The sequence below is a fragment of the Engystomops pustulosus genome, chromosome 1 (assembly GCF_040894005.1).
Source record: "Engystomops pustulosus chromosome 1, aEngPut4.maternal, whole genome shotgun sequence".
NCBI classification, from domain to species: domain Eukaryota; kingdom Metazoa; phylum Chordata; class Amphibia; order Anura; family Leptodactylidae; genus Engystomops; species Engystomops pustulosus.
In genome coordinates, this window is record NC_092411.1 from 65,390,458 (window position 1) to 65,510,706 (window position 120,249).

At 42.1% G+C, this 120,249-nt stretch overlaps 2 protein-coding genes across 4 annotated transcripts; one reads left to right on the forward strand and one right to left on the reverse strand.

The window, feature by feature from the left end:
• Positions 1 to 6,478: 6,478 nt before the first annotated feature.
• On the reverse strand, positions 6,479 to 76,386 carry FBXW8 (F-box and WD repeat domain containing 8). The gene is made up of 11 exons (XM_072142619.1): positions 75,888 to 76,386; positions 70,150 to 70,254; positions 63,486 to 63,650; positions 56,814 to 56,902; positions 36,440 to 36,597; positions 25,935 to 26,131; positions 22,979 to 23,188; positions 18,409 to 18,536; positions 11,827 to 12,000; positions 9,016 to 9,132; positions 6,479 to 6,855 (listed from the first exon to the last, which is right to left on the reverse strand). Exons 1-11 carry the CDS (start codon positions 76,194 to 76,196, stop codon positions 6,711 to 6,713), a joined length of 1,797 nt encoding a protein of 598 aa, XP_071998720.1. The 5' UTR covers positions 76,197 to 76,386; the 3' UTR covers positions 6,479 to 6,710.
• Positions 76,387 to 78,205: 1,819 nt separating this feature from the next.
• Positions 78,206 to 81,260, forward strand: LOC140075240 (uncharacterized). Of its 3 annotated transcripts, XM_072120974.1 has the most exons (4): positions 78,206 to 79,980; positions 80,060 to 80,154; positions 80,471 to 80,577; positions 80,735 to 81,260. In XM_072120974.1, exons 1-4 carry the CDS (start codon positions 79,957 to 79,959, stop codon positions 81,106 to 81,108), a joined length of 600 nt encoding a protein of 199 aa, XP_071977075.1. In that variant the 5' UTR covers positions 78,206 to 79,956; the 3' UTR covers positions 81,109 to 81,260. The 3 variants fall into 3 exon arrangements, 1 of the variants encoding a protein (XP_071977075.1); XR_011849383.1 differs by having other exon boundaries at positions 80,471 to 81,260; XR_011849376.1 differs by having other exon boundaries at positions 78,206 to 80,154; positions 80,471 to 81,260.
• Positions 81,261 to 120,249: the final 38,989 nt, after the last annotated feature.

Genomic DNA, 120,249 nt, shown 5'->3' on the forward strand with positions numbered 1-120,249 from the left:
AAACTTTCTCTGCTAGTTAGAGTACATCAGTTAGAGGGAGGGAGAAGTGATGAAGGAGCATAGGGGGAGGGGAGACAGTGTAACAGCCTGTGAAACTACAGCAGGGCTCTGGTAACACCCCCAGGAGCCTCTTTGGTGCAATAGCATAAGTATAAACATAGATTTTAGAAGTAAGGAGCCGTTGCATAACAAATATAAGAAGATTTCCAAAGTCCCAGTGCCTGGATCTATGAGTAAGTGTCCCTGGTTTATCATGATTATCATGATAGATTTTAATAAATGCCGGTTTCGCTCTTCCTTTTATTCTGTCTCTAAACCAGCGGCACACAAAACAAGTGTCAAATCATGCAATTTTGTTGTGTAAATCATACAGATTTGATCAGAGTTTGGTCAGATTTCTGTCTTAGTGCTATACAATTATCCATTTTTGTAGACACCTAGTGTCATCCTAGCTGTATCAAACAGACCAGTGCGGTCAGTTTTTTTTATGCGCCCATTGACTTCAATGGGCGAGTCTCGGCTTGTTCTACTCTGTCTTGTTTCTGATGGGACTGGCTCATAGGACAACGAAAAACATCTGATGTGCATAGCACAATACATCAACCATGGGGGGAATTTATCATGCACCAGCATATAATAAAGGCCCTGCCCACCCCCCTGGGAAAATTCAGCAAATCAAGGCCTGTGAAGGCTTTTAACTGGGCTTTGAGCTGCGAACCTTCAGTCCTGGACATTTGCAGGTATAGCAAGTGCCCAGTCTGCAGCTGGCCACGCCCCCTCCATGCCCACTTGCCGTAAAGGGGACAATAATCACAATTACTGGTGGTTTGCAATTAATTGCAATTATTTCAGGGCTTGTATGCCAAAAAACTGGCGTCCTGATAAATGTCCCCCCAATGAGTTCTGTCAGCACTTGTACTAGAAAATCGTATGTGTGTAACTGGCCAAAAGTAAGAAGGAATCCAAAGGAAACTCTGAAGGCCAAACGCAAGAGAAAATTTTGGAGCATCACATGAATATTCGGCGAATGTCTCCTTATATCGTTTGACTACAGATGGAGGTCCCCAGGATACCAGTGTAGGAGGTAATGCTAGTATATACATTCTCAATACATCTTATACTATTGGCTTTATGTGTTGTTCCTTTCGCTTTAGTGTACATCCTCTGATTCACTCCACAAATAAAGATAAGTTCCCTTTATTTACTGAGTGCCAGCATGCTTTATATTATTTGTTCTTTGGGCAGTTCTCCCATTTATACAAAGAAGAATATGTCATTAAAGGGATACAAAAACATAGCTATATTCTTCCAGAAACAGCGGCACGCCTGTCTATGGGCTCTGTACAGTGTCTTAAAGATGAAGTCAAGTAAAACATTTGCTGATATTTCTTGTAATATGCTTGTGTATGTCTAGCAAGTGTCCAGATTCTTCTAGCCAACCTCCTGGAATTAAGAGTCACCCTTCCACACCAAGAGGCACATTGCAGGATCATCTGGGGTCTCTGTAGTTGTAAGGGAAGGTTAAAGGGAACCTGTCATCAGCAATTAGCCTAATAAACCACTACCTGTATGTTGTCAAACAGAGTAACACCTTCTAGTTATTGTTCCTTTCATGGCCCAGTGTGGTAGCATCATCCAGAAAATCAACTTTGAAGTGAAATGTAAATTGGTTGCATAAAGTCAAGGAGGAGGAGATTTTAACACTGGAGTCAAGACACCTCCTCCTTCAGGAGATCTGTTTAGCGATTCTGGATGCTGGATCTTCAATTACAGTGAATGGTGATTTCTAAGAAAGAGAGCTTGACTTCAGGGTTAAAATATCCACCTCCCTGACTTTAAACAACCAATATACATCTCACTTTAAAGTTGATTTTCTGGATGCTGCCATCACACTGGGCCATGAAAGAAACCCAATCTGAAAGGTGTTCAGCTGCTTGACAACCTACTGGTAGTGGTTTATTAGATCAATTTCTGCTGACAGGTTTCCTTTAAGGTGGTGTGCACAGGAAAAGCAATAAATGCAATGCAATCATTAAAACTGTTTTTAGAAAGCCACTGTGTCTTGTATTCTTTATTTCTTGAACAATATTAAGGTTTTCAGTGTATTAATAAAGGCAGATATTCATGAAAATTCAAATCTCTTAGGGATCTGTGGTCATCATTGATATTTTATGAGCTTGAATAATGCTAGGGTTACACATGGTTTTTGGGTCACACATCAACATGTTCTACGCCACCAACAAAGACACTGGAAGCTTTATGGTCTTTCTGTTGTGAGAAGAGGGTTGGTTCCTATTCTGCAATATCAATGCAAAGTAAGCAGAGGTTTCCTAAACAGAATAAAAGAGTCTGTGGTTGGTATAAGGCTCACGGAAGTGTTTGGTCATGCCCTCTTGCAGTGTCATGCCTGGCACAGCCCTCGGTCAGCAGTCTGGACACCATGGTGCACATGTGATGTCTTGGCTGGCACAGCTCTCTGTTAACCAGCAGGATAATTTTGTATGGCCCACAAATGATTTTCTAAAATCAAAATGGGCCATGGCAGAAAAACAGTTCTCTACAGCTACTTACCGGGGCATTCCCACAAAGACAAAATTCTTAAATATTGTTGAGTGTGTCATTGTGTATTATATCCATCTCCGGAAACTGATCTGTCTCATCTCTCTTTCTCTGCGTCAGATACTAGTAGAATGTTCAGAAGCTAAATGAAAGTGTAGATAAACCTGTACCCTGATGATCTAAGCACATTGTCAGCACACAGCATCTCATAGCACAGAGGAATCATAAAGTGTGTGTGGTCTGCTAGTGCCTACCCACACAAATTCTTACACTGACCATCACTAAGTAATAGGAGCTAAAACAGCAATAAAACTCATTCGAATTGCAAAGTAAGGTATTAAAAATGATCGTTATTATAAAAACATCACTGCCCATCCTTTGATGGGCAAACCCCTTTAAGAGGGGTCTTGTCAAGAAAAATCCCCTGTCTATACAGTCTATTAGGAAATATTAATCAAATCAAGGCCATTTCTATAAGAACTGATCACATTCTGGTGATTTACGTCTAGAATATTAGATCCCTTGACAGCAGTCAGGTAAAGTCTGCAAATGAATAAGGAACTAGCCACCAGAACTCTCCATTAAAGGGGTTGTCCAATATCAGAAAATATTGGATATTTTTTATATAAAGAAAAATTATCCAATTTTTAAAAATACTTTCTGTATCAATTCCTCACTGTTTTCTAGATCTCTTTTTGCTGACATTCAACAGGGAGCTTCATTGTTTACTTCTTGTGGTTAAAAAATGGTTCAGGATCCTGACACAGGTCGGCTGCTTAGTATCGCAGAGCTCTGTGTTATAATGAGCCATGCACTGACATCACATGACCATGAACAGGAAGTAAACAATGAAGCTTCCTGTTGAATGCCCAGATAACACTGAGGAAATTATACAGACAGTATATTGGAAGACTGTATAACTTTCCAATGCACAAAGAATATCAATTATTTGGACAATCCCTTTTAAGCCTGATTAACATAAACCATTGGGAGGGTTTCCTAGGAATAAACCATGAATCTGACATTTTCATTAATCTGTGAATGTTCTGATGTGGCATCCAGTGACACCAGTAAATCTTCATGTGACAGCCTGAAGATTGACAGCTGCTGCTCTGAGAACAGAAAAACAAGTCAGCATTTTGCCAAACATATTCTTTCCTTATAAATCACTGTGGACATCAGCAATGGTGGCATGATCAGTGCCTGGAATGATGCCAACCTGTAGAGGGCAACCATCAGACACTGCTGTCACCACTCTCTGCCCATTGTTCCTGATGATTACAGATTGAGGGGTCCAGGCATATAATGTACGCAGAATATCTCACAGATTTTGGCATCTCTGTGTTTCATGTTTCAAGACACATTTTCAACTTTAAAACACAAAATCTCAGAACAAATCACATTATCCAAGTGCTCCGGCACGGAATATCTGGATAGCTTCCTAACATTCTGCAGACAGTCTGAATGTCATCTGCCCTGACGTGCCAATGCTTCTACTTGTCAGCACCTGGCAGATTTGTGGCATCTCACACACATATGCAAAGAGCTTGGACAGAGAAGAATGGGACATGGTAATTGGGAAATATTCCACACGTCACAATATAATGCAGCCAGTTGTTCTTGTGCTGGGAAATATTTCCAATATAATGATATCAAAGGAAGAACACAATGTAAAACAGACCTGTAGCCAAACAGCATGAAATAAAAACTTCCCTGGAGGAGGATGGATGGGTGCACACAGGGCATCGAGGTGAAACTTTATTCATACATTGTGGTTACTTGTAATTCTACATTGTACCATAAATCTCCATTCAAATATCAGAGCAAGACCTACTGCCCAGTGTAAAATGTGTAGCATTAAAGATGAATCCCCGGCTATCCCCTCCCCCCCCATAATCAACAACATTATACTAAAAAAATATTACGGTAGTTGGTGCTTTGTTTAGTCGTAGTAGATCTGGCCTCTATTCCAGGCCACGGGTCTTTTATATGACATTTTAGGTGGCATTGGCTGTGTAATAGTTTCCCTATTCATTTCTATGAGAGACACAAAATAAGAATAGTTAGAAGAGGGAAATTGTATGAACTGGAAAATCTTATAGCAGATCATGCGGCAGATTTACTTACCCGGTCCCGCGGTGCGTTTTCCGTCGAGGATTCGGGTATGCCGCGATTCACTAAGATCGTGCGCCCGAGTTCCTGCATCCATCTCTTCTGCACCGAGGTCCGCCGGAGTTCACCTGCTTCTTCCTGGTGCATGCGAGTGCTTGATCTTGCGACACAATTCCGTTTTTAAACTTTGCGGTTTGTCGGAATCCGTCGGGTTGCCCCCCCCCCCCCCCGATTTCTGTCGCATGCAAGCCGATGTGCACAATCCGATCGCGTGCGCCAAAAACCCGGGGCAATTTGGAGCAAAACAGAAATAATCACGAAACTTGACGAAAGTGTGCCGTTCAGACCCTTATTAAATGAGCCCCCATGTGTCAGACCCAGACTCAAATTACCGTCCTCTTAGGATAAGGCCTTGTACACGTTGTGGACTGCCCTATTTGATAAATAGCTCTAATGTATGAGAAATGACAGAAATCTTCATTGTTTACCAGGCATGGCTCTGTACTCTGGCAGTGCCATGTACTACAGCTCACAGAAGCTTGGTAGCGCCAGGGCACCGCTCCATCTAAAAACTGACAGCTGCTACTTCAAAAACAGAATACAAAAAGCAAAAAAAAAAAAAAAAAACACATTTTACACTTATATTACACATATATCTTTCCCATTTAACCCCTGAAATAGTGGTATGAACAGGTGAAAAGTATCTGCCCCATGCTGTAAACAGCCGTTACCTATTAACTGTATAAGAATTCAGTCAATGCTTTATGAGAAATGTCATATAATTCATGCAGAATCTCAGTGATGTTATCATATTTGTGCCGAAAACCTGAAAAAAAATGTAATTAACTTGAAAATAGAAGCAATAACCAATCACGTTACCCGCATGGCCGCCATGTCGATAATGTTCTGCAGACACAATACATGATGTATGAGAGGATTATTATGAGAGGACAGATGCTTTATTATCAAACATTAAAGGGTACTCAAAAAAGACCCCTATAGATATCAGCTTGATACTGATGACCTACCTGCAGTAATAACCATATAGTTTACGTGATCGCTTGGTCTGGGGTTGCCACTGAAGATGTTGTGTCATGTGACTCCATGCACGCCACCATGGCAGCCACCATGGAGCTATACTGTACTTATTATATACAAATAGCTTTACTATAGCGACTAGAAGATCACAAGGCAAAATCAAGAAGATGTCTCATTGATTTCCATGTAAAGTAAGTCCCTTAATGATAAATCAGTCTATTTTACAACATTTACTTACTCAGAGGGGTTATTACATCTAGACTATTTATTACATACCCACAGGATAGGGTCCAAAGGATAGGGGATAACTAGCTGATCAGTGAGGGTCTGACTGCTTGGATCCCTGCCAACATGAGAACTGGACCCCCGGCTATCCCGAGAAGGGGAGCACCCTGCGGTTCCTATCACTGGGTGAGTACCAGCACTTGGCCATCTCTGGCACTCTCATAGAAAGGAAGTGAGTGGCAGGAAGCTCGGCCTACTGCTCCACCCATTAATGAGAACATTATAGCTGGGGTTCCCGTTCTCGTGAGTGGTGGTGATCCCAGCAGGTAGACCTTCACCCCATCAGCTAGTTATCCCCCTATCCACAGGATAACTTCTAAATGTTGGGCAACCCCTTTAAGTTGGTTTATAACATTTCCACATATAAAATGCTTGTATGAAATTAAAACCTGGATAAGTGAAACAAGTAGCGTTCTTCATAACAAATATGTCCTGTGGTAGTAATGTACAGTCTGATACATAATAATAAGTACAATAGAAAATATAAGAGATATTCTCGCTTTATTCACATATATATGATAATGACAGTATTTTCTGTGGATGCTGTAAAATGGATATAAATGTACACTATATACAATAAAACACACGTAAAACATGATAATAGTAGCAAATACTGTACACATTACAGGTGTTGCAGATCCCTCATCCTGCGGATATTTTGTAAAATGGCCCCTGAGAAAGAAAGTATCATGGTTCTTATTCTTTAGATGCTGGAGTCACACATTGTCATACGGCACTGCCAGCCCAATGTTGTAATTGTATCCAGTCACTTCAGTATAAGAGGAGCGACATATTGGCAGGATGCTCTCTACAGACGTCTGATCCACGGAGAATTCATATACATTGATGGTGCCTCGGTGTCTGCAATGACAATCAGTCGTGATGTATATTAGGATTTCTCATGTATATTGTCACCTAGCAATGACGCCATCTAGTGGTAAGTAACATTCTTACATGATGCTTTCCATTAGCTTTGTGGAACGCATTTCATGGAAAAATACTCAATTTGTCTATTGAAAGCATTTGCCAAATGTATCAACAGAGGACTTTTCTGGTGCTTTGGGCTAATCTGTTTCTTTTATCAACTTGTTGCATAACTGTTGATAAATTTAGTCTCTGCAGCTTTGGAGTAATGCACTTTTAAAACCTGACTGAACAAGCCAGATCACCAGAACTCATTCATCATCACAGCAGTAACAAAAGGAGTTGTCATATATATTATATATATATATATATATATATAGTTAGAAATTGTTAGGGATCGCCTTTGCCGGAGTCAAAGGTCACGCTTCTTTACTCATCAATACGAGGCAAACAGCAGCAGGTAGGTATAAGCTGACTCTGGGTCAGGTTTATTGCAGAAGATTGCAAGAAAAGAAACAAAACAGTCACAAAACAAAAATCCTTGCCTGTCCAGCACTGACTATACACAGTACAGCCCTGAATAACAACTGGAGGGCTTCTCCCTGCCAGCTAACCAACACAGCAATTTTCCAACTATACTTGCGTGTGGCTCTCACACAGACAAGCTAGCATGTGTTAACAAGCACATCACCGCCGCCAAAGGCTTCAAAAAGATGGGTGGCGCGTGGGCACCGCCAACTTGTTGGAAATCGTTGCTGCCCGTGACGTCATCGAGGAGCGGCGATCGATTACCATGACAGCCTCAGGTCTTCCGAAGACCCAAGGCTGTCTGGATTTAACCCATTCATTATGTGCTAACTGCACATTGTAATGAATGAGGAGGAAAATCCCTGTGTACTGCCATACTGTAGTACGGCAGTATATGATAGGATCAATCAGTTAATCGGTTAAAGTACCCTAGGTACTTTAGTAAAATAGTAAAAGTAAAAAAAAAAAAGTTTAAAAAAAATTATAATAAAAAAAACTAAAAATTCAAATCACACCCCTTTCCCTCGAACTGATAAATAAACAGTAAAGATCATAAACACATTTGTTATCGCCGCGTTCGAAACTGCACATTGTAATAGATAGCCTAAAACATGATAGCCTTGGCATTAACGAGCTGGCAGCGTGTGGGTTCTGCCATCTTGGCTTCGATCGCCATTCCCGTGACGTCATCGGGGAGTGGTAAACAGTTGCCATGACAGCCTTGGCCATAGCAACGGATCGCCGCTCCCCGATGACGTCACGGGGAGTGACTATCGGAGCCAAGATGGCGGCACTCACACGCCACCAGCTTGCTAATCGCACCTGCAGCTTTGCTGGCGGCGATCAAAGGGTTAACACTCACTCAGCCCATGAGCCCTCTTCATACTACCCCATGCGTAAGGGTACGTCTTATTGCGCTATGGAGTTAAAGTAAATCTACCAAATAATTTAATCTCTACAAAACTCCACCAGTGCTATGTAGAGATTAAAGAGAAGACAGCTAGCATAGTTTTATAAAAAATAATCAGTGACTCATTCCATTATGAAAATTACCCTGAAGGGCTTACCCGCCCCCTGCCTCATCCCCCACCCCCTTGCTTCAAGATCCAGCTGACATCATCAGGAGGGGAGGGTTGGAGGAGTCATTGGGGGAGTTAGAAGCCCTTCAGGCTAATTTACACAAAGATTAAAATCTTTTGATCAAGGAATCAGACGGCAATTTTCTTATAAAAGTATAAGTAGATGAAATTTCTCTCAAACAATGTTACGTTTAAGAATTGGGCAGTTACTGTAAGGCCTCGTGCACATGAACAGATGCTTGCCCCGGCTACACAGGAGAGGGGAGGGGAGAGCGCTCCACACCCATCCCCTCAGAAAGACCAGCAGATGGTGTCCCAATACGGCAAAACATAGGACATGTCCTAGATTTTTCGGTGCTTGGTCAGGGTGCAGCGAGACAAGTGTGCTGTCCGCACCGTGACCAGGTGACATGGATGTCCATGAGGACCCCCCTTACATTCCTATCAATCCAATCAAGTTCTACATGAGTATATAGAAATGATAAAAAGAGGTTGTTAGTGGTAGAACTCAGGGATAAAAGTACAAGGGGAGGGGGGTTACACCTCGTACCTTCTGTGAGCAGTGAGGTCATCGTCCATGATGCTGGCGCCCCGCGGATGCTTCTCATCAGGGATGTTTGCAGTGATGAGACTCTGGGAGTTAAACCAGATGTAGCGGACAGGGTGTCTACAGAAATCAAAATCTGTATATTTTAGATATAAAGGACACCCAAATGTAGATATTTAAAAAATGAAAAATTACAGGCATCTTCTATAATTATCTTATGAAAACTATAACTTAAATAAGAAATTTTGAGAAACCTCTTTTTTTGAATAGTTAAAGATCGTCACAGTTATATATAAAATGCAGTCATACAGCGCCATCTATTGTTGCAAAAGTAGAATGCAGAGCAGAAATAGACAGTGGTGTATAGAGAACAGTCTTCGACATACACACTGCTCTTATATGTTATATGCCTTTTTTCTCCCAATACAGTTACATTACTACCAGGACAATGCAATCCTTAATGTGATTCCAAGTAAAATTAAAAATGATAAAACTCTGGTTGTTAGGTTTTATATTCCTGACAGGCTCTCTTTTGCTTATGTTACTTGATCCTATGACTTTTCCCTTCTTTCTTGTTACATTACACCAGGGGTGTCCAACCTTTTAGACACATTAAAGGACATCTACCACCAGGATGAAGGATTGTAAACCAATCACACTGACATACTGGTGTGTGTCCCCTCTGACAGGATCTGCGTTTCTTTTAGCTTCTTATGCCCTGTTTGTTTTTTTAAAGGCTTTTTAAATTACGCAAATTAGCCCTACATCCATATAAAGCATTTTTTTCTTAAACACAAGGGCATAAGAAGATCAAAGAAGCGCAGATCCTGCCAGAGGGGACGCACGCCAGTATGTCAGTGTGCTGGGTGTACGTACAATCCTTCATCCTGGTGGTAGATGTCCTTTAAATAGAAATACATACAAAAGCAGATAAGCAAATAAATAATAATAAAGTCCTCATATAATAATTCCCATTATACAATATGTACTTTCTTTTAAATTGCTTGTGATCACGAATATAGGGTAGATAATGTTCATTATCATGTAATAAAATGTAATTGTCTTTTTCTAATATTTTCTAAGAAAAAAGGGGTTTAAGATAAAACAAAGGGAAATATTCTGCATTTTATTTGAGAAACTATTGCGGCAATATGGAATTTCATGGAATTAATTGTTTTTGTCAGTGAGTTTTCAAGGTTATTATTTATTCTTTATGTGTTATATTCTAGAAAATAGTTGCTTACATATATAAAAGCTGATAGAAAGCAATTACACTGTGAAGACATCCTAGTTTGCATGTCACCTGCAGGTTGGACACCCCTGCTTTATACACACTGCTTCTTCTCATTGCAGATGGAGACTTATTCTCATTAATTCTCAGGTTATTATATTAATACTGCATAAAAGTAACATCTGCATTAACTCTTTCTGGCAGCATGGTTCATCCTAATATATCCTGCAGGGAATATCTGAGAAACATGAGCAAAAAGTCTTATACAATTATAGGGGTATTCCCATTATTTTGATTGATCGGCCATGTATATATTTATATAAAAACATATATACTCGAGTATAAGCCGATCTGAGTATAACCTGAGGTACCTAATTTTAACACAAAAAAACTGGGAAAACCTACTGAATCGAGTAAAGCCCAGGGTGAGAATTGTATTGGTCGCAGCCTACACCCAAGTATATAGCCAGCCAGCACATGCCCCCTAGTATATAGCCAGCCCTTGCCCCCTAGTATATAGCCAGTAGTCCATGCCAACTAGCATATAGTCAGCAGCCCATGTCCCCCAGTATATAGCCAGCACCCTGCCCCCTAGTATATAGACAGCCCCTGTCCTATTGTATAGCCAGTCCCGTACCTTAGTATATAGCCAGCCCCTTGCCGCCTACTATATAGCGAGCCCCCTGCTGTCTACTATATAGCCAGCCCCCTGCCGCCTACTACATAGCTAGTTCTCTGCACCTTAGTATATAGCCCAGCCCTCTACAGCCTAGAATATAGTTAGCCCCCTAGTATATAGCCAGCAGCCCCCTAGTATATAGTCAGTGCCGGCTCCCTTGTATATAGCCAGTGCCTGGCCGTTTGTATACAGCCAGCGCTTGCAGCTAGTATATAGCTAGCAGCCCCCTGCTCCCAGTATGCCCAGCCTATAAAATAAAAAAAACTCTGTACTTACCTTTGTGATGCCCCTGCAAGTCCACTTCTGTCTTCTGAAGCTCCGGCTTCGAGTCCCTGCGCGCTACAGTCGCATATACAATGATGTCAGCCACTTGTTGACATCATAGTGTGTGCTGATGGCGGCATACAGACTTGATGTCAGAAAGCAGCTGACGTCATGGTGTGTGCGAGGCACCGCACGGGGACCCGAAGAGAGGACAACCCCCATGAATTCTGGAGTCTAAAGAAATATCTGTCAATCATGGATAGAAGCAGTCGACTAGTCATGAGGGCGGTCCCATCAGTGATTGACAACCTCCGTGTATGCCTGTGCCTAAAGAAACTGCTGTCAATCACAGATAGAACAAGCCATATGTCTAGATGACTGTTAAAATAGAAACAGTCGCAGTCAGTTCAGGTGACAAATTTTAGCTGAGATTTTTCGCCGGGTCCTCCTATTGGGAGTCCCCCAGTTCTGCTGGTGGGGAGAAAAAAACATTCTATGTGGAATCTGCTAACAATGCCAGTCACAATGCCCATCAGAAAGCCCAAAAATCAGTGGATTAAAAGGTGGAATCTAAGTCATGGTAAATCTTTTCTGTTACTTCAGATATCACAGCTATATCACGACATGAACGGTACACTACCTGGCATGCATTTCCCATAGTTTAGTTCCCATTCTTTGATCCCATGTGCAGGTTAGGCCCTCTTCTCCTCCAGAAACCACCTTCCAGTCATCCATTTGCACCGCTGAGACTCCCAGGTGATGAGCATAGAAGGAACAGAGAGATCTACTACAACGCAGATCATATACACGTACCCTGCCATGAAAAACAATCACAGAGTCACACAGGAACATGGACGGGAACTTAAGCACATCCATCTACTTATATTACTATACTACATATACTATATTACTAAGACTATTACTATATCCATAGGTAGAAAGAACAGCAAGAAATATGCGCAGCATGCATACTTTCACTTACAGCAAGTCTGCAGGTGAAACGCAGGCACGGGGCCCACTCCCCTGCCGACTGTACCCCTTTACGTCCCTTTGGTGTGGAGACGGTGTAAAGGGGGAAATAATAACAAATGCTAATGGTTCGCTAGCAATAGCAATTATTTCAGAGCTTCTATGCCACAAGTCCTCATAAATCCACCCTATATGTCCACATTGGGCGACTCTAATCCCAAGTTTCTATCATGGAAATTTAGCAAAGGATTTGTCTGAAAGTGACAAATGTACAAAGCATGTTTTCGCAGCATTGTTCCTGCAGATGTCACTGCCAGTTATCCTCCTCTACTTCCAGTTTGGTTCACTTGGTCCAGAGAGTGAAGAACTTCCTGAGGATGTAGAATCTTAAAGCTTTCATTCATGGCAGGTAAGAGAACTAGCTCTCCCTCCTTGTCCGGCCACTCAACTAACAAACCCTCCTGGTGCTTCCTCTTCCGTCTTATTTTTATGTGTGTTTTTCTTTCAAGTTTTCTGCCATTGAATTCTGTACTTCGAGCTGTGGCTTGAGTTATGTTGGTTATTTGCTCCTCAAATGGCTACAGCTACCTCAATCATGGGTAAGGGGGTGCGTATTTGGGTAAGACTGTCCACTATTGTGTTTTTCTGCTGTTTTCAATTTGTTTTACATAAATAAAGAAAGAAAAATAGAATCCAGGGATCATCAATACTCTTGCCAATAAGAGTATTCCCAAAGCAACATCCCCCCTGAAGTCCCCGGGGCTGGTATTTAAATTCAAAAAATGTCTGCTCCTGGGTAACGTCAGCCCACACGCCCAATTCCATCCCCTCATTCACGTTAACTCATCGCTGCAAGCAAATGCTTTTGGAAGATTTTATAACCCAAAATAGTGTCCTGGTGACAGGTTCCCTTTAAAGTCCCGAAGGGATATAAAATGCAGTTAAAAAAGTAAAAAAAATGAATAAAAAAAACCTAAGAATTCTTATTATCCACTTTCCTAAGGACTGATATTAAAATAAACAAATATATCATAAACGTTAGGTATCGCCTTGCTAAAAACGTCCCGATCTGTCAAAATATAAAAACGGTTATTTCCGGTGGTAAACCCTATAATGGGAAATAGCTCTCATATGATTGAATCATCACATTTTCGCCATGTTACAACACATAAAATTTTAATAAAAAGTTATCAAAAAGTCATACGATTGCAATGAATGCCAGCTTGTCCTGCAAAATGACACCTTACACAGCTCGGGTATAAAAAAGTTTTTAGTGTTCGAATATATACAATGAAGAAAATTATTTTTGTACAAAAGGTTTTATTTTTTTTAAAATCCATTAAAATATAATAAAATGTAAATAAATGTGTTATTCTTGTGATCGTACCGACCCACAGAATACATGAGAGTTGTCATGTATTTTGTGTCATGCTATGTATGAATACACGAGAGGCGTCATTTGGAGAGCACAGTGAAAGCCATGAAAACAGGGTCCACAATGCATTCATCACATTTGGAATTTTTTTCTAGCTTCCCTGTACATGACATGGGATATAAAATAATGTCACTATGAAGTACAATTTGTTACACAGAAAATGAGCGATTATACACCATTGTACACAGAAAAATAAAAAGTTTAATGGAGCAGATTTACTTACCTGGACCATTCACCATCCAGCGGCGCGTTCTCTGCGGTGGATTCGGGTCCGGCCGGGATTCATTAAGGTAGTTCCTTCGACGTCCACCAGGTGGCGTTGCTGCGCTGAAGTTCCACGACGCCCGCCGGAATGCCCTGAAGTCCATGGCCTATACCTGGTGAAGGTAAGCGTGAGTCCCGCAACACTTTTTTTAAAAAAAAATGCGTCGGTTTTTCACGAATTTGTCGGGTTTTCGTTCGGCCATGCCCCCCATTTCCGTCGTGTGCATGCCAGTGCTGGCACCTCAATCCGATCGCATGCGCCAAAATCCCAGGGCAATACAGGGAAAATCGGCGCAAAATCGGAAATATTCGGGTAACACGTCAGGAAAACGCGAATCGGGCCCTTAGTAAATGACCCCCAATGAGTTTTAAAGACATGGAGTGAAAAATAGAAATGCAAAAAAACAAAATGGACAAAATTTACACATCTTAAATGTGTAAATGTAAACTTTTTGGTGCAAATCAGAAAAATTAATTAACTTTGCTAAATTAAAGTAGACCAAGGATGTCTATGAGATTTGGGGCTTATTCTGGACTCACAGGGGAAAGGGATTGGAGTTCTTTATCTTCCCTGTCTGGACATATTTAGAAGCTGGCACCCCATCCCCCTGCAGCTGTAAATAGTAATAAAAATGAGTGGTGTAAAAACTTGCCATGTATACAGACACTGAAGTCATTACTTTATATTATCCCCATCCAGGGAACCAGCCAAAGAGCAAGTGACAGGGATGCTAAATATCAGCTTATATGAGATCATAGGAGAAGACGTCCCCCAGGTGTGACGCTCAAACATTTCCAAAATGAACGGCTTCCAGCATCCTTTTAGCTGATTAGCAAATGTCTTCCCGCAAACATTAAACTCACCCCTGGGTGCCGTCTGACATCCTTCACTGTAATGTCCAAGCGCATGGACTTTACTAGAGTCTACGAGCAGGAATCTCACCCACTGTGTAGGCTTACCATGCTACGCCTGAGACAACAAGCTGCATACAGAGCTCTTTTATGTAATACTTGCTCCCCACTAGAACAATGCTGGAGAAATGTTCTATAACTCTGTGCTGTTCCTCTGTTATTCCTCCGTAAATTTATAAATACATCCACATGCTCCTTGTAAAGCAGTGTGCCCCTACAGTTACAGTAGATAAGCCTGAGCAATGTTTTGTTGTGTTTTTAAATTGTATTTATTTTTGGGGAAAAATATTTGTCTGGGCTGGGTTCACACCAGGTTATTTGCCATACATTGTAAGGACCTGTCAGGAGGATTATGATGTGTCCATAAAACGCATGGCACTGTTGTATTACACGTTGCCGGGGAGCCCCCTCCCTCCTGAATGCAGGGGGAGGAGTGTACATCGGCAGTAGTCGGTGATTGGCTGCTGCCAATGAATGGGGCTTTCTCCTAGTGATGTCACTGTCCTAATATGGCAGTGACATCACTCCTGCGAGCAGCGTATATGATCGGCAAGGCTGTGGAGAGATGCAATACGCTGCATCCGCTCCCCACATCGATTTATTGTCTCCGCTGAGCGCATACGTCAATCAGCCGGAGGCTGCAGGAAGAAAATACATAGCTTGCTACCTCTTTCCATCCTGAATTTTTTGACAGGAGGTATAGTGGCCAGACAAAGGCAACAACTACAAAAAAAGTGATATGAGCCCACACTTACTGTAAAATTTTGCACATTTTTTAAAAGGCTTCATACACAGCTGAAAAGTTCCCTATAGTTGCACTAATCCTAATGTCCTTATATTGACCTTATAATATAGGTTTGTATAATAAAAATATGTAAGTGAATTGTTGCAATTCCAAACCAAATGGGTCTGAGCGATTCACCGCAATGAATTGCAACTTATCTAATGAGCATATAAGCATATAAGCAGGATAAGAGGGTCTTTCCACAACCAAACAACTCGCTACTCTGGAAAAGCTCATATTTCATGCACAGTTTTATGTGACCGCCAAAATCTGTTTGTCATATTACAACAAACCCATAAACTCTAGTGACTGTTCTGCACTCCGGGAACAGAACTATAGTCTATACCTCCCATAAATGTAAGACACAAAGCTTGTTCTGTTATCTTTGAGCTGTAATTTATGTAGCCATTACACATACAGTCCTGTATATGCTACTTATCAATCTGGTTAATCCATGTTTTGGAAGAGAACACCGGCTGCAATGAGAAGAATAATTTATCAAGTATGTCACGATCCAGTGCACTGAAATAACAAGCTCTGGCTCCTGTCCAGAGCTCTGTGGCATCTCTACTCCTGTGGTCCTGAGGATTGGGGAAGGGTGCAGGTGCCTGGAAAGGGAAGGTGGGAAGTGTCTGCTTGAAAAGATGAGAGACGGCTTTTCCAAATCCCTATTTCAGTAGAGGAAGAGCGGGGACGGTTTGCCAAAAAAGTCATCTGGTGATGCGTGCTGCTGCTTCACTACCCACACAGTTTAGACCTTGAAGTGGAAGAGGAGGGTATCTCATGCCCGGTATAGCCCTACTCTAGTGACAGGCTGTAGTTTTACAATTGTGTCTCACCAAGAGTGAATGTTTCCATGGAGAAGACATTGTACCAAAGTTAAACTCTCTTTCTCCAATTCTTTTCAATAAAGAGTGATGGTGATACTTCCACTAAGTGTTTCATAAAAAATCACATAACTTATATTACTATAACTACAAGCCTGGATACCTTTCTAGAAGGTCTAGTAGTGTGTTTAAGGGATTCAAACAAAGTTAACAATTTGCTGATTGGTGGAGATCCGACCACTAGAAAACTCATGAATAATTTAAAAAAAAAGAGGTTGGTCCTGCGTCCTCCTATGTGATGTCATGCTGGTACATTGATGAACCCGTCACCAGGGACCTCATTTTCACTAAGGACAGGTTGCAAAAGCCCATCACACCTGCATTGAAAATCTGCTTTTCTGCCTTTCCTAAGCAATTACATTACAATATAATTGTGTGTTTAGCTCACTGATGTCTCTGAGTGAGTGAAGGAGCAAGAGGGAGGAGTTGTACATGAGCACAGGGTGGGCTGAGGAGCACAGACAAGGTGCACATTTTTTTAATGGATTCAAACCCTGGGACTCACCAGAGGATTTTGTCAGGAATCCAAGTAAGTTAAAACACACCATTATATTGTAATACAAATGCTCAGAGAAAGCAAAAAGGCATGGTGTGATGGGCTTCTGCAACCTGTCTTTAGTGAAAAAGAGGTCCCTGGTGACAGGTTTCCTTTAAAGGGGTATTCCCACAAAGACAAGATTCTTATATATGACAGCACATTCTCTGTTCACAAAACTATAGCATTTCACAGATATAATTCCAATTTGTCAGTCCTGGTGTTTACAATTTTGGTTGTCCCAGGATACTACCATAAATCAGTTTCTTCTCATGAATAGCTTCTCTTATCTGCACACTGAGGCAGAGCTCTTTGCCTCCTGCCCCTACCCTTCATTAAAAGACCAGCTCAGACACAGGCACTTCCTGATAGCAAGCAGCGTGCAGAGGTTTTCTCTAAAAGCTACAAACTAGATAAGGTCTTTATCCAGGAGGGAAGCTTATAGCAGAGCAGACAGTTTGTGTTATGAATGAGTTAGCAGAGCTGAGAGTGTCATTGGGGCACATTTACTAAGGGTCCAAACGCCACACTTTGGTCCGGTTTCGCAATTATTTCCGCTTTGCGCCGAATTGCCCCAGGTTTTTTGCGCACGCGATAAGATTGTGGTGCATCGGTGCCGGCTTGCATGCAACAGAAATCGGGGGGGTTGGTCGTCGGACAACCCGACCGATTTGGACAAACTGCAGAATTTTAAAAAGGAATTGTGTCACAAGATCAGCACTCACATGCAACGGGAAGAAGGTGAACTTCAGCGGACCTTGGGGCAGAAGCGACACATGCAGGAACCCGGGCGCACGATCTTAGTGAATCGCGCCGGACCCGAATCCTCGTTGGGCAACGCACAGCGGGATCGCGACGAGACCGGGTAAGTAAATCTGCCCCATTGTGTTTTATATCCATCAGACGGCAAAACATCAGGTGCACTGCGCATGCAGAGTTTTCAAATCAAGTTATAGTGATGTGGGACTCGGGGCTGCAACAAGGGGCATGTGGAGGGGCCATGAGGAAGGGGGGGGAGGTGGAGGGCAGAAATTGACTAGATTCAGGAGCCCTTCTGCCTTATTGACTGGAACTGAAAAGAATAATAGTCTTTTTGGACTATTGCCATCATTACGTCACAATCACAGTCATCTATAAGGTACACTTCAGGGTTTATCGTGGGGTTTAGTGATGACCGGTTCCCTTTAATTGTCTCCGTATGTATTTAAGAGAATGGACTGCAATCTAGTGGTCAGTTTTCATTTATTAGCAAGGCACACTACAGCAGGCTGAAAATTTGGCAAGAAGCTGTCTATCTTCAACCTTTATTTTTTTTGTTTTTTGTTTTTTTTTTTGGGGGGGGGGGGCACGACAAACATAATGCAAAATCTTCCAGGTTTCTGCAGTTTTATCCCTTAGTCCTTCATTAGAATATTGGGTTTTTGCCTCCAACATACCTTCTGTCCCTATTCCCTGTCACCAGTAGATGAGGAGGGCTGTCTTTCAAATTGATGCATGAAAAGTCCCCTGTAGAGTTTCCCAAGGTGGTGAGGCACTGGCCAGTTTGCAGGTTGTATACATGAATCTGTGGATGAATACAATTGAATACAATAAGTACAGTGGGTCCTTCGTGGTACAATAATAATTTTAAGGAAAACTTCAGCAAATTTGCTTAGAAACTACACATTGCTATCCCCACAGAATAAAATGATGATCATAGGGGTTTTCCAAGTAAAATATATCCTTATCTACAGGATAGTGGATAACAAGGTCATCGGTGAAGGTCCTACTGCAGGGACCTTCATTGATCAAGAGAACAGGACCTTCATGATCTGGCGAGGGATCCTTTCTCACTAATCGATGGAGCGTCCTACTAATCCATTTGCTGACTATGTGAGTGCCAGTGATAGCACATGCTTGTCCTGCTGCTCCACTTATTAGTGAGAATTGGATCCCAGTTCTCTGTATCGCGGGGTCCCATTCTCCTGATCAATGGGGACAACCAATCACCTTGTTATAGTGAATCATGTGGATAGAGGATAACTTCTAAACTTGCTACAAGTGCCGTATCCAGAAGATAGGTCATTTTAGGTGAAAGTGTGGCGTGACACCTGGTAGCACCACCAATCAACTAAGGCAACACATAGAACGGAAGCAGAAGGTTTTGTGTAGCAGGGGTTCAGGATTACTACTTGCTTGGTTCCCACTGAAGACAAAGGATGCCAAACCTACAGTAAGTCTGTATGGCCAATATACTATGGAAGAAACTGTCTGCTGTGTGTAGGAGCTCCTGAGGCTGACTGGTAGGGGTGCACAATTATGTATTAAAGGGGTTGCAAGCTATCTCCAATCCACCGGAGAGGGGATTACAAGCTGATCACTGTGGGGTGGGAGGGGGGGTCAACAGCTGGGACTCCCACAAACCACAAGAATGGGACCCCCAGCAATCCTGAGAATTCAAATCATGTTCTCACCAGTGGGATGAGCATGCAAGATACTGCCCCATTCAATGATATGAAAATGTTAGAAATTGCCAAGTTCAGTCAAAAGGAGTCTCTGAGATAGTTTAGCGCTTTGCTCTGCAATTTCTGACCCATATTATTAAATGGAGTGGCAGGACACATACTTGTCCTGCTTTCCCACCCATTAGTGAGAATGGGACCCATGTTCTCCTGATTGCTGGGAGTCCTACTCCTGTGATTATAGGGGTCCCAGCAGTCAGACACTCGCCAATCATCTTCGTATCCCTTATCCTGGGAATAGGAGGTAACTTGTAAACCTGTCCCACAGTATTTTCAACCTGGAAAACTGTATTTAAGGAAAATTAATGAAAGGAAATGGCTTGCTGAAAGCTCTAGGAATTATGGACCAATGGACAATTATGGACCAATAGCTATCATACCTTTAGGGACCACCAGGGACTGATGGCATAGTATCCAAGTTACGTTATACGGTGCACACAGACTACTACAGCTGCATACTGTACCTCTACATTCCTTTTCATGGATTTTTAAGGACTGATGTCATGTATAACAGTGTGTAAGCGGATATCTGCCTGCGTTATCTGTACTAACCAGCTTGGAGTTATATATGACAATACAGATGCATTCCAGTTAACATTCGGCACAGGTTTTATGCTATACGTACTAAACTTGTAGTAACAAAAAATGTTTATGATACATGAATAATAGATGCAGAATTTAAGCAGCAGCTTGCTACCATCTGATGTCATTTTTGACAATGAGCCAGAGCGGCTTTGGGGCCACTTTGAAGCAGATATAAAATATTGGACTTGCTAACAACCAGAGAATCGACTCAAAGGTGATACAGAGCGGGCAACAATAAACTTTCTAATCCACTGCACTTAGAAGGCTGCTATGTTCACAAGAATAGGCCTCGTGAGGGCAATATCTGGTCTCCTTACCGAGGCCCCGTAATGTCAGGATGTCTAATTACCTTCTTAAGGGTAAAGTTATAGCTGGAGAATAGTGTGGCTTTGCTTACCTGTATAATAAATTGCAGACCCAATCAATGTACAAATCTTTATGTGTTTTACCATAAGTGTAATGAAAGGTTTCAGCATACCCCCTTCATAATATCATACAATATTCTATGGAAGCATAAATGTGCTATAGCTGTAGAAGCTGTGGTGCTCTCTAAATGCTATTTAGTCCCAGGTCACATGTGATAAGCATCATTTTTACCTTTTAATCTGAATATTGAAATATTCCCAATAACAATATGTAATACATTCCTACTTGGTATTTCTACATCCTTTTACCCTTTTTGAAACCATTTTATTATTGTCCTTATCTAATATAATCCCTGCTCATCCTATATCTCCTCTTTCCCTTTAATCCTATTAAATATAAGCTCCTAGGTGGAATATACAGGCAGTCCCCGGGTTCTGTAGGTTTGTTCTTAAGTTTAATTTGAATGTAAGTCAGAACTGTATATTTTATAATTGTAACCCCAGCCAAATTTTTTTTGGTCTCTGTGACAACTGGATTTTAAAAATGTTGGATTGTCATAAGAACCAGGATTAGCAATAATGCTTAATTGCAGACACCATTGATAACTGGTATAGCTGTTATTGTAGCATAGGGCTAAAGTACAGTAAATTACCAACACCCAACATGTCAACATATATGTATTCAGGCAGTTACATACAAGATAGGTTCTTTAGGTTTGTCTTGAGTTGAATTTGTATGCAAGTCAGAACTGTATATTTTATAATTGGAACTACAGGCAAAAAAAAATTTCATCCCAGTAACAATGGGATTTTCTTTTTAAAATTTTTTTGCTGTAATGGGAACAGGGATTATCAATAAAACTACATTGCAGGCAGCTTACAGCTGATCATTGCAGCCTGAGACTGAAGTAACATCCAGAGAGCTTCACCAGAGGTCACATTGTGCAGAGAGGTCTGTCTGTAACTTGGGGCAATGTCAGTTAGAAAACAATTTAGGGAAGTTTCAGCAAATCAAATCTTCGATAATTTGCTCATCTTTAATTATAAGTCAAACCCAGATGTGGATACTGCATAGACACATGGTATAATGGAAAGACTTCCGCTGGTTCTCTTTGTTTGACCACATAACTGACCTGAACTCACCATAACTGATGCTAAAAACGGATGAAATTACTACTTAATCTGAACTAGCCCTAATAACCGTCATGAAAAGTTTTGTCGATAAGTTAAAAAGAAGGCTACTTAGCAGTATTGGACCAAATACCTTTAAGAATTATTCAAGTCATTTCATGAGTCATTTTATACTTTTAGTGGCCTTGTAATAGGAATGATCACAGACAAACAACTCAAAAGGTTGTCTAGCCTTGGAGACATATTTGGGGATTTGTCTAGATTTGGTATATTTAATAACACAAATGAGGTGTGAATGATGTGTTACTACGCCTCTCAATGTTTCCCTGATATTAGCTTTTACCATTTGACCGGAAGATCTTCTGCAGTGCAGTCAATACCATAAAGCTTAGAGGGCTAATGAGTGTCGCCGCTGCCATCGGATGCACATTACTCAGAACTGACATAAAGCGAGTGAGCTTCAACATGACAGAGTTATGATCAAAGCGAAAAGATGTAAAATTATTCATTACTAATTATTTCAAAAATTTGATCCAAACGCAAGATGAGCGAGAATATGGGAAAGGTCCAATCACAAAGCTCCCTTCCACTTCAGTGTGCAGAGAGTAATCATTCTAAGAGGCGCAACCTGATTGATTTGCAGGGTGATGTCAGCTGGAGAAGCCGTGCCAAGCACCAGTCCCCTGTACCTAGCACGCTGCAGCCATCTGGATTACTTCATTTCTGCGGCCCTGATTCGTTTACACAGTAATGATTATCTTAACCCGTTCAGTGTTATTCATTACAGCAGCCATTGTAACACAATGCTAATCTTGGCAACAGGTTTTATCTCTTCTCATTATGAAATGAGAACAAAGCCTATACAAAGGAGCTGCTCATATATCACCGCATAAATGAAGCAATAGAACTACTTTATGGGCACCGCAAATATACTCATCCAGAAAAAAACACAACCCTACTTAGTTTACTGTTACACAATTCTAGGGAGGAATTGCTAAAGTAAGGGATGCTAAAAAAGGAAAGGGCACCTTCGGTGTGAGGAAATTCTACATGTCGAGCAATGAGAGGTTTGGTTTACTTGCCAGCTCCCGAATACGCTGGACCCTTCGGAACGTTACCACACTCGGAGGACTCTTCTCTTGTCTACCTGGATGTACTGGAGGTGGTGGTTTACTCATGCCTAGGGATTGAGTGTCCATGATTTTACTAAGAGGACCTCCCATTCCCACCAACGCCAGATTTCTCAGCACTATTCCACAGATGCAGCTCGCAGCCACCATATACAGTCGTGTTCATGAAATTGTTGGGAACTATGAATGGTAATCTTAATCCTTAGAATCAGTTAGGTTAAAAAGTACTTGAAAGGTTCATTTTAAACATTTCAATTCACTTTTCAAAATGTATACAACATTTTTCTTTTTTACCTTATTGCCGTTATGAGTGACCCAGCCATAACTTTTTACTCCAAACGCTGCCTGATGTGCAGAGACATCCAGGCAGGTAACAGGGTGGCCATATGTGGAGTGAAGAACCTTCTCAGGAACATCTTGCTTCAGGAGGTAAACCATTTCCTCAGCTGCAGCTACGGTGACTGGAGATCCGGCAGAGTCATGAGTTAAGTGGAGAAAATTTACCTTAAAGGACAAAAAAAAACAAAACATTTTTCTATGGACTGCAATAAATCTGCAATAAAATAGTTCTAAGAGTTGTGGAAATACAGAAAGTCATCGGCTTACATACAATATAGGTTCCATAGGTTTGTTCTTAAGTTGAATTTGTATGCAAGTCGGAACTGTATATTTTATAATTGATACTCCAGACAAAATTTTTTTTGTCCCTTTGACAATTGGAGTTTCAAAATGTTTTGCTCTAATGGGACCAAGGATTATCAATAAAGCTTCATTACAGACACCTTACAGCTGATCATTGCAGCCTGGGACTATAGTAAAGCATTCAGAGAGCTTCACCAGAGGTCACAGGAGTAGAGAGGTCCATCTTTAAGTAGGGTTCGGCTGTAAGTCGGGTGTCCTTAAGTAGGGGACCATCGGTATCTGCATGGGGAGTATACTATATACCAGCTGTGGCAAACCTATGGCACAAGGGCTAGAGGTGGCATTCACAGCCCTCTCTTTGGGCACCTAGGCCATCAGCACAGCACAGAGTTCACCAGGCAGGACTCAAGGTCTTCTACTGAAGTCCCGGCCACCCAGGACATGATCAGTGATTTCTAAAGTGACATTTCTTGACCTAGAGCGAGACGGTGTGGACAGGGCTGGATTATCATTGGAGATCCAGCGCTGAGCCCCTCAATGGAAGGTTACAATAATAATCTGAATTCTCCATTCTACAGTATTGGTGTCTTTAGGACACAAATACGATTAAAAGTTGTGACTGCAGGGATCAATAAGTCACTGCTTAAATTGCCATGTTAATTGCCTCTGATAAATAAGTGGGTTTTTGTCGTAGTTTGGGCACATGAAAGGTTCCCATCACTACTATATACTATAATATCTCCTTGAATTATACTCAATTTTTTTCTGTGCATTTTCTGCTAGTGCAGACATTTCAGACACTTGAGACATGAGACACACTACTAGGCCATTGCTTTCATACAAATGCAATATTCCTGCCAATTGGATCTATGTTCATCTAATTGCAATATATCATTACTATACAATTTACAGCAGTGAAACTGTAATTCAAGAGCAGTGAATTTATTTTTATGGGGCCATAGCGCATACTATCTCAGTCGGCTTTTAACATGCTAAATCTGCAATCCTAAGTTTTACACAAATTAATGCACTCAACTTCCGAATGATAATAAATTTATGGTCCACTGCAAAACCCAAGGAGCTAAGTATGTGGAGAATGGACTGTGCTTTGCCTGTGTACATGTAGAACACCCACAGTTCTGCTGATCACAAGCATCTTAAATATTTCTTTGGCTATCTATGCCCTCTGAGGAAGTCGTGGAGCCAGTTATACCTTTAGGTGATCTGTCTCAGATTTTATGCTTTCTATATTTTTTTACTATTTTGCAAACCTGATGTCACATAACTGTGTTTTGTTGAAGGTATTTTTCTTGGATAATTGTACTGATGGCTTATGTAGGGATATGTCATCAATATCAAATTTGTGGGGATCAGACGCTCAGAACCCCCCAATAGCTCAGCTCACCTTGAAGCCTCAGGGTCCAAAACCTACTCAGAGAATGAAGAGGAAGATTGGATAGCGATAACCTATTCTATGACTAAGTCAATATGATCACTATCCTGAAAACATCTTTAAAGGGAGTGTGGCAGCAGAAACTGATCTAACCAGTAGGTTTTCAAGCAGCTCAACACCTTCCAGATCAAGTTTCTATTATGATCCACTGTGGCAGCATCATCCAGAAAAGAAACTTTGGAGAATGATTTGAGATGGAGGATTTAGTGCTGAAGTCAGGTTCTCCCAAACTCTGAACCCCTCCTTCCCTGTAACTGAGGCCTCTGCATTCCAGGATGCAAGTAGTTATCAGTTAGTCTAGTATAAGATGTCCATCACAGCGTTGGGTGCTTTTGGAGTTGGGAAGAGCTGGACTTCAGTGCTAAGCTCTCCACCTCTGGGACATTATTTACATCTCACTTCAAAGCTGATTTTCTAGATGATGCCAGCACACTGGGCCATGTTAAAAACATTATCTTGAAGGTATTTAGCTGGATAACAGCAAACTGGAAGTGGTTGCGGTCAATTTCCCCTGACAGGTTCCCTTGAAGTATACACCAAATATACTGTGCATGTGTTAGTATTAATTATGTATTTCTGGTTGTCCTAGAAAGGCCATGGATGGTCCACATTTTGGACCCCTTTAATAAAAACTTAACCTTGAGGTTCTGAAATACCATAATGTAGACAAGCAGTGCCTTAGCCAGTGCCAGCATCAGGGGCTTCATTGTCTTCTGCTGGAGGATCATGTTTGTGGTATTCCAGCATATCAGTATCATTTGACAAATCTATAACTTTTATGTGAATCACAAACCAAAACTTTTCCAACATATACAAACCTGTTGATTCAATACTGTGTACTTTAAGAACTTTTATATAAAAAAAATATGAACTTATTTTCAACCATTCAATCCTCCTGTAGGTCCATGACTTAAGAAAATTCGACATTACAGACGGACTTCTCTGCCCAATGTGACCTCTGCTGAAGATCTCTAGATTCTACTAGAAATTTACTGAACTTTATCCTAGGGCTGTATTGTTCAACTGTAAGGTGTCTGCAATTAATTTTTATTTTTAATCCTTGCTCCTTTGACAACCAAAAATCTTCAAAATCCAATATTGAATATAAATATACCTGTACCGTATTACATCGAAATTCCACTAATAAAAACATACCAACTTCGGTGTCTGAAAATTGCCACTAGTTCTCCAGCAGCCTTTATCATCAGGAGTTTCCACTCTGATTTGGAAGCTGGATGCGGTTGCTATAGCAGCTGTTTCTGGGCACAGAGCTAGCGCCTGGATCTTTTGGTTGTGCTGATAGTGATGGATAGGTTCCCGTCCAACCAGAAGGCTCCAAACATCAATGGTACCTACACAGGAACAACAAAATCCTTGTAAATGCACCAAACACAATGGACAAATCTGCGATTTTCAAGCTGCTCTTACCAGATTTCTCATTTATTTATAAGAGCATTTTTACGTGTATAGCAGGCTGGGGGTAATGAAAAATACACATTTTCCATATCTAGTCTTTATTAATCCCCAACATCTGTCAAAGACTCTGTTATTTAATAGAAACCTTTCCCGTAAGTAAAGATCTGTACTGACCGTGCACTGGCAATACAAGTACACAGGGGGATTACTGACCCATAGATAGTTTTGAGATTTGTACCAGTCACAAGACAAATATATCCATGTATCCATGAATAACATTATTGACAAATTATATACCTTTTCATTAAAAACTTCATTCTTCTCTAATTTTATCACAATGACAGACACCATTTGTACACACCATGACACCATGTTACAGGGGTAATCCAGAATTGTTAAATTGATGACCTTATACTAGGGAGAGTGATCAATAAAAAGTAGTCGAGGATCCAACTTTTGGCACCCCTTTTGTTAAAGTTCCAAATAATCTAAGGAATTTTACACCTAAAATATAGAAATATTGTTGAAATAAAGCTGTCAATCTGCAGCCTTTTCTATAGTCCTATAGAAAGCGAGAGGAGAACAAAGGGGGTTAATCTTTCTGTAGTCTGTTCCATCAGACTGAACCTTCATGCACATGATCGCAGTTTACATCTGTGTAATAGCCGCTGATTCTCCTTTCTATGGGCTCTTGCACACAGCCATCGTGTCCAAGGTCCAGTGCATGAGGCTACCAATTATGGAGCAGATCCTATTCCTGTCTGTGTTTGGGGCTCGCGCAGTGTTTCATTATTGTCAGGTATGTGGCACACACACTCGAATGACACACACGCTGCAAACAATGGTCCATGCCCTGTGGAATGCACAAGTGTGTGTGCAGGAGGGCTAAGGCTTACTTCACACCTGTACTTGGCAGCTTCCACTTGCATAGACTGACAGGCAGGGGCTGGATCGATAAGGGAATGCATAGGAGAGTGAAGACGGCACCCAGCAATCCCATCATGGGGTGCAAGGAGGATGAGGGAGGGAGTCCCCTCCAGGTCCAGCGGTCTTATGGGTTAAAAGGCCGCATACACACAGCGTTTTAAGTTGTGCTTACAGTATGTTAACATTATGATTTGCATTTATTCGACATACAATGTTTACGTAAACTAGGTGGGGGGAGATTTATCTTAAGTCTGGAAACGTTTGAATAGTTTTGTAAAGTTTTGGGCTTGTCCGATTTATCTTAGTGGTTGATAAATAATGCATGCAGGTCCGTTTGTTTGCTCTGGACTGGAGGTTATTTTGCATAAAATTGTGACTTTTCAAAGATATTGTGCAAAACTTACCAATTTGTTCAGACTTTGCACATTTTGGCACAATTACTCTAAAAAGTTGCAAGGAAAGAGAAAAAAATGAAAAAGTTTGATGACCCCGTGTGTTAAATCAGCCCAAAGCTGGATTCCATGGTCAGTCTGTGAAAAGCACTGTGCCATGGATTGATCCCTATGCTGGGGACTAAACTGGTGCATAATATTGATATATGATGCACAGTTCTCGTTTCCCCTGATATGTAGCAGAGCCGACACTGTACTGTTGGCTCTGCTGCATATCGGGGAAACAAGAACTATGCATCATATATTGGGCAGCACGGTGGCTCGCCATGTCTGTGTAGGTTTCCTCCGGTTTCCTCCCACACTCCAAAACATACTGGTAGGTTGATTAGATTGTAAGCCCCATTGGGGACAGGGACTGATTTGGCAAGCTCTGGGCAGTGCTGGGTAATCACTATATAATCACTATATAAATAAAGGAATTATTATTATAATTATATGTTAGTATGGTACAGTGCCACGTGTGTGCGCATCGTACTGCCGCCGTGCACCATAGGGATCTATGGGGAAGTACATGTCCGGCAGCAAGTTTGTGAGAGAAACTTCCCCACAGAACTGTGAAACATGACAGGGCATAAGTTATTGTCCCTTGTATAGAGGTACAGTAATGCACATTACCTGTGTGTTATGCATTATGCTAATATTTTCAATTATAAAAAAATAAAACTAAAAACAACTGAATTTTATTTCTTACTGTGTTCAGGATCTGGAAATAAATGGCTTGTTATATGAGTTACGGAAGTAAAATAGAGAACTATTGTGGCGTTTTATTATTATGATAACATACTTACATATCCATTTGCAAACATAATACAAATTCATTATTTAAATCATTTTTAAAAGGACATAAAAGACCAATATGACTTATGAAAAAAGGATATAGAAGACACATTAGCATTTTATTGAACCAAGAAAAGTAAGGAAAAAATGTGATAAAACAGGACATAAAACACTATCTTGGGCTTATGTTTCCTGTCAACCATCTAAGTCCATCAATTCTCCCCAACCAGAGGCCTGATCCAAATCCTCAGCAGCCCCCTCCCCCCTGTCCCTATTATAAGACATAAGAGAGGACATCAATCGTTCTTTCTAGTGCTGTACCTTTAAAATGTGGCAAATTAGAACTTAAAAAGCATCAGAACTGTAAAAATCTCATTAGATGCCAACTTAATTAATGGAGAGGTTTAAATAGGATCTCCATCTTTTCGGAAACCAGTTAGACAATTATTTACCTTTTAAGCAATTAATGCAATTACAATTTTGTGAAGAAGTTATCCAGGAGCAGTTCTGCTGAAAGCGTCCAATCTCCTTGGGGACACTTTAGACTTGGGGCTCATCTTTAGACGGAGGACTAATTGCATCTTTGGCTTTGTGCTCTCGATACGAGGCGGCTAATTGTTTAGGTAAATAGCAGATTAATTTAAATATGCATTGCTAATAATAAAAGCAAATGGCCTCCATTACGTTTGTCGCTCCCAGGCCGATTGCTATAAATCTTCCACCCAAGAGCCATTAGGATGGCGGGGGAGGCGTGGATGGTCGGCATTACTTCACAGCAGTAGCACTTTCTAGACGTCAAACAGCACTTTTTGAAAGGGAGCATAAATCAGCTTAAACTCATTAGGTACCATTTGCGCTGCTTACGGTTTCATTATTGCTCTCCTTAGGGAGAAGGAGCTGGCATCTCTACCCCATCCATAAAGGTTTTTTTTACCCGAATGGTGAACTTTAAAAAGGGTGAGATATTGGTGATGAATAGATAGTAAAGATATTTTTTTGAGCAACCAACTATTTGCCTTAGGCGACATATGATTGATGCTTGTCCAACATGGTGAGCGGGTCGTGAAATTTTACATTGGTACAATAGAAGGCCCACGATAGCCTTCAGATTTCCTATACATAGGACTACAAATTATACTTATGGCAAGAAGGTTTCATCCACATTCTTCTCTAAATCTCAGACACAGGCTATGGGTGCAGAAAGGAGGCAGCTGGTCTAACAATTCTTCTTGGATTATTATATGTGGGGAGAACCGTTTTGGATGGATTGGACTTCTATGATTTTTTTTTTTCAGCAGATTATAGCTATTTGGTCTAAGTGCATTTTGTAGGTTTAGGCCCAGAAGAGGCATATCTTGTAGTGTAGCGTCTATTCTAAGGCCTAATGTACATGAATGCATGCATCGGCTGTGGACTACAATCTGCGTCTAACTCACGGCCCCATAGCTTTCTATTAGGCATATTCACAGTGCAGTGAGGTGCGGCCTACTAAGCATTCATGGCCTTAAGGTATTGTTGGCCAACTTCATTTCTGCACCTACACCTTCATATTCTTGTTTCTAAAAATATATTCAATTTATATTATATGTCTTATTGTATTAGTCATGTACCCAGACATTTACTTAATAGCTTCACAAACCTGACAGTTGTTTTAAAGAGTGAGATATTTGTAATGAATTATTATTAAAGATTTTTTTGTGCAACTAAAAAGGTGCCATTGGCGATAGATGATTGATGCCATAGAAGATAACTTTATCCAACGATAGCCCGCAGATGTTATATGCAAAGGGCTACAAATTGTACTCAGGGCAGGTAGGATTATAGTTTCATAGTTTATACGGTTGAAAAAAGACACTTGTCCATCAAGTTCAACCAAGGAAGGGTAGGGATTGGATGAGGAAGGGATTTAGGGAAAACAATTCTATATAGCATAACAATCAATGTTATTTAGCTGTAAAAAGGCATCTAGACCCTTCTTGAAGCTATCCGCTGTCCCTGCTGTGACCAGCGCCTGAGGCAGGCTATTCCACAGATTGACCGTTCTCATAGTAAAAAAGCCCTGTCGCCACCGGTGATTAAACCTTGGTTTCTCCAAACGCAGGCAGTGCCCCCTCGTCTTTTGATTTGATTTAATCTGGAACAACTTACCACCATATTTTTTGTATGGGCCATTCATATATTTATATAAATTAATCATGTCCCCTCGTAGTCGTCTCTTTTCCAGACTAAATAAATTTAGTTGTTTTAATCTTTCCTCATAACTAAGACCCTCCATACCCCTTATCAGTTTTGTGGCTCTACGTTGAACCCTCTCCAGCTCCAGGGCATCCTTTTTATGGACCGGTGCCCAGAACTGCACAGCATATTCCAGGTGTGGCCGAACCAGTGCCTTGTATAGTGGTAATATTACATCCCTATCACGAGAGTCCATTCCACTTTTGATACATGACATGATCCTACTAGCTTTAGAGGCAGCTGATTGACATTGCATGCTGTTATTCAATTTATGATCTACTAGTACCCCCAGGTCCTTCTCAACAAGGGACTCTCCCAGATTTACTCCCCCAAGGACATATTTTGCCTTTGGATTATTGGCCCCCAGGTGCATAACATTACATTTATCCACATTAAACCTCATTTGCCAAGTGGATGACCAAACATTCAGTTTGTCCAAGTCACCCTGCAGCCTATGAACATCCTCCATAGACTGTATTACACTACACAGTTTGGTGTCATCTGCAAAAATAGACACAGTGCTATTAATTCCTACCTCTATATCATTAATAAATATATTAAATAGTAGTGGGCCAAGCACAGAACCCTGGGGTACACCACTCATAACTGGTGACCATTCCGAGTAGGAATCATTGACCACAACTCTCTGGATACGATCCTTCAGCCAGTTTTCAATCCAATTGCAAATGATTTCTGCCAAACCAATAGCCCTAATTTTACCCATCAGGCGTCTATGAGGGACAGTGTCAAATGCCTTTGCAAAGTCCAAGAACGCAATATCCACAGCTGCTCCTCCATCCAGGCACCTGCTCACCTCTTCATAGAAGCAGATAAGGTTAGTTTGACAACTTCTATTCTTAGTAAACCCATGCTGGTTATCACTTATTATCCTATTTGATGTCACATACTCCAGTATGTAGTCTTTTACTAACCCTTCTAGTATTTTCCCCACAATGGAAGTTAAGCTTACAGGCCTGTAATTGCCTGGCGAAGTTCTAGAGCCCTTTTTATATATTGGCACCACATTTGCCTTGCGCCAGTCACTTGGCACCACACCAGACATTACGGAATCCCTGAAGATTTTAGACAGTGGTACAGCAATAACAGAACTGAGTTCTTTAAGAACTCTGGGGTGTAACCCATCTGGTCCAGGAGCTTTGTACACATTGATTTTATTGAGCTTAGATTGGATAATGCCTACATTCAGCCAGTCTACTATATTACAGGGTGAGTGACCCGCACTGGCACCACCCAAGTCAGAAGTTCTCTCTTCTATTGTATAAACGGAGCTAAAAAACCTATTAAGTATCTCCGCCTTCTCTTGGTCTCCAGTCACCGATGCCCCATTTTCAGAATAAAGGGGTCCAACCTGTTGTGACCCATTTTTTTTTGCATTGATATACTTAAAAAATTTCTTGGGATTTGTTTTGCTATCTTTAGCCACCTGTCTTTCATTTTGTATTTTGGCTGATTTGATTTCCTTTTTACAGATTTTGGTAAGTTTTTTGTAAGTATTGAAAGCCTCAGGTGACCCGTCAGATTTATATTTTTTAAATGCCCTCTTTTTCTCATTAATTGCCCTTTTAACTGTAGCTGTAAGCCACGCGGGGTGTAATCTAGCCCGTCTATACTTGTTGCCTATTGGAATAAATTTAGAAGTATAAAAACCCAGGATAGATTTGAATTTCTCCCATTTAACATTAGTATCACCATGTGACAGTATCTGATCCCAGTCTATATCCTGTATTGCAGCCCTGAATTTTTGGAAATTAGCCCTCTTAAAATTCAAAGTTTTCGATTTTCCCACCTGTTTCTGATTTTTAAAGTTTAAGAGGAAAATAATTATATTATGATCGCTGTTCCCAAGGGGTTCCCTGATTCATCCATATTCTTCCTTAAATCTGGGACACAGGGGAGACAGCTGGTCTAACATTGCTTACCTGGTCTGAGTTCATTTGTAGGTTTAGATTCAGAAGACACAAATCAAGTGAATCATTTCCCTTTTAAGGCTTCATGTACATGTTAGCATCGGCTGTAAGATAGCCTAACAAACTGCAGGTAAAGTGCCTAATGGAAAGCTATGGTACAGTTCACGCTGAAAAGGGGATCTTGTATCAATGTCATACGGCCACAAAAATGGGCCTAGGGCTACATTCACACTGCCATGCTACGGTACGGCGGGCAACAGCAGTGCACGGGGAGAGGAGGAGGTGAGCGCAGATCAGCCCCGTCCCTCTCCATAGGAACACATGGCGCACGGCGCCGTACTACGGAGAAAGATAGGACATGTCCTATCTTTTTCTGTGGTACGGACCGGTACGGTGCCGCATGTGTGCGGCACCGTACCGCTCCCGTTGGGCACCGTGCGCCCATTGCCGGCTATGGGGGACGTATATCGGCCCCATATACGTCCCCCATACGGCAGTGTGAATGTAGCCTAGAGGTGTTGTTTGCCAACTAAATTTGATTATTTTAACAGCGCTGCGTAATCTGTGTGTGCTAGATAAAGAATTATTATTACTTAACACATATACCTTCAAATTTGTGTCGCTATAGAGATATTAAATATATATTACATGCCTTACTGTATTAGTTAATAGGCAATATTTGAGTCACATACATTTACTTCTTCAAAAACTTGCCATTTTTTTAAATGACATTTTCCTTTATTTTTAAAAGGTGAGCAATTTCTATTCTGAGCAACCAAAAAGGTGCTCATGGTGATATCTGACTTGTGCTTGTCCAACATGGTGAACGGGTTATGAAATGTTACACTGGTGTAATACAAGACAGCTTCCTTCCCCTCAGCCGCTTTCCTTCCTTGGTTGAACTTGATGGACATGTCTTTTTAAACTTCATTTGACCGGTAATTTGAATAATGTAAACCGATGTGTAGGTTGCAGATAGTACATAAGACCCCAGCTCATACAGCCGGAGTGGAGATGTCGCTATACTGCAGCGCTAGAGATCCTTCACAATACTTAACAAATTAAAGCGGAGGAACAGAAGGCGACGCAAATACTGGACTGCTTCACTCAGGAGCTGTCATATACGGTGTTGGAAGCCTGTGGTGGTACTCTGGTAACATATCGGCGTACAGAGAAAAGTTCTAAAAGAGGCCATGTCCCCCCTCATATCCAATCTGCGACACATGGAATGAGGTGTGATGTATGAAAGCTACAGGCTGCTTTCGTTCCCTCCGATGTGGCCAGCAGCCAAACAGAGCCAAGCCTGGCAGCAGATGGGGTCTTGGCATCACCCTACCAGTCCCTGCATTAGCAGCATCTGCTCATTACCTGGCACGACGGACGCTTCCATCCACCCCCCTCCTGTTTCCTGCCCACCCTATGAGCCCCAATCAAAGAGACTATGAACTACATTTAAATTTTATTATCTGGGGTTGAATAAAAGCATATTTCCAAAACGAATGCAGAAACTTGACAAAAGCAACTACAATAAAGAAGGGTCAGAGACCAAACTGGTAAACTACAGCTAAAATGAGGAAAACAATATCCCATCCCAAAAAGTCCCATCTACTTTTCCTCACTTATTTCTTTTACTGTTAAATAATTCTTATATCATTGTTGTTATTTATATTTGTACAATTACCATTATTAAAATATCACATTGTACTGAAACCATTGAATCCAATAATGTTTTACTTATCCAGAACTCAACACCACAACACCAGTAGTGACACTTAGATTCTTTTTACTTATTGTAACTGTTACTATGTCTCTTAATGTTGGTAATATTCATATGCATATACATGAACATCCATTGGAATAAAGCGGATATTAAAGTGGCCCAGTTGGATACAATGACAGGGTTAATATTATGCCATTTATTACAAGACAATGTTGGCTGCTGAACATACCTGGCACCACCGAGCCTCGAAGCTCTAAGCCTCAGAAGAATTGAAAACGGGTTTAATGGGTGCTGTGCTCGTGTGCTTTTCTAATGCACATGAAAAAAACAGACATGGCAGCCAACGCGGCCACTCAGAGTAAAAAGAGTGTTCTTGTGTGCATAGCGCAAAGCAAGACACAGCTGTTTTATTGTCCTCACTAAAAGACCTTCATCCTACTACAAAATTAACCTCTTAGTATTAAACACATGAAACAGTTTTAAGTTGCTACTTGTAGAGGACGAGCAGAACATGAAAAAGGTTTCTAGAAGCATTGTACTGCCCGACACTGTACTGTCCCCGCAGGTGCACACTATAGCGTATGTAACCGTCTATGGCGTTCAACATTAATCCGTTTTTGAGATGTTTCATCCACTTTATCAGGATGTTCTGCTCCCAGCAACACAAGCTCCCCAAATATCTGCAACTTCAGTGAAACCTAAAAGAGTGGGTGTTAGTAATAGGACACTTTGGGAAGTATTTGTACACTGGTTTCAGGGTGTTGTAATGACATTTTCTTGTTGGCCACTGGGAAATAAAATATTTATGCAGTCTGGTTAGAATCATAAAAGGGATTCTCTGGGACTGGAATTTTGTTCCTTATGGGTTCAAGGTTGTATAAAAGTAACAAAGAGCTAATGTAGAAATTTTAGCGCTGAAACAGCGCACTCCCTCTACAGACGGCAGACTGTGTATGGCTGTTGTGGGTCACTACCGAGTCTCTATATAATAAACGAAGCACAGAGGTGATGGGAGGCGCTATGGGGGACCAGAAGCCAGACCCTCAATTCAGTACAGAAAGTTCCCAGCGTTAACAAGGCCTAAAGACAAATGGTTACATGTTACATAGTTACCGAACATGTGCTGCGAGGTGCCTGCCATCACTACCAACCTCTGTTTGCATAGAAAGGCACAATGGTGACATGGGTTTGTCAGTGTGTACCCGCTGCTGCATCAGGTTGTAGCCAGCATTGCAACGGGAGATAAGGGATGCAAGTTCTAAGAGTGAAAGGTAAGCACTACGTTATCTATATACCCCCTGAGGCCTATATTTGGAGAGAAAAAAAAGAAGATTGAAAGATTTGTCTACAGACACAAGTGCTCTGACTCTACTATGGAATCACCAGTCAACTCTTTATCTGGCCACAAACAATGGATCTGTGTTGTGAGGTCCAGGGTGAGGTCCTGTCACACGCTAAAGAAAGAAAACACAGCCCGAGCCACAAACCTCTTAGATGTCCTTATACATATTTCACTACTGCCTCCATCCGTGGGCCGACAAACAACTTTCTTATATAAAAAAAAAAAAAAACTTTTATTGATGTCCTCTGTTCCAGTCACAGAGGCGGAGGGCTGCAGTATACATTCTATATACCGCACCCCCCTCACTGACAATGCTAACCAGCTGTACAGAATTCCTGAGGATTGGGGAGCAGTTGAGAAACAGTGGCTTTGTGTTACTTGGATCCGCTACATCATTAACCACTCCCTCAGGAAGGTGGGGGTTGAGAGTGATGCTAGTTGTGTGAAGAGAAGTCAGCCATGCCCACCTTCAGGAATTCTCTCCAGTCTGGCAGTGTCGTAAAGAGGGCGGTGTAGCCTGACCATATACTGCAGGTCCCTTCCTCCATGGCTGGAACAGAAAACATCAATAAATGTTTTTAGAAGAATGCTGGCTCTCATCCTATGGATAGAAGCATCCGTGGAACATGTATAGATAAATTTAAAACGTTTGTAAGGGGGTCGCTGGTGACGGGACCCCAGATAGTCCGAGCTAGTAAAACACATTGTTCAGCCAAAGCCACTTAGTATAATTATGTACATATTCCTGGTGTTGGACCATCATAATAATATGTAATGATGGGATGTAATTTCAAACTGGAGCACCAATTTCTTCAAAAGATTTTTATACTTCTTGCACATTTTACGTCTTGGAAATATCTTACCATTATCATATGCCGCCACAGCCAGAGATTTGCTTATTCGTACGAATGACACATGGGGGTTGAGTCCAGAATCCTCAGCTGCATGGGAGGTTTTAAGAAAAGATTCAGCCAGGTTGGAAGTTCGAGTATCCCACAGACAAACATCTCCAGAAGTGTATCTAGAAAACAAGAACATTAAAGAAAGATACATTTGTGTGTAAAGAATTACAAAAGTAGAAATTCTATTTTTATTCTTTTCAATAGAGTAAATGTTCAAAAATGGCAAAAAATTTTACTTTCATTATGGGAAAATGTGTGCAGAAATGGGGGGAAACGTTTTTTTATTAAGTGCTACCTTTTCTAAAAGTAAAAGATTTAAAAAATTTTCTAAATGTGTTTGAATATGTTAGACCATCTCAGAATTCACTCTACCTCCTGTTCCATTTTTGAATATTTCAATTTTTCAACTTTGCTAATATTCTTTGATAAAATAATTCTAATTACAGTGCAATATACCAAATTCAATTGAAATCAAAATCTTAAAATTCTTCCTCTGTGATACGTAATAATCATAGATCAGATAGAGTTCGTCCTGCTCTATAACATGCTGCCTGAAAATAGGACAGCATGTACATTCTGCTTAACCTCTACTGCTTTACAACATGCTGCCTGCAGAGAGGACACTATGTATAATCTGGTATGCTCATCCTGCTCTATAACATGCTGCCTGCAGAGAGGACACTATGTATAATCTGGTATGCTCATCCTGCTCTATAACATGCTGCCTGCAGAGAGGACACTATGTATAATCTGGTATGCTCATCCTGCTCTATAACATGCTGCCTGCAGAGAGGACACTATGTATAATCTGGTATGCTCATCCTGCTCTATAACATGCTGCCTGCAGAGAGGACACTATGTATAATCTGGTATGCTCATCCTGCTCTATAACATGCTGCCTGCAGAGAGGACACTATGTATAATCTGGGTTGCTCATCCTGCTCTATAACATGCTGCCTTCAGAGAGGACACTTCAAGCATGATAAACCAGGGTTATTTATTCATAGATCCAGGCTCCGTGAAGGTGGTAATCTTGCTAAATTTGTTATCCACGGCCATGTTGCGCCCCAGATTTTAGAATGAAGGCGGCTATAGATAACAAATATAAGAAGATTACCACAGTCACAGTGCCTGGATCTATGAGTTAGTGTCCATGGTTTATCATGATGGATTTTGATGGTAGATTCCCTTTAAGCCTTGAAAGTAGGAAGCCCCCCAAAAAGAGTCCAGTTTCACATTAGTCCTGCTAAACAGGTCTACATTCAGGGTTTATCAATATGGAGATTCCCTGCAACAAAGTTCAGATTTCTGCATATGAGGTAAAAGTATCCTATGAGGACTCCCATTGTGGGGTTAAACTACACCTTTAAGACTTGTCACAGTAATGTAAAATGAAGCTTGATGGATAATTGCTATTTTTTGTAATTTATGCAGATTAGTGATGACCAATAAAACATCTTATTATTAGAAGTACACAACAAGTTTCCAGTGATGAAGGGCACACCTGGTCCAATGCTACCTGCTCCATTTAATCCTACACTAACAAAACAATTGGAATGGCAGAGCCCAGGCTGGGATGTGACATGGCACGGTGGCTGCTATTTTTTAGCATGCCTCATTAGGAGACAGTGTTCCTGTGTGTGTGTAGACATATAGCAGCTGAGTAGCTGTCTGACAGCTGAGGAGTACAGCAGCATAATCTGTCTAATGCATTTGCTGGAACTGGTGGGTCACACTGGCAATGTGCTCTTCACGTCCCAACCTTCCAATGGGAGATAAAGCTTGACCAACAAAGTAGTGGTAAAAGGGGGGATTAGAAAAAAAAAGTTTCTATTATATCTGGCTTATATATGTGAGGAAGGACTGCAGTTGTGTACGTAATGAAGTGGCATTGAACAAGCAAAGAAGAAGTGTCCAGAACAGGAAAAACCTAATGCCAGCTTTTAAGCCAGCCTGGCCAACACACAGACAGATATCATCCAGTACAAAGAGGTCCAGCGGTGGGAGAAAAATAGCCGCAGTCTCCCTCCAGGGCCCCAGATGTCTTCATCGAGGTCTCATGCCAACCACAATCAACTGATGGGGAAATGGTGCTGACAGGCCGGCTAATTGTCAGCCGTTGGGCACTCAATTTTGGCCTCCACTTTTTTTTGCCATTTTAGGATTTATTGCTGACAACACCTTAAAAGGTATCATAAATAAACAGTTGGATGTTGGTTCCATCACTAATTCCTAAATCAACATTAACAGTTTTATGACAGCTCAGGTCCATTATCTATAGAGAGCAAAGTACAATTACTGAACAATAAAGAACTTATAGAAGACCTGGACATTACAAGAAGTACATGTACACTGTGTGCAAGAACAGAATACACATATATAGTCTCCCAACATAAAGAATTGCTATTTACATATATATGACAATAAGGTCATTTTATGAATACGGGCGTCCACATATTTTCTCACGTGAACATGATTTTCATCATATCGGAAGTTCATGCTGGTGAAATTTTCTTTCTTTCTTTTTTTTCTACAGCCGCCCAGCAGTTTTCCCAAATTACTGTGACCACCATTTCTTCTAACTGTAGTCTGTCTGTTACGTTAAATTGGTGAACTGTATCCTATTTCTCCTTTTGTAATTTTCTATGTAGCCCGAATCAGGAATGGGTTGCAGAAATAAATAAGGATCCATATTTCAGAAAGTTAATGTCCCCCGAATTGTCCCTATGCGCTGCCACATTCGGCATTCAGCTTCGTCCAAGACAAAAGGTTGACACCTGCGATCAGTGGAAGGTTCTATCTTGGGTGATAATGGGGTTAGTCAGTATAATACAGCAGACACCCGCCTTTATGGAGAGGGCTCAGCCTTCAAGGCTTAGCGTCAGAACACTGTAAATGTGCAGCATTATATTTTAACAAGTTGACGGATTTGTACTGCATTTCTTGGGGAAAAAAAAACGTCACACATGTTTATTCTTCTATTTGGGTTTTCCTGAGGAGAACTTGCAGAACTTTATTACTTCTGTAGACAGAATATGGTGCAAATACACGGACCTTGCTTATGGCACATACAGATCTTATTTTCAGTCTTGGAGGTTTTCCTTCAAACATAACCAAATTTAAAGGAAATCTTACAACAAAATCCGTCATGATAAACCAAAGACACTTAGTTATAGATCCAGGTACAGTGACTGTGGAAGTTCGATCAGCCTCCTAAAACCTTTGGTGTAAATATGGTATGGCACATGCTTAACCCCTTCACGCTCCGTGGCGGATATATCCGCCACGGAGCGCAGTGACTTAGCGCTCAGTGGCGGATATATCCGCCACGGCGCCTATGCCGGCTCGGCTCTGGATCAGAGCCGAACCGGCATCGGGAAACACGGGGTGCCGGCTGTAACTAATAGCCGGCACCCCAGTGTAACACCCGCGATCGGAGTTGTCTCCGATCGCGGGTGCTTAACCCGTTAAATGCCGCGGTCAGCGCGACCGCGGCATCTAACCTGCATCTGGGGGGTCTTACCCCCACGATCGGCCCCCACGAACCGTTTTCGGGGGGCGCCGATCGTTGCTATAGCAACTCTGGGGTCCAATCTGGACCCCAGAGTTACTTGCAAGAATTGCCAGTAAGATGGCGTCTGTGACGTCATCTTACTGGCACAGTGCCAGCCTATGCAAGTGTATAGGCTGACACTGATAATACTCTGCAATACATCAGTGTTGCAGAATATTATCATGAAGAAGCAATCAGAAAATTGCTTGTTCATGTCCCATGGTAAAAAAGTGAAAAAGTAAAAAAAAAAGTTATTCAATAAAAAAATAAAGTCATAAATCACTAAAAATGCCCCAAACTCCCAAAACATATAAAGAGACATATAACTCAAAAAAAGTCTAAATCATAACACAAACCCCACATATATAGTATCACCGCGTCCGTAACAACCCGTAGAATAAAAGTAAATCATTATTGAACCCCCACGATAAACACCGTAAAAAAAACTGTTATAAACCCTCCAAAAATTATGATTTTTACCTTTTCAATCCCACAAAAAATGGTATAAAATGCGATCAAAAAACCATATGTACTCAGACATGATTTTGGTGCAAAGTACAACATGTCCCGCAAAAAACAAGCCATCAACCAGCTCCGTAGCCAAAAAAGTAACAATGTTATGCCACTTGGAAGACGGCAATACATAAATGATAGATTTTTCCCCACATTAGGGTTTTGTTTGACAAATTTAGTAAAACGTAAGAAAATATATTCATGTCTGGTATCGCCGTAATCGTATCAACCCATAGAATAAAGATAACATGATTATTAGTCTATACAGTGAACACCAAAAAAAAAAAAAAAGTAAAAAATCCAGTACAGAATTGATGCTTTTCTACTCCTGCCCTCAAAAAAAGTTCCTAAATTTTCAACAATAGGTGATACCAACCCCAAAATGGTAACAATGGAAAAAGCATCTCATCCCGCAAAAAAAATGCCGTCACATGGCCCCAATAACGAAAAAGCGAAAATTTTATAGCCTTCAAAAGGGGCCAATGAGGAAACTAAAATCCTGGCAGCTGCAGCGCCCTCCTTCCCTTCTGCGCCTCGCTGTGCCCCCATAAAACAAGTAACGGCCACATGTGGGGGGGGTCTTTGTACTCAGGAGAAATTGCAGAACAAATTGTATGGTGGGTTTTCTCTTTTTATATTTTGGAAATGTGTAAATTTTAGGGCTAAATGAACGTATAAGGGAACAATATGACCATTCTAAATTTCACCTCCATTTTGATTCAATTACTATGAAGATCTCAAGGGGTTAACAATCTTTGTAAATGCTATTTCTGATAGCTTGAGGGGTGCAGATTTGAAAATGGGTTAGTTATATAGGGGGTTTTGATGCTAATTATGTAAAATTTCATTCAAAACTGTATTTATCCCCAAAATAGTCAATTCTGAAAATCCGGAAAAGCGATATTCAATTTGTAAGCCGCGTGACATCAAAATAAATTATCCAGACATTTCAGAAATTATGAAAATGTAAAGTAGACAAATGGGAAATGTTATTCAGCAACTTATTTAGCTGGTAAATCTATCTGCCTGAAAACACAATGATTTAGAATTTCGAAAATGGCAAATTTTTCAAAAAATTTATCATATTTTCTTTTTTTTTGGAAATAAACGCAAAACTTATCTGCCAAAATTTACCACTAAAATGAAGTACAACATGTGGGGAAAAAACAATCTCAGAATCGCTTTGATAAGTAACAGTGTTCAAAAGTTATAACCATATAAAGCGAAGCAAGTCCGAATCCAAAAAAATCGGGCTGAGCCTTAAGCTACAAAATGGCTGCGTCCTTAAGGGGTTAAAGGAAACCTACCATTTCAAACGGTAGGTTTAAGCTGTAAACACCGAGCACCAGCTCAGTGTGAGCTGGTGCCGGTGCTTAGTTTCGTTAGTGTTAAAACCGCGGTATCGCGGTTTTAACACTTTTTAAACTTTATAGCAGAAGCCGCTTCGGCGCTGCGCGCGACGCCTGCGGCATTTCCTATGTAGGCGCGCGCACGATCGTGCGCACGCAGCGCCGAAGCAGTTTATGCTATAAAGTTTAAAAAGTGTTAAAACCGCGATACCGCGGTTTTAACACTAAGAAACTAAGCACCGGCACCAGCTCACCCTGAGCTGGTGCTCGGTGTTTACAGCTTAAACCTACCATTTGAAATGGTAGGTTTCCTTTAAGAGATCCAGAATGCCCACTGTAAATCTTAAGCGGTCGGTCTGTAACCAGTTAAAGGAACCTGTCAGCAGAAACTGATCTAGTAAACTAGCAGTATGTTTTCAACCAGTTTAACACCTAAATTGATTGTAAAATGTCATGGAGATGGAAAACTCAGCCCTGAAGTCAAGCTCTCTCCTCAGAGCGCCCCATTTGCTGTGATCAGACTTTGAGAGAGCCCAATATTGATGTCCCATGACACAGGGCTTTCAGTAACAGCAGAGGAGGTTTTCTGAAGCAGGGAGAGCTTGACTTCAGTGCCTAACTCCACAACCCTGTCAGGTTACAGAACCAATTTACATCACACTTCAAAGCTCATCTTCTAGATGATGCCACCACACTGGGCCATGAAATTAAAGGGGTTATCCGGGTTTTAAAAATTTCTTATGGCCGGGCTGGGGAGGACTATTTAAACATAATAAACATATACTTACCTCCTCCGGTGCTGCCGATGTCCCGCGCCTCGGCCGGTCTTCTCTGTGCTCCGGAAGCTCCCATCCGACACCATCTCCCAGCGCTTACATTGCTGAGAGATAGGAACGGATGGGAGGAGCTGGCCACATCGCGGACCGGAAGCTCCCTGTGCGCGGCTTCCGTGCCCCTGTAAACAAACAGGGGCACGAATCGAAGGGACCGCGGCGCAGGACGTCGGCAGCGCCGGAGGAGGTAAGTACAGGTTTATTATGTTTAAATAGCCCTCCCCAACACTGCCACAAGTAATTTTTAAAACCCGGATAACCCCTTTAACATGATCCAGGAGGTGTTAAGATTCTTAACAAACTGAAAGTAGTTCACAAAGTAGACACCTACCATGAGGATTCTACTATCAGATGGTAGATTCCTCCTGCCTGCCTCTACCCTAATCTGTAATTTAATAACCTTGGAACCTAACTGGTTAATTTACAGATTACTAAAATAAAGTTTTTATTTAAACTGCAGAGCCTACTGAGGCGTGTACTAGCCTGGCCGGGCACTGGGAGCTAAGGCTACTCCAAGCCCCACTAGCCTCTGCAGTTAATTTACATATTATTAAAGTTTTCTAACAAGTTAGGTTAGGTTCCTGGATTATTAAATTACAGATTAGGGCAGAGGCCGTCAGGAGAAATCTAACATCAGATCTTCTTCGGATAGTAGATTCCTTATAGTAGGTTTCCTTTAAGTTCATGGGTTAACATGTACTAAATGAGAGACATGCACCTCTTAATAAATGTGGTGGTGTTTAGTGACATTTCTTTGAGACCAAGATATGACTCTGAATAAACCTTCACATTTTAACAGCCATCAAAGCCCCTAAGAAGCAATGGACTGTGCAGAACCAGGCTGAGCAGGACAAATTTATTTCAAGTAGGTAGCTATGTAGGTAGCTTTACAAAGGGATACTACCAGTAAACATCAAGCAGCTCTCCTTGTTGAGGTAACCACCATCTCACATTACACAGCCCCCAAGACATTTAAAAGCTCCTTTGAAAGAGATAGCAATGGGGTCAGGTGCGATGAGACGACTGCCTTCTGTAAAGCTATCTCCCATCTCTGTGCCTCACTACGCTTCAGGGTGAAGTTGTCAGCATTCACTGAACATTTACTGTAACTGGAACCCATTCTTTGTTTAGTAATATGATCTCTTAATGGTGATGTCATGTCTTTCGATAAGAAAGGAAGACGACAAGCATATGGAAAGAGAGATGCATCGAGTGCGGGAAACCCACTGCAAAACAAATAGGTAGGTGGATGGGATGACACTAGGTAACTTTCTTATCATACACCCTATGAGGCTACATTTATACTTTTATTTTACTATAATTATATGGAAACATATCTGACCATATTAAACCAGACATGATTCATTATATCACACACATCAATGATCTGCACCGATATGCAGGTTATAAAAAAATCAGAATTCTCACTACTTACAAATTACCTAATGTATTCTATACATACTGGATCACAATAGTGAAGTCTGAGCTCCCCAATAAGCAGAATGACAGCCCTCCAAAGAACACTTATACCCATCGGCAGGGAATCTCATACAGCATTCAAAAGAATTACATTGTACTCGGAATTCCATCAGGATCTGTTAGTGAATACTGGTGTTCCCCATGAAATTACTATGAGAATAGTTTCTGCTCTGTGTCATTCCTGTTGGCTATTCCTTCCAGAAATATACAGCTGAAACCAGGAGTTTACATAAACTATATAAAAAACACATATGTATATTTTTCTCACTACCTGAACACCATCCCTAAGAGCACCATCCCTAGGAACACCATCCCTAAGAGCACCATCCCTAGGAACACCATCCCTAAGAGCACCATCCCTAGGAACACCATCCCTAGGAACACCATCCCTAAGAGCACCATCCCTAAGAGCACCATCCCTAGGAGCACCATCCCTAGGAACACCATCCCTAAGAGCACCATCACTAAGAGCACCATCCCTAAGAGCACCATCCCTAAGAGCACCATCCCTAAGAGCACCATCCCTAAGAGCACCATCCCTAAGAGCACCATCCCTAAGAGCACCATTCCTAAGAGCACCATCCCTAAGAGCACTGAGAACAACATGCCTGAGAACACTAGGAAAGTCCAAGCATCACACAGCCAGCCCAAGATTCAAAGCAATTTGAAGCCCTAGGATCTTCCCTATAAACCTAGCAGTTTTACCAAAATACCAAAAAAGCATGTTAGTTGCTAGCCATAGGCAGCAATGGTCTGGAGCGAGGCCTATGGAAGACTTTTCTAGCCATGTTCTGTACAGATAGGAGGGGTAAATAAGCCATGACATTGTCTATTGTCAGTAGTGTGGTGTCATCTTTGGTTAACTGTGATCTGCCTGTCGTCATCTGTCTGTGATGTAAATATGGTAGCTGCTGTATAGAAATCCCCCACAGAATTACCAAGTGTCCAGTCTTTTATAAGCCTGGTGTTCAGAGTAATAATTGCAGCATGCAGTAGTTATATAGTGATATACATACATACATACACATACTTACATACACAGTATATGTATGTAAATTGGTTGTATGAAGTCAAGGAGGCGGAGAGTTTAACACAGAAGTCAAGGTGGGGAACTGTGAATGCCTCCAACTCTGTGATTGATGTTGTGCAGCGGACTTCAAGAGATCTTGTGATGTCTCTTGATGCAGAACCATCAATTACAGTAAAGGGTTTTATTGAGGAAGAGAGAGCAGGACTTCAGTGTTAAAATCATCGCCTCCTTGACTTTATACAACCAATTTACATCTCACTTCAAAGTTGATTTTCTAGATGATGCCACCACACTGGATCATGAAAGGAACATGATCTAAAAGGCGTTCAGCTACCTGGCAACATACTGGTAGTGGTTTATTAGGTAAATTGCTGCTGACCGGTTCCATTTAAACTTGACTCATCTCAGGCAAACATTACTCTTCTCTGCTCATTTTCTCGGGACTTTGAAGGAGATTTTCAGCAGGTAAAGGGAGAGACTCCACATAAAAGAGTGAATTCTAGAAAGGAAATTTCATTTGTTACCTGAACGAGCTGGCAGTTTAATATGCCAAAATATGGCGACAGGTTCTCTTTGATGCATTTTAAAAAAGCAATGGGGAAGATTTATCAAAAGTCTTGTAAGCAAAGACAGCGCAGAGTAGACAGCCTTGCACTACATTGATGCTGGATGATAAAGCTGATGTGGTGTAAGACCGTCTAATACCGTATTTTTTGGACAAAAAATCCTTTGATTCTCTCAGAAATCAAAGGTGCATCTTATAGTCCAGTGCGCCTTAGATATGAACCTTACTTATAGACAACAGCTGCCTTGAACTGTGCACAGGTCTGCCACCTGCTGGTTATTCATCCTTATAATCAGGTGCGCCTTACAATCCGGTGTGCCTTATATATGAACCTAGACATTTTAGCAGGCATTTATTGATGGTGCACCTTATACTCCGGTGCGCCTTATAGTCCAGAAAAACAATGAATTACTCTTACCGGTAATGTTGTTTCCTCAAGTCACGACGGCACCACCAGAGAGATAGGGATCCGCCCTCCAAGGACAGGAAACCTGAGCATAAAAAGAGGCTCCTCCTACTCCACCTCAGTTAGGTTACAGAGAATTTCTTGGAAGAGCCGTTTAGTTAGTAGACAAAACATATACACATATTCATCCGGCATATATATATATATATCTTCCTCATGTCTCTTTTTTTTTTTTTTTTTTTTTGCGACACCCGTGAATCAAACCACATAAAAAAGTAACACCCGGGTGGGAATACCAGGTGCCGTCGTGACTTGAGGAAACAACATTACCGGTAAGAGTAATTCATTGTTTTCCCCTTCATCACGACGGCACCACCAGAGAGAATTGCAGAGAAAATACAAACAATTAGGGGGGGATAACAGAGGATAAGACTTTCCTTCCAAATGAAAGAGAGGAAGAACCCATCACATCCACCCTATAGTGTTTTAGGAAAGTGTGCGGGGTAGACCAAGTGGCCGCCTGGCAGATCTGTTCCAGCGTAGCATCCCTACACTCGGCCCATGATGTAGCTAATGATCTAGTTGAATGGGCACGGATGCCCACGGATGGATAGGCCATCTGAATAGTCACTTTAATCCATCTAGCGATGGCTGAGGAAGATGCTTTATTCCCTTTATTCTTTCCTGAAAAGAAAATGAACAAGCTATCTGATTTCCTCCAACTAGAAGTGGAATCCAAATACTGTACAATACTCCGTCTAACATCAAGACAATGAAAAGCACTCTCTTTCTCTGTCTTAGGATTACTACAGAATGATGGAAGGATGATGTCTTGAGATCTATGGAAATCAGAAACTACCTTAGGCAGGAACCCTGGGTCTGGTCTAAGGATAACCCTGTCATCCAAGACTCTACAATATGGCTGTTTACAGGACAGAGCTGCCATCTCGCCTACCCTTCTGGCTGAGGTAATGGCTGTAAGAAAAACCGTCTTAAAAGTGAGAAGCTTAATAGAAATATTATCTAATGGCTCAAAGGGAGGGCCTGACAAAGCCTTGAGGACCATAGACAAATCCCAGGGAGGCAACTTACTCCTAATTGTGGGCCGAATTCTACCTGCTGCCCTAATAAATCTTGAAATCCAGGGATGTTTGGCTAACTCCTGATCAAATAAGGCTCCTAGAGCTGACACCTGAACCTTAAGAGTAGCCGGCTTGAGACCCTTCTCTAATCCTTTCTGCAGGAACTCAAGAATCTTACTAACATTAGGCTGAGCCAACCGCGCTGGGACCTGACCAGAGAAGGAAAAGTAAGCCTTCCAGATCCTATGATAGATCCTATATGTAACTGGTTTCCTACTCTTCTGTAGAGTGGAAATCACCTCACGAGACAAACCTTGCTTTTGGAGGATCAGCCTCTCAATAGCCATGCCGTCAGATGCAGAGCTTTTATCTCTGGGTGGAGGATCGGGCCCTGCGACAATAATTTCCTGGATTCCGGAAGCACCCAGGGATCGGCTACTGACAGCTCCCTTAGACTTGAGAACCATGCCCGACGAGGCCAAAAGGGAGCTATCAAAATTACTTTTGCCCTGTCCTGTCTTATCTTTCTGATAATCCTGGGCAGGAGGATCATGGGGGGGGAAGGCATAAAGAAGAGGACTGTCCCACTTTTGAGAAAAGGCGTCCACAGCTAAGGGAAGGTCTGCTCTGTTGAGGGAAAAAATCTTTCTACCTTGCGATTTTTCCTTGTGGCGAAAAGATCTATCAGAGGCATCCCCCAGAGCCTGACTATCTTTTGGAATACTGACTGATTCAGCTCCCATTCCCCTTGATATAGGGTCTCTCGACTTAAAAAATCTGCCGAAACATTTTCTACACCTCTTATGTGAATTCCTTTTAGAGATGTAAAAAAGGTCTCTGCCAGGGTTAGGATCTGAGTGGCTATGAGCATGAGGCCTGAACTTCTTGTGCCGCCCTGTCTGTTGATATAGGCAATGGTAGTAGTGTTGTCTGACATCACGGCCACCCCATGTCCCTGTAACAGAGGAAGTGCTTGCGTCAGGGCTTTTAAGACAGCTAATAGTTCTTTTTTGTTTGATGACAGGTCCCTTTCTGTCACCTCCCAAATGCCTTGAAAATACTGATTCTCCATGTGGGCCCCCCACCCCCACGGACTGGCATCCGTAGTGATTAACCTGTCCTGACTGGGGTTCCAGGGAAGACCAACCTCTAGATTTGTTACGTTTAACCACCAATCTAGGGAGTTTAAGATTCTTTGGGGGAGGAGAATTTTTACTTCTAAGGAGGCTTGATCCCTGTCCCACTTCTGTAGAAGAAAATTCTGTAGACTCCTTGAGTGGAACTGAGCCCAAGGAACAGCAGGGATGGCGGCTGAAAAGAGACCTAGAAGAGACATACCCTTTCTTAAGGAAATCAGGGGATTTTGTTTTACCTCTAGCACTAGCAGTCTTATCTTCTCTACCTTTTCTACTGGAAGAAAGGTCCTCTGTCTCTGTGAATCTAACCATGTCCCTAAAAAGAGCTTTCTTGTTGTGGGAACCATAGATGATTTTTCTTTGTTTATCAGCCACCCTAATTTCTTTAATATCTGAAGAACCCTGGATAGTTGAGTTTGTACTTCCTGTCTTGATGACCCTACTAGTAGGAAATCGTCCAGATATGGAATGAACAACCCCTGTGTTTCTCGTATGTGGGCTGCCATTTCTGACACTATTTTCGTAAAGATTCTTGGGGCAATAGCAATCCCGAATGGTAGTGCTCTGTATTGATAATGATGAACCTCCGAGTCTACCTGAATGGCCACCCTTAAGTATTTCTGAAAGTCCTGATGTATGGGGATGTGGTAATACGCATCGGCTAGATCTATTGAGGCCATGAAACAACCGGGGAACAACAGGTTTACCGCTGATTTCAGGGTTTCCATCTTGAATTTTGGGACCATCAGGAATCTGTTTAGGGGCTTTAGATTTAAAATGACTCTTAATGAACCCCCCGGTTTCTTTACCAGAAACAGATTTGAATAAAATCCCTGGCCCTGTTCGGCAAGCGGAACTTGACACAGTACCTTTTTCTGGATCAGGGTCCGGACTTCTGTAAACATCGCTTCTCTGTTTTCTCTGGAAGCGGGATACGTGATGGCTAATCGAGAGGGAGGAAGAGATAGAAAATCCATCTTGACGCCCTTTTGAACTGTCTGAAGCACCCACTTGCTGCCTGATATCTCCGACCAGGCTTCGAAAAAGTGGGCTAGTCTTCCCCCTACGGGGAGCCTGGCGTCATAAAGCATTTGGTCTCTGACGCTTTGGGTCTCTGGGCTGATTGAACAGGAGTCCTCTGTTTTTTTGAAAGGGTCTGAAATTCTGATTCCTTTCTGTCCCCCTTCTTTGAGATCTCGGCCTCCGAAAGGGACGAAAGGAACTACCCTGGGTAGAGGGAAAAGATTTTACCCTACTCCCTGCATTCTCCAATAATTCCTCTAACACCTTCCCGAATAACAATTTTCCGTCACAAGGGATTCCACATAGTCTGTTCCTCGACCCTATATCCCCTGGCCAATTTTTTAGCCAGAGGGCTCTCCTAGCAGAATTGGACAATGCCGATGACCGAGCAGTAAGTCTAAGGGCATCGACAGAGGCATCTGCTAAAAAGGCGGCCCCCTTCTGCACATTAGAAATTGACAAGGCTAAAGTATCCCTTGGCACCTTATTTTGAATATCTGTTTCTAGCTGATCTAACCAAAACATCATAGAACGGGAAACACAAGCGGCTGCAATATTAGGCTTAAAAGCCGAGGTAGCCGAATCCCAAGATCTTTTAAGAAAACTTTCAATTTTCTTATCCATAGGATCTCTTAGGGAACCTAAATCTTCAAACGGGAGAGAAGACCTGCGACTGACCTTTGCTACAGACGCATCCACTTTAGGAGCAGAGCCCCATGTATTGGATACCTCTGAGTCAAAGGGATACTTCCTCTTCACTGATCTAGGAATATACGATTTCCTATCTGGCTTCTCCCATTCCTTCTGTATTAGGGATGACACTGTCTCATGAAGGGGAAAAGATAATTTATGTCTTTCTTTAAGCCCTTCGAACATAATATCCTGAACGGATTTAGGTTGCTTCTTGTCCTCAATGTCCATAGTCATCCTGACCAATTTAAGAAGACGATCCGAGTCGTCAATATTAAACAGAGGACGCCCTGCATGTTCTACTTCAGAGGCCAGGGAACCTGAATCGCTGACTGAGGCTACACCTTCTTCCTCCGATCCTGACCCTTCTGCAACATATACCGCGGAGGTGCCTGGCTGATCCTGAGTGAGTGGGGGTGGGTTTGACAACTCTCTGGCCTTTTGGACTTCCTCTCTAACCACGCTCCTTAATGATTCCATCCAAACGGCAGATTCCTCAGTTACGATTTTGCCAATACAGGTGTTACAGGTGGCTTTTTCATAACTGGAAGGGAGTTTATGGGCGCAAATTTTACACTCTCTATGGTGCGTCTTACGGGTAGCCTTTTTAGGCCCCTCTTCTCCCTAAGATAGACAAACAATAACACCTGTTATAAGATCAGCACAAAGAAGTAAAAAACACTCACCGCCCTGCAGTATAGTTACCGGGGCTGGAGTCCTGGGTGTATCTGCAAGATCACGTTTGTCTGCCATGCTGCACTACTGACTTGTAACCAGCACTCAGCAGTTTCCACTTATCCTATTTAAACCTCCCGCCAAGTAGGCGTGGCCTCTGACCTACTTCCTGGTCAGGCTGCCAGCGGCGAGAAAAAATATCAAAAGATGATGAAACACAAAAAGAACACACTTTCCTTTTGATTGACTAAAAATTGTGCGCCTCACCGCTCTTGAAGACATGCGGCGCGCTTTACTGTTTGTTCCGAGCGCCACTTCAGGCGCTCGTAGCTGAAACCGGAAGTGACTACGCGTCACTTCCGGTGCGCGCTTAATCACTCACCCCCGTTGCCGGCAGCCGCAGGTTCCTATCAGCTCCGTTCAGACCGCGGTCCTGCACAGCCGGAGGGAGGAAAAAACGGCACAACCTCATCCCCACACCGGAGGATAGAACTGCCGGCGTCCCACACTCCTTTCATGGAGAAGGGTAAGTGAGACACCGCAGGGACACCTTCATCATGGCGTGCTCAGGTCTCCTTCCAAGGACAGGAAACCAAACTGAGGTGGAGTAGGAGGAGCCTCTTTTTATGCTCAGGTTTCCTGTCCTTGGAGGGCGGATCCCTATCTCTCTGGTGGTGCCGTCGTGATGAAGGGGAAATACTGTAGTACTTTGCAGCTGGCTTAGTTTAGGCCAGAAAACGGAGCCAAATTCTGGGGCATAACCATAATTTTGGTGCCTGGACTTTTTACAATGAGACCAGACTCCTTTCATTGTACTAGTCGTAAAATTGTCTAAAACCCTTCATAAATGAGGAGCAGGCAGTTTTTTGGAGCAAATTATGACAGAATACTGAAATATGATATACATAAGATAATCACGCAGCAAATATAACACATTGGGAGAAGACAATTCATGTCCCCAAGTGAACTCATACTAAAAGATATCATGTTCTTGGAATATAAGACAGAAAGCCCGTGTGGCTTTAAGAAGCTCCTGCGGGAGATGTAACTGTAGAACGGCCAGTGTATACAACATTGATTGGGAGTGAGGTAACCGCAGCCAACTGTGTCTCAAATGAAAAGAGATTGGAGGTCTGACCCAGAAAACAAGCATCGTAACCGCCTGATAAAACTTTAATGATCAACACAAGATTCTCCTTCTCCCGCCTCCCCGTGCAAACACATTACCCTTATATCCATGCATCTCACGAGGAGGAGATTGGCACAACTGTATAAAATCAATAAGTAAATCATCTCTTCGGAGGATTCTGCATCTCAATCCTAATAAATGAATATTCCTAAGGAGAAAGTTGCCGTCTATTCGCACAATGTGCACAATGCAAATCCATCCCTCCAATGTCACCTGCCTCATTTTGTAATTTAATCATTCTTATTTATGTTTCAACAAGAACAAAAGAAAAGTAGAAATAAAACACACAAAATTATATACAGGCAGTCCAAGGTTACGTACAGGATTGGATCTTTAGGTTTGTTCTCAACTTGAATTTGAATTTCCAGACAAGTTTTTTTTTCTTGGTCCTTGTGACAATTGGATTTTCAACATTTTGGGAGCAAGGATTAACAATAAAGCTCCAAAGCAGACCCATTAAATAACATTTATATTGACAATTGCATCCTGGTCCTAAATTTCAGTAAATTACCAGAGGTCACAATGTGCACATAGGTCCATCAAAACCGTTCTAAAAAGTGATTTAAAAAAATGTTACACGCTCCAAATTAAGACTGTTAAAAAGAACAACCTTTCTCGCAAAAAATAAGCCCTTATTCAGATTTGTCTTCTGAAAAATTTAAAATGTTGTGCCTCTGAAAAGATGGCGATTCTAAGATTTACAAGATTTTCTCCGAATTAGTTTTTATTCAGTAAAATTGGGAAAAAAATAAAAATATCCATATAGATGAGGTATTTTTGTAATCGTGGCGACCCATAGAATAAAAATAACATACTATTTTTATGATAAGGTGAACAGCCAAAAAAAAAATCTTACTAAAAATTGCTCATTTTCATTTCCTCGACCTACAAAGACTTAAATAAAATCTCATCAATTAGATACAGACGCCCCAAAATTATGTACCAGCCCCTACATGTCCACATTAAAAAAGAAAAATATTTTGCCCTGTACAATGTGACAATGAAAATCTGCTCTGAACGGCCATGCGCCCGTACAGCAGGATACCACCACATATGGGGTATCAGTGTACTCAGGAGAAATAGGGTATCAAACTTTGTGGAGCCTTTTGTCATTTAATCTATTGCAAATGTTTAATTTTCCGCCCAAATGAATGTTTTGTCCAAAAATATAAAAATTTGTAGAATGCACCATTTTATTTTAACCCCTATAAAACACCTAAAGGGTTAACAAACTTCTTAAAAGTGCTTTTTTATACTGTGAGGGGTATCGTTTCCATAATGCTATTATTTAGGCCTCTCACAGTCAATTGAAAGTTTTTTTTATATATATAACATTTTTTATTGGAGCGAGTTATATTTAGGTCATACATTCCAACCTTTCTGTACAGGTATTTCCATTTTAACCAGTTCGTGACCGCCCACCGTGTATTCACGGCGGCGGTCGGGTAGCGCTGCGTGGAGAGGGTTCACGGGCTGAGCCCTCTCTATGGCCGGTAAGTCTTTGCTGCATATTGCAGCAAAGGCTTACCGGTAACACCCACGATCGGTGCTAGCATGGGCACCGCCATCTTACCTGGGATCGCCGCTCCCCGTGAAGTCATCGGAGAGCGGCGATCCGTCTCCATGGTAGCCTCGAGTCTTCCGAAGACCCCGAGGCTATTTCGTTTTAACCCCTTCATTACAATGTGCTGATAGCACACTGTAATGAATGAGGAGGAAAATCCCCATATACTGCCATACTGTAGTAAGGCAGTATATGATAGGACCGATCAGACAACCTAGGGTTAAAGTACCCTAGGGAGTCTGAAAAATAGTAAAAATAAAAAAAGTTTTAAAAAAAAATTATAATAAAAAAACCTAAAATTTCAAATCACCCCCCTTTCCCTAGAACTGACATAAATATAAATAAACAGTAAAAATCATAAACACATTAGGTATCGACGCGTCCGAAAATGCCCGATCAAAATATGATAACGGTTTTTCAATGCGTTTAACCCCGTAACGGAAAATCGCGCCCAAAGTCGGAAATGGCACTTGAATTTTGCCATTTTGAAAAATATAAAAAAATCTATAAAAAGTGATCAAAAGGTCGTACAGTCCTAAAAATGATATCATTGAAAATATTATTAAATTTCGCAAAAAATGACACCACCCACAGCTCTGTACACCAAAGTATAAAAAAGTTATTAGCGCCAGAAGTTGGCAAAATAAACAAATTATTTTTTTACAGGAGGTTTTAATTTTTGTAAATGTATGAAAACATTATAAAACCTATACAAATTTGGTATCCCCTTAATCGTACCGACCCAAAGAATAAAGTAGACATGTCATTTGGGGCGCTCAGTGAAAGAAGTAATATCCAAGCCCACAAGAAAATGACGCAAATGCGTTTTTTTCACCATTTTCACTGCATTTGGAATTTTTTTCCAGCTTCCGAGTACATGGCATGGAATATTTAATACCATCACTATGAAGTGCAATTTGTTACACAGAAAACAAGCCGCCACACAGCTCTTTACGTGTAAAAATAAAAAAGTTATAGATTTTTGAAGGTGGGGAGTGAAAAATGGACATGAAAAAACAGGAAAGGGCCCGGTCCTTAACCGGTTAAAAGATATACATCTGATCCATTTTCAACATTGTCATGTTCTTGCGCCGCTCATCTTTTCTACCCAATACATTGTAAACCGTAGTCCTACAAGAACTATACAAGGCACATTAAAAGCCTAAGACTTAGGGGTAGGTGTTGTGGTTTCTATTGAGACTCCTACACCTTATTGAGGAAGCTTCTTTTGGAGTTGAGGACTTCAAGGTTTGTTGCAACCTAAATTCGGAGCCTGCCCAGGTAGCCCCTGAGATTCTCTCTGTGTTAAAGTCAATTGAAAGTTGAGTAGGTCTCGTTTTCGAATGTTTTTTTCCTTAAATGAAACCCAAATTCTCTGCTACATAACATTTTAGTAAAATCCATGGAGAAACATGCTAACATAAAGCAGACATTAGGAAATGTAAGTTACGAATTTATGTTGCTGCTATGACCATCTGCTTCAAAATTAGAGAATTTAGAACTTTTTTCAAGATTTTTGCCAAATTTCAGTTTTTTCCATAACTAAACACAAAAGATATCATCCAAGTATTTGAGCCAGGAGAAAACAATCTCAAAATCCCCTGGATATGTTAAAGGTTTTGGAAAATTGGGCTGTGCACTTGAGGCCAACAGCACCAAACTTTTTGCCATTGGTATTTTTAGTATTAGGATACAAGATGGAGAGGGACCTCACAGCTTATAGTGCATGTCAGAGCACATGAGAAACATAAGGTCTAAGGGACTGCCAAAGGAGCTCAGTGACAGATTTATCGCAAGGCACAGATCTGGCCAAGGTTACAAAAGAATTTCGGCATCACTCAAGGTTCCTAAGAGCACAGTGGCCTTCATAATCCTTAAATGGAAGAAGTTTAGGATGACCAGAACTCTTCCTTGACCTGGTTGTCCAGTCAAACTAAGCAATCGCGGGAGAAAAACCTTAATGAAAAAGGTAAAAAGGAACCCCAAGATTACTATACCCAAGTTCCAGAGATGGATGGGAGAAAGTTCAACAAAGTATCGCTATAGCCCTCCACCAGACGGAAGCCTCTCCTTAGTCCAAGACATATGAAAGCACGTAAAAAGTTTGCAAACAAACAAATGACGTACTCCCACACTATGAGAAATAAGATTCTCTGATCTGATGAAACGAAGATAGAACATTTCGGTGTTAATTCTATGCAGTATGTTTGGAGAAAACTGGGTAACAGCTCTTTGATTCTGTTAACTCAGGAAAGAGTTAATACATTTGAAACATTATGCTATTTTCACCATAAAAATAACTCATTGGAAATTACAATTCTTACTGCAAAAACAAGCTCTGTCTTCCAAAATTTTAACAGGGAAACACAAAAAAAAATGCTGTGTCCTTTATACTGTGTCCTTAAAGGACATCTATCACTAGGATGAAGGATTGTAAACCAAGCGCACTGACATACAGGCGTGTGCCCGCTCTGGCAGGATCTGCTCTTCTTTAAGCTTCTTATGCTCTTGTTGTTAACAAACAAAAAAAAGACTTTGAAATTATGGAAATGAGCCTGAGGGGCTCCAGATTTCATAGATGTTAATGCAGCCTAGTGGCTTTAGGCTCATTTGCATACTTTTTAAAGCCTTAAAAAAAAAAAAAAAAAAAAAAAAAAACATGTAGAGGAGTCTTAAAATGTGAAAAATAACAAAAGTTGTGGGTATAGTATAAAAAGCAATGCAACATAAAGGTTAAAAATTGATACACCTCTGGTATGAAGTACACCAGCAAGACCCTAACAAACCACTCATGACTCATGTTTTACCCATCAGATGTGGTAGAAAGGGGGTGCGTGGCAATGCAGAGACAAATATGAAGTACAAAAATAAAGAACATAATGGGGTTTATTTACCAAGGGTCCCGCGGCCGCAATTTAGTCGGATTTTGGCGCCGGCTTTCATGCGACAGAAATCGGGGGACGGGATCTGACGGATTCGGACAAACCGCGGGATTTAACATTTGAATTGTGCTGCAAGCCAAGCACTTACATGCACCGGGAAGAAGAAGGTGAACTCTGGAGGACCTGATCGGGGAAGCGACAGATGCAGGATATCGATGTGCAGGCTGGTAGTGGCTGGTAATGCAGCAGCTGCGCATTCTCGTCAGGGAACGCACCTCGGGGTTCGCGTAGGGACTGGTAAGTAAATATGCCCCAATGTATTTACTTACAATGTAGATATATTTCGATTTTACTCTTTTATCTTACCCAGCAAGAACAACACCATCATATGCATGGACATCACAGAGAACCTTCCCAAGTTCATACTGCAGTTGGCTTACAGCTCCATTGCGGTTCTGAAAGAGATTAAATAAAAACCTTTGCATAATGTTTGGAAAATGCCTTAACTATTCAACTGGTTTCTCCAAATAATGTAATGGTGATAATGATTCAAAGAGTCTACCACTGACTGAGCACAAAGGAAGGCCAATGCAACTACAACCAAAAAGAGGAACTCAAATGGACTAACCGGTAAAGGAAATGTCAGGTGTAGATGAAAACCTTCCTTAATGGGATTGTACTAAGTTTGCAATTTGTCCCCTACCCCAGTGATGGCGAACCTTTTTGAGACCAAGTGCCCAAACTACAACCGAAATCCACTTATTTACCGTGAAGTATTAACACGACATTTTAAGCAGTAAATTTTAATGCAAAATAAACTATTATAAAACTACTGAAATGATTCAGCCTAGCATAGGCTATTGGGACCTGTCACCAGCTAAAAATGACATTAAAGTGACAATAAAGTTTTAGTACAAATGCCTTTAATAACTCTTACAGTTGATTGTTATAGCCTGTAGAGGTCACGGTGGGAAGAGAGGCCTTCTGTAACTAGAAGTTGTCTGTAAGCTGGGAGCTGACTGTACGTAGGGAAGTAGGCAAGCAGGTTCTTACTTTTATTTTGATTTTACACAACAACAAATATACAGCATTTGCAGTATGTATAATTTCATAGAGGATTTATTTTCATATTATTATATGTTACATTGAAGTTTTTTCTGCATAGCATTTTTTATTTTAACTAGTTGCTGGCGAGTGACTTTATTTGAAAATTTGACTAGTGTAGAGACAGAAACATGGATATTAATATAAATGTCAAAATGTGTAACAACCCAATATACATTACATTTTCATATCATCATGGATGATGGAATGTTTGGAGTTAGTGGGGAAATGTATCATTTTCAGTGTGTGTCTGTGTGTATGTAGATACGATGTACAGGCAGTCCTGATTGTCACCGCACTTTCAGGTACAGGTTCCCATAGCACTCTATAAAGTGATGGCCTTTTAGTTAAAAAGCAGGGCTTTCTATCGCCATAATGTCACATAAAGTCTGCTGGGGTGGTTCTTTTTCTCCTCCATAGGGGTGGTTAGGTTCCAGCAAGGAGGATGAAGTCGCAGGAAGGGAGGAGAAGCTGAAAGTAAGGACGGAAAGGGTGTTTGGGCTCAGGCAAGGCGCATGACATCGGAAAAGGGGGGCAGTAGCTGGGAGTGAGGACAAGTGGGGTGGTTGAGCTCTGGCAAAGTGTATGAGGGAGAAGTAGCTGGGAGTGAGGAGGTTTGGCTCCGGATGCAATGAGGATGACCTCTGAGGAGTAGATGGGAGTGAGGATGGGAGGGGTGGTTGGACCCCGGAGGCAAGGAGGATGACGTCAGAGAATAGGATGAGAAGATGGGAATGAATACGGGAGGGGTGGTTGGACTCTAAGGAAACCTATAGGAACATGCCAATAGCAGTAATAGCTCAAAATGTGGTGGTGATTGAGGTTCCTTAAAAGTAACCTAACTCAAAAAAGAAACTTACAGAACCTATCCTGTACCTAACCTGGAGAATGCCTGTATTATTAATACTTTATAATTAAATTGTTAGGTCCAAGGAATTTTTTGTTTATCCACTTTGATAGAATTTTAGGAAACTTCACAACTTTTAGTCATATAAATATATGTTATGTTTTATGATTTGGTATAATACATCTATAGAAAATAGTTATTATATTATTATTTCTCCTTGACTATAAAATATTCATGCTGCTGCTCCAAGGAGTGTATATTGCATATGCTCAGTATGGTATAGTATTATTATACAAAAGCCATTTATGAAGAATTTGGAGTCAGTGTGGAGTTTGGCTTATAAGAGTCCAAAGTCCTATTAAGAAATTTGTTCTAACTGAGCAGATAAAACATAGAGCAGAAGAAATAATCCAGAGATTTCTGGTGTAGGATTTAATACCATAGTGCCATCCTACCTACTTGCTCTATAAATCCACCTAATTTTAGCTGGAAGGGAAGTGTAAATTGACACTGAATGAAATGGACAGATACATGGAATCATATCAGCAACTTACAGATATACAGTGTCTGCTGCCATTTCTAGAAATGACCAGATGCTTGAAAGGCAGTGATAAAACTGGTTAGCGGGGCTGGTACATGCCATTTAATTGAAATAATTGATTTTTAAATTCAACTTTCCATAATCTCTTTAAAGCCCCTTAGCAACTTGAGGCAGCATTCTCACAATATAAGCATGCTCGCTATCCAACCTGCTGTTAAAACATATGTGAACAAAACAGTAAGAAGGAATCTCTAGTTCTGATCTTACCCAAAATAATTACCAACATCAAAGCTGAATCAGACTGAAAAATATTCCTCAGAGCGATCCTCTGAAAAGTCAGGGAGAATAAGAAACCTTCATAAAATTTTAATGAAATATTAATAAAGTCTCGCTAATACATCACATGTCCCTAGGGAGTGGCTAGAAATTGGCAACTCTTGATGTGGGATATGCTTAATGCTTCATTGGGAACAAAATCACATTATGCAGAACATGTGTTAGATTCTGCCAATTTCAGGAGGTCCCTGCGGGTGGGAAATATGTTGGAGAAAGTGCAGTTGTTTGCTTATTATAAAAGTTTCGACATAAAGTGCTCTGGACGGAGATGTAACAAAGAACTGACTACCTTAAAGGGGCACTCTGCTGATTTGTTCCTCATTCATTATAATACTAGTAACCCAGTATGTGCAAGTCAGGTTAAGTTTACGCCTGTGTTTTCCCTCTTCTGTCATGGTAAGAAAGCACTGCAGCCCCCATCATTTACAAGTCACAGATACATGATGGAAGGGTGCACCTCGTATAGGTAACCCTATCAGGAATGGAAGATATTCCATTCACCATCAGTATTTAATTTCTATCACGTGGCATAACAAAAAATTCAGATGTGAACTTGGCCACAGGATTATGTATCTGACAGTACCACATCCACATCTATCTGCAGAGCTACTGACAAATATTAGTTACACAGTTTTAATAATTAATATTAGAAGGAAGGAGGCCATGGATAACATATGTATGAATATTACCACAGTCAAGGTGTCTGGATCTATGAGTAAGAGCCCCTGGTTTATCATTTAGGATTTTGATGGTGGATTTCCTTTAAAGAAAGTTAATGACTGGGGGCCCTCTAATGTACAGCTTTGTTAGTAATATGTTTGGAGTTATAGCCATAGCCTTAAAGCACAGAAGAAGAATGCTGATAAGTGTAACATGTATTTTAACAACTGGTCTTAGAGAATTGGTGGCATCCTACTACAGTGTGACCCCCCTCCCTCTTCAGTGAGGGGTTTCAAACACCATGGCACATATTTAAGTGTTTGCACTGAAAAAAACGTGCAAACTGCTTGTTCGAGTGCACAGTCGGACTGTGCGCCACATTCATTACTGCGACTCGAAAGAATTGTGTCATCCGCTCCATGTTAAAGGTGCACAAAAAAAAAAAAAGTTGGTGCATTCTCCCCGAGTAGTGCAGGGTGCTTCAGATTAGGGGTATTCCCACGAAATAACATTCAAAACAAAAAACACATTTTGTAATTGGATCTTATTAAGATAAATCCAGTGTTACGCATATATAGTTAGAAACTGTCTCCATCAGTTCTTCATGTGAAATTTGGTTTCCCATGGATACGACCATAAACTCCCCCTGACCATGGTTGTGCAGGTCTTCCTGTCAGGTCTCTGCTCCCACACTCGTTAGTATGCTTTGGTGGTCAGGGCCCCCACTGAGTTGCAGAAGGTTCTGCTACTGCTGCTGGGGACTGCAGAAAGACAACCACCAGCAGAAAGGCTGTGTACTTTTTCTCTACATTTTGATTTTGATGAATGAGGAGTGAACTTGGCCAGTGCATCTGCAGAACTGCAAGTAGTGACCAAAAGTATGGGAAATCTAGGTGACTCTAGATCTGAATTTAACACTGAGCTAGCTGATGCTGGGAAAGAGCAAAAGTGGAAAAACCCTTAGTAAAATTTCAAAAAAGGTGGTTAAAAGTTATCTTTCTTATGTTGGGATGACTAGGGGTGACTAGTGGTCTAATCCAGTCCTGTGGCTCCTGCCACCACTGGTCTCTGTACGTATAGAGAGGCACAGTGGTGACATCATGACCATCACGTACCCAGTCAGGACCTGGAGCAGGTGCACACTGTGGTTATATACATACAGAGACTGGCCGTGACAGGTGGAAGAGAGCTGGACCGCACCACCAGAGAGGCAAGTATAGTTTCTTTCTTGTTTTTCTCCCCATGTAAAAATGTGAATGTCTGATAGCTGCTGAACCGCAGGGAAGTAAATGTCTCTTTCACTCTTTTGTATATAAAAGTGTCTTTGCTGTTGTGTCGCCTTCCAATTCTATGGAACGTCCAGTGTTACCATCTTGTAAAGTGATGAGGTGTGACACCACCTCATGGTTGTTTGAGGGGGGGGTGGGGTCCAAAAACACTGAGAGATGACGAGAGCCATGAGATGGATACAAAACACAATGGGGCTTATTTACTAAGGGTCGCAAACACACTTTTGTCAGACTTTCTGCCGTTTTTGGGATTTGCACAGCTCTGTGCTGGGAGTGCGTTGCACACGATCGTTTTTTGGCACAGCTGCGCTGACTTACACGCGACACAAATTGGGGTCGTGCCGTCAGATGATCCGACTGATTCGGACTGAGCACAGGATTGAACTTGTTTGTGTCGTAAAAACAATGCACTTACATGCTCCAGGAAGAAGATGGTGAACTCCATCGGACCTGAGTGGGGAAGCGACACATGCAGGATATCGGGCGCACGATCTTAGTGAATCGTGGCACAGTGCATTATCGTCGGACAATGCACTTTCTGTGAACTCCAGCGGATGCGTAAGTAATTGAGCCCCAATGACTCTCAGATCTGATCGCCTAAAACACACAGAGTCAGCTCTGCTATATTCCTCCCTCCCACTCTGCCTGATAAAGATCTGTCTGTAGCTGCACACTGCTGCTTGCTGGCAGGAAGTGCTTGTGTCTGCGCTGGTCTTGAAATCCAGGGGGAGGGGCAGGAGGCAGAGAGCAGTGTGCAGAGAAGATAAGCTATTCATGAGAAGAATTCCACAATAGTCAGAAGATTTAAAGTAGTAACCAGGGGCAACCAAAATTATTTAGACAGGGAGAGACAGGTTGGAATCTGTGAAATACTGTATTTTTGTTAATAACAGTTAGAGAATGTGTTATTTTGTTATTCTGAGTATATTTACGAGTCTTGCCTTCTTTGGAATACCCCTTTAATGTAACACGTTTACACTGCAAAGGGTTGTATTATGCATAAAAGTCATGTTCTGTATATAATAGACATGTGTGTGCCTATATGTTTGCAGTAAAGATGTTGTGATGTCTGATGTGTGTGTAGAGGTAGTCGGTATGCAACAATCTGTTTTCTCAGTTTTGTGCTGCAAACATACAATGGTAACAGGGTTACAACAGGTATAGAGCAGGTTCATAATAAGCTCCATACAGCCAGCAGATATAGTACTTGCCCTCTGACTCCAGAAGGTTGCAATGTTACTACATATTCAATAAGTATCATGTCTCTGTTACGTACATTTGCATTCATCAATATGCATACATTTACCTAACCCCCTCGTGACCGATGGTCATTGATGCCTAAATGTTCAGGTCAATTTTTGCAGTTCTGTTATGTGTTTCTTTAAATGATATCTTTGAAAACAATTATTACTTTGTTTATTTGATGACATGTGAGCCTTTAACTTTATAGGATACTTTTATTAATGACATTTTTTTCTTTATAAAATTAGCCGATAAATGACTACAAATGTGAAAAGGTATGCTTTTTTGGCCATTTTTCAGATTCAAGGTTTTTTTCAATAATGTAGTAAAACTGAATAAAGTTTTACCAAAATGTATTATAAATACATAGAAAATAATTCTATCACCCTTTCCCAAAGTTCAGCTACAGATGCAGAGGGTGCGGGTACTTCTACAATTCAGCAAATTGTAAGTTCTATCCTGCAGCTCCTTCTACATTCTCTCTTCCACTGACAGGCTGGAGGGGGGCACATCTTATACAGCTATATGTCCTGAACACTGGCACCTAGAAACACACTGGTGTCATATTAAACAGGAGAATCTCCCCTTTATTATGATATAAGGATTGTGTATGGATGCTTAGAAGAATCAGAGATATCCACCCTTAAAGTTATAGTCGACATCTCCGAAATTTTTTACTACAACTTTAGCAGTGGTTCTGTGAAGCAACCATACGCAATCCATTTATCATATTAAAGGGGAGATTCTCTGGTTTAACATGACATCTAGATATGGACGTTTCAAGTTGGTCACTGTCATGACGTTTATAGCGCATGGCAGTTGTGAAGGGGTTAAATGTGTTCACACAAACTCGGTGAGGTGAAGAAAATGTAAAGATCTTGTAAAACAATAAAACATCTTAAACAAACAAAGGTGTTATTTAATTCCGTGCTATCAGCAGCGTTAGCCGTGGAGCTCAGCGAGAGATTCGCTCTGAGCGTGTAATGTTGTTACAGAATAGTGCACACAGGGCAAGGTACCTTCCAGTTTGTCCTCAGCATGCTCTCCCGAGTGCGTCTTTCTTTCAGAGCTTCCTTCCAAGACGAGCAGGCTGTAACTTGTCTGTCAGTCAGGTAGCCTTCCCGCTGGCACATCCGGTACCACAACATCTCATCTTCAGCAAGAGCCCTCCAAGCCTTGCTTACCTAAAGAGGATCGAAAAAAGGGGAGACGAAGGGGGGAAAAAAAAAAGAATAGAACACATGACTTGTTTTGATCACATAGTAATGATGAATGTAAGTCTTAGGACTGATCTTATTCCAAAGAGTGTGCAACCCTCTTTCTAGTTCATAAAACAGAGAGAGAATAGAGGACTTAGTCTGAACTGCTGAATCTGTATGTTTAAATGGGAGAAGACCATTTTAGGCAGATATTTGAAAACACATCAGTTTCGGCAAGAGAAATATTAGACTTAGGCTACATTCACACGGCCGTATAGGGGACATATATACGGCCGCCATATATATGTCCCCCATAGACAGCAAGGGGCGCACGGTGCCGTACGGGAGCGGTACAGTGCAGCACACACGTGGCACCATACCGTTCCGTATGGTATGTCCTATCTTTCCCAGAATACAGTGCCGTGCGCCATATACTATTATGGAGAGCAGCGCTCACCCCCTCCTCCTCTCCCCAGCACCAACGTGTGCCCGCCATGCTACAGTACGGCGGGCACATATTGTGTGAATGTAACCTTACACCTAAACTGCTCCTTCTCTTGTCCCACTCCCTAATTTGACCACTCATGTGACTGAATCAGCAAAATTACTAATTCCAGTTTAGCAGTAGGACATACCCCAACCAAAAACATGTGGATAGCATTTCAGAAGAATTGCTGGCTTGTGACACCAACAATAGAAAGCACAATATTTGCAAACAATGGAAAGATGCAGATCTTTCTAGAAGGCCATAGGTTCCACCCAATTATAATATTAGAAGCCCTTACACCTTTCTGATTCTCTTATCATTATTATCTATTTATTATGAAGAGTTACACGTAACTTTGACAAAAACCCTCTTTGTTTACGTTACCAAATTCCCAAAAGTACCTAATTTGTATTTTTTTTCTGGACATAAATAGGTCACTTATTTATCCTGGAGTGCCAAAACAGCAATTTAAACAATAAAAGGATTGTTCCCTGCTCTGGTACAGTCCTGAGGATCACCAATACTGTAGAAAGAAAGAAGGGAAATTGGGATTATCATTAGCTTCCTTCCAGGGGCCCCAAACAGGAGGAATTATGGGGCTAGGGGCAAGAGCTCCAAATTGAGATTATATTATTATTATTAAGGAGATTATTATTAAGGAGATTATTGTTGTTATTATTGAGATGATTATAATGGAGATTATTATTATTTTGGAGATTATGATATATTAAAGGGGAATCCAGATTCATTAATCTTCCTTGTATAAATATTTCTTCAATTAGATGTTATTAATGCAATTATCGCAATACTTTTCTGGGTATCGTATCGCACCCAAAATTCTGGTATCGGTGCAACCCTAGATAGCACATCGTCATGTTTCAGCATCACTGTACTATGTCCTAAACAAATGAAGTTATAGACTTTTCTATAATAATTAAAGCATAACTAAACTTTTGACAATTTGTTATAAATGAATAGTGCAGATGAAAATACTACACGTTCCCTCTTCCTTTCTTCCTTATGTATAGGACATCTACCACCCTGTTAAGGGTAGGTAGACTGTCCTATAATGTACGCCTCCAGGGGATGATTGACCCGTTTTTAGCTGCGCAATGTTTATAGACAGCCGTATGATGTCACTGTCTGGCCCAAGCGAGCGGCGGGGAGAGGTGAATAACATTTAAGCTGGGGGTTTGAATAAATTAACTAGTGGAGGTCCTGAGCCTGAGCATCTCCAGCTTATTTTCTTTCTACTGTGACTCTCCGGAGATAGCTGAAAACAGGTCAATCACCCCCTGGAGGTAATGAGCGTCCATTGTAGGACAGTCTACCGCCCATAAACTGGTGGAAGATGTCCTCTAAGCAGTTTGTGTAAATGAGCTTTCTGTTCTGTATCCACTGACAGCTGAAAGATGAAGGAACCTGATAAAGCATCTAATTAATGACTTAACTCTTTACAGACAGTCCTTGTATATTCTTATCTCCTCACAGAGCTGATTAATCAAGGAAAATATTCTCCAGGTAAGGAAGAGTATCTTCTTATCTGTCTAAAGTAAATGGACCTCATACGGCTTTCAGATACACTGCTCACTGCAGGAGAAAGAGCAGAAAAAGGCAGAGAGGAGCTATGGCTTCAAATGTTTAGTTATTCTTTAGCAGAGATGGATGAAAAGTTTTTATTTTTTGCCGTTTACATACTCTGGTGATTCAATAAAGACAAATCCCAAAGGGAATGGACAATATAATTATTACATAATCTTTCCGAGAAGCCTTGGTAGAAGAGTTAACCAACAAAACCCTGATGTATGTTGGTTATAACTTAATGCACAAGAATTGGCAGGGAGCTACCCTGTATGGATCTTGCGGAGCCAGCCTCAGCTGTATGAGGTCTCTAATAAAACCCTCTTCAGCATTTTAGTTCATGGCACCACTGAGATTTCGTGTGTGGAGAGTATAAAAAGCCACTGGCATCTTGTCAGATTTATCAGCTTCCCGAGACACTTGGAGGTTCATGTAAGGCTTCAAGTGGAACAACAATGATTTCATCCCACACAAATCTAATATCCTGTAAATAAGCCTTTGTGTATTTTTAATATGAAAGATTTTCTTCATAAAAGAAATATAAGCCAATCTGGATTAAAAAAACACCAGGAGCATATTAATAGCAATAATACTGAGGTTATGCGCAATATCTTGCTTCACGAAGTGCGGCAACTTTTTATGAGCTGTAAGTGGTCACATTCCTAATAAAACAAGGCTTTGTCTAGCCTGAAACTGTGGTCAGCCAATGCTTATCAGCACGCTATACTTCAGGTCCCTGTAGCTCCCCATCTTGTCTGCCTGCCAGCATCCTTCCTCCCTCAAGCCATTATTTTCTTGTAGATTTTTACAATAAACTAGACGAAGAGAAAGGAGAATTAAAATGAGCGGATATGTTTAGCACTCAAATTCATCTAAGAGATAACAGGCCTGACTGTACAAATAATATAGATTTATACTTTTTATAATATTTTTTCCCCCTGTTGCAGGGGGCAGATATCAAAATGGTTAAAAATGTCAATGGGGACTTTCAACAATGCAGGTTTAGTAATCTGATGTAAACTTTCCTTACATTTAGAAAAGGTTGTAATCTATAAAATGGCATACTTCACAACATATTCTTGTCAATTTCCTTCCAGTGGAAGCGTTGTTCTTGCCTTAAAGGGGTTTTCCCACGAAAGAAAATTCTCACATCTCAATCCCCTAGTGATGTTTACACAATAAAGATCATTTTAACCCCTTACTTTACAATGTTACTCAGTTTTATTGCTGTTTTAGCTCCTATCATTCCCTAGGCTGCTCAGTGCAAAATCCCAGGGTGTGGGCGGGGACCCTCTAAGCAGACACATTACGATCCATCTAGTTCTGTGGGGTGACAATGTGGTTAGATTATCAGGGTACAGGTGTACATACATTTTCACTGGCTTCTGACATTGTACTAACACACAGACACATAGAAAGAGAGATGAGAAGGATCAGAGATGAGATGCATGAGGCATGACAGACAGAGGCTGACAGACTGTTACATTGTTACACTGTCAGCTCTGCTACATTGTTACACAGATATGTGCCTACCTCCCCCTTCCTCCGGATTACTTATCTCTTTGTAGTTTGCAGCTCCTCTCTGCTCACGATGTGCTGGCAGGAAGTGAATCAGTGAGTGTCAGTGTGAGCTTCATGCACGGGGCGTGGCTACAGGCTCAGAGCAGAAAGACACAGAAACTCAGCAGCCTGAGGATGTCAGTCACCATTGAGAGGCCAGCATTGTATAGTGAAGAGCCATACATGGTTCCATCAAACCATGAAACTTGCAACCGTGGAATAATTGAAGGGTTTTACAAATATTTTACTTATTTCATATCAAAAGGGTAAAGCAATGTCCTACTGCTAAATTCAGTTGAAAGACAATGTCTTAAATTGCTAAGCACAGCGCTCGCCTATCACCGCCCCCCTCTCTTAGACAGCTTGTCTGGATAGGGGATAACTTTAATAGTTGGTACAATCCCTAGACATAAACCCCCTTTGTTTACCTAGACAATACTTTCTTCCCATATTTGTAGATGTATGATTGCTTGATGGGTAGAAGAACAGCATTGATCTCAATCTAAAACTCTAAATTCTGTAGTTGCTAAATACACCCAATGTAGTTTCTATATTCTGTTCTCTTTTTGGTATTTTTATTTTATTTTTATAACTGCATCATTTTTCTCTGAACCTACAGTCTGTGTATTTAGGGTATTGACTACTTTTGATGCTCAGAAAACTTCTAAGCAGCTGAACAGAACATAATAATGTGGCATGTTTCACTTGTGTTGCCGCCGGCGTAGGTGAAAGGTCTTAGAACAAGGAGATGTCTCCCCAGTACTCAGTTGGAGGCAAACATCTGTCCGTCCTTGGTAATCTTATTACCTATCTTACATCTACTGGTGAAAACTGTATTTTAGTTAATAAAAGCCTCAGAAATAAAGGATCTGCTGAATGCTGAATATCTTTTGGTTAAGAGTCACATATCTGTAATAAACTTGCCTGCCCTTCAGGAAAGTCAACCTGCTAGGAAGTTGAAGTTAATGCATCAGAAGAAAAACAATTATTCCAAACATTTGCAGTCATTATGTATAGACAGATGGTGGAGGAACATTGTCATTACATTACAGCAAATCAGGACGCTCCCATCTCAGTAGGTTTATTTTGCCTTGAGGAAACTGTCGTACCTGTCTCTGCGTGTTAACCCTTAACATATACAGTAAAGCCGCTTACTTCACACTGATAAGACGCTCGCTTGCACTGCAAAATGCTGCCACAGATAACCAGAGGGGGAAAAAAGCATTGGAAATGGAAAAGGATGTAAGTTTGTTGGGTGTGAGGACTGAAGTGTGATTAAGCCTGAAAAGGATCCCTGCCATCTCTTTGCTGTACTGTTTTCCGAGAGAGAAATTTGGCGAGATAGCTAACTAAGCAGGCAGGTCCCCTCCAAGGCCACTAGCATAGTTTCCAATGCCAACTCCTTAAAACTGGCCCCATCTTTTTGCGCTCCCAAGGCCCCTTCATCTGAAATCTCTTGTAGTAAACACTCAAAAAGCAGCGGGGCATTCAGCTGAACAGAAGCGCTTTCAGCTCCTGCTAAATGTAGAAAAAAAAGACAAACACGGAGTCGGAAACAATGTTTTTGTGCTGGTTTCTCATGTTGCTGCTTTTATACAACATGTAATAAAGTGGCGAGAAGAATAATTTGCGTAGAACAAGAAATAGACAGAGGATTTTATTCAACAAAGTAAATACCGTGCACAAACAGGAGGCAAAGCGCTTGTCTGTTACCAGAACACTTCCCATTATACATATTGTTGGTATTAGACTATTACCATCACCTTACAGCCAACACAGTGGAAGAGTGAACACACAGTATACAGGAAAGTAGACATCTCAGTGACTGATGTGTAAGGATTATCATCTATATATTTGTCATGAAATGCAAAGTATAATTTTTTGGCAGAGAGATCTCTCTATGTGTATATATTTTCATGTGGAGCAGATTAAACAGCTTCTGACAACCCATCATGAATATCTTGGTGTGTGGTAGCAAGCAATACCTAGTATCTAGAGAACTTATATACATACATGTGTCATGTATTAAAGGGGTTGTCCAGCTACATCAAACGCAATATATATATATATATATAATTTTCTTGCAGATAGGCTTAGGTATCAGTGGCGGGAACCCCATGGATCATGAGATAAATGAATGGAGCAGCAGGCCAGACATGCGCGCTAACGTTAGTAGCCAACTTCTTCGCTCTGCTATCTCCATCAGAACCACAGAAAGGGATAGAACAGAACTGCATGTGCATCTAACCAGCTGGTCTGTACATTTTACAACAGACCTCCTTTCATAATCTGTGACTCCCACTGATCAGCAAGTTACCCCTTATTCTGTGGATATGGGAAAACTTTATGTGACACTTGATGTGGCTGAAAACCTCCTTTAAAGGTGTTGAGTGGCAACAGTTATCCATAACATAAGTGATATATATTGCCAGGGTCCAATGCCAAGCAAACAGAGCAAAAGTTGCAAATGTTCTCTGCTACTCTATTCAAAGTCTATGGGAGTGTAGTACCATCTCCACCAATCCCACAGAGACTGGATCAAGCAGAAACAGACAGAATCATCGCTCCATTCCAATGGCCGAAAAATGGTGTTCTGACCCAGAGTGATCAATCTGTGTTAACAGATCCATGTTTACTACTTACTATATGTTGACTATATACAGTAAATGACAGGTCTGAAAACCTTTACAGGGTCATCATGTTATGTAGATTACATCAATGACAGGTCTGGACACCTCTACTAAGGCTTTATAGTACATTACAAATCATCACAAGGCAAAATATTCTTGATCTTGATCATTAATCATAATTAATGTCATAGATATATGTAATAATCATGCACGGCTAAATCCATACCTGTGCACATCTGCCGAGCTCCATCCTGTCCAAGTACTGAAAGATCTGCAGGGCTATTTCATACGGCAGCTGGATATCAAAGAACGGGATCTCATTTATTTCATTCTGAAAGAAAACAAAAATTTGCTTATACAAGTGAATGAACCTTTTTTGGTGGCCGTGTTTTATTAGCTGCCCATAGATCCAATAGTAAAGTTTACTGTATTTCGCATCCTTGCGTAGAACGGTTGGAAAGATACCTGAATTGTGGAGTATACAGATTAATGTTACCTAATATATGGAGTCAATTAGGGGGTGACATTTTCTTGGGGCACCTTACCAATAGCATGCACTCAGTTAAAATGTAGATGCAATCTGGACAACCCCCTCCCCCATCACGACCGAATTGCATCTCAAAACACAATTCAACCAGAAAACTTGCATCAACTGTAGCGACTGGAGTGACAACAATCATTCCATGACATTTGGCTTCTCAAGGAACTGCTTTACCCGTTTTGCTGTGTGACAGGGGGCAATGTCCTGCATCAAAATTGCTGGCTGATTCAGTGGTGAAAGCAAGGCAGGAACCACGTGTTCTGATACACACTTACATTCACTCTGCCATGTAGCTGTATGAGAGGTCCTACTCCTGCTGCAGCAAATATTCCCCAAACTAGGACACTTCCTGTGAACCCTATCAAAACAGCAAGGGTTAGGCCTGGGAAGACCTGGCTTATCCCGACAACCCACATAAAGTCCATATCTGCTAGATTGAACATGGCCTGGTGAAACCAGGCCACATTAACACATTGCGTTTCAACAGCTTATGCGTTTCTATAATGAGCACCCAGTGTTTTGCAAAACATGTGGTGCTCATTCCCAAACACGTGGTGCCCATTCCCAAAAACTTGATGCTTGTGACTGAAATGAAAATTCGATCGGGCCAAGTCCCTCCATGTTGCGTCTGAATTGCGCTTCCAAACAGAATTGAAGCACAAGCTAAGATTATGTCCGCACATAATGCTGCAAAAATATACTGTTCACAATGGTGGTAAAGTGGATGAAATGCAAGGTGAAATCTGTTCCTGATCCTCTGATCCACTGCACAGGCTTATATTATCTCTACCTATTGAAAAACATGTAGACTACAGAAACAACAGATCTGGGTCCATGTCTGATATTTGACACAAAGTGTAAATAGCATCTCTGAAATTCGCTCTCCATGTTTACTTTTCATGGCAACAATCGGCATTACTCAAACTTTAGTGACGGTTCCAAAACTGTGACAATCATAGCAGAAGCTGGCAGGGGCTTCAGTCGGAGGGTTAGCTATGCTACCAATTTGGTGCAGTGCCGCCACACGCACTCCTCTGTTTTCCTTATGAGTTGTATGTGCTTTAAAACAAAGGGTTGACCGACCACAGGTCCCATAAATTAGGATAAAATGGGGAATGGTTTGGCCGCCTTATTTTGAAGGTCCTGCTATGTGAGCACAGTAAGTGAGCTCTCTGCGCGGCCGAATCTAAGCACAGACGTTTGTTATCCATTTAAGAAAGCAAATGGGAGACGGCTCAAATTAACGGCTTAATTTATGTAATCAAAGCCTGTGGACTTGGCGATTAGGAAGCTTCTCCACTGTTAGTTTCCGAGTCTGGCGAAATGACTCCTCAGCGCTGCCAGGCCAATTTAAAAGCACACAGACAAACATTAAAATATTAATTTTAGGTTCTAGTTAATGATGTGGCTCTTTGGAAAGTCACATTTGAGGATCTTTTGTCCGCTGCCACATGGAAACCTGCACATGATATTATTAAGAGTTATTTTGGCTACTGAAGTGACTTACATAAAACATTTCCAATAATGTCACTATACTGCCCCATGTACAAACCTGTACTATATACATCAGCAAAGTTATTCATGCCTCTTTCACTTGTGTTACTCCATTTTTGTGCAACAGACAAAAATAAAAAACATACAAAAAATGCATCATGCATCCTGTAGACATAAGACTAGAGCCATTGTCCACAAAAGAGTTTGCGCCGGTAAAAACACTGGCTCACATTTACTAACAACAGAGCAAACTGCACTAGATGCCTGTGTAGTGTGCAGGGGGCGCCAGATTCAGGATTTCTGCCGCACGTTCTTCATGAATCTGGCGCTCGCTGCACTGCCCAGACAGAGTGCACCACTTTTTTTTAGCTTCACCTTTAACCCCTTCCCGACGCAGCTTTTATAAATTTAGCATTTTCATTTTTCACTCCCCACCTTCAAAAATCTATAACTTTTTTTATTTTTCCACGGACAGAGCTGTGTGACGGCTTATTTTCTGCGTAACAAATTGCACTTCGTAGTAACGGTATTTAATATTCCATGCCGTGAACTGGGAAGTGGGGAAAAAATTCCAAATGCAGTGAAAATGGTGAAAAACGCATTTGCGCCGTTTTCTTGTGGGCTTGGATTTTACGGATTTCACTGTACGCCATAAATGACATGTCTACTTTATTCTTTGGGTCGGTGAGATCATGTGGATAACTAATCTGTATAGCTTTTATAATGTGTTCATACATTTACATCCTGTAAAAAAAAATGTATTTCTATTTGCCATTTCTGGCGCTAATAACTTTATTATGCTCTGGTGTACAGAACTGTGGGTGGTGTCATTTTTTTGCAACTTTTGATGACGTTTCAACACTACCATTTTTAGGACCGTACCAACTTTTTTCAAAATGGCAAAAAAGTGCCATTTTAAACTTTGGGCGCTATCTTCCGTTGCGGGGTTAAACCCAGTGAAAAACTTTATTATATTTTGATAGATTGGGCATTTTTGGACGCGATGATACCTAATGTGTTTATGATTTTTAATGTTTATATATATATATATATATGATTTTTACTATTTTTCAAACCCCCTAGGGTACTTTAACCCTAGGTTGTCTGATTGATCATACCATATACTGCCATGCTACAGTTTGGCAGTATATGGGGATTTTCTTCCTCCTTCATTACAATGTGCTAATCACACATTGTAATGAATGGGTTAAAACGAGACAGCCTGATCTGCGCCCTGATGAGGTCACAGGGAGCAGCGATCCTTGTACTATTACGTCACGCGTCGGTAAGGGGTTACCAAGAGCATGCAACACAATTCTGTTGGACTTCGCATGATAAATCTATCATCTGACTGAGCACCACAACGCCCCCTAATTTGTGTCCCATGATACCCAGTGCAGCTGAGCCACAGGCTAAGGGTGATGCCACACATGGCATTTTGAAACTGGTTTTTGCTTCGTCTTTAAGTAGTCAAAAAAAGTAGTAAAAAAAATGCATGCGTTTTTGACCAGTTTTTATTAAGATATTGGTCAAACCTGTCAAAAACAAATGCGTTTTCAAAAAAGCATGCATTTTTTTAACGGACTGCTTAAAAACGGACCAAAAACAGGTTCAAATGCCATGTATGACATCATCCCTTAGTTTTCCAACTTGCTTTACCATAATTCTGCAATGATTGCCGCAACAGAAATGTGACAAAGCCGCAGTGTGGATACCCATCCGTAGTCTGGTGAACTAGTTAAAGAGGTTGGCCTCTAATAGCTAAGGCCCTAAATCTACATTCATATTTTCATTTAAAAATGAATTAATAAAGGATCTGTTTTTCCCATTCATTCCAATGCATGAATTGCAACAGTTTCCAATAGTATCAAGTTCATTTTTGATCCGTTTTTAAGCAGGAGTTTTTCCCAATTATCTTAATAGATAAAAAGGTTGCAACACATGGAAGATGGTCAAAAACAGATGCGTTTTAAAAAGGCATGCATTTTTAAACGGACAAACGACATGTGTGGCATCACCCTTATGCTGCAATCACACGTCGCGTTTTGTTTGCGGTTTCAAACAGCTGAAGAGGAGATTTGCCTAATTACATTGTTGACACATGCATTTGTTAATGCCTAGTTAAATTGTGTGTTATCATTGTGTTAACGTTTACGTTTTGTAAATGCAATGTTGACAACAATTTAATTAGGCAAATCTCCTCTTCAGCTGTTTGAAAACGTATGCGTTAAACGCAAACAAGGCGCAACATGTGACGTAACCTAATGGAATGCAAGGTAACCATTTTTTTTAACAGCTCCATTAAAAGTATCTGTTAAAATAAAACCGATACATTGCTATTAATGTATATGTCCAGACACATATTTTGGCCATATGTGAATGGGTTCTGTGAATCCAATATAAATGGGTTTGCTTATTATGTAAAACCCCAGTGTAAATCGAGGAATGGTGGTGGTTGGATGTTGCTGCTTTATTTATTTCTATGGGACTGCCAGAGATAATACAGCACAATATTTGCCTAATCTCTGTTAGAAGAATAAAGCACTGTGTGACCTCTGCTCCATTCAGAGGTGGGTGCAAAGGATCCCCAATCTCCTTCTATGTGTAAATGATAAATTCATAGATGTACAGAGGATCCACACATAGAGATAAGTGCATAGGGACCCCCAGCAATTAGTAGAATGGGGGACCAACAGACCCTTGAAGTGCCCCAAATAATATGGAGCAAGTGTGTATGCATGAAGCATTGTTGCAGGACTCTCCGGGCGCCTTCCCATGTGTCGTTTTTGTTGCGGATGTGGGAGGGGCTTTGGCTAAAACGCATGAGTTTCTGGCAGAACCTCCTCCCACTTGCCTTTTGGATGCGTTTAAAAACGCCACAAGTGAAGGCCTCCTCCGGGTGCTCTGTATCCCTCATTTGTGGACTGTACAGTGTCCTCCTTCACAGTCCGACCATAGAGTCCAGAATGGGAATCCATGCATCATTGCTCATGCATCATGCTCTTTCCCAACTAAAGAGCAATGCAAAACATAACGGGGAAGATGTATTAATGTGTCGGTCATTAGACCAGTGCGGAGTAGAACTAGTCAGTTTCTGATTAATGCAATGTAAGACTGATGAATCGCACTTTGCAGCCCCCATTAGTCGGCCTAGTTTGGTTCTCCAAAGTATGGAATTTTTTGGCGCACGGGTATTTGCATTTCAGGTGAAAATGACGCCACTTCACTGGCGCAGACAATTTGATACATCTGCCCCAACGGGACTTCTTGTACTACATATCACTGTGATGCATGAATTCCCACCATGGACACTGTGGTTATTCTGTAATATCTCAGGACAGATCTGCCATCATGTGACATCTGATGCTGCACATGACAGCAATGCAGACTCCAGCACACGTGCCCCCTACCAGTAGATCATCTTGTTTCCATATAATGTGGCACAGGTTGGTGGCTACTTTATCGTACATGTAGAATAGTGAGTAAAATGCTGACGAATGAGGGGGCCTTCCCATGTGCCGTTTTCGTAGCATTTTTAAACGCATCAGAAACGCAAGTGGGAGGGGGGTCTGCCTGAAACGCACGTTCGTTTTGGATGCGTTTAAGAACGCAATGAAAACGACATGTGAGAAGGCGCCCTAAGGCCGGCAGCCCACGTGGCGTTTGAACTCGTTTTGGGGCAGTTTTTAAGCAGTTTGTTGAAAAACGCAGTGCTTAAAAACGGTGCAAAACGGATTCAAAACGCCACGTGTGCCGCCGGTATAAGGCGCCAGGCCCCCCCAGCTCTGCAGTCTTATGTCCACAGGACACACATAACAGACATCTACTCCAAAACAACCAATCACCACATTGCATACAATTTGTAACCCACGTGTAGATAATGACAGCTGTGCTGTGATTGGCCATGTGTGACGTCACACCAGTATTACCAGGTCGCTGATGAGCTGCTCCAGCAGGCCGCGCGGTCTGGGGGCGGGCTCCGGCCTCTCCTCTGCACACACCGGGCCCGGCCTGTCCCGCAGCAGACTCTCTGCCAGCTCCAGGTACCGGCCCTCCGCTCCGTCCGTCTCAGGAGGCGGTGATCCGGGGAGACGTCTCCAGGGCACATCCTCCTCTTGGGGCAGCTCGGGGCTGGGTGCGGAGCGGCGGCGCTTCGGTGGCCCCGGGGCTGTGCCTCTGCCGCTGATCTCTGCCCTCCAGCGATCCCGGAACTCTTCCAGGGAGGAATCCAGCGACATGGTGACCGCCTCAGTCCCGCCCGGCCACGGCCATCAGTATCGGGGGGCTGCAGAAGTTTCGTTGCTAGGGTAACAGGGAGCCCCCTGCACCCACGGAGAGTACTAGTGCAACACGTAAAGTCTTCCGCCTAGGGACTGTGCGCACAAACATTGGTTCCTACACATAAAGGAGCCGCATATTACTAAAGTGTCCGCGCAAGTGTGTAGCCCCATACAGCGGCGGGAACGGGGTTTGTAATTTGTAGATGTATAAGTAGCTGAGCTCTGAATTAGACATGTCAGCTAGTGCGTGCACTTCATACAGCTTTAAAGGAGCTTTAAAGGAATTCTTCCACCAGAATCCATCATGATAAACCAGGGCCACATAACTCATATACAGGGGTGGCATTTACCCAAGGCCCATGTATAGGGACTTTTGTGGGCAGAGGATGTATTGCTCTTTTAATTCAACTTGGTGGAATCGCGGGTGAAGATACTTATCATCTATCATCTGTCTAATTATATATTGCCTAATTAGTCTATTTCCAACTATATATCTGTCTGTCTATTTATCTATCTAACTTTTTGTCTATATATAAAATCCATCTATCAATTGATCTTCTATCTCTCTGTATCTATCATCTATATATATATATAATCTACTTTATATTTCTGCAACTATAAATCTATCATCTTTATCTTCTATCATAAATCTACCTATCATCTGTCTATCTAATTAGAACATTCTCCTACAGCCCCATATTACAGATTGCCTTACCATACTACTGTTTGTAACTAGAAAGTGTTATTACTATGCATGGCTAATGGAGCCTCTTACTGACTGTGATTGTTCATAAAAATTTTAAAACTAAATACATGTTAGTTTTGCCCATGGCCCTGCTCATATACCCAGGCTGTGGAAATCTTCTTATATTTGTTATCCATGGCCTCCTTCCTTTAAAAACAACTTCGACAATTATGCTAAAGAGCCCAAGGGAGCCCCTCTGTTCTGTAGCTTCACAGCCTGTTAGACTGTTGCTCCCTCCACAGTAGAGGAAGTTCCAGCACACTGAAACAGCCTGAGAATTTGCAGCACTGAAGGGCTCTGGTACCCCCTTCAGGGGTATTAGCACACCTGTAATCTTAGGGATAGGAAGGCACAGTGCCCGGATCTATGAGTAAGTGTCCCTTGTTTATCATGCTTGATTTTGATGCTAGATTTTCTTTAACCCCTTCACGCTGTGAAGGTTGTATGAAGAGGGCTCACGGGCTGAGCCTTCTTCATACAGAGATGGGCTTTGCTGCATATCGCAGCAAAGACCCATCACTATCACCCGCGGTCGGTGCTTGCGGGTGTTAACCTTTTCTTTGCCGCCGGCGGCACTTTAAATGTGGCGGCGCATGGGCGCCCCCATCTTACCTCCGATCGCTGCTCCCCCGAACCTCATCGAGGGGCGGTAATTGGTTGCCATGGTAGCCTCGGGTCTTCGTTTGACCCGAGGATACATGGCTTCTGCATATCCATTACAATGAGCCAGTGACTCATTGTAATGTACAGTGTGCAGAAATGACATATACTGCGATACAGTTGTATTGCAGTATATGGTAGGAACAATCAGACCATCTAGGGTTAATGTATCCTAAAGGGTCTAAGAAATAGTGGGAAAGAAAAGAAAAAAAAAAGTTTAAAAAATGTAAAACAATAATAAAATATTAAAAGTTCAAATCACCCCCCTTTCCCTAGAACTGATATAAAATGTAATAAATAGTAAAAATCACAGACACATTAGGTATCGCCGGATCCCAAAATGCCCGATCTATCAAAATATAAAAACCGTTATTGATGGCGGTGACCTACGTCCCCATATTGTCCCCCATGACGGCCCCCTGGAGGTTGCTTCTCCTTCCTCTGTAGGGACAGGAAATTGAGAGTATTAAAGGCCCCACCCTCAACCCCCAGCAGTGTCTCTCCTGTCCCTACAGGGATAGGATTGAGAGTGAAACCTCTCTCTCCTCCAGGGAATCTCGTACCCCTCATGGGTGCCTGTTTCCCCGGGCTTCCCTCGTCCGGCCTCTTTGGGAAGTCCTACTTGGGGTCCTCAGGCTCCGGTTGCCATCGGGCAGGTGGTGGCGGGTCCGGGGCAGCCGGCACATAGCGCTTCCTCGTTGTGCAACGCCACTTCCGGTTTTGCCGGAACTGACATCAGAGGCCTCAGCGTCACGGCCTAGGGGACGGGCCGCGGAAGATGACGTCAGACGCCGGCAGCATGTATAAGACCGCGGTGTAGGCGCTGTCTGCTGAGGTCTATGGGAACAAGATGGCTGAGGAGGCTGAAAATCGTTCCATATCCCTGGGTTCTGTGAGTAGGACGTCTGGCTGAACGCCAATGTTACTGGCACTATATGCTGTGTTTGGTAGTCGGCTTTTTGTTAAGCATCACTCCTGTGTTTTTGTGTTTTTATAATTAGGAGAAGGACATGTTTGTCAAGGAAAAAGTTAAGGAATGTAATAAGGAGAAACCAAAAAAGGCACCATCTAAACGCTGCCAGATATGTAATACAAAACTTGATGTGTCATATAAAAAGAGCTTATGCAAGGATTGTTTGGACAAGATATTAATAGAAGAGAAGTCTTCATTTATGGATGAATTAAGGGTTGTTATGTGTTAGGAGATTAAAGCTTCTAGAAGTCCACCGCATAAGAAAGTCAGAGGAAACCCTGTATGTGTAGATACTGACGATGAGCAACCTTCATGTTCATATGAAATGGATATTGAGGAGTCTGATATCATGCAACAATCCGTACCTAATGACCCTAAATATCTTTTTCCAAATGAAGATATGGACGGGCTTATTAAGGCTTTAAGAGATACCTTAAATATTGAGGACACAATAGAAGAAAGGTCAGTGGTTGACGAATTGTTTGGTGGATTAAGAAGGAAGAAAGTGAGAGATTTTCCAATCATTGAAAATTTGAAAGGTCTTGTTTTGGATGAATGGAAAGACCCAGAAAGACGTCTAACAATTCCCAAAGAATTTAAGAACCGTTTATTATTTGACCCAGAGGAGACAAGGATTTGGGATAATGTGCCCAAGTTTGATGTTCCCATTTCCAAAGTAGTCAAGAAAACTGATTTACCTTTTGAGGCTTCTACTCAGTTAAAGGATGCTATGGATCGAAAGTCAGACTGTCTGCTTAAGAAAGCATGGGAGGCCTCTATGACAACTCTTAAAACTAATGTTGCGACTACCTCAGTTTCTTGTGCTCTTTTCTTTTGGTTAAGACAGCTTGAAGACCACCTCAGAGAAGGTACATCTAGAGAAGAGATTCTAGTTTCCATCCCGTTACTGAAGTCGGCAGCAGCCTTTCTAGCAGATGCATCGGCGGAGACTATTAGTTTTTCTGCAAGAGAAGCCGCTTTGTCAAATGCAACCAGAAGAGCACTTTGGCTTAAACAGTGGTCGGGAGATGTGCGTTCCAAGGCTAAGTTGTGTCGCCTTCCCTTTTCTGGGGAATTTCTGTTTGGCACAGAGCTGGATGATATCCTGGATAAAGCAGCGGACAGTAAGAAAGGGTTTCCGGAAGTGAAGCAACAGACAAAGAAACTTTCGCTCAACCAGAGAACAGCAAAAATTTAAGGGCCGACAGACATGGAGGCAAGGATTCGGGAACTCATCCAGAGGAGGAAGAAGCAAGCAGTTTCTCTTCAGTTCCACAAACAAGCAAGAGAAATGGCAATGACGCCAGAGTGGGGGGAAGATTGAAAAATTTTTACCCCCAATGGGAGAACATAACTTCAAACAGGTGGGTGCTCTCAATAATCAAGGACAGTTATTTTATAGAGTTTGTGTCACCACCCCCTCACCGATTTTGTTCTATCCAGGCATTCTTCAAACAAAATAACAGGCCTCCTTTGGGAAGAAGTTTCCGGCCTGCTGAAGCTGAACGTGATCAGTCCAGTCCTCCCAGAAGAGAAAGGTATGGGTCACTACTCTCCCTTATTCTTAATAAAAAAATAGCCCAATGGAACTTTCAGATTAAACACAAACCTAAAATTTTTGAACAAATGGGTGGCATATGCCAGATTCAAAATGGAATCGGTGAAATCTGCCACCCCTTTAATATCTCACAATGCTGTTTTATGCACCTTGGATCTCAAGGATGCATACTACCATTCACCCAGAGTCACCCATTCACCCAGAGTCACAGAGATACTTGCGGTTTGCAGTGTTGTCACCCTCGGGGGAGGGGTTTCATTTTCAGTTTACCACATTACCCTTTGGTCTCTCTTCAGCTCCTCGGATCTTCACCAAGGTTATGGCGGAGGTAGTGAAATATCTTCGAACAGAAGAGATCTTCGTGGTGCCTTACCTAGACGACTTCCTGTTGATTGGAGACTCGGTAAGTCACATGGAGAGTCAGAAGAAGACAATAATAGAGATATTGCAATCCCTGGGATGGATATTAAATCTAGAAAAATCAGACGACCCCAAATCAAATAAAGGAATTTTTAGGGGTATCTCTGAACTCTGTAACACAAACCTCCTATCTTCCACAGGAGAAAGCGGACAAGCTTCTTGGGAAGATCAGAAATTTCCAGAAGAGGAAGTCACTGTCAGTTCGGACAGCGATGAGTCTGATGGGGACCATGACATCATGTATCCAGAGTGTGACCTGGTGCCAAAACCACTCAAGGACCTTACAATCCTGGATCCTTTCAAAGTGGGACCGAAATCATCACCATTTGCATTGGTCACTGGTAAGGCCCCTTCCACACTTGCGTTGCAGATCACGTCAGAGTTTGATCAGGGAGCGATCAGGGTTTGGTCAGTGAAAAACGCACATTTTTCATCAGAGTGCAATAAGTTTTCAGTCAGAGTTTGTTCAGTGTCTCAGTTTTTCACGCGCGTTTTCAATGCATTTTCAATGTAATTTCAAAGCGTTTTTCACACGCAGAAAATGCGCGTGAAATGGACTCAGCACTGAGCTCTATCTTTTCTATGGCAATTGATGCGTGAAAAAAGCATTGCACTTGCAAGTGTCTCAGAGTGCAATGCATTTTTGATGCATCTCCATAGACTTGTATGGTGCGTTTTTCACGCGCGTGACTTGCAAAAGTAGAGCATGTCGAGATTTAAACGTGCGTTAAAAAAATGTGCGTGAAAGAAAATGCAAGTCTGAAAAGACCCATTGGTTACAATGGGTCAGAGTGCAATGCAAGTTCTGCGCTTCAAAAGCATGCGCAGAAAACGTGCATGAAAAACGCAAGTGTGAAAGGGGCCTAATTCCTCCGAAAGTGAAAAAATCATTAAATTGGTGAAAAAATTCCAGGAACCTTCAAAAAGGAGTGGAATGGATACAGTGGCCTTTGATCCAGATTCAGACGGATGCCAGCAGTTCCGGTTGGGGAGCTCTCCTGTCAGGAAAATATGTTCAGGGTTGTTGGTCCCGGGAAAGAAAACAAGTCTCTTCAAACGAGAGAGAGAATTGAGAGCGGTCCTGAAGACACTGGAAGCTTGCACCGACGACTTGAAGGGGCATCACATAAAAATAATTTCAGGCAACCATAGTAGTATTGTCTATCTAAAAAGACAGGGCAGAACCAGATCCAGGGAACTGCTAAGGATATCCCAGAAGCTATTGATCAGTCCAGCCAGTCTTATCCTGGTCGCACCTTTCTGGCCGAAGAAGAGTTGGTTCCCAATTCTACAGAAGTTAGCAGTGGACCTTCCATTTATTCTTCCTGAGAGGCCAGACCTTCTGCATCAGGGACCAGTTCTGCATCAGAACCCAGGGTTTCTAAAATTGGCATCCTGGATCCTGAAAGCGCCTTCTTGAAAACGAAGGGACTATCATATAAGGTAATTAAAACCTTAAAAAATAGTAGGAAACCAGTAACTCATACCATATATCTTATAATATGGAAATAGTTTTGTTCCTGATCTAAGGATGTGCCTAATCAGGATTCTCCTAATATATGTCAAATTCTTGATTTTCTACAGGACGGGTTTGAAAAGGGGCTACGACCTAGCACCTTGATAGTCCAGGTCTCGGCCCTGAGTGCATTCTATGACACCGCACTAGCAGAACACAGGTGGGTTAAAAGATATTTCCAGGCCTGTACACGCTTACGTCCTACTGTTAAAGAGTCATCCCCTCAGTGGGATTTATCTTTAGTCTTAGACGCCCTAACTGAGAGCCCTTTTGAACCCAATGACTCTGACAACATGCGTCTCTTGACTTTAAAGACTGCCTTCCTTATAGCCATCACATCGGCTAGAAGGTTAAGTGAGTTGCAAGCCTTGTCTATCTGTGAGCCCTATTTGTCTATCTGAGGATAGGATTACGCTTAAGCTTGACAGAAATTTCTTGCCTAAGGTTGTCTCTAATTTCCACAGGAATCAGGAGATTGTCTTATCAACGTTTTGCCAGCATCCAAGAAGTCCTATGGAGGAAAAATGGCATCTGTTGGATATAAGGCGTACGGTGCTTAATTATCTTGAAGCATCTGGTCCTTGAAGAAAGGATTTAAATCTGTTCATTCAATTTTCAGGAAAACATAGAGGCAAGAAGTCTTCAAAAACCACGATTGGACGTTGGATTACTGAGGTCATCATAGAATGCTACAAGGTCAAAGGTGTTCCCCTACCACTCTCATTCAAAGCCCATTCTACTAGGGCTATGTCTACATCTTGGGCGGAGCGAGCCTCTATTGAAGACATTTGTAAAGCTGCCACATGGAGCTCGAATACTACTTTTGTAAAGCACTATAGACTTAACATTCTAACTTCCAGAGATCTGGCCTTCGGCCAGAAAGTACTTCAGGCTGTGGTTCCTCCCTGACTGGGCATAAATTGGTATGTCTCCAGTGGGCCGTCATGGGGGACGATATGGTAAAAAGGAAATAGTCCTCATCGGTAATTTAGTTTCCATAAGTCCACCATGACGGCCCTATTTTTTTCCCTCCCACTTGTTTAAGGAATTTTATGTTTTATCTACGTTTGTGAAATTAATGTACTGAATAAATTTGAGTTGGATCCTATACCGGTGTAGTTATTTGATAAACACTGGTGGGAGGTTGAGGGTGGGGCCTTTAATACTCTCAATTTCCTGTCCCTACAGAGGAAGGAGAAGCAACCTCCAGGGGGCCGTCATGGTGGACTTATGGAAACTGAATTACTGGTGAGGACTAATTCCTTTTTTTTACACCTTTTTAGATGACATAAAAAATGTAATAAAAAATTATCAAAATGTCGCACAGTCCTCAAAATGGTAGCAATGAAAACATTGGTTCATTTCGCAAAAAATGACACCACACAGCTCCATGCACCAAAGTATGAAAAAGTTATTAGCGTCAGAAGATGGCAAAAAAAGTTTTTCTTTTTTGTACACATTCGTTTAATTTTTGAAAATGTATTAAAACGCAATAAAACCTGTATAAATTTGGTATCACCACGATGGTACCAAATCAAAGAATAAAGTAGAGGTGTTATTTGGAGCGCAGAGTTTTTTAAATTTTTCCACATTTGGAATTTTTTTTACGGCTTCCCACTACATGGCAGGGAATAATAAATAACATCACGGGAAAGTAAAATTTGTTACGCACAAAATAAGCCCTCACACAGGTCTGTACACGGAAGAATGAAAAAGTTATGGATTTTTGAAGATGGAGAGCAAGAAATTAGCGAAAATACCCTGCGTCCTTAAGGGGTTAAATCCTTCTGGGTCAGGTTTTTTTCGAGTCTTTGCGTTTCCGTTTTTTGCTTTGTTTGACATCTTTTAGATATTTCCAGTTACAAATGTGGTAGAATTGGCAAAAAACACTTGTAGCATATACTGCTGGGCTTTTATAGCTTTCAATGTCAGAATGACGCATCCCCTTCATTCTTTGGCTCAGTACCATTCCGGAGATACTAAATTTAGATCATTTGATTATGTCTTAATATCTTTAAAACAAAAATTCAAAAACCGTAAATTAAAAAAAAAAAAAAACTTGCATTGCCTTGTTCTGATAATCCACTGTCAGCTTTTTTTTTACTTGGGTGTACAGAGCTGTTTCATGTGTTTTCATTCATACTAAGGCAGGAATACACGGAAGAGTTTCCTTGTATAGTATGGCGCTGCATCATTCTGTATAACAACTTCATATCTGGTCAAGGTTGATTGTTTATTAGTTGATACACAACGCATTTCGGCTCCGGACAGGAGCCTTCATCAGGTGAAATTACAATACATTGTTATAAATACATAGTATTTATATATATATATAATCCATCTGCTGATGTGCCCTATGACGTTTAGTGGAAGTCACAATAGAAAAACTGTAAAAAAAATGCATATAAAAATAAAATAAAAAGTTTAAAACTCATATACTGTAATGGGGATAGGCATTGCATGCAGAATGGCTTTCATTTCAACCTAATTTATTTATAACTTCTACAAGTGACTAAACTAAATATGTGGAATCTTTTCTTCTTACAACAGTAAATTAAATTATTTTTTTACAGTTATTCTGCAGAAGAAAAATCAATAATGTATATTATCAGATATGAGATCACATAATAAGTTGGCATTAAATTCCAGGATAGAAGCCAGATACAGACTATCTGCTGCAAAAGTGATTGGATGGTGATCTGCAATACTGAAAGATGAGGTTAGAAATATGTGCTTCTATATAATATTAGCATTGATCAAAATTGTCCCTAATGACCCCACCTTAAGTGCCATGGACTGCTGACTGCACAGTGAGCGCAATGTAAATCACAATTCTTTAATGTCAGAAAAGTGTTGCTAAATTGGACTTTTGTTATGGACTATTAATTGATCAGATGCTTTTAGTAATTTGTTATTTTATTGGCCAATGTAAATCTAAATATTTGCTTGCATTTGAGATTCCTTAACCCCTTCACAACCTGGTCCTTCGTTTATTCATTTCCATTTTTCACACCCCACCATCAAAAATTTTATAACTTACTTATTTTTAACAAGTAAAGAGCTCTGTGATGGATTGTTTTCCGCATAACAAATTGTACTTCATAGTGATGATCGTAACGGTACTGGAGGTTGAGGTTGCCTTCAGTTCAGCTCTTAGAGCACCCAGACCAGGTGTTCAAATATCATGAGATGAGAGGAAGGAAAAGAGAAACAGTTGCGCTGACCTTGTGAAATAGTAACGGTAAAAAGAAAGGATAGATATGATAAAACTTAGCCGCTCACCTGAGGGCATAATCAAATGCACCTTTTTGAATGTCACGCATCGGCAGCCCATAGTCCCTTGGCGACTGCAACTTCCGTACCAGTCAGTGGAGTGGCAGAGAAATAAATGGAAATTTCCCGTGGAGGAGATAAGGGATGCGTCGGCGCCGCCTGGATCCAAACTACTACCAAATTGTAGTGAATTTCAAAGTTGGTTCTTTATTACGATTTTAACATGAATAAAAAGATGAATTGCTACGCGTTTCGGCCCTGGACATGGGCCTTCGTCAGGCATACTGTAGTGTGGTATACATCTCGCTTAAATACAAACTGGGGGATAGCCCGGGAAGGGCTGGACCAATGAGAAGCATTATGGTAAAATAGACATGAAACCTTTACATTTTTCTAAAACATACAAAATAAAAGCATAAAAGATAGGCAATACAATATATAGCAATAACAGTCATTAAAAAATGAAGTACAGACTTGGTGACACTATTTGACAATGGGCTGTAAGTGTATAGCGGAGACCGGAAGTGTACCGGTAAAGGAGGATGGGAGCCCGGTGCTCCGTGTTCCTGTGTTGTGGCGTCTGTAGTCATAGAGACCATAGCGTGATAGTTGCGGAGGCTCGAAGTTGGCAGGGTGTATATGGAAGGACGTTGCTAGGAGACTGGGAAGCTACGGAAGCCTGGTGGGGACAAAAGGTTTCTCTCAAACGAGGAGCGTCAACGAGGCAAAACAATTTGAGGGAGCGATGAAGAAAATGCTTGCGGTGAGTAAGAGACTAATGAAACGATGGTGCAAGCTACCCAAAGATAATTTTATTTATTATATTGTTAAGCTCTCTCGATATAAAGGAGGCATGTATATTGGGGCATAAGTGTTTTACATAGATTCTATTACGGCATTCAAGCTGTTTGGATGTGAAGTGCCCTAGTTTATAAATCCAATGTGATTCGCGACTGTAAAAGGTTTTTAGGTTCAAGGGTTAATATGAGATTTTCAAATGAACAGTTATTCTCAAGTGTTAGATGTTTGGAAAGACTTTGCTTTAGATACCCTGTTTTGGTTTTATGTCTAACCCTATAAATCATAAAGGGCACTACCTCGAGACCTTTCAAGCTATGGTCACCAATGACTTCCTTAATATTAAATCAGCTCAAAGTACACATAAAAATCTGGGTACAGCTGAACTTATAGCTCTTAAAAATCTAAAAGAAAATGACTCTATAGTAATAAGAGCAGCAGATAAGGGGGGGGGTGGAGGGTTGTTATCCAGGAACGCTCAGATTATCTTAAAGAGGCTTACAAAATCCTGGGAGATAATGAATATTATACTAGACTACTAAACAATCCTATCAAAACACAACTCTATTGTTATAATACCCTTATCAAGGAGGCATACAATAACGGCATACTCAATAAGATGGAGAAAAAATTTCTAACCACTGAATATCCCGCCATACCCATCTTTTACCACTTACCCAAAATTCACAAAAGCCTGACCGATCCTCCTGGTCGCCCAATTATATTTGGCATCGACTCACTAACTTGCAATTTATCCCACTTTTTAGATCTATACCTCCAACCTTTAGTCACCCAACTACCATCATATTTATGTGACTCTGCTTCTCTAATAAAAGATCTACAATGTTTCCAGTGGAAGAAAAATTACCGTTTTCTCACCATAGACATTACTTCCTTATACTCAAACATCCAACACCCTTTGGGTCTGGAAGCAACCTATTGGTATCTCAAGAACCAAACATCCTTCCCCGACAAACAAATTTCCTTTCTAACTAATAGTCTTAAATTCATTCTTGAACATAATTTGTTCATGTTTGAAAATTCATTTTACATTCAAAAGAAAGGTACTGCTATGGGGACTTGAGCCTCCCCTAGCTATGCCAACTTATTTATGGGGAGGTTCGAGTCCCTATACATCCATAAACAACATGAATGGTCATCACAGATTCTGTATTATAAAAGATACATTGATGACCTCTTTCTTATATGGGGTGGAGAGGAACAGGATGCCCTCAACTTTGCCGACGACCTGAACAGAAATGAATGGGGCATCAAATTCACCATGAATTTGGATAGCAATGAAATTGTATTCTTAGACCTCCTACTGTCACATGATACTGATAACAATATCACAACCAAGACACACTTTAAATCTGTCGACAGTAATAGCTTTTTGGAGTATGGCAGTGCCCATTACTCCAAATGGCTCAAAAATGTCCCCTTTAATCAATATCACCGAATCAGAAAAAACTGCACATCTATTGATGACTATAAGGAACAATCCCGCACTCTGAATAAACGCTTCCTAGATAAGAAATATCCCAAATCCCTGATTAAAGGGAACCCGTCACCACTATTTTCACAAATACAGGTAGTGGCAGGTTCCTATAGAGCTCTAGTAACTATCTGACACCCTGCTTTTAGCTAAAAATTGTTCCCCTCAGATCCCCATAAAATCAGAGTTATAATCTTGCCTGGTATCTATGCAGCTTTGGAGCGAGTCCACGGGGGCGTGGCCTAATGTCATGTGACCAGGGTGACATCATCAAAGGTCCTTGAGCTACTTAATATGAAAACTGTACCCCATGTACATATCTGACCACATAAAACCATCACAGTAGCCTCCATGGACTTCTACTCCTCTCCGTGCAGGCTGCTGTGATTTCATGTGATAAAATATGTTGTGATTTCATGACATATATGCTTAGTGTACAGTTCCTAATGCTACAAAAGCTATAGGACCTGCGATGATGTCACCCTGGTCACATGACATCATAGCAGCATACAGAGATAGGGATGGGGAGGAGCTGCTGGATTCAGCCTGAAGAGGCCATGCCCACCTGGACTCCATGTAGCCATGCTTAGTTACCAGATAAAACTATAAAGTTGAATATATGGGAATCTCGGGGCATAATTTTTAGCTACAAGCAGGGTGTCAAATAGTTATTAGAGCTCTATAGGAACCTGTCACTACCTGTATTTGTGAAAATAGTGGTGACGGGTTCCCTTTAAAGAAGCATACATGAGAAATCTGGAGCGCGATCAAAAAGATTGCCTAAGAGAGAAAAAAGTGGAGACCAATAATGACCTCATAAAAAAGCCATTTAGTCTCAGCTTTATCACTACCTTTGATAAGGGTAACAGAGAAATCCGCAAGGTCCTCAACAAACATTGGGGAATCTTGCTAAAAGACCCACACCTTAAGGACCTTACCCTAGTAGACCCAGAATCATTTTTCGTAAAAACACCACCCTGAAGAATGTACTGGCCCCGAGCAAACTCAGATCGACTGACGTCCAGAAGAACACCACAGGTTCCAAAAAAGGGGTTAAAAAATGTGGTCACAAAAAATGCCTATGTTGCCAAATGATCAATTCCGGGACCAATTCAGTGAAATCATTACATACAGGCGGAACCTTTCAGATCAAACAAGAACTCTCCTGTGCTTCAGACTTTGTTATATATGTTATCAACTGCAGATGCGGCCTACAATATGTGGGTCGCACGGTCCAGACTCTGCGAGTAAGAATGAACGGCCATAGACATAAAACCAAAACAGGGTATGTAAAGCAAAGTCTTTCCAAAGATCTAACACTTGAGAATAACTGTTCATTTGAAAATCTCATATTAACCTCTATTGAACAAATACCAGAAAGCAACAAAAATAGAATAAAAACCTTTTACAGTCGCGAATCACATTGGATTTATAAACTAGGAACTTCACATCCAAACGGCTTGAATGCCGTAATAGAATCTATATAAAACACTTATGCCCCAATATACATGCCTCCTTTATATCGAGAGAGCTTAACAATATAATAAATAAAAATATCTTTGGGTAGCTTGCACCATCGTTTCATTAGTCTCTTACTCACCGCAAGCATATTCTCCATCGCTCCCTCAAATTGTTTTGCCTTGTTGACGCTCCTCGTTTGAGAGAAACCTTTTGTCCCCACCAGCCATCCGTAGCTTCCCAGTCTCCTAGCAACGTCCTTCCATATTCACCCTGCCAACTTCGAGCCTCCGCAACTATCACGCTATGGTCTCTATGACTACAGACGCCACAACACAAGAACACGGAGCACCGGCTCACCTCCTCCTTTACCGGTACACTTCCGGTCTCCGCTATACACTTACAGCCTATTGTCAAATAGCATCACCAAGTCTCTACTTCATTTTTTAATGACTGATATTGCTATATATTGTATTGCCTATCTTTTATGCTTTTATTTTGTATGTTTTAGAAAAATGTAAAGGTTTCATTTTACCATAATGCTTCTCATTGGTCCAGCCCTTCCCGGGCTATCCCCCAGTTTGTATTTAAACAAGATGTATACCACACTACAGTATGCCTGACAAAGGCCCATGTCCAGGGCCGAAACGCGTAGCAATTCATCTTTTTATTCATGTTAAAATCGTAATAAAGAACCAACTTTGAAATTCACTACAATTTGGTAGTAGTTTGGATCCACGCGGCGCCGACGCATCCCTTATCTCCTCCACGGGAAATTTCCATTTACTTCATAGTGATGGTATTGAATATTCCATGCTGTGTACTGGGAAGCGGAAAAAAAATCCAAATTCAATGAAAATGGTGAAAAAACGCATTTGTGCCGTTTACTTGTGGGCTTGGATTTTACGGCTTTCCTTTACACCCCAAATGACAGGTCCACTTTATTCTTTGGGTCGGTACGATCACGGGGCTACCAAATTTCTATAGGTTTTATAATGTTTTTATACATTTACAAAAATAAAAACCTCCTGTACATTTTTTTTTTAATTATTATTATTGCCATCTTCTAGCGCTAATGACTTTTTTTATACTCCGGTTTATGGAGCTGTGGGTGATGTCATTTTGTTCAACTTTTTATGACTTTTTAAATGCTTCCATGTTTAGGACTGTACAACCTTCTGATCACTTTTTATTGAATCTTTTATACTTAAAAAAAGTGCCATTTTTAACTCTGGGTGCTATTTCCAGTTAGGGGGTTAAACGTAGTGAAAACCCGTTATTATATTTTGATAGATCGGGCATTTTCGGACGTGGCGATACCGGATGTGGCGAATGTGCTTACGATTTTTACTGTTTATTTATATCCGTTCTAGGGAAAGGGGGGTGATTCGAATTTTTAGTGTTTTTTAATTATAATTTCTTTTAAACTTTTTTTTAAAATATTTTTACTTTAACTATTTTGCAGACTCCCTAGGGTACTTTGAATACCAATAACCGTACCCACCACTCTTGTAACAGATCCCTATGCTGCTTAAACAATAAATACCAACAGACAGCATACAAGACCAAAACCGTACTCGAAGTACCATAAAGCAATTCAAAATGTAAATCTTTATTAATACAGAAGGGGAAAATCAAAAATGGACATTAAAAACACACACGTTAACATCCACAAAGACAATCAACATGGTGGTGGTCAATCCATAATCTACAGTACCAAGTCATGTACACAAATAAATAAATACTTGTAGGAAAGGGCTGTGCAAAGTACGCATATGTAAGATCTACACAAATAGTACCACAAGTGTCAAAAAATACCTTGCCTAAAGTAAATAAGCCCCAGACCACCACCACAGCACCCCGACGTACGTTTCGCCGTCGCTTCCTCAAGGGTACTTTAACCCTCGGTTGTCTGATTCTACTATACACTGCCATACTATATGGGGATTTTCATTCTCATACATTACAGTGTGTAATTAGCACATTGTAATGAATGGGTTAAAACGAAACAGCCTCGGTCTTAGGAAGACCTGAGGCTGTCAAAGCAATGGATCGCTGCTCCCCGATTGCGGCACGGGGAGCTACGATCATCACCAAGATGGCGGCGCCCATGCTTTGCTGGCGGTGATCGACGGGATAATAACTGCGTTCGGTGCTAGCAGTACTATTACGGCACGCAACGGGAAGGGGTTGAAGGACATTTACCACCAGGATGAAGGATTGAAACTAATGCAGTAGCAGGTGCGCAGCTGTGGTCGGGATGGCCCCACTGGTCTCTGTGTGTGTATAGGGTCACTTAGGGGGCGGCACAGGCTGAACAGGAGCAGGGAGAGAGATAAGTATATGCTTACTATTATTTTTTAAACGGAAACTGTCACCAATTGAATCTCTTATAAAGCACCAAATGTACCTTGACTTCCCTTTTGACTGTTTTCTGCACATGTCTTTATAAAGGGCCAAGGCTGCCTTTATCCAGAAAAATAAAATATCCACAGACAACTAATAGTCAGGGTGTGGGGTTCGGGGAACAGCAGTCAAGCAGGCACCCTCCCTCAAGGCGACCTCATCAGGTAACCCCCACCTCCTTACCTCCATTTAGCTGCTACTGACCCTGTCTCCTGGCACTTTGTTGCATCCCTGAACATGCACAGCTCTGTTTCAAATCTTGCACAGTGCATGTGCATGAGGTACACGGTGCCAAAGTGAATTGTCAAGATTTGAAACAAGACTCTGGGAGGACGAGGAGACAAAGAAGACCCAGGAGCAACTCCACAGAGGTAAGAAGGCGGGGGTTACCTGATGATACTGCCTTGAGGGTGGGTGTCTGCATAACTGCTGTTCCCCAAACCCAACCCCCCTGACTGGTAGCTGTCCGAGGATATAATTTTATTTTTATATAGATAGGAGATAGACAATAAGTATTTTCACCTGGGCACTCAACCAAGGAATATTAAAAGAGCAACATACACAAGCCAACACTAGTCCACATGCAGGTGGCCCTTTTAGGACAGAAAACCCTGGGCAAATTCCCAGTTTGCTGCCATTCTGTATAAAACTTCAATGTGTATACGACGCCTTAAGGACCTTCAATTCTGAACTGCAGAGCAACCTTCAAGAAAGGAAGGGGGGGGGGTGCATGATCATTTCTGCGAGATATGTCAATCATTATGTGAATGAGTCCTGCTGGTGTAACTGTTTTCAGTCTATGCTGTCCAGCAAAAGTGGCTCCATGTATGACAGGGCAGTGGAGTTGGTGATTATATGGGTTATGACAGAGTTGTGATAAAATGGACTCCACAAATATATAATTATGAAATTTCCTTTAATTGTCTTTTTTTTTTTTTTTTTTAAATTTTCTTTATTTAACTTTTCTAGTACAAACAAGTTACTGACATATAAAAAACATATATACAAAAGGAAGGGAAAAACCGAATAAAAAAGGAGAAAAAGGTCCCCGCTCTACCACTACTTGTACCGTATATTTCTATAGTACATCTACTAGTTCCAATCACCATTTTCTGGCAGAGTACTGTCTATTATTGTACTTCGTATATTATCTGAGATCTAAATGTTTCTGAGTTTCTGAACTCTAACCAAGTTTGCCATGTTTCATTAAATCTATCCCTTGTTCCTTTTATTAGTGATGTCATTTCCTCCATACTTCTAATATCTTCTACTTTTTTAAGCCATAAAGACACTGGAGGTGTCCTTGGTTGTTTCCACATAACTGGGATACAAAGTCGGATTGCTAACAATAAATATCTCAGCAGGGACCTCTTATATTCACTTCTTGATAAATCACTGCATTGCAGCAGAGCGAACGCTGGATCAAGGGGGAATCTAATATGGAGTTCTTGTTGGATTATTTCACGAATTGCTTCCCAGAATGGTACTATTAGGGGGCATGACCAAAATATATGTTTGCTTACATCTCCAACACACCGGGCTAACTTCTGGGAACATTCTATTGATTTTGGTAGGTACATAATACCACCTAGAGATGGTTTTATAGTTGCTTTCTTGAAATCTAGAATTAAGTAGATTAATGTATGAGAATTCAAAAATACGTTCCCATTGTTCGTCCGTTATATCAATTTGGAGATCTTGCTCCCACCTTGAGGTAAAGGATGGCAATTCATAGTTATTGCATTTTAGGAGCATAGCGTAGATCCTAGAGAGGGGATGTCGCACTCGATCAGTCCCCAAACATAATTTTTCAAATTCGGTGGGACTACATTCGTACTCCTCTGGTCTTTGTATTGAGTCTAAGAATGTACGAAGGAAAAGTTCTCTCCATGGAGATAGTGCTGTCACCCCCCCCTTTTTCAGCTATTTCTGTGGGTTGGGACCATCTTGACCCCATCTTGAAATGGGCGACTCTATTTATCCCTACCCTATTCCATTCCTTAAATACTGGGTCTTCTGTCCCCTGCGCAAATCTTGGGTTTCCCAATATGGGGTACATTGAGGACAGTGTAGGGATAAATTTACTTTTAATCTCAGGGGAATGGCATATTCGAAGTGTTGCACCAATGGTTGGATGTGTGAGTAATTGTTTCATATATTCACACTCCAACCATGGGATGTTAGAGAGGGGGGCCTGACTAGCCTCCTGTTCAACTGAAATCCATTTTTTATTCTTATAATTTTTGCACCAATCTATAATCCTAACCATATGTATGGCTTTATGGTACAATTTAAGGTCGGGTACTGCCAACCCTCCTCTGTTTCTCGATTTCTGTAGTATTTCTAGCTTTATACGCGTTTTTTTGCCTCCCCATATAAATTTTTGTTGTATCGAGATCATTAACTTAAAGAATTTCCCCGGCAAAAGATAGGGAGTGCTTGGTATAAATATAGGATCCTTGGTAGTACATTCATTTTAAGGATCGCAATACGCCCCATCCATGTGAACCTTCCCTTGGTCCACTTCTCGCAGTCTGTTTTAATCGAGTTTGCGAGTGTGATATAATTTGCTCTATACATAGTATTTAAGTCTCGCGTCAGTTTTACTCCCAGGTATGTCATTCCCTCTTTAGGCCACCTAAAGGGGAAAGTATCCTCCAGAAATGTAATTTCTTCCAAAGACATAGAGACTGCCGTAGCTTCAGACTTGGAATAGTTAATTTTAAAATTTGACAAGGAATAATGTTCCTTAAATTGTCTCAAAAGGTTAGGGATAGACACCCTAGGCTTAGAGACAAAGAACAGTAGGTCGTCTGCAAATGCGGCTACTTTCACTTCCTCATTCTGGATCGATATTCCTGAGATATTCTCGTCTTGCCTAATATGTCTTAGGAAAGGTTCTAAGACTAGTACGAAAATTAAGGGTGAAAGTGGGCAACCCTGTCTTACCCCGTTGTTTATGGGCAAGTCTTTGGAGAGAATTCCGTTTACTCTAACTTTTGCCGTAGGTTGAGTGTATAGGGCCAAAATCCTCTGCATCATGTTATGTTTTAAGCCAATTCCACGCAGTGTCTCAGCCATATAGATCCAATTCACCCTGTCGAAAGCTTTCTCTGCATCGGTTGAAAGCAGAGCAACTGCCTTTTTTTGTATTCGGGCTATATGCATCAAGTTAACTGCTTTTGTGGTGTTATCTCTGGCTTCCCAGCCGGGTATAAAGCCTGTTTGGTCTAGATGTATAAGTTTACTTACTATTGGGGTCAGCCTGTCTGCCAGTAGCTTGGCTAATGTTTTTGAATCTACATTGAGCAGGGAGATTGGTCTATAACTGAGACACTGCGTGGGGTCCTTGCCTGCCTTTGGTAGAACTGTTATGTATGCCCTAAGGGAATCTCTCCGTCAGAGAGTTAAAAGCCTCCACCAGATGGGGGGTCAATTCCCCATGTAGCAATTTGTAATACTTTGTAGAGAACCCATCCGGGCCTGGTGCCTTGCCTGAGCTTAAATTCTTAATTGCCTCCTTTACTTCTTCTTCCGAGAAGGGTCTTTCTAGATCTTCTAGTTCAGGTTCTGATAACTTCGCCAACCCTGAGTCTCTTATATATTTTTGGATCCGTGATCTAAAATCTGGGTTTGTGGTGTTATGATTCGTTCTATCCACTGAATATAAGGATGCATAATATTCTCTAAAGGTCTCACCCACTTCGTCTGGCGTATTCACCTTGTTTCCATGTGCATTTATAACTGTGGGTACATATGTAGACACCCGTTGATCCCGTAGCGCTCTAGCTAGACCCCGGCTACATTTGTTGCCATGTTCATAATAAAATCGTCGGCATTTTAATAGGTTATTTTTTGCTTTATACATCAGTAGGGAACGTAGTTCTTCTCTCGCTTGGCTCAATTGAACTTTAATTGTCTGTCCTATTCCTGATCTAAGGATTTAGGCCAGGGGTGAACAATACACATCACGTCATACTGCTCAACTCTAAGGGGCTGTACAAGTAAAAAGTACCCTAGATGCACCAGCAACCACAATGCAACACAAAATGCCACCTTAGAAATTTAAATTGCCACAGTAGAGCAATAAATATCACCCCATACAATAATAGTGGGGATCCCTTCACCAGACAAATACTAAAAAAAAAATCCTCCCCTTTTTTGGCTCCTCTTCTGCTCCCTGCATCACACCGCAGCTTCTCTCTTCCATGTGCTGTACAACTATGTGCCCCACATTAATTGTAAGCACCAGTATCGGGGCCCAGAGGTTCTGGGTCCTCTCCTGCTCCTGCTGTTGTTATGCTCTAGGTCCTGATGCCTGCAAATACAACCAGTATCAGGATTCCGGGCATAGAGTGGAGTGGCAGGAAAGGACCCGGGAGCAATAAGGACTTATTGTCTCCTGTACCAATGAACGCCGTTATCAGTTATGGAAGTGTTCATGGGACTCGGACCGCATGGTGCAAGTGGCAACTCGAGGCTTGACAGGCCAGTTGGCCATGGGTTGTGAACCCCTGATCTAGGCTTTTAAATGAGATGAATGTGTGCTGCACTTTATGTACATGCTCAGGAGTGAAATAAGGCACTGGTAATACAGGAAAACTGGGTCAGAGTTAGAGAAATGTAGGAGTCGGAAGTTTGGCTTTCTGAGTCCACAGCCCTGGTCTCTGGTGCACCAAGACACTAACTTCCATAAAGGAATATATATTATATTTTATAAATATAATATAAATAATTCTAATATATTTAAGGATCTGATTTTGGCTTCTTAATACTGACCAGAATACTGTCGTGTGTAACTGGTTATGTATATTTCATATACATATTTCATGTAGAGTATACAGTATACATGTAATGTGATAAGAATTGTTACACAATTTCTCCTACGCTTCTGTAATCAATGTACATCTACACAATAATAAATTTATTAAGAAAATGTATATAAATGTAACCACATCAGTACAATCACTTACATATATTATGTATAAATGAACTGATACCAAATCCCTACTAAGTCCATAATGACTTGTACTGATTACTGTAAGATCATAAGCCAGCATTGTGAATAGAACGTATTATTACAAGAATTATACCTCTCACCATGCTGTTGGTTCTCAGGTGTCGTATTTAACTCTCTTGCCTAATTTATTAAAAAGGGGATTTTTTATTAATAAACCATAGAAATGTGTGATATAATCTGGCCAATTAATATGGCAACCCCATTGACTGAATATGTACATTAATGAGGGATTGACAATCATCTTGCTATAAACTGTTGATAAACTTAATTAAAACCTTTGTGACTCCGGCTTCTGTATGTTGTCTTCACCAAAAGTTTTGTATAATGGCTCCCTAAATATATGCCTTTAGTGGTTCTTTATAAGTTCATATTTACTCTTGCCTGTCCTTTTTTCTATTGGGTATCTGGCCCACAAGAACATATCCCTTTTTTTCTATTTTCCTTAGTTCTTATGTACAATACTCGATACTGTAGAAAACAGTCATACATTTTTTTCTCAGCCGCTCTGAAGAATAATAATTTTTAGCCCAGGTTTTAAGTATAGTAACAATGCCAGGGATGCTTAAATGGGCTGACCGCTAATAAGAACCGTTACCAGGTTAATTACAAGACCCTAATAGGGCCACTCATATTGTACTTACCTCTGTAAAGTTTCTCGTTACTGACAGGAGGCACTGGTCATGTAACCTGAAGGCAGCAGGACTCCGGACTTTCCGTGGCCTTCTGTGTCCTGCTGGCCTCCGGAAGATGAAGGGGGCCGAGCACTCATTACTGTATTCCCCCCCCCCCCCCCCTGGATGTCCTTGGCATGGACCTCCAACCATTGATATGTGAGTGGTTCTAACTTAAGGGGTTGAGCATACAGTAATGACTGCAATGGGGCAGGACATGAGGAGTCAAAGAAAGGCCTACTCTCAGGCAATCACATACCCAACCCCTTTAAGATCTAATGCATTTTTCATTTCTTTGTTTGATGTACTTTTATTGCTAAAATTACATTTAAAAAACAAGGCTATTTTTAGTAGTTACTTCCATAGCTTTTATATTATTAGAATAACACATTGTAATTAATAGACGGCAATACATTAGGATGAACAAACTTAGGACTAGAGAATAGACACCAAAGGTCAGGGGTAAGCCGTCTTTTGTAAAAATGCAACTGCTTTCCAATAAAGCAGCTGGAAGCAACAGTGAAATATAGGAAACTAGAAATTAATTTGTTTAAAAGCAGTATTGTACTTAAAAACTGTGGGATAAAATCTCATTTACTATGTTTCCTTTTAAATAACTCAAATGGCAATGTGATTTGGTCTAGAATGGGTGGAAAAAGCAATATACTGCTAAATAAATGATACACAAAATGTTATATTTTGCACTGCCCCGCTCACTAAGTCAATAAATCTCACAGTGGGGTCTGGGTGTAAAAGAGGATCATACACGGAAATGTTATTGCTGCACATAAATAACAGATCACTGTCACATAAAATCAGCTGCTGAAGGAGCTCACCCTGTGTTTCAGATTAAATTCTCTGTGAATAGCGATTTATAAAAAGTGATACATAATGATATTTTAGCAATTGAGATTCTTCAGCAGGTTAGCAGTTTTAAAGATGATATACGGTACATTTTTATACAGTACCAAAAATGTTACATTTAGACACTGTAGTGTATATGTGTGGATGGAATTTGGCACATTACTCAGCACAACTATTATACTTTAGATAATTTCATACAGTGCAGTGTAAGGTTTGCTTTTATACAACTTTAACTGCAATTTACATAGGAACTTGATAAAGGCAAATTTGCAGGATGTTAGCAGTTACATAATATATTTTTTGGAGTATAATACGTTCCCCAGATTTGGACGTTAAAGGGAACCTGTCAGCAGGAATGTGATTTTAGCTGGTGACAGGTTCCAATAGTCTTTTTTATGCTGATTAATTCACATGGGTAATGTGAGAGCCATGAATTAATTATACATGTATGAACTACTGAAATCATTCAGAATGCTGACAATGACATTTTTAAAATCACCATAGCATAGGCTATTGGAACCTGTCACTAAAAATTACACCATTTAAAAAATCCCTGGTTGTCACACACAATAGCTTCCACACAGGGGTGTAGCAAGCCTGTCTGCTGAGGTGAGCCATAGAGAGAGGCCCCCCCCCCCCGAGCCCATTCATATAAGATATCAGGGAGTGTCCAGTCCAGATCTATCATATTGCTTTGGTGTAAAAATAAAGCAATGCAAAATGCATACAGCGTGCCGCCATATAGTATAGAATGCATACAGCGTATCGCCATGTAGTATAAAATGCATACAGCGTATCGCCATGTAGTATAAAATGCATACAGCATATCGCCATGTAGTATAAATTCGTACAGCGTATCACCAAAATCTCTGAGGAATGCTTCCAGCACATTGTTGAATCTATGCCATGAAGAATTGAGGCAGTTCTGAAGGCAAAAGGGGGTCCAACCCATTATTAGCATGGTGTACCTAATAAAGTGGCCGGTGAGTGTAGATACAATCTACTGCTAAGTAGTATAAAATGCATACGGAGTGCCGCCATGTACTACAAAATAGAAGCCCTGATAAATATCACAAATGCTGCATATACATACAGCGTATATATACACATAAACAGTAGATACAGCATATACACAAACACACGTACATATATACACACACATATATACACACATATACACACACATATTGTATATATTTACACATATATACACATATTCTATATATTTACACATATTACACATATATATGCAAAGATAAAGTAACCTTACCTCTCTATTGTGTTATTGGAAATTTTGGTGCCTTGTCCTGCAGCGGTGGTGGCGCGGTGAGGTAGCCGGGAGCGGGTAAGTCGTGAGAGCCAGGAGGCTAGGTAGGGAGGCTGGAGCTTAAGCGGGGGCAGAGGGAGCCGAGAGCCTGGAGGGGGGGGGGCACGTTAGCGGAGCCGGGTTGAAACGGGAGTGGAAGGGGAGCCTGGAGCGGGTAGGTCAAGAGTCAAGAACCGGGAGAGTGGGGGCAGAGGGAGCCGAGAGCGGTAGGGGAGCGTGGAGCTTGAGCAGGGAGCCGAGAGCCTGGAGGGGGGGGGGGCGTTAGCGGAGCCAAGTTGAGACGGGAGTGGAGAGCCGGGGCGGAGGGAGCGGAGAGCCGGGAGCGGGAAAGGAGCCTGGAGCTTGAGCGGGGGGCAGGGGGAGCTGAGAGCCTGGAGGGGGGACGTAAACGGGAGGTATGGGCGAGAGCGAAGTTATGCGAGGAAGGGGGGGGGCAGCACATTGGCGGCAGGAGTCTGGTGCAGGCCGGCAGGGGGCGGAAGCTTGGTGCCGGCGGCGTCGGGGGGTGGGCGCAAGGTGCCGGACGGAGGGCTGCAACATGGTCCCGTCTAGTGCGGGAGCTCAGTGCTGGCCGGTGCCGCCCCCTCGTTGAGCAGGAGGCGCGCCGCCTGAGGCAAGATGCTCAACTCCCCTCATGGCAGGTGCGCCCCTGCTTCCACACAAACATCTCAGCTATATTCTCGTACAGACCGCTCAAGTACATTTCACGCACAGTTCTCGTGCACACACCCAGCTCTGCTGCATTTAGCCCTTTTCCACCAAACACACACCATTAGCGCTCAACCACTTTTAATACTAACCCCACGTCATACCTGCAGCTCTCAATTCCTTATATTCAATACCTCCCCATCAGCTCTTTATCTGTAAAACATACCCCAGCCCAGTATAACCTGCCCTCTGCTCCTGCAGTTCCCTCTAGCTCCCCAGCCTTCAGCTCCCTGGCTTTCAGCCCCACAGCTGCTCACAATATCCATGTTGTGTAGCTGCAAAAAAAAACCAGGCTTTTCCTCCCATGTTATCAGTGACTTGAGATTCTCAAAAGAGTGCAGAGAAGTGCAGAGGATTTGCTTTCTGTGGGATCGGGTGAAGTGCTTTGTCAGCGCCTCACTCCAGGACAGTGATCAAGATCAGCTAGCAGTGCTGGATCCTCCGAACTGTAAGATGCAGGCATTTTTACCAAGATCAAGACTTTTTCTAAAAAGTGCACTTGCCCACAAATCCAGGCACAGTGACAGGGGTAATCATCTTATATCTGTTATCCATGACCTACCTGCTTCTAAAATCAACTTTTATAATTATTCTGAAGGTCTCTGGTGCTGGTGGATGTTTCCAGAGCCCCTCAGTTCTGTAGCTTTACAGGCTGTTACACTGTGCAGAGCAGATGAGAATCTTCTGCTCATTCCTGCAACCTGAGAATCTGCACCACTGAAAGGCTGTGAATAACGAATATACAAAGTCACAGTGCCTAAATCTATAAGAAAGAGTCCCTGGTTTATCCTTGCTTGATTTTGATTGTAGATTTTCTTCAGCATCCATTTTCAAAGCAAATTCTGGTCACGTTTGTGAGCAGCCACTCATGCTATAATCTAAGCTATTGAGCGCATGGAACCCTTTAAATGGGAAAGACCAAAAAATATGAGAAAAATTCCCTAGTTGAGTGTTCAAGTGTAGAGATATTAAAGGAAACCTACCACTTGAAGTGGCAGGTATAAGGGGGAACTACCGAGCACCAGTTTAGGGTGAGCTGGTGCCGGAGTATCGCGGTTTAAAAACTTTTTAAACTTTATGGCCGAAGCTGCTTCGGCGCAGGGAGGTACGCGCTCGGCGCTGCATGCGCGTGACCGTGCGCACTGCTCTCCTTCACTTCCTATGTAGCCGCGTGCACGGTTGTGTGCATGGTGCGCCGAGCACGTACCTCCCTGTGCCGAAGCAGCTTCGGCCATAAAGTTTAAAAAGTGTTTTAAACCGCGATACTGCGGCTTAGAACACTAACAAAACTAAACTTCCGGCACCAGCTCACCCTGAGCTGGTGCTCGGTAGTTCCCCCTTATACCTGCCACTTCAAGTGGTAGGTTTCCTTTAACTGCCTGAAATTTAGAACACTTAAAATCCAAATACTTTATTAAGACCTATTAAAATCGGCCACTCAAAAGCCAGAAAATTAAATCAGGCATTCAGTGCATACACAGGCTTCGGGAACCCAACATTCAAGCACTCCCGATCACGCTTGTCATTCCTGGATACTACTGAGTAAGAACATGTGCGGCACCTGTGCAGCCTATTTACTTAGTTTCTGATCACTGCACTGTGCCACGTAACACATAACCTAGTCCAGTGCTGTTCACATTGGTTATAACACACTTGAATTGATCTTATAAATAACCTCCGCCTTATGCGTTTCTAGACCTCCCATCAGGGAAGTGTGTCATCAGAGGCATAAGATTAAGCCTATAGGATAGGAACGCTAATGCATGTAGTCATTTCACATGCATCCGTCAACATAGTCCGGCACTGTTGCGGCCGTATGCGCGTGCGGCTGGACGTGCAAGATATAAGGATAACGCTACGCCTCCTCATTCTGACAAGGCACAGGTGGGCAACAACCTCAGGTCTAAATATTAAACAGTCGCTCTCGCATCAGACCGCATCCACAGGACATTATGCCACGCCACCTCAGTTTACTCGTGGTACAGCTAAATGTCAGTTTGTATAAGGATACAATCCCTAAAGTAGGTTTATGCCCAGACTATGATCAGACAAACTGATTAACGGGTATCGTATTGCGACCTCCTGCCTGGATACAACAAATACTATAATAAGGTGAATATAGAAAGAGGTGCCCATCTCAGGGACAGTGAGGGAACGTTATAGAAAATAGCGAACCAATCGCAACTAGGCGAGTATACAAGGACAACAGAATTTAAAGAAAATATATACAAAAGCAGATATATACAAAGTATAGACAAATATGTACAAAATGACAAGGCCGATCTGGAGCATTAATCATAATCACTAGGAAAGGTATTAAGATGGGAGCTCGCACAACAGGGTATATGAAGGGGGGGTAGGGGCATCCCACACTAGAGATGAAGCTAGAGAAAGAAACTATAGCTGATTTGGTCGTTAAGGCCCAGAGGTTTCTCCGTGGCCAGAACATTGATCCATCTCGCTTCACGTTGTAGAAGGATGCGATCGAAGTCACCCCCTCGTATTGGTGGTTTCACCAACTCTACCCCCTGAAAACTAATACTGAGATCACCATTGTGTTTTTCCCAGACATGACGGGCAATTGTGGTGTCCCTAGAGTTCTTGATGTCCCTCACATGTTCCCTGATTCGCACCCGAAACTCCCTATAGGTCTTTCCAACATATTGGATGCCACATTGGCATGTCAACAAGTAAATAACCCCCATGCTTTTACAGTTGATAATTCTTTATTTCTAAACAATCGTAGGGTGTTTGTGCTGGTGAATGATTTACTTGCACAGATGGATTTACATGCCTTGCACGATCCACATTTGAATGTGCCAGGTGGTGGTTTTGGCATCCAAGTATCAACAGTGGGCGGTCCCAAGTGGCTGTGGACCAACTTATCCCGCAGGTTCTGACCTCTCCTATAAGTAATTTGTGAAACATCACCAATATCATTTTCCACATTTGGATCCAATTTTAGGACCTTCCAGTGGGTAGCAAGAATATCCCTCACTTGCTGATATTGAGAGTCATAGGTCCCTATGATTCTAATAGATGTCTGTGAGGGATCCTTGATCTTAGGAACCAATAGGTCTTCCCTATTCCGTGTTAGGGCCTCCTGCTGTGCAGTTTTTAAGACCACATCAGGGTATCCTTGATCTAAAAATCAGGATCTCAGATATCAGACATATCCGAACAATTTCTCCTGGTTCGGAGATACTGTCCCTTTGGGATCCCGCGTCTCAAAGGTTTGGGATGCCAGCTGTTCCAGACCAAAAGGGAATTGGTTGCTGTGGCTTTTCTAAACACCTTTGTACTCGGCCTGCCTGAATCAGTTTTCGCAATGGAAAGATCCAAAAAAGAGATTGTTTTCGGCTGAATTTCAGCGGTCAAGAACAGACCAATTCGGTTCGAATCAAGGTCGCCACAAATTCCCTAAAAAGGTCCTGAGATCCCCTCCACAGAATCAGAACATCATCTATGAATCTGATCCATAGAAGGACATGGGATGTAAAATGCTCCCGATTTTCTTAGAAGACTAGCTCCTTCTCCCACCAGCCCAGGAAGAGATTAGCATATGTGGGAGCACACGGGCTCCCCATAGCCACTCCCCTGAGCTGATGGTAAAATCGGCCATTGAAGGTAAAGAAATTGTGCTCCAGCACAAATCTCAGCAGAGATAAGGTGAACTCATTATGTTGACTAAACTGAGTTCCTCTGGTACTGAGAAAGGTGCTCACTGCAAGTTGCCCGATATCATGGGGGATGGAGTTATAAAGGGCCTCCACATCCAGAGATCCCAGAAGGAGTTTCTGAATCGACAAATATGCCCTCAATCCGTTTTAGCACATCCATAGTGTCCCTTATGTACGATGGTAATGTCAGTACGTATGGGCGACGGATACGATCCACATACAAACTAGCATTCTGGGTTACACTGTCAATGCCCGAGACTGTAGGGTGACCCTTAAGGGGATTGCACCCCTTATGGACCTTTGGAAGGCCATAAAAAGTATCAATCCTAGGATACTTTGGTGTAAGGAAGTCCATCTCTGTTGTGCTGATCAGATTCAAAGATCTAGCGTCCTCCAGAATGTGCATCAGGGCCCTAGTAAAGGCAGGGGAAGGATTTTCATCCAATACTCGATAAAACCCCCCATCTCTCAGAATATTTTTGCACATCTGGATGTACTGTTCATGATTAAGGATGACCAAGCTTCCCCCCTTGTCCGAGGGCTTGATGACAATCGTGTCATCATTCATCAAGCCCTGGATGCATATATGCTCTTCCCGACTGATGTTGAAATGAGAGCCCTTGGGATTCATCTCCAAAACTTTTAAATCATCCATCACTAAGCTCAGGAACACATCAAGTGGAAAATCATTACTGACAGGGGGGAATTTCTTGGAAGGTCTTTTAAGATCAGTAAATGGTCCCATCCCCTGATCACGTTCATTTTCATTGATCAGTTCAGTCATGGCATCAAGGCACTCAAGGTCCTCCTCCTCAAGCCCCAATTCCAGACACTGTTTCCTATTGTGTTGGACAAAAAATTTCTTTCACTTCAATTTCCTGATAAATAACTGCAAGTCCTTAACCCAATTAAACCTATTAAACATGGGAGTAGGTACAAATGATAGCCCAAAATGTAGGACCCTCTGCTCCATCGCTGTAAGTTCTCCATGAGACAGATTAATTATCTGTAATGAATTCTGTGATTGGAGTGGGGCAACACGTTTATGATTTATTTGAATTGCTTCCTCCTGACCATGTATTCCGAGATCGGAGGGTCCCTGGCTAAAAAACCACCTCTTCCAGTTTTTTTAGTACCGCGTCCTCTACCCCTCTGTCCCCCCCCTATTTGAGGAAGGGTCTGTACCTCCCCTATTATTTTGGTACTTATGCTGTTTACCTGGGGAGGGAATGACCCATCTCAGAGTCACTGTCGGAGGCTTCACAGTCAGAGGGCACTGATCACTGCACCCAGAATGTCACTGCGGTTTGCCAATGGTTTGCTCTGAAAGTCATGAGCCCTTCATCAAAAACTATTATACCGTGATGATGGTATAGCTTAATAAAAGTACAGTATATGCACAATCTACTGCAACACAAAAGGATGATAGCCAGAATATTGTATTAAAGGTCAGATCTGAAAGGGTTCCAACACTCTAGAGGGCCAAAATAAAGAAAAAGTAACTACCCTAATTACCCTCTTCTTATGTCTTCACTCAAAATTGGCTTTTATCTTGCAAACCTTCCTTAAAGGCCAGATGCTTTTGGAGCTCCCTAGCTCACTAGACTGGTATTGGGGTACCCCTGTGGTACCAGTATGATATTAACTACCGAGAGGTGACCCCATTTTAGGTAAGGACAACCCTCAAAGAATTTATCTAGGGTTGTATGAGAATTTTTAACCCCTGAGATGTTGGCCCAAATGTAATACAAATATCAAAAACTGATTTCACAAATACAATATCAAAAGCTGATTTGAATAGTTTCACATGTTAGGTTCATAAAATGGATATATAGTACATAAGCCTTTACAGGACACTTCCAAACTAAATTGGTCACCACAGATTTAGCATTTTTCAAATCTCTTGAAAATCTGAGTTGTTACTAAAATTTGAAACTTTCTCACATCTGTAAAAAAAATGAAAAGGCAATACAAATTATGGAAACAAAACGAAGACCAATGGCAAAAAAAATTGTGGTATGACTTTTTGTCTAAAAAGTAGAACATTTGAATCTTTGAGCATTGTAATTTTTAAAAATGTTTTCCTAAATTATTGAATTTTTACCATCCAAAAAAGAAACTGATCACCGAAACGATAATACTAACATAAACTACAATGTCTCACGAGAAAACAATCTCAAAATCACAGGGATATCTTAAAGTGTTGAAAAGTTATTAATATAGGAAGAGACACTGGTCAAATTTTTTTTAAAAAAGGGCTGAGCCTTAACGTACTAATAGGTCGCGTCCTTAAGGGGTTAAGCTATTGAAAAAAAAAACTTATCCCAGCAATACATTCTGCCACAACTTTTCATTAATACTGTACTTGAAATATTGAAGAGTACAATAGGAAGGTAAACGTATGTTCCCGACCTCTTCCACCTAGTGAAGCATATGAGAAAGTACAAATGGCCCAATTTGACATGCTTGTGCAGCGCTGCGTAATCTGTGTGCGCTATATAAATAAAGAATTATTATTATTATTATTATTAAATGGCAGAGAGCTATGTTAAAAAGTAACTTTTATTCAAATCGATAAAATCCAGGCAATATAGATGATCAAAAGATCAGTGAGTCAATACGAAACCGATGAGAGGAAGAGAAAAAGAGGCTGAGGTAGTACGCCCAATGGGGTGTGTAGGGCGGGACGTCCCTGTTGAGCCCTAGCGGGACAGTGTCGGGACCTAGTATACCCTACAGAAAATACCTCAACTCGGGGCCGCAGCCCTAAACGACTGCCACCATGACTGGAACCTTACCCTATACTCGACCTCTTAACCCTATAATATACGGGAAGGGATGCCGAGGGTAAGGGGTGTGCCAGGACACGTGGGGAGAATGGCTTCGCGTCAACTGATGCGTTGGGTATCGAGGTTATAATGGTTATACAAGTGTGCCCATGCACGGAAGGTCAAGTCCTGAGTAGTCAAAGGACGGAAGGTCAAGTCCTGAGCAGTCAAAGGACGGTGTTAGAGACACAGAAAGGCCGTACAAGTCTGTGGAAAGACAGTACTGGTCTAGATACCCAAATAAGGAGAGTGAAATGTATGAGTCAGTTATTCTCCGAAAAGACACAATATATAAGGTATTCTTGTAGGTCAAGATTCCCTACATGCCATGTTTCGCCTATATGACATAGGCTCCTTAGGGGAAATGCGACCAAAATTACAGGTGCTTGTCAGGAATGAGGGTATCCGGGGTGTGCTAGGAGTCCTAGCCCGGCGCACGAGTACGGCACCACTGTGCCATTGTGCCGTGTAACCAGCACCTCATCACATCGGCTTTATCTTGGCCTGCATTCCTCTAATAAGTTTTTTGGTCTCTCGTACATACATGCACACCCCAGATACCCTCATTCCTGACAAGCACCTGCAATTTTGGTTGCTTTTCCCCTGAAGAGCCTATGTCATATAGGCGAAACATGGCATGTAGGGAATCTTGACCTACAAGAATACCTTATACATTGTGTCTTTTCGGAGAATAACTGACTCATACATTTCACTCTCCTTATTTGGGTATCTAGACCAGTACTGTCTTTCCACGGACTTGTACAGCCTTTCTGTGTCTCTAACACCGTCCTTTGACTGCTCAGGACTTGACCTTCTGTGCATGGGCACACTTGTATAACCATTATAACCTCGATACCCACCGCATCAGTTGACGCGAGGCCATTCCCCCCACGTGCCCTGGCACACCCCTTACCCTCAGCATCCCTTCCCGTCTACTATAGGGTTAAGAGACCGAGTATAGGGTAAGGTTCCAGTCGGGGTGGCAGTCGTTTAGGGCTGTGGCCCTGAGTTGAGGTATTTTCTGTAGGGTATACTAGGTCCCGACACCGTCCCGCTAGGGCTCGACAGGGACGTCCCGCCCTACACACCCCATTGGGAGTACTACCTCAGCCTCATTTTCTCTTCCTCTCATCGGTTTCGTATTGACTCACTGATCTTTTGATCATCTATCTTTCCTGGATTTTTTATCGATTTGAATAAAAGTTACTTTTTAACATAGCTCTCCGCCATTTGTACTTTCTCATGTACTTGAAATATTACCTCTATTATCAAAACGTAAAAACTGTTCTAGTGGCTCACCACAAGCAATCAGAGCTTAGCTTTCATTTTATAAACTGCTCTAGGAAAAGAAAGCTGAGCTCTGATTGGTTGCTATGAGCAGCTAGAACAGTTTTGCCCTGAAACATTTTTGATAAATTGTTTTGCTCTCTCACATAAAATCTTAATAAAAGACATTTAAATGGGTTGTTCAGTAACAACAATTCAAACACTTATCTGAAAGCGGCCCCCATGCATTACGATTATCTGTTGTATCCCTAAATGAATAGATTGTTTGGTTACAGAATTTAAGAACCCCCACTTTAATGTTCTCATAGCCTGGTGCAGGTTGCAGTAAACGTGCCCGCATCGTTACATCCACGTGCTGGGAGGTGGTGAAGGGGCAGTCACAATTTCCCCCATTGTTCTGGAAAAAGATGGGTAACAAAGGGGGTGATGTATGATCAAATGAGACTTCATACAATCCAATGGTTTGGATCTTGCGATAGTTTTTACGCCTACATGTGAGCTATCAATTTGAATAATTGTCAGAAGTGTAAAGAAAGCTTTGTGGATAAGTAGACAAGCTGTGTATATGTGACTATACATGTCAGCTATGAATATTGTTTGCAGTTCTGTTTCTCATTTTTGTTTATATGAAGGGCACAAGAAATGTGCCAGACAGAAATGATAACCTTCTGTCTTCCAGTTCTGTTATGTCTGTTTTATCTTCTTGTTTATTTTTTCATTCTGTCACCAAATAGTTATTTCTCAGATCTTACCTGTTTATAGACAGTTTTACAGTTCTGGCCACAGTACTTCGAAAGTATTATATTTTGTTAACTTTATCACTTTTTATCCAAACACTATTGACCATACACAGTTATAATTCTATGATTAATTAGGTAAATACAACCTCAGAAAAACAACAACACACAACCCATTCCTCCATGTCAGGGGTGCAAAGCCTGCGGCCCACAATGCACCCAGGCGCCGTCGCCTAAGCAACGAAGATGCCAGGAGCACAAACAGGTGAGTATAGATTCTTTATATTTATTTTTTTTGGCTGTGCTGCATATATACTGCTGGGCCAAGTGTGGGGGCTACTATTTACTGCTGGGCCATGTGTGGGGGTTTCTGTATACTGCTGGGCATGTGTGGTATCTAGTGTATACTGCAGGGGCACATGTGGGAGCTACTATATACTGCTGGGGAATGTGTGGGGGCTACTATATACTGCAGTGCACTTGAGAGGGCTACTATATACTGTTTGGGCACATGTGGGGGATATTATATAATTCTGGAGCATAAGTGGGGGCTGCCTATATACTAATGGGGAATGTGAGGGGGTTACATATATACTGCTAGGGGCATGTGAAGGGGCTACCTCTATAGTACTGGGGCATGTGTGGGGGCTACTATACACTACAAGGGCACGTCTGTGGGCTACCTATAAACTGCTGCTTAAGTAGACGTATCATTTGAAGTGCACAGTTAAAGTCATAAAAACTGAGCCCACAAGAAAGTTTGGAATGTTTTTCCAGATTCCAATTGAATAATAATTAATGTCACTGAGAAGTAATATTTGTTTCACAGAAAATAAACCCTCACACAGCTCTGTACACCAAAAAATGAAAAAGTTATGGATCTTTGAAGGTGGAGAGTGAAAAATGAACGAAAAAACCCTCCGTCCTTAAGGAGTTAAAAATGATCTTTATTGTGTGGACATCACTTAGGGGTTAAAATTTGAGAACTTTCTTTAATGGGCAAACACCCTTAATCCTAAAAGTGTATTGTGCCTTTCCTGTCCTGCTACTTTTTTAAACATTTACACATTAAACCCTACAGTATAAAAAGGTTGCTTCCCTGCCCATTGTGTGTGTTTCTTTACCCCCTACATAGTTTCTTATAGAAGAAAAGGGCAATATTTGAGGTGGTTTTTATTTTTATTTATTTTTTGAAAATTTAAGTTATTTTTTTTACTATCCCATTAGTAGACTTACTCTTGGGGTACCATGATCCCTGCTACAATTCATTGCTGTTCTTCTGTACAGTAATGTATTGTAACTGTTAGTATTTCACTGACAATTTGCCTACTCGACCCAGTCTTGGCCAGTCTTGGCTGGCCGTAATAGGCTTCAGTCACAGAAGTCTTGTTTAGACCTCCAGCTGCCACTGCAGGCCCCCAGTACCAATCGATCGCTTCACAACTGTCTCCTTAACAGCTTAGCTCAAGCTTGATTGTGGCAGTTAAGGGGCTAAACTGCGATACACAGATAGATCTTTGTGATACAGGAGGTACCAAGCTGTGTATAACACAGCACCATCACCAGGATGAGTATGCACCTCCCAATTAGAACCAGCATTCTTGCCCTCAGTCATCAAGCAGTTAACAAATAAAGCTAAAATTGAAAATCCATTTGTAAAACAATCCTATGGATCAATATCTTATAAAACCACCTTCAACCGCAATAACAGTATATAATACTTTGCTTCAAGTTTATGAGATTTGTAGAAATTTTTTTATGCACAGGTCTGTTAATAAATATTCTAAATTTTTCATATTTTCATTTTAAATATTGTATGGGGGGAGTGTTGTGAATCTGTTTCTGTAATACTTTATTAAGCTTGTTATATCACAAAGTTTAACCAGAGCTATGTGATATAATGAGCTGTGCACCTGTGTGACCATAGTCAGATTTCTATGGACTGAAAGTAAACATAAAAGCTTCCTATAGCAGGACAGCAAGCAGAGATCTAGAAAACCGCAGGGGATTGATACAGAAAGTATATTGGAAAATTGTATAACTTTTCCTTACACAAACCATATCAACTATTTGCTGAAAGTGGACAACCCCTTTAACTATATCTATGTTGGTAAAAGCCGAGACAAAAAATGAGACAAAGTTTTTGCAGCACTAAAAGGTATCTGTGCTCACAATTACTATAGTGTAAATAACCATTCAATTTGCTTTAATAGCTGCAATATTGGTGTCATCGGGTCGCGTGGACATATAAGCAGAAGAGTCAGCCAGAAATTACAATCATTTTCATGCCTTGACTACCCTCACACCAACTTCACACTTACTATATCCTGTACCTAAATCCTGGCAGAGGTTATAGCTGATTTCTATGCCTGCAGGGTTAAAGTACCCTGGGGGGGTCTGAAATAATGGTAAAAAAATGTTTAAAAAATGTTTTTAAAAAATCGGTAAAAAAAGTAAAAGTTTAAATCACCCCCTTTCCCTAGATCACATAAAAGTAAATAAACAGTAAAAATCATAATCATGAAAGGTATCGCCGCATCCCGTCCTTGAACACCGTAAAGGAAAAGAGCACCCAAATGTCCGAATCGCCACCTTTTTCCCATTTTTCCTTCCATTAATATTTGAATAAAAAATTATCAAACAGTCATATAGGTCCCAGATTGATATAAATATATACGCCAGCACATACCGCAAAAAAAATAACACCTTACATAGGTCCAGACACCAAAGTGTGAAAAAGTTTTTATGTACAAAAGATTTAAATTTTTTTTAAATCTATTAAAACCTAATAAAACCTATTTCAATTTGGTATCCCTGTGATCATAGCGACCCGCAGAATAAAAAGAAAGTGTAATTTGGAGCGCAGAATATACCCCGTAAAAACAGAGCACACAAGAAAACTTTTTTTGTCAATTTCGCTACATTTGGATTTTTTTTCCAGCTTTCCAGTACATTGCATGGAATATCAAATGGAACCACTAAAAAGTACAATTTGTCCCACAGATAACAAGTCCAAACATGTAAAAAAACAGAAAGGCAAAAATGAAAAACTGCTGAGTCATGAAGTCCTGAATGGGGAAATTCTGTTAAGGCTGCATTTAACCGGTTAAGGACCGGGCCCTTTCCCGTTTTTTCATTTCCATTTTTCACTCCCCACCTTCAAAAATCTATAACTTTTTTATTTTTACACGTAAAAAGCTATGTGATGGCTTGTTTTTTGCGTAACAAATTGCACTTCATAGTGATCGCATTGAATATTCCATGCCATGTACTGGGAAGTGGGAAAAAAATTCCAAATGCAGTGAAAATGGTGAAAAAACGCATTTGTGTCGTATTCTTGTGGGCTTGGATATTACGGCTTTCACTTCACGCCACAAATGACGCATCTAATTTATTCTTTGGGTCAATACGATTACAGGGATACCAAATTTATATAGTACAGTACAGTATGTACAGTATGGCAGTATATGGGGATTTTACTCCTCATACATTACAATGTGCTGATGGCACATTGTAATGAATGGGTTAACCCGAAGTAGCTTCGGGTCTTCGTGAGACCCGAAGCTACCATGGCAACGGATTGCCGCTCCCTGATGTCGACACGCGGAGCGACGATCCTCGGAAAGATGGCGGCGCCCATGCCATCTGTTTGAAGCCGCCGGCAGCTTTGCTGGCGGCGATCAGCAAGAAAACACCCACGATCGGTGCCGGCACCGATCGCGGGTGTTACCGGTAAGCCTTTGCTGCAATATGCAGCAGAGACCTACCGGCTATGGAGAGGGCTCGGCCCGCGAGCCCTCTCCATGCATCGGAACGCGACCGCTGCCGTGAATACACGGCGGTCGGTCGCGAACCGGTTAAACTAACCTACGGGGAACGTATGCACGGCCACAAGCTTACAGCTGTACATAAGTCCCCCATAGACGGCAATGGGCGCATGTGTGGCACTGTACTGCTATGTACATGGGGAAAAGATAGGACATGTCCTCTCTTTCCCCGTGTACATGGCTGTATGCCGTGTATCTCTATGAAGAGGGGAGTGGTCAACCCTCCACATCTGTAGCGTGCAGGGCGTATGCGTTTTTTTTTTTTTTTACAAAAACTAAGTACAATTTGTTATAATAACAAAATTGTTACAATAAAAAAATTTACCTCAAATGATGCTTACGCTTTAAGTTGCTTTTTAGTTTTTTCTTCTTCATTATATTGGTACTATTCATTTTATACAAGTTAATGTATTGGGGCTTATTTACTAAGGGTTCGTGGCCGCACTTTAGCCACTTTTTCTGACGTTTTCGGGATCTGCGCCGCTTTGACAGGTATTTAACTGGGAATTGTGCTGCACGCGATAGGGGATTGTGCAGCACCAGGAAGAGCATAGAGGAGCCAGCACCAGGTGTGTCACATCATTATGCAGGCTGTCAGTCATGTGTATAGGAGTATCTCATACACACACAGGCTGCAGGGGTTGTTAGCACCAGGGAGCACTTAGGGAGCCAGCACCAGGAGTGTCACATCATTATGCAGGCTGTCAGTCATGTGTATAGGAGTATCTCATACACACACAGGCTGCAGGGGATGCCAGCACCAGAAATCACACAGAGGAGCCAGCACCAGGAGTGTCACATCATTATACAGGCTGTCAGCCATGTGTATAGGAGTATCCCATACACAAGTAGTCTGCAGGGGGCACCGTGACCAGGAGGCACATTGAGAAGTTAGCACCAGGAGTCTCACATCATTATAAAGGCTGTCAGTCATGCGTATAGGAGTATCTCATACACACGTAGTCTGCAGGGGGCGTTGTGACCAGGAATCACATAGAGGAGCCAGCTCCAGGAGTGTCTCATTATTATACAAGATGTGACTCATGTGTATAGGAGTATCTCTTACACACACAGGCTGCAGGGGGTGCCAGCACCAGCAAGTACATAGAGGATCCAGCACCAGGAGTGTCATATCATTATAAAGGCTGTCAGTCAAGCACTTGATAGCGTGGCCATACCTTCCTTTCATGAATAAGCTGGACAGCTGAATATGATGATTCATTGGACCCATCTCAGGTCATTTGCATACAGCTTTAGTACAACAATGTTTAAGTTTTTTTTTTAAAAGAATTTATTTTTGCAATTTTGAAATTTTATACAATTAAAATAAACAAAATCGAAGAACAATATTGTCTGTCACATATTTCTTTCCCCCCATTACAGGATTATTAAGCAACAACCATGGTAACAATCAGGTTCTTACTGCGTTTCAAAACTAACCGAGGGATATTACAGTAAATGACAGCAGGATACTACAGCCAGACATCCTGATACAACACAAATAACTATTGACACATAGACAATCAGTCACACACACACATACCAGCACGCTCAGTCTCCTTCATCATGGAGAGGAGTATATATCACACGTGATTATAAGGCTGTATGGGGAGTCGCGCACCATCTGGACCAGATGCGATCAAACTTCTGGGGACACTTCCTGTTGGTATACAGGGACCGGTAGTGGGGAATGACACTGTTAATAAGTAGTATCCATCTTTTTAATGGAGGGGGCTCCTGGTCCTTCCAGGTCATCACCACCACTTTTCGGGCGTAGTATAATACAAACCTAAAGAAAATTTTGTCATAGTGGCCATTGATAACTTCATTTACGATGCCGAGGAGACACACAGAGGGAGACAGTAAGCGTGGGAAGTCAAAGTGTAGACCTAGGAATTCCAGCACTTCGGACCAGAAGACAAGAACCCTAGGGCAGGACCAGACACAATGCAGGAAGGATCCGACTTCAGCCTGACAGCGAAAGCAAAGGTCATTGGGCATTGCTCCCATACGGAATAATCTAGCAGGGGTGAAATATACTCGATGGAGGAGTTTAGATTGGATCAGGAAGTCCCTCGCGCTCACTACAGATGTGAAGTAGGACAGTTCGACCTCCCTCCAGTCATCATCTGACAGGTCAGGGATATCCTGTCTCCAGCGTTCACGGGCTCTATCAAACGGTCTGGACTTTTGCTCTTGCAGGAGAGCATAGCACTGAGTGAGTGGCTTAGGGAGGTCCGGGGTACTCATCAGAGTCTCTAGTTTGGAGAATTTCACTGTCAGGCTGAAGGAGCCGAATTGGGCTTTGAATGCATGTCGCAGTTGCGTGTAATGGAAGCTGGCCGTATTGGGTACAGTATGTCTCTCCCTTATTTCGTTAAAGCTGAGTAATTCTGCTTCCGGAGATAATAGCTGGCCTACAAATTTCACCCCCGCCGCCCCCCACATTGTCCAGCCCGGGAGGGAGAGGAAGTGAGAAAGCCACGGATTGAGCCACAATGGAGTCCTGGGTGAGAGAGGGGGAGAGCTGCTCGGTTCTACCAGGGATTGCGCCCTACGCCAGCACACCGCTACCGTACGTAGGGGAAGTGGGGTATCAGATGGGGACTCGTATCTGTACAGCAGGTTTGTAAGGGCCTCGTAGGAACCTACCAGGGCACCAGCCAGTGCAGTAGCTGCATTACCCATGTCTATATCTATCCACCACTGGGCATATACTAGCTGGGAAGCCAGGTAATAAAGATACAGATCCGGGGCAGCCAGTCCACCCCTAGCCTTGGGAGCCTGAAGCAGCGCTAAACTGAATCGTGGGGCACTACTCTGCCAGTAAAAGGACCTGAGAATGCCGTCTATGCGTTTAAACAGGCTCTTTGGAAGCAGTATAGGACAAGCGTGAAAAAGGTATAAGAATTTTGGAAGAAAAATCATTTTAAATATGTTAATACGCCCGTACAGAGACAAGGGGAGAGTGGACCAGGCTTTTAGACGCGATTCAGTTGCAGTTATCAGGGGTGTAATGTTTAACTCTGTAAATGCCTGGACCTTGCGTGACACCTGGACTCCCAGATATTTAAAGGTGGACACCACCTGGACTGGGACGGGGAGGGAGTGTACCCCTACATCAGATAAGGGAAAGAAGGCTGATTTGTCCCAGTTAACCCGAAGGCCTGAGAACCCCCCATAGCGTTCTATCAGGGACAGAAGGGATTCCAGAGAGGGGCCCACATCTCCAAGATATACAAGTGTATCATCAGCATAGAGAGATACCTTCTCAATAATAGTACCTCTAGTTATGCCCTTAATGCCCTCAGAGTGGCGGATCGCCACAGCAAGGGGTTCAATGGCGAGTGCGAAGAGGAGGGGAGATAGTGGGCAACCCTGTCTAGTGCCCCTGGCCATAGGGAGAGTAGGTGAGATGTTAAGATTAGTCCGTACCCTAGCCTTGGGATCATTATACAGTAGTTTAACTAATGCTGTAAATCGAGGGCCAAAACCCATTCTAGGCAGGAGGGTCCATAAATATGCCCACTCTACTGAGTCAAACGCCTTACAATTGTCTAAGGATAATATAAACCCAGGGTCTGGAGACCGCTCTGCCTCTGCAATGTTCAGGTGTAGTCTTTGTATATTTATGTCAGTTCCCCTCCCAGGCATAAAGCCCGTCTGGTCCGGGTGAACCAAGGATAATATTACTTTGTTAAGCCTTGTCGCCAGAATTTTTGCTAGTATCTTAACATCTGAGTTTAGGAGGGAAATTGGACGGTATGAGTCGGGAAGCAGAGGGTCCTTGCCAGGCTTGGGAAGAACTACAATAAGGGCCTCTCGCATGGAGTCGGGGAGGGAACCGCTGTCAAACGCTTCGGAGTACAGGCTAAGGAGAAGGGGGACCAGAGTCTCACAGTTATCCCTATACCACTCACCTCCCAGCCCATCAAGTCCAGGAGTCTTACCGGGGGGCAACGATTGGATGGCCAGTTCCACCTCCTCCGCCGAGAGCGGGGCATCAAGCTCCGATGACTGTGCCGGTGTGAGCCTCCATAGTGGAAGACTGTCAAGGAATCTGGAAATCTCGACGGAAGAGGCGGACAATCTGGAGCTGTAAAGAGAGGAATAGAATTCATAAAATACCATGTTAATGGCCCGGGGTTCTGTAATCAAGGCTCCGTTACCATCAATAATAGAGGGAACGGAAGCACAAGGACGTTCAGCCCGCGAGAGATACGCAAGCAGCTTCCCGTTTTTATCTCCGAATTCAAAGATGGACGCTTCCCTGGCTTGCAGGCGCTTGCTGGTGCGCTCCTTCACTACAGCTAAATGGTTCCTCTGCGCCTGAGCCCAAGTCTTTTTATTCCCTGGAGTAGGTTTCTCCAGATAGTCCTTTTCTGCGGTCACCAGTGCAGCGGTCAGCCTCTCCTCCTGCGCATTTAAGGACTTCCTATGGCCAGCTACCCCCGACATGAATGCTCCCCGCACCGAGGACTTGTACGAGTCCCAGACTAGAAGAGGATCAGGATGAGTTGAGTGTACGTCCCAGAACTCGCTGTGCGCTGCCCTAACAGTACTCTGGACCGCTGGGGATAGGAGCCAAGCCGGGTGCAGGCGCCATAAGCGGGAGTCGCTGGGGGGGCCTATAAGGAGACTGATGAACAAGGCGGAGTGGTCTGATGCACTGCGCGGGCAATAGGATACCTGATCAACGTGCGGCAACATATCTGGGGAAACAAAGGCCAGATCAATCCGAGAGAAGCTCTTATGAACAGAGGAATAAAATGAATATTCTCTCTCTTGAGGGTGTTTACTACGCCAAACATCGGCGAGGTCTAGAGAAGTGAGCCACTCATTCAGACGGACCGAGCCTGTGTCCAGACCACTTGTACGATCTAAGGAGGGATTAGGGACAGCATTGAAGTCACCAATGCAGAGTATCGGACTTGGAGGCATAGCAGCAAGTTTACTGGATATTAGGTGCAATACTGCTGGATCAAAGGGAGGTGGGACATAAATAGACGCTATAGTAAAGGTAAAGCCCCACAAGGCACAATGTACGATCACAAAACGGCCAAAGTGATCCGGTGCTACCTGTATGACCTCTATGGGAAGCGCTTTGGATATGAGTATGGATACTCCCCTGGCGTAGACAGAGTAGGAGGAATGATAACCTCTAGCCACCCATGCCCGCTTCAGGGAGAGGACCTTCTGACCCGTAAGGTGTGTCTCTTGGATACATACAATATGGGGGGCCTGACGCTTAATGACATCTAACATCAGGGCCCTCTTGAATTTGGAGTTAAGTCCCCTCACATTCCAGCTCATTACCTTAAGTGAAGACATCTTAGCGGAAGGGAAAGGGGTGTGGGGAAGGAGACGTGAGCAACCAAGCATTCATCCTTTCATACCACAGAGACATAGACAGACAGACAACAGTGAGCATAACAAATATAACAGAACTGAACTAACAATCCCAATAGTACAAACCCCCTGTCTAACACCCTAACAGCAGTAGTGTAGACCTATACCCACTAACAGTCAAATAGTAGAACAGTGGTCCCTAACTCAAGACAAACCTACACCATTTGCCCCGGGACCTTCAACCCTTAATGAATAGATGATCAGGAGGTTATTAGGCAGCCATATTTTGCGAGAACCAAAGAGGAGATAGGGGAGGGGGGGGGGAGAAAGGAGGGAGACGTAGGGAGGTAGTGGTAACAGGAAAGGGGGGAGGAGGGAGAGGGAGGAGGGCGGAGGGAGAGGAGGAGGGAGAGGGAAAAGTGCCATGTGTGGCGCACTGGTCGATATGACCAAAAAATAGAACGCAATCAGTCACAGGGTACATTTTGTGAGGCACGTAGTATGTAAACAGATAGTAAAAACCTATAATAGTGATCTGGGACCCCTAAATATCTAATCAGGACTAAGTCCAGCACTGTCATTGCATATCAGATAAAAGGATATGTGAGTCCAGTCACTCAGGAGGTGCGGGCCTTCCAGCTGGAGCCCGTGGAGCTGCATCAGCCCAGTGAAGTGCTTCGGTTGGGCAGGTGAAGAAACGAGTCTTCTGTCCGTCCACAATTCGGAGCTTGGAAGGATACATCATGGAGTATTTATACCCCTTGTCACGGAGACGGGCACGGACCTCAGTAAATTGTGCTCGCTGTTTCCTGACGGATGCAGAGAAATCAGGGTAGAAGGACACTCTGCTGTTGGCATAGAGAATTTCTCCCTTGGTACGGACAGCCCTGAGGATAGAGTCCCTGTCCCTAAAGTGCAGCAGCCGGGCCAGGAAGGGTCTTGGATTGCCCCCTGGAGGGCCAGGGCGGGATGGCACACGATGGGCCCTCTCCACTGTGAAGAACGGGGAGAAGGTATCTGCAGGCAGCATATTTTTGAGCCAATTTTCAAAAAAGGATACCGGGTCAGACCCCTCCACTTTTTCGGGGAGGCCAACCACTCTGACGTTGTTCCGTCGCAGGCGGTTTTCGAGGTCGTCAGCTCTGTCGATGGATTCAGACATTTGGCGCTGAAGCTCTCTGATCTGTGTCGGCATAGGCCTCTGGACATCCTCCACCTCAGATATTCTGCGTTCAGTTTCAGTAATTCGCTCTTTAGCTTTGTGGACATCATGTCTTAAAAGAACAAAATCCTGTCGCAGCTCATCCACCTTGGTAACCAGTTTGGATTGGCATCCGTTAATGGCCGCCAGCACCTCTGCAAATTTTCGATCCAACTCCGTGGCCGCGTCAGGCGGATCATCGCCCTCTTCATAGCTTACAAGCTGCGGCGGGCTCTGGGAGCCTTCAAAGAGGGAGGGAGAGGAGTTTGGGGACCCCTGAGGAGAGCAGGGCTGTGTGCGGGAGAATCTCCCCAACTTTTTAGCAGCATTCGACTGTATCTGCGCAAGAACGGCTTGGGATGTGGAGCAATCCTGCGCGTCCAGGGGTTCCAGGGACTGGAATGGAGGATCTTCATGGACGGATTCATCATCCGATGGAGGCGCAGACGCTGCTTTGAGCATTTTAGCCGTTCTCCTCCGGTTACCCATGGCGTCTGGGCAGGGGGGGGCCAGTGATAAACAATCGAGGAGCCTAGCGTCCTGTAATTAGCAGAGATACAGTACAAACCCACGTGGAGTATTGCAGCGGCACTGCGAGGGTTAATATAAAGCAGAACCCAGGAGCAGGGGATCACTGGGAGTATGGAGGACTCAGTGCTGGGCTGCACAACTAGGGGTCCCCAGGGCAGAGGTGGGCAGGGGAATTACTTCCCTACCTGGTCCCGGCTCAGTCTGGCAGTGTCAGGGTTAACCCTGCGCGCCTAGGCCTCAGGCAGCGCAGGGGAGTCCCACAAGATGGCGCCTCCGGCAGGATGCAGTGCTGGCTGGAGCTGTCACGGTGCCTTCGGTGGTGGAAGCGGTGTTTCGGGCTGCAGGGGAGGAGGATGATTTCCCCGGTGATCAGCAGCGCTGTGTACCTGCCGCGGTACCGGGCGGCTAGGATCGGGCCGCCGCGCTGGTCACGTGGCCGGCTACAGGGGAATGCCGGGGAGCGGTGCGGAGTCCACAGCCACCTCAAGATCGGTGCCGGTGGACAGCGGCAGGTGTGCGGGGCACAGCGGAGCAGGAGAGAGGTGGCACAGGTGAGGGATGGCTGCCTGGGAAGGGAGATAGGGTGTCGGGTCCCGGGAGCTCCGCGGCGCACGTCCGCTCAGTCCGGCATCAGGCCACGCCCCCCAACAATGTTTAAGTTTACAGAGAATGTTTAAGT

What these genes read in the sequence shown, in the direction of transcription:
- FBXW8 (XM_072142619.1), bottom strand. Translation starts at nt 76,196, where the DNA reads ATGTCGCTGGATTCCTCCCTGGAAGAGTTCCGGGATCGCTGGAGGGCA. An exon ending in GATGGTGTTGTTCTTGCTGG is followed by an intron (nt 36,598 to 56,813) that starts GTAAGATAAAAG and finishes CTTGTTTTCTAG; the next exon opens with ATACACTTCTGGAGATGTTT. An exon ending in CTATGGGAAATGCATGCCAG is followed by an intron (nt 9,133 to 11,826) that starts GTAGTGTACCGT and finishes TGATTTCTGTAG; the next exon opens with ACACCCTGTCCGCTACATCT.
- LOC140075240 (XM_072120974.1), top strand. Translation starts at nt 79,957, where the DNA reads ATGGGAGAACATAACTTCAAACAG. An exon ending in GAGAACATAACTTCAAACAG is followed by an intron (nt 79,981 to 80,059) that starts GTGGGTGCTCTC and finishes TGTTCTATCCAG; the next exon opens with GCATTCTTCAAACAAAATAA. An exon ending in TCCTGTTGATTGGAGACTCG is followed by an intron (nt 80,578 to 80,734) that starts GTAAGTCACATG and finishes TATCTTCCACAG; the next exon opens with GAGAAAGCGGACAAGCTTCT.